Source organism: Panthera pardus, unplaced genomic scaffold, assembly GCF_024362965.1.
Source record: "Panthera pardus isolate Hobbes unplaced genomic scaffold, ASM2436296v1 HiC_scaffold_8, whole genome shotgun sequence".
In the NCBI taxonomy this organism is placed as follows: Eukaryota; Metazoa; Chordata; class Mammalia; order Carnivora; family Felidae; genus Panthera; species Panthera pardus.
This window is the reverse complement of record NW_026527013.1, coordinates 51,837,117-51,959,968: the sequence shown is the minus strand read 5'-3', so window position 1 is coordinate 51,959,968 and position 122,852 is coordinate 51,837,117. Positions and strand designations below refer to the sequence as shown.

General features: G+C 40.6%; 5 protein-coding genes across 13 annotated transcripts; 2 read left to right on the top strand and 3 right to left on the bottom strand.

Moving 5' to 3' along the window:
• Nucleotides 1–5,833: 5,833 nt before the first annotated feature.
• VHL (von Hippel-Lindau tumor suppressor) lies at nt 5,834–14,043 on the bottom strand. 2 transcript variants are annotated; one of them, XM_019428186.2, is made up of 3 exons: nt 13,616–14,041; nt 11,476–11,598; nt 5,834–8,156 (listed from the first exon to the last, which is right to left on the bottom strand). In XM_019428186.2, exons 1-3 carry the CDS (start codon nt 13,953–13,955, stop codon nt 7,963–7,965), a joined length of 657 nt encoding a protein of 218 aa, XP_019283731.1. In that variant the 5' UTR covers nt 13,956–14,041; the 3' UTR covers nt 5,834–7,962. The 2 variants fall into 2 exon arrangements, with proteins under 2 accessions (XP_019283731.1, XP_019283732.1); XM_019428187.2 differs by lacking the exon at nt 11,476–11,598 and having other exon boundaries at nt 13,616–14,043.
• A 9,002-nt stretch (nt 14,044–23,045) lies between these two features.
• On the bottom strand, nt 23,046–31,744 carry BRK1 (BRICK1 subunit of SCAR/WAVE actin nucleating complex). Its single transcript, XM_019428200.2, has 3 exons — nt 31,569–31,744; nt 24,021–24,103; nt 23,046–23,760 (listed from the first exon to the last, which is right to left on the bottom strand). Exons 1-3 carry the CDS (start codon nt 31,684–31,686, stop codon nt 23,734–23,736), a joined length of 228 nt encoding a protein of 75 aa, XP_019283745.1. The 5' UTR covers nt 31,687–31,744; the 3' UTR covers nt 23,046–23,733.
• A 4,215-nt stretch (nt 31,745–35,959) lies between these two features.
• On the top strand, nt 35,960–41,628 carry FANCD2OS (FANCD2 opposite strand). 5 transcript variants are annotated; one of them, XM_019428197.2, is made up of 2 exons: nt 35,960–36,059; nt 40,325–41,628. In XM_019428197.2, the coding sequence occupies exon 2, from the start codon at nt 40,333–40,335 to the stop codon at nt 40,867–40,869; it is 537 nt and encodes a 178-aa protein (XP_019283742.2). In that variant the 5' UTR covers nt 35,960–36,059; nt 40,325–40,332; the 3' UTR covers nt 40,870–41,628. The 5 variants fall into 5 exon arrangements, with proteins under 5 accessions (XP_019283742.2, XP_019283739.2, XP_019283740.2 ...); XM_019428194.2 differs by lacking the exon at nt 35,960–36,059 and adding an exon at nt 36,066–36,297; XM_019428195.2 differs by lacking the exon at nt 35,960–36,059 and adding an exon at nt 36,304–36,547.
• Nucleotides 41,629–41,938: 310 nt separating this feature from the next.
• Nucleotides 41,939–104,515, bottom strand: FANCD2 (FA complementation group D2). Of its 3 annotated transcripts, none has more exons than XM_019428189.2 (44): nt 104,306–104,515; nt 102,410–102,502; nt 100,123–100,263; nt 99,479–99,546; nt 98,979–99,082; nt 98,307–98,367; nt 97,327–97,379; nt 94,528–94,606; nt 93,377–93,501; nt 91,990–92,077; nt 90,705–90,809; nt 90,101–90,201; nt 89,588–89,696; nt 89,320–89,355; nt 84,486–84,629; nt 82,193–82,327; nt 80,011–80,142; nt 78,534–78,644; nt 74,888–74,997; nt 73,876–73,936; nt 73,098–73,217; nt 72,370–72,443; nt 71,926–72,072; nt 71,354–71,454; nt 70,823–70,938; nt 68,631–68,739; nt 67,012–67,122; nt 66,632–66,744; nt 65,519–65,662; nt 63,235–63,351; nt 62,354–62,482; nt 62,097–62,215; nt 55,889–55,999; nt 54,646–54,773; nt 53,451–53,544; nt 52,318–52,440; nt 51,423–51,516; nt 50,672–50,743; nt 49,919–49,957; nt 48,853–48,927; nt 48,029–48,103; nt 46,932–47,078; nt 45,320–45,415; nt 41,939–42,348 (listed from the first exon to the last, which is right to left on the bottom strand). In XM_019428189.2, the coding sequence occupies exons 2-44, from the start codon at nt 102,471–102,473 to the stop codon at nt 42,277–42,279; spliced, it is 4,353 nt and encodes a 1,450-aa protein (XP_019283734.2). In that variant the 5' UTR covers nt 102,474–102,502; nt 104,306–104,515; the 3' UTR covers nt 41,939–42,276. The 3 variants fall into 3 exon arrangements, with proteins under 3 accessions (XP_019283734.2, XP_019283733.2, XP_019283735.2); XM_019428188.2 differs by having other exon boundaries at nt 102,410–102,488; XM_019428190.2 differs by lacking the exon at nt 49,919–49,957 and having other exon boundaries at nt 102,410–102,488.
• A 65-nt stretch (nt 104,516–104,580) lies between these two features.
• On the top strand, nt 104,581–122,476 carry EMC3 (ER membrane protein complex subunit 3). 2 transcript variants are annotated; one of them, XM_019428191.2, is made up of 8 exons: nt 104,581–104,894; nt 112,723–112,780; nt 113,106–113,199; nt 114,724–114,828; nt 115,522–115,603; nt 115,886–115,965; nt 116,872–116,954; nt 121,270–122,476. In XM_019428191.2, the coding sequence occupies exons 1-8, from the start codon at nt 104,740–104,742 to the stop codon at nt 121,396–121,398; spliced, it is 786 nt and encodes a 261-aa protein (XP_019283736.1). In that variant the 5' UTR covers nt 104,581–104,739; the 3' UTR covers nt 121,399–122,476. The 2 variants fall into 2 exon arrangements, with proteins under 2 accessions (XP_019283736.1, XP_019283737.1); XM_019428192.2 differs by lacking the exons at nt 104,581–104,894; nt 112,723–112,780; nt 113,106–113,199 and adding an exon at nt 113,469–113,790.
• Nucleotides 122,477–122,852: the final 376 nt, after the last annotated feature.

Genomic DNA, 122,852 nt, shown 5'->3' with positions numbered 1-122,852 from the left:
CACATGTTTTTTCTGTCTAATAAAAATATCTTCATTGTTTTTTTCTGATAGTGTAGCAGGATTCTCGCACAAAGAGTCGTGACACCGAGGCTTTTCTTTCCAGGAAGCAACTTTATTCCTGCTGGCACCGCTCAGTTGGGTTCATAGTTGGGTTCATATGCAAAGAACTGAGCCCCGAATGCCACCTGGTGTAGGTTTTTATTTATTTTTTACTTCTTTGTCTCCCATATATGGTAACACACAAGCATGCAGTCTGATTAAATGGTCTCATGTTACAAGGTCGTGAGGGATGTTGTCACGTATGCATATAGCCAGGTTGCCTTGAGGGTTTTTGTTTTTTTGTTTTTTTGTTTTTTCCTTTAGGGAGGGGACCCTACCACAATAGTACATGATCATTCTCCAGAAGAGTAGGTAACCTTAAACATAAAACTGTCAGTTATTTTACCAGCAAAATTGGGTTCATTCAGAAATAGCAGAGAATTGGAATTCAGGACACACAAGCTACTGCAAAACCCATAGGCAAGTCGCAGAACAAAAGAGAAGTCTCTTTTATAGATGAAAGAGGGGAGTTGGGAGTGCTGTCATAAAGTCCATTAGAGCAAACTGGGAGTTTAAAGTATAGTGACTTTTCACTGGCTGAGTTGTCTCATTGGCTGCGCTGTTGCTGGGAGAAGAGGTAAACCTTTTTTTCTCCTACTGAGATGGTAAAGTAGTGTAGACCCACAAGGTCCATCTCTTCCTATGGATATGCAACTGATCAGGAGTGGTAGGATGTGAGAGCTCCCCCTACTGGCCTCCTGATTCCATTTTAGCGAGTTTTCCTTTTATTAATTTTCCCAGAGGGCTTTGAGAAAAAACCCAGTCCTACTCTCTCCTCCTCTTGGGTAGGAAAAAAAACAAAAAACAGTTCTACCTTCTCCTCTATGTTTCTCCTTTATTTACACAGAACACTTAGCTTTTGACACTTCTGGTCACCAAATGTGGAGGCAGGGGAGTAATTCCCCACAAGCAATTCTGTGCAACACGGGCTGGGTGTGCTACAACCTAACTTACTTCTAACACCGTCTACCCGAAGATAGTGTCAGATCCCACAGATTAAGGGCTCATTCCCACAAAACTGTTCCCTCCCTACTTCAGATGTGGATGGCAAGTAGCAGTGCCCCAGGTCACCCACCACTTCTGTACTACTTGGCTACAGATAGGAGGTTCCCATGACCCCCTCCTTGGGTTCAATTAATTTACTAGAGTAGCTCACAGAACTCAAAGAAACACTTATAGTATTTACTTTTTTAAAAAAAGGATACAGAGGCACATGGGTGGCTCAGTCTGTTAAGCCTCTGCTCTTGATTTTGGCTCAGGTCATGATCTCTCAAACCCCACATCGGGCTCTACAACACAGAATCTGCTTGGGATTCTCTCTCTCCCTCTCTCTGCCCCTCACCCGCTCCCCCTTCAGCACACGCTCTCTCTCTCTCTCTCAAAATAAATACACTTTATAAATAAATAAATAGATAGACAGATACAGATGAACAACCAGATGAAGAGATACATAGGGTGCAGGAGCTTCTGTGCCCATGGGGTTGGGTTGCGTCACCCTCCCAGTCTAGAGGAGTGTACTGACCCAGAAGCTGTCAAACCCCCTACTGCTAGGATTTTGTGGAGGCTTCCACAGAGGCAGGATCAATTATTAACTCTATTTCCATCCCCTCTGCCCTCTCTGCAGAAGTAGGAGATGGGGCATAGCTGAAAATCCCAAGCTTCTAATCATGACTTGGTATCTTTCTGGTGACCAGCCCCCAGCCAGGAGCCATTCAAAAGCCTACCTAGAGTTGCTTCATTAGAACAAAAGATGCTTCTAGTGCTTTATCATTTAGGAATTTACCAGGGTTTTAGGAACTATGTGCTGGGAACCAGGGGTGGAGATCAATATATTTTCTATTAACACACACACACACACACACACACACACACACACACGGAGGGAGGAGGGATAGGAGAAAGAGAATGAACACCTTCCCTCCTTCCCTTTATTTGGGATGTACATTTATTTTCAGTATTGGGGTCTGTTCCAGAGGAGTCTGCTTTCTTATCTACAAGAGACGTAGGACAGTCCTAGAGTCTATCAAGGAAAACTATAAACCAATATTTGGAAAACTGCTGCTCCAGGGGCACACCAGGCCACACTCACAATTCCTCCCTTCTCCCTGTAGTTGTTCCAGGACAGGGTATTCCAGACCTGATAGAATCATCCTCACATTCCCAGCATTCTTGTGTGGGACCTCCTAAAGGTGAAGAATGTCATCTCATGCCACTCCCTCTCAAGCACAATGCTGCTAAGCTATCCCTTGACCAAGGAACTCTCCTTTAATTTATCTGAAGATAAAATGGTTCGCTATGATTTCCTTTGGTCCTTACAGTAGTCTTAGTTCTGTTAACATTTGTGGGGCCAATGCAGGACTCTAAGACTCAACTTCTCCCAAGTGGTGCAAGGCAATCTTTTGTGTTTTCTGCCTGAAGAACAGGGAGAGCATATTGCTATTTGTATGTATGTTATGCTGACATACTTTCCTGAGGTTTCATGTTCCGATATTTTTTTTTAACATTTTTAAGTAGGGGTGCCTGGGTGGCTCAGTGAGTTAAGCGTCCGACTCTTGATTTCAGCTCAGGTCATGATCTCACGGTTCGTGGGAGTCGAGCTCCATGTCAGGCTCTGCACTAACAGCATGGAACCTGCTTGGGATTGTCTCTCTCCTTCTCTCTCTGCTCTTCCCCAACTCATGCTTGCTCACTCTCTCTTTCAAAATAAATAAATATTTTTTGAAATAATATTTTTAAGTAATCTCCACACCCAACGTGGAGCTTGAGCTCAAACCCCCAAGATCAAGCCACATGCTCCACTGACTGAGCCAGCCAGGCGCCCCTCATGTTCCAACTTTGAAACAAGTTTTGTGGGTTTTTCTTTTATATATCCAGGGCTATTGCCCAAATCCTTTTGATTAACATCGTAAGGTTATCCATTTTTTCTATGATCTGCCAATGGGTTACAGGGTATGTGTGGTGAGGGGAAGCCCCAGAGAAGTGTTCTGTGGGGCAGGCAGTTTAAGTGTGCTGACAGAAAAGGGAACTACTGAAGGGGTATCAGGCAGCCCAGTGACTGGCATAGAGTAGGACTGAGCTGGTAAGAACAGGTTACAGGAAATTTGTGTGAAAGTATCTGAAAAGTTCACATTGGTGCTCATGTGTCAAGAGTGCAAAACACTGCTATCTATTTCATATCCTTAGTGTGTTGATTTCTAGGACAGTGCCTGTCTTTTCATAACCTTCTCAGTATAAGTACTGATAAAATGGTAACCACTCACTTTTTTTTTTTTTTTTTTTTTTTTTTTTTAAATAGACTTTAAAATCACAGTGTAATTGGGACACCTGGGTGGCTCAGTCAGTTAAGCGTCCGACTTCAGCTCAGGTCATGATCTAAAAGCTTGTGAGTTTGAGCCCCACATCAGGCTCTGTGCTGACAGCTCAGAGCCTGGAGCCTGCTTTGGATTCTGTGTCTCCCTCTCTCTGCCCCTTCCCTAGCTCACACACTGTCTCTCTCTCTCTCTCTCAAAAATAAATAAACATTAAAAAAATTTTTTTTAATTTAAAAGCCACAGCATAATTAAGAGGAAGGTATAGGAATTTCCCATACATCTCCTGCCGCCACACATGCAAAGCTTCCCTCACGATCAACATCCCCACCAATGCGGTATCTTTTTTACAACTGATGAACCCTCATTGACTCATAATTATCACCCCAAGTCCATAGTTTACTTTAGGGTTTATTCTTGGTGTTGTATATTCCATGTTGCAAAAACTCACGTATCTACTATTAGAGTATCATACAGAGGAGTTTCATTGCCCTAAACAAACCCTGTTCTCTGCCTATTTATCCCACCCTCCCTCCATAACCTGGCAACCATTATCTTTTTACTCCATAGTTTGGTCTTTTCCACATCACACAGCTGAAATCATACACTGGGTGACCTTTTTAGATTGGCTTCTTTCACTTAGTAGTGTGCATTAAAGTTTCCTTCATGTCTTTTCACGGTTGACAACTCATTTCTTTTTAGTGCTGATTAATATTCTGTTGTCTGGAACCAGTTTATTTAGCCATGCACCTACTAAAAGACACTTCTAAGTTTTCGTAGTTAGGAATGAAGCTGCTATAAATACCCAAGCATTTAACTCCTTTGGATAAATACCAAGGAGCAGGATTGCTGGAATATATAATAATAAAATGTTTAGTTTTGTAAGAAACCACCAAACTGTCTTCCAAAGTGGCTGTACCATTTTGCATTCCACCAGCAGTCAGAATTCCTCTTGCTCTGCCTCACCAACATTTGTTGGCAATCCTCCAGATTTTGGCCACTCTAATAGGTATGTATTGGTATCTCATTTTAATTGGCATTTCCCTGGTGACATGATGTGAAGCATTTTTCATATGCTTACTTGCCAACTGTGTTTCTTCTTCAGTGACGTGTCTGTTAAGGTTGGTTCTGTTTATGTGGAAGAAAAAAAACCAAACACCTTTGTTCCCAATGTGAGTACTTTTCTTCTTAATGCTTTTCTGTAAGGCTTAATTTTTTTCACAGTGATACTTCATTTTTACATGAAAAATAAAGCTAAAAGAAAGTGTTTTGAAAAAAATAAAATAAAACACGGTGGGGGAGAGGGGGTGCCTGGGTGGCTCAGTCAGTTAAGCGCCCAAATTTGGCTCAGGTCATGATCTCCTGGTTTGTGGGTTCGAGCCCCGTGTCGGGCTCTGTGCTTACAGCTCAGAGCCTGGAGCCTGCTTCAGATTCTCTGTCTCCCTCTCTCTCTCTGTCTCTCTCCTGCTCACACTCTCTCTCAAAAATAAACATTTTTTTTGAAAATTAGAAAAAATAAAAAACATGGTGGGGCACCTGGGTGGTTCAGTCGGCTGAGTGTCTGACTCTTGGCTTTGGCTCAGGTCATGATCTCGCAGTGGGTTGGAACCCTGCATTGGGCTCTGCGCTGACAGCACAGAGCCTGCTTGGGATTCTCCGTCTCCTTCTCTCTCTGACCCTTCCCCACTCACGCTCTCACAAAAATAAATATTAAAAAAATGGCAAGGGGCACCTGGGTGGCTCAGTCAGTTAAGGGTTAAGCATCAACTCTTGATCTCAAATCAGGTCTTCTTTTTTAATGTTTATTTATTTTGAGAAAGAAAGCACAAGTCGGGGAGGGGCAGAGAGAGAGAAGGAGACAGAGAATCCCAAGTAGGATCCATGCTCAGTGTGGAGCCCAACTTGGGGCTCGATCTCACAACTGTGAGATCAAGACCTGAGCCAAAATCAAGAGTTGGATGCTTAACCGACTGTGCCACCCAGGCACCTCTCAGCTCAGGTCTTGATCTCAGGGTCATGAGTTCAAGCCCCATGTTGGGATCCCCACTGGGAACGAAGCCTACTTAAGAAAAAATAAGCAAATAAAAATTAAAAATAAATAAATAAAACACGGTGAAAAAGAAAAGAAAGAAAAATTAAAAATCAAACACATACATACATAAAACCAGGGTGGGTGGCCTGGCTGGCTCAGTAGAGCATGTGACTCTTGGTCTTGGGGTTGATCTTGATCTTCGAGCCCCATATTGGGTGTAGAGATTACTTAAGGAAATTTAAAAAATAAAAATAAATAATAAAAACAAAAGAAAAGGGACTGAGCATGAAGACAGGTGCTTGTATTTGCAATGCCCCTCCCCACTTCAAGTCTTTAAAGAAACACAGTTCTCACAACAGAGCCTGTTTGAAGTAACACTGAGACACACCCCACCTATTTTCTTTACTCAGCACCATTTAATGTATTAAAGAACAGTTTTTTTTAACTCAAAATAGGAAAACATCACAGTCTCTTAAGAGCAATACATTTGATACAGTCATAAGATTTCAAATGAAAAACATATTATTCATGCTACAGGTTTTTAATCCTCCTGGACAACACACAAAACAACACAGTACTCAATCTACATGGTTTCACAAGAGAAACACGAATTTCATTTGGACAAAGACAGGTTTAAAAAAAAAAACAACCAACATTGAACTAATCCTTATGTCCTTACATCCCCCATCCTATCCCACCCTCAAATATGTACTACTACCAGCTCCCCAGGATTTCTTTCTTCCCACCCAACAGCTCGTAACACGGTAGACACTGAGAGGTGTGTCACTGAATGAGTGCTACAGTGCGTTTAAGAAACAAAAGCTAATCCATTTGTTCAATGTTGAAAGAGGGGCTTAAGATTAGGTGAAACAAAGTCTAGGGGAAACTGTGGAGCATTGTCTTGTTCATGCTGATTTCAGAGCACAGAAATTGTGCTCAAAGGTTAGTACAGGAACTAGAGATACCAAGAAATATCCCACTGTTTACAAAAGGAAGACCGCACTAATGTCTGAAAAGAGCTTATAATACCATGGGAAAATATTTAAGTTATAAAGTTATAACTGAGAAGGTAGAATACAAAACTATATTCAGTATGATTTTAACTACGTAAAACCAAACCAACCACAAGATGCCCTAAAGAGGCTAAAAGTTCAAAATGTTTAGTGGTTGTATTCAAGTAATTTATCTACAGTGATCTTTTTTTTTTTTCCTTTTACTTTACTGTCTTTACCAAAATGTTCTCTACCGGGGGATTTTTTTTTTTTTTTAAACTATTAGTTACCAAAAAAAAAAATCAGACTGATAGAACTATTGCATTTGAATTAATCAATTTAAGTCCAGCCTATAAGAAAGGATTTGTACATTTATAAAACTATAAAACATTCTTAGCTACTCCAGGAATCCATTCTGTGTTGTGAGTAATCCCAGAGATGGAGGGCTTCCTTACTCCACCTCTCTTCCAGCCAGGTGCAAAGTCTCACCAGTTCCTGCCTGATGAAAAATGCTAAACCAGGCAGCCTCGTGAGTCCACATGAACCCAAGAGTGGCTCTCCTCAGTGGTCCCCAGCGCCCAAAACCACTGGCCCCTGGTTAAAATGCTGGCAGCATTAAAAAAAAAAAAAAAAAATGCTAAGCCAAACAGAAATGTAATGGATTTACAAAAAGTAACAGAAATATCCACACTTGGCAAAAACCTATTTGCAGTACAGCAGTAGCTCCTTAATACTAGAATTAAGAGGACAGCTATTTTCTCCTATCTTCAGTTCAGCTGTCAAGTTTAAAAAAAGTGATCACCACAAAGCTAATCCTGGTTTAGAAACAAATAAAAGAGCACTGCAACAACAGCGGACAGAGAAAAGCACAAAATTTAGAAAGTTATAAAAAGTGCTTTCTATAAAAGTAATTCCCTTTAAAACATTTGTTTATGGTATACACTGTAAGGTCCCACCTCCCCACCCCCCAAAAAAGGGCAAAACTTCCAAACACTTTCTACCAAAGTATCCACTGGTTTGTTCATTCAACAAACACTGACTGAAGGCTCATAATGTGTGAGGCACTGGGGTCTCAAAGAGAAGACAGACTTGTCCCTGCCTCAAGGACATGTCTGTCTTCTCCAAGTGGGAGGCTGACACGTCACCAACCACAGCACAGCAATTAAAAGCAGATGCCACTGCTTTCTTACAATTTTAGAGTATGCTGCAATTCTCATTGAAGCACTTACACAAAAGTCCTTACATACAAACTTGCCTGACTTACTAGGAGGCAAAAATGCAACTACTTGATGAATACTTGAATACTTCTAGAAAGGGCAGGCATTAAATTACATTTTGTGACATTTGCCCCTAAACATCACAATGCCTAGTGAAGTCAGTTAACTTTCCTTTAAGCAATGGAGGATTTTTCCATCCGGGAATGAGACACCTTGAATCTGAGAATAAGTGACCAGTCCTAAATGTAGATCAAGACTAGTCAGTACCATCTAAGGCCGAGACTCAGGAGTGCAAATTTCATTTCAGTTTCGTTTCATTTCATTTCAGTCTCCCCTTCCATCCGCTGGTTTTCAATATGCTCCTGTGTCAGCCGCTCCAGGTCTTTCCTTACATTCGGATGGTCTTCCAGATCTTCATAGAGTGATCTCACGATGTCCAGTCTCCTGTAATTCTCAGGCTTGACTAGGCTTCGGACAACCTGGAGGCACCGCTCTTTCAGAGTATACACTGTAAATGCAGAAAACCAAAACCTCAGCAGCAGACTCGGGCCTTGGGACAAGAAATGAGCAAGACGCTTTGCCAACCATAGCAATTCCATTTACTATAGAAGCACCTCACTTTGGAGGAAAAAAAATTGAGTACATGTGTTGTGGCAGAGGGGAATGTGATGGCCCTAATGGACATCTCATGGTATGCATGACCTTGTATAATAACTTCCCCTTATAAGAGGCCTGGGCTTGTGATGTGCTTTAATTAATTGAACGTGGGTGACGTGACATTGTGCCAATTCTGAACCTAAGCTTTAAGTAGCCCTGGCAACTTAAGGGCACCTGGGAGGCTCAGTCAGTTGAGCGTCACAATCCCAGGGCTGTGGGACTGTGCCCTGCATCAGACTCTGCACTGAGTGTGGATCCACTTAAGGTCCTCTCTCTCTCTCTCTCTCTACCTCTTCCCCTCTCCCCTGCTCACACTCCAAAATAAAAAATTAAGAGGTGCCTGGGTGGCTCAGTCAGTTGAGTGTCCGGCTCTTGATTTCCGCTCAAGTCATGCTCTCACAGTAAATGAGATCAAGCCCCATGTTGGGCTGTACACTGACAGCATGGAGTCTGCTTGGGATTCTCTCTCTCTCCTCTCTCTGTCCCTCCCCCGCTGCTCTCAAGATAAGTAAACAAACTTTTAAAAATATATTAATTAGATTAAATTAAAAACTGTTTAGTTTTTAAAAATTAAAAAAAAAAAGAAGCCCTGGCAACTCCTGCTTTTATGCTCTCAGGAGTCCCAAGCCACCCGGCAGGAGACACCACACAAAGAGGGTCATGCCCTGAGAAAGCATGGAAGAGAGGCTCAACCTCTTGCCAACCTGCCAGCAGAAGTCAGCCACACCAACCACCACCAGTGAGCAGAAACCCCCCTCGCTGATCTCAGCCCAGACTGTAGAATTATGAACAAATAAAAAGGTGGTTGTTATTCTGGGGTAGCTCTCACACAGCAACAGATAACCAAACAGTCTGTAACTGGATTTGAGGAACTCCAAGTATATTTTATTTCTACTTTTGGGGGGCTCCTGGGTGGCTCAGTCAGTTAAGCAACTGACTTCGGCTCAGGTCATGACTTCCTGGTTTGTGGGTTTGAGCCCACATCAGGCTCTGTGCTGACAGCTCGGAGCCTGCAGCCTGCTTCGGATTCTGTGTCTCCCTCCCTCTGCCCCTCCTGAGCTCGCACTGTCTCTCTCTCAAAAATTAATAAACATTAAAAAATTCTTAAGATTTCATTTGTATTTTTTATTATTTTTAGTCTATTTTTTTTATTTTGACAAAGGGAGAGAGAGAGAGAGAGAGCAAGCACACAAGCAGGAGAGGGGCAGAGAGAGAAAATTCTAAGCAGGCTCCGCACTGTCAGCATAGAGCCCAATGCGGGGCTCAATCTCACAAACCCAGACCTTAAATCAAGAGTCAGATGCTTAACTGACTGATCCACCCAGGTACCCCTCCAATTCTATTTTAAGCTCACTGGGAAACTGACACTGTAAGGGTATCCTATAAGGCAAAATTTACTACATTTATCAATTTAACTTACCAATTTTTATACACCTACTTCCTTAAGATAGGATCTATACATACATATCAGTTTGAACCTTATGAAGCTACATGTATTTGGGTGTTTAATATTTTATTTTAAAATCATCTTTACACCTAACATGGCGCTTGAACTCACAACCCCGAGATCAAGAGTCGCATGCTCCACCAAATGAGGTAGCCAGGTGCCCCAGTATTTGGAGTTTTTTAACCCACTAGAATAGTTTGTTTGGGTTCAACCTAATAAAATCAATCGAGTTTTGTTTTTGTTTTTTTAATTTGCATCCAAGTTAGTTAGCATATAGTGCAACAATGATTTCAGGAGTAGATTCCTTAATACCCCTTACCCATTTAGCCCATCCCCCCTCCCACAACCCCTCCAGTAACCCTCTGTTTGTTCTCCATATTTAAGAGTCTCTTCTGTTTCGTCCCCCTCCCTGTTTTTATATTATTTTTGCTTCCCTTCCCTTGTGTTCATCTGTTCTGTGTCTTAAAGTCCTCATATGAGTGAAGTCATATGATATTTGTCTTTCTCTGACTGATTTCGCTTAGCATAATACCCTCTAGTTCCATCCACATAGTTGCAAATGGCAAGAGTTCATTCTTTTTGATTGCCGAGGAACACTCCATTATATACATATACCGCATCTTCTTTATCCATTCATCCATCGATGGACATTTGGGCTCTTTCCATACTTTGGCTATTGTCGACAGTGCTGCTATAAACATGGGGGTGCATGTGCCCCCTTTGAAACAGCACACCTGTATCCCTTGGATAAATACCTAGCAGTGCAATTGCTGGGTCATAGGTCATTTTCTATTTAAAATCAAATGAGTTTTAAACAAATCGTAAACCATGATATTAACATTCAATTTGGTGTGTTTTTTTTTACCCCTGATTGGCACTGTGAGCTTGAGTGGGTTAAATAACATTAAAAGGTACAACACTAGGGATGCCCAGGCAGCTCAGTTAAGTGTCCAACTCTTGATTTCCACTCAGGTCATGATCTCATGGCGTACAGCCTGCTCAAGATCCTCTCTCTCCCTCTCCCTCTGACCCTCCTCTACTCACAGGCACACTCTCTCACACTCTCAGAAAAAAAAGAAAAAAAAAAAAGATACAACACTAGAAGCCATGATATCTCATTCTCTATACTTTATTCTTCTCTAAGACTCTAGGGCATAATTCTGCTCTAAGGCCAGGGAAACGAAAATGTATTTATAATTACATGAGATATTTTACTTACTTATTAAATTTTGTAAGTAATCTCTACTCCCAATGTGAGGCGTGAACTCACAACCCTGAGATCAAGAGTCACATGCTCTACCGACTGAACCAGCCAGGTACCCTGACAATCAGGTATTTTAATTCAGCTCATTTCTGACAAGCCCAAAGAGCTTCTGAGCAACCACATCTTTGTTCAATATAGAAGATACAAATAAATTAGTTCCATTTTATTTATAGTGGAGAAAAGGACACAGAAAGGTTGGATAACTTGACTAGCATCCAGCAAAAACCAATAAAGGTTTGGATCCTTCAAGTTGCTTATTCTCTACTTATTCCAACAGCCTTATCTTTTGATTTATCATTTTTAATTAAATAATTATTTATTCATTTTTAAGTAGGATCTATGGTCAATGTGGGGCTTGAATTCATGATGCTGACATCAAGAATCACATGTTTTACCCACTGAGCCCAGCCAGGCACCCCCAGCCTTATCTTTTTATAAAGTAAGATAGAACATCAGTACCTGGCAGTGTGATGTTGGCAAAAATAGGCTGTCCATCAACATTGAGAGATGGCACAAATAGTTCAGTTTGGTTAACCAGAAGCCCATCATATGTTCCTGCATCTCGGAAAAGCCAAAGGTGACCTGTTAAAACAAGAAGAGGCTGTTATGTAGCCACACACCCATTTCCTTCATCTTCCTGGATTGACCCTGAAGTCCTTGCCTCCCACGCTGCTTAAATATCTTACTAAGCCCTCCCAGTAATATTACCTTACTCAGTCCTCACAACAGATCTATTTACAGATGAGCAAATAGATCTGAAAAAGCCAAGGGACTTGCTCAAGGCAACGAGGACAGTAAGGGAAAAAGAGCAGATACTTGAGGCTTCAAATACAGCACCCTTTCTGCTACCGTGGTCAAAAAGCAAACACATGCATTGCGAATCACACCCAACACTGCAAACTAAAAGAACTTCAACAACTCTTTACATCTGTGCTTCTCAAGAACAAGAAGATGCAAAAAGATCATGTTCAGAAAAGGAAGCCACACAGAAAAAGGTACATTCTGTACGAATAGACCAAACTAATTTATGGTGTGAAAAATCAAAAGAATGGTTGCCTCTGAAAGGGAGGGGACTGAGTGGAAAGGGGCAGGAAGGAACTTCCTGGAGTGATGGAAATGTTTTAACCTATAGTTTGATCTAGGTGTCGTATTTGTCAAAAATGCATCAATCTCTAAGATCTGTGCGTTTTACTGTATGTAAGGTATACGTGAATTTAGAAACAAATACATCATATGCAAAAAGAGAGAGAGACAGAGACAGAGAGAGAGAGAGAGAGAGAGAGAGAGAGAGAGAGAAGGCAACCCCCCCCCCCCCTCCCTAGGACTAACATTCTGTTTAAGGCAGGTGGAAAGCATGTCTGAATGTGTTCCTGGGACACAAATGTACTTGAAGATTTGGTGGGAAATTTTAAGAAATGTAAACTGGTAAAAAAAAAATTTTATTATAGTAAAACTTACATAAAATTGACCATTTTAACCATTTTAAGTGTACTGTTCAGTGCCATTAAGTACATTCACACAGTAAGTCATTTTTTTTTATTGTTTATTTATTTTTGAAAGGCAGAGAGATGGAGCGTGAGTGGGGGAGGGGCAGAGAGAGAGACACAGAACTTGAGGCAGGCTCCAGGCTCTGAGCTGTCAGCACAGAGCCCGATGGGGGGCTTGAACCCACGGACCTGTGAGATCATGACCTGAGCTGGGAGTGGGATGCTTAATCTACTGAGCCAACCGGGCGCCCCTCATGGTAAGTAATTTTTAAAAAGTTTATATTAAGGGGCGCCTGGGTGGTCCAGTCAGTTGAGGGGCAGACTCTAGGTTTTGTTGGCTCAGGTCATGGTCTGCCCCCCTCTCTCTCCACTCCCTCTCTCAAAATAAATAAAACTTAAAATAAAAAAAAGATTCTCTAAAAAAAAATTATGTTAACTCAAGCACAGACAAATTTTAGATGAAAAAAACAAAATTTCACACAATTTTCTAGATAAAATAGAAGACTACAGAAATGTTGATCCCTGGAAGAACTGTGTTCTCCCTTCTTTAATATCAGGGGAAATTTGGAGTAAAGGTCTGAGAAACATTACCGCGTACTCTCAAGGCAAAACGATCCACTGGAAAGCTGTCCTTAACTGAAACTTACACACCCCTTCCCTTCACTGAGCTAGGTGCCTGCTCCAAGCTCCCACGGGCCGCTGTGCTCCGTTCCTCCTGCAGCAACTGTGACACTGGCTTGTTCTCATCTGTTTATGCATGCATCTGTCTCCCCGACTGGACTGTGTTCTCCATGAAGGGCAGGGACCTAACGCGGACCTGGCCCACTGGGGACACTCGGGAATGTGAGATTCTCTCAGAGACGTAATGAACAAACGGGCATTAGGTACGGAGCACTTTTAGGGGTAAATATACGTGTAAGGGGGGAAAGCCACCTCCGATGCAAATTACTCAGTCCTATAAGAAAGAATTAGCTGCCACCTAGTAGCAGCGTCAACCTGGATCTGTCACAACCTCTCTGGGGCACCAGCAGGCGTTCGCTGCGCCCCGGGACAAAGCGGGAGGCGCGACCGGGCTGGGCCGGCCCGGGCCAGGGCGACCCCGGCTCACCTACCTCGGTAGCTATGGATGCGGCGGCCCGTGCCGGGCGGCAGTGTCGGGTACGGCTGCGGCTCGCCGTCGAAGTTGAGCCACACCGGCAGCACGACGCGCGGACTGCGGTTGCAGAAGATGACCTGAGACGGCTCGCAAGAGTTCACTGAGCGTAGCACCGGTCGCGGCTGCCCAGCCTCCATCTCCTCCTCGGCGCCCGGCTCCTCGGGGTCAGACTCTTCCGGGCCAGACTCCTCGGCGCCCGACTCCTCCCCGCCGTACTCTTCAGGGCCCACCTCCTCCGCGTCCACCTCCTCCACACCGGCCTCGGCCTCTTCCAAGTTCCCTGCCTTCCGGGGCATTACCTCCCGGAGCCTAGACAACCCGGGCCTCGCCGCCTCGGGATTTGTGGGGCCGTACGGGGTGGGGCGTGGCGCGCGTGCGTGCGCGTCCCCGCAAGCGTGCGTGCTGTTTCTGCGCGCTCTCGGTCGGTTGTGGAAGATGCTCGCAGAAATGGCCGGCTTGAGACTGTGCGCAAGCGCAGGTGGAACCTCCAGCCACAGAAACCGAGCATTCAGGAGGCAGAGGCTGACGCTGGGCCACCTAGTCCACGGTTTCCTCTGTAAAGTGGATTCTTTTTTCGCACCGCTAAGTTTTTGACACAGCATTTCCTTAGCTTCATTTATTCTAAGACCTTCATGGTTTTTGCCATATTCTCCCTACCAAATGCGCTATTATTTATTTAATAATTTTCTCGTTTGTTTTGTCTCCATCTTCGGTCACAAAATTCGAATTTTGTGTAGAAGAATATAATAAAGTCAAAATGTCCGTCTCCTCCTAGTTTCCCCCAGCCACCCATAAAGACTCCGCGGAGACAAGAAGTATTACCAGTTTTTGTGCTTCCTTTAACAACAAAAAAAAAAAAAAAATTTTTTTTAAACATTTATTTATTTTTGAGAGAGAGGGAGACACAGGATCCGAAGCAGGCTCCAAGCTGTCAGCACAGAGCCTGATGCGGGGCTCAAACCCACGAACCTTGAGGTGAGATCATGACCTGAGTCTGGCGCTCAATCAACTGAGCCACCCAGGTGCCCCTTTGTGCTTCCTTTTAAAGGTATTCTGTACATATGCAAAGCAGTTGAACAAGTTTAAGAAATTTCCACTACCATCAGTGGAAATTCGCTCTCATTTGCCACGTAAGAGTACAGTGGGACTAAGTTAAATGAAAACAAAACAGTTAAATTTTATCTATAGTCTGTTAAAAGCGCTCAGCCTGCTCTTTCTTGGTTCGACCGGTTAGCCAAGTGTTAGATGTTAAGCACCAAGTATTAGCTGTGAAACCAACTTTGTCCTGGACGTAATCAAAAGGATTAACGGAAATTGAAAATGGGATAATATTTGATACTGCAGTCTATGTGCGATTTGAAATTCACATCCACCTGGGTTCTCATTCCAGGTGTAGCTTCAGATCTGCGATGTTGGGCAGAATTCTTTAAATTCTCTGAGACCTTGCTCATTTTTAAAAAGTATGTCCCAGGGGCGCCCGGGTGGCACAGTCAGATCTCAGCTCAGGTCATGATCTCAAGGGTTCCTGAGTTTGAGGCCCACATTGGGCTATGCACTGATTAATGGTGCAGAGCCTGCTTGGGATTCTCTCTTCTCTGTGCCCCTCCCCGACTTGTGCTCACTCACTCTCTCTCTAAATAAATAAATTTTATTATATATATATATATATATATATATATATATATATATATATATATAGTCCCCTGACCAAGTGTTGAGGGGGAAGTGGTAAGTGCCTAGTACATAGTAAGCACTCAGAGCAATTCTCAGCAGTTAATATTATAAATTAAACACATTGTCTCAGTCCTGAAAATGTTCACAGGCTACTGGGCAAGCATACAAGACATGCTGTTAGAATATGATATTGATTGTAGAAGAGCAAGGTGTAAAGTCATTTGCTGGACCTGAAAAATTCAGGCAAGTCTTCCCAGGAGTTTTATCTGGGATGAACTTTGAAGAATAGAGCTAAAAGTTTTCCCTTCCCATTTATCATCAGACAAATACCCACCTAGGATGTCAGATAAGGGCTCATTGGCAGACTTCCCAATCCAGTTTTCTTCTCATTGGTTTTATATCCTGCCTCTAAGTCCAGGACTCCGACAGTCCTACCACTTACTGAAAATCCATTTGGAGGCCCAAACCAAAGAGAGACATATATTTATGCTCATAGACCAACACTATGGCCCTAACATTTAAAAGAAATGGCAGAGGGAGAACGGACAAATAAAAATTTTTTGTTTGGCTATACTCCTGGGCAGCTGTTCTCAACCAAATCTGCAAAAGCAGAAGAGGTTTTGATTTGTGATTTTAGATGTATAATGACCCATTGGAGCAACTTCATTCCAGTTTCTTCAATTGCCTGACAAGAAAGACTGATGCAAAATTCTCCAAACCATACTGGAAAATGGCAACCCTATCAAAATGAGAGAAGGCTTATTTAGAATTTGGAAATGAATAAAAATGCACGGGGCGGGGGGGCACCTGGGTGGCTCAGTCAGTTGAGTGTTTAACTTCTGCTCAGGTTATGATCTCACAGTTTGTGGGTTTGAGCCCCGTTTCGGGTTGTGTGCTGACAGCTCAGAGCCTGGAGCCTGCTTCAGATTCTGTGTCTCCCTCTCTCTCTCTGCCCCTCCCTCACTCATTTCTCTCTCTCAAAATAATAAACATTGAAAATTTTAAAAATACAGGGGGAAAAGCTATCAAACTGTATGTATAGTGTGGTGACCTTTATGCAGTTATTCCCCCACCCCCATTTTTTTAGAATATAGTTTTATTACCTTTGTAATGAAAACTAAATCAGTTCCTTTCTCCCCCAGTCTTGAGATATAATTGACCCAAATCAATTCTTTTTTTTTTAATACTTTTTATTTTTAAGTAATCTCTACATCCAACATGGGACTTGAACTCATGACCCCGAGATCGAGTTACATGGTTTTCTGCCACCCCTGGGTGGCTCAGTTAAGCCTCTGACTTCAGCTCAGGCCATGATCTCGCAGTTTGTGAGTTCAAGTCCTGCAATGGGCTCTGTGCTGACAGCTCAGAGCCTGGAGCCTGCTTTGGATTCTGTCTCCCTCTCTCTCTGCCCCTCCCACGCTTGCACTCCATGTCTCTCTCCCTCTCAAAAAATAAAACATTTACATATAAATGTTTTATTTTAAAAAATTGGAAGCATGTATAAGGGTGTGCAGACGGTGGTCAGAGGAGTGTGCTGGATTAGAGGTTCATCATTTCCTGCCTTGTTGAAAATGATGGCAAGAGTCCCATCCAAGGAGTCAGGCAAATCTACAAAGGAACACCAGAACCTTGGGTGATTTTGCCATGGAGTTTCCTTGAAAGTACATTATACAAAGTATCCTGATGGCTTCCAGCAGGAAGAGTGGCCAGCAGGGATGACCTCCAGCTATACTGAACATCAACATGGAAACATTTGTGGAGGAAAACCCCAAGGAAAGATAGGACTTCCTGTTAAATTACAATGGTTCAGAGACATCAAAATTTACAAGATTCATTCCAACATACCCTCATTTGTACTTCCAGGTTAGTAAAGTGAAACATACCAGTTTAATAATATTACAGAAATGCCTACATCTGTAAAATGAGAGCAGTTATTTAAATGCAAGGCTTAAGATTGATATTACATCATTGCAAATAATTACAAAGACTATTTAAGAGGAAGGAAAACATGTTTTAGGATATACCAAGCAAAACTAGAGGCTATATTGTTCTTACATTACACTTTCCACTATGCAAAAGCAAACATGAAGAGAGGAATAGAAGAAAATACACCTAAATATTTTAATATAACTGGTTATTTCTCTCCCCTTCTATTTTAATGTCTTTTATAAATTTTCCTTTAGAAGGATACATTCTGCCTTGTTTATATTTTGACCAATTAGAAAATACAAAGAAGTACAAATAATAAAGCAAACACTGATAATCTCACCGTATAAATTCAACAGTATGTTATCATATTTACTTTTTTATTTTTTCAACAAAACATATGATGAGGCTAAAATCCCCTTTAACATCCACCCTGGTCCCATTTCCCTCCTTCCTCCCCAGGAGCAATAACTATCTCAAGTTGGACGTGTATCTATTCAGGCTCTTTTCCCCCCTAAATTTATTTTAAATTTACATATAGAATTCACATTTTGGTGTATAGATCCAAGTTTTGACAAAACAGTCACGTAACCATCACCACAGCTAAGATACAGAGTATCTCATCACCCCCAAAAGATGCTGTGACCAACCTCTACCTGTAGGCCTCAGCCTTGACAACCACTGATCTGTCTTCTGTCCCTCGTGTTGCTTTTCCCACAATGTCATGTAATGGAATCATGCAGTACATAGCCTTTTGAGCCTGGCTTTTTACTTGGCATAATCAATTTGAGATTCATCCATGTTGTATCAACAGCTTATTCCTTCTCATTGCCAAATGGTATTCCGCCATCCACTCACTAACTGAAGGACACTGAGTTGTTCCCAGTTTTCAGCAATCATGAACAAAGCTGCTATAAACATTTGCATACAGGTTGTTTTGTGTGTGTGTGAACATAAGTTTTCACTTGTCCTAAATGAGAATCATCTAGGAGTGAAATCGTTGGGTCACACAGGAAGTGTGTTTTCCCACAGTGGCTCTATCACTGCATTCTCACCAGCAATGCAGGCAGGCGTGTTCCAGTTGCTCCACATCCTTGCCTGCAGTTGGTATTAGTTTTTTTGTTATTTTAAAGTTTTAGCTCTTCTAATAGATCGTATAGTGGGAATTCACTGAGGTTTTAATTTGTGTTTCCCAGTGACTGGCAATGTTGAGTATCTTTTCATGAGCTTATTTGCCATCGTTTTGTCTCTGAAGCCCTTTGAACATTTATTAGATTTTTTATCGATGAATTTTGATAGTTCTTTTATCCAGGCCAATTTTTAGTGCTTCTCATATACTTATGCGTACCTGTAATCTATACGCAGTATCATATGACTATCACAGGTGTTTAAAAAAAACAAACAAACAAACAACTAAAACTAAAGTAACCAAATAACAGAACAAAACACTTGATTCTGACAAATAAAACTTTGGCCAGTGATATCTTTCCTATTTAATAAAGTTGATACTGCATTGTTCCTCTATGTTCTTTTTTTCCTGAGTTTTTAAATGAAATGTCATTTTGGTATCCTCTGGGTTGTCTGGGAAAATACCAGTGAACCATGACTACATTATACTCTCTAAGAGCAGGATCTATATGTCTGTTTCTCACCATTTTATCTCCAGTGCCTTACGCACAGGAGACATACAATGTATTTGATGCTAATAAACAACTTCTTAGGCATAGTGTTTGTCAAAGCCAAACTGAATTACTTATTGAATTAAACATTTTCCTTTTAAAAAAAGTATATTAATAAAGTGTTTCTCCTTATAATGCACTTATTGTCCATGTGAACTCTTAAAGTCACACTGGGATTATCACATTAAATGAGTTCAAATTTGGGGATAAAATAAATACTCTCAATTCAAAAATATGTTATATGAATATATATAAATTCTTTGTACTATTCTTATAACTTTTCTACAAGCCTGAAAATTGTTTCACAATAAAATTATTTGTTTAAAAACATGTTATTGTTGGGGGATGCAGATTAAGGCACAATAACAACCTCATACTTGGGTCATCTCAACAAACCCAAAGGTGCCCAAAGAGCCACAGGAAACCCTGCCCCAGAGTTTTTTGATGCAAACACTGATGCCAAAGGGTAACACTTAGCTAAACGTGACAGTTGCTCTTTGTTCTGTCAGGTTATCAATGCGATCCAAGGAGAGGCTGATAAAGGACCAGCACTGCACAGAAAACAGAAACCTGATGTGTGAGTCCTTGAATAGCTCTGCACAGAGCGGGGATAAGGAGACCTGGGTTTTAGTTTTGGCCTGGCCTGACCAGGTAAGTGGATGGGCATGTCACACAACCTGTCTGGATTTGTTTATTCATTTCTAAAATGGCAAGAGTAGACTTGATTATCCCTAAAATTCTTTCTTGTCTTAGTTCTGTGAGTTTTATTGCTAGCTAATCCTAATCTTTAGACAACTTAGAATTAAGGTTAGCTTTTCTTCAGAAAATAAACCTGAGAGCCCTAAATCACCTGATTTTCTGTTATATAATCTACTTGACAACCACACCTGCCTTCAGACAGCAGCTGTATTTTTGTACAGTTCCTAAGGGCACCGACTGTCTGCAAACTGCCAGAGTAACTCACATTCTCCAAAGTCAAGTTTGGACAAAGATTTTCTCACATGCAACAGTCTGAAACTGAGTACAATAGCTGGGAAGGAGCCTGGAGGTGAACAATGGGCTTTCTGTCCCACTCACCATGGCCTACAATAACAAATACTGTTTATAAACATGCCTTCAGCTTTATGAAATAAAGGTGGAAAATTCAAAGTACTAAGTAACAAGAGCAACATAACAGAACTCCGTACGTCTCTAATGCCAAAAACATCAGTTCCCTATTTCTTCCTGCTTCTGAAATCTAGGTCAAGCTTAGTTTTTCAAGAGATTGAAAACTGTTTTATTATCAAGAGATGTGTAATCCTCATAGCTCACTGGCTCAAACCCCCTACTTTTTAGTTTTTCGATAAATATGCAAATTAAACCAAACTGCAGGGCAGAAATTATTTCCAAGTATGAGAGAATCAAGAGGTTCTCTTGAAGGTTCCTATGGATGGTGGAGAGATTTGTCATATATAGCTCATTTCCCACTCACATTAGAAAACAGGAAAGTCCTTCAGAATTATCTTTCTTCAGAAATCATTAAGATGTCATAAGGAAAGGAAGAGAGGCACCATGCGGGTAACTTCCCTATGTCAAACCTCAGGAGAAAATGAACTCAATCTAGTTTTTCATTATGATGAGGTGACTGAGAACAACTGGAATTTAGCAAATCTGAGCATATTTTATCCTTCTGAAACTCTGTCTTCTTACAGTTCAAATCAAAAGAACTACCCTGTCAACCTCTTAGTTTTGTTATAAGCACTGAACATTAGTGTTTAAAAGAAAGACCAGAATGATTTAATAAATGCAGATTAAAATGTAAAATAGAACTTTATCATCCTCAGTAAGGATAAAATATTAGTATTTTGGAACTGTTACTGCTTAAGTTGAAGAAGTTGACACCCTGGAGACAAAAATAAATGGTTGTTTAACCTAACAATATGGACTGCAATGACCTGTGAGCAAAGACTCCTATGACATGAGAGTAAATTCCAGTTTCTGGAGTCTAACCAGATAAGGTCTTTCAGAAGGGGGATACAGCTGCTTCTTTTGGCTCAACCCAAAATAGCTGGAGGAAGCACTAGAGTGGATTAAATTCCTTAGGCAAGGCTTCCAGAACATACAGCATAAAATCAAACCTTCAGAGAAAGGAAGCGGTTAGGAGCAAAACTACGCAACACAGACATAAATGCAAACAGTGTTTGCCAGACACAGCAAGGACAGCCTGTGAAGCCTTCTTAACAAAAGAAAAGATGGAAGCATGTAAGGCTAACACAGGTGTGTAGTGTCTCATGTGAGGACAGTGAAAGGGCACTGGCCTGGGAATGAGAAAATAAATTTTAGATCTCATATACCACAGAATCAAAGAATAGTTAGAACAGTCTGAGTCAGGTAGGTCCAGGTTCAAATCCCAGTTCCTTCCCTTACTTCGTATGGCTTTGGACAAGTTTTAGCCTCTCGAAACTAGTTCGTCACCTATTACACGGAGATAAGAATGCCTACTTCTTAAAGTCTGAGGATTAAATGAAATAAAGTACAAAAAGCATGAGCACATCTAGCACATGTAATAATAAATTATAGACAACACAAGCTACATATCCTTGAGCAAACCAGGGCCTCATTTTATAAAGGGAGTGGTAACACAGAAAAGCACTCTCACACCTTGAAGTGCCAGAGGTGATGAAGGGGTTACTACCAGTGGGAGGCTGTGTTCTGTGTTCCCTTGTTTCCCACATCAAATATTACTAGTTGTTTTCCTTAACAACCAGCAAGTTACCATTAGCAACATAGCATTACTTAGGACACTAACTTTTTTTAGAAATGTTACTTCAGTATCAATAAATTAACAGATTAGTATCCATACAACCATAAGGAATTTATTGAACATTTTATAAAGGAAGGGTTTTTCCTGTTTCTGTTGATTACCATCACTTTTTCCCCTATCACTAACTCATGGTATAGTCCTTGCATATAGCAGGAACTCAATAAAGGTCTGCTACTCTGACTGCGGAGCACCAGATGACCTACATCTTGAACTTAAGAAGTACTTACTTCATCCTGGACAGGACAGAGCTATTATGAATAACGAACTCAAGTGACTCAAGTGACTGTTAAAGACCACTGTACTGATGAGCTCAACAGTGTTCAAAAATAACACTTACTATAGGAAAGGATGTCAGGTTTGTCTCCATTGAAAAATCCCATTTTTAAATGAAGGTACTACTTAAAATGACCTTCCAAAGGTCTAAGCAGAGGTTCCAAAAGATGTGACAAAGCAAAGCAAAGCAGCTTGGGCTCTACAAGTCAATTTAATTGGTGTTTATTGACCACCCGCCTTCCTCAAGGCACCTAGCTGGGCAATACAGGAAAAGGTACTCATGTATATTACACCAGGTAGACACTACACCAGAGAATGACTCATAACAAGATCAAATCCAGAGCTGAAGTGTAGTGTTAGCATGGCAAGATGGGATGGGAGGGACTGAGAAAAGGAAAAGGGCAGTACTAAATGAAAAGTAAAGTCTAGGAGAACTTTCTAGAAGAGGTTTGACTCAAGCTACCCTTGAATAGCAAATACGATTTGAATGGAGGGAAATGTGTGTGCTTGGAGCATAAGGACTTCTATGTGACTAAAACAGAGATTCTACATAAGAAATAAACCTTTAGAAGTAGGGTGGCCTAAGTTCATAGCAAGTTTTGGATTCCAGAATGAAAAGTTTTAGACCCTTCTGTTTAAACTCTTTGCTTTTCAAAAGAAATAGACATTTAGCTCTTACCTGACAAAACTAATAGTCTGCCCTGGGCTGCGGTTAAACTGTGTGGATGCTGGCATTTCAGTAGACTAGAAGCATCATGCCTGATTCAGTGCTGTAGCTTTTATTGGAGCATAACATGCCTACATAAAGTACCTGGGAAATGTCTGCTGAATGACCAAATGATTCCCAGGATGTATCAGTCAACTAAAAGTCCAAACATGGAGGGGCTCCAGCTGGTAGGCAACCTAGACTTTGATCAAAGAGCAACATCTGAGAGTTTTATGTCAGAGTAATCATCCCGCACGTCAGATTTCTGTGGAATGGGTGAGCCCCATCTCTAGCTCCTCTCCCCACCACAATCACAGCAGTCAAATAAAGTTGAGGAGTTTATTAGGGAAATATGAGAGGCAAAGACACCCCAAGTGACAGAAAGAAAATTCTGAAAATGTCCCTTCAAGCCAAGTGGGGGCCTGGCCTTGACCTCCCCAAAAGGACAAGAAACTGGTGGGTTACCAACAACATTCTCTTGTGGCCACCTTGCCGGGGCATAAGTGTCTCAGACAGGACTGCCTCCCACCCCCCCACCAAAGGTGGAAAGGAGACAAAGACTGTTTATAGAACCAATGCAGAGGCAATGAGAGCTGTAAGGAAAGTGTGTGTGTGTGTGTGTTGTGTGTGTGTGTGTGTGAGAGAGAGAGAGAGAGAGAGAGAGAGAGAGACAGAGAGAGGGAGAAAAGGAGGTGGGGAGGACCTTAACAAAGAGTCCCAGGCGTCTGGCTCTGCACGCCTCAAATATGTTGACAAACAGTTCTACAAAATGTTACTTAAAAGGTAAAATGCCTAATGTTGTTTCCGAGAGTTCCCCTGGACTTCTTCCCACATGCCACATCACACACCGATGTACATGGCAGAGCCCAAAGGCCACGCTTTTGAAAAAAGAAAAACAAGAATAAGCCCTGTTGCTCTTTAAGGAGAGAGGAAGGAGCTGAGGCTGCTGGGGCCTTTCCCACGTAGGCCTGTGTTCTGTAAAGCAACTTCCCAGCAGCAGCAATGGCACAGTTCTAGGTGAGGGTCTCACCTTTTGTCACCTGTCAAAGGAAATTGACAATTAGATAAATTCACAAAGAGTAAAAAAATCTTTTTATAGATCCTAGGTAGTTGGGAGTGGTAAGAAAGATAACAGCTTTGGAGTCCAGAAACCTGGGTCAAATCCAGGGAACTAAGTCCATTAACTTCTCTAAGACTGTTATTGCTTCCATGTTTGTTTCAGTAACAAGTAGAAATGTGCATTCTCTCTGCGCAACCCTTGCCTAGCGTCATGAGGAAGTACGTTCCCTGACATACTCACCCGTGCTTCAATGTACTCTATTCTCCGTTCGAGGGCTGTCAATTTCTCGTTTAGTGTTGCAAGTCTTGAACGACAAGACATATCTGGTAAAAGGAGACTGATGTTCAGGATTAATGTCATTCCAAATACACACACACACACACACACACACACACACACACACACACGTACACACAGCCCCCAGCTGAAGAGGAGGAATGATATATCATGCAGAGCCCAAATGAGAGCAGATGGGCAAAGCAGGGGAATGCAGAAGAGGTGAGAATTATATTAGGAACACAGCTGCTTAGAATGGACCTGCTGAACTTCCTACCAAGGGTGGTAGGCAGAGAAAATAACCCCTAAAGATGTCCATGACCTAATCCCCCAAACCTGTGAATATGTATCCTACACGACAAAAAGGACTTTGTGGATTTGATTAAGTTTAAGGACCCTGAGATCCAGGATTATCCAGATGGACACAATCTAATCACAAATCCTAAATGTAAGAGACAGGGAAAAGGTGGAGGAAGAAGAAGAGATTCAAAGTGTGAGGGGAACTCAACCTGCTATTGCTGCCTTTGAAGATGGAGGAAGAAGACCATGAGCCAAAGGATGCCAGTGACCTTGAGAAGCTGGGAACAGCCCTCAGCTGACAGCCAGCAAGGAAATAGAGATCTCAGGCCTACAGCCACAAGAAACTGAATTCTGCCAGCAACTCAATGAGCAAGGAAATGGATCTTCTCCTAGAGTCTCCAGAAAGAAAGGCAGCCCTGCTGACACCCTGATTTTAGCCCAGGGAACTGATGTTGGACTTCCAATCTACTCAGCTGTAAAACAATAAACTTATGTCATAAAAGCGGCTAAAGTTATGGTAACTTGTTATGGCAGCCAGTAAAAACTAACACACCAACACTGTACAGGTGGCTATTTGCTAAAAGGCAAACCAAGAGTTTCAAGAAAGGGGAAGCAACAAGAGGAAGAAAATAATCTCAACAGGGAGGAGAAACAGAGGCCAAGAAAGCAGCAGAGACTGTGGAGAGGAGGAAAGGCATCACTGCTTTTGCTCTAGGAAGGTACTTAATGTGTCATCACTATGTGTGCAGGCATTTCAGAATGAGAAAAAACTTGGGAGAACATCAAATACCCTGTGAAGCCCACATTCCATCTGTGGAAAACAGCAAAACTCCTTTTCTTCCTTTACCCTTCTAATCTTCTTTCTCTACCTCATCCAAAATGAAACCTCAGATTTCCCCTAAAATACCTTTTCCTCTGCAAACTCCTCTAACAGAAACCACTTTACTACTCTTTCCCCAACCATTCTCAACACATAGGAGAAAAGGTTTCTAGACATGCTAATTATTTCCTACCTCTTCCAACTTCATTGTTTGCTCATCCTCAATAATCTTCACTTTTTAAGCCTAAAATATCCTCTCTCCAAGACAATCTCCCACTCAATGATTTAACACTTAGCTCACAACTTCCTCTTCATCTCTTCCTTGTTATGCAAAAGCACTTGGGCATCTATTTCGACAAATTTTCCTTCACCCAGATTTTGCCTCAACCCCACGTCCAAATCTTCTCCATGTCCAAATCTTACTCATCTTGCCTGTCTAAACATTCTCCTTCAAGGTTCACTTCAAATTGGGCCTCTGAGAGGTCTCTGACAGATGGATATAATTCTCCCTCTGCTGTACGTTTATGGTTGAATTTATAGTTTATGTACTTGGTCTTAGTTATCATTTCCCCCTTTGAATACAGATTTAACAAATAAGAATGTTCACTACTTGGGGCGCCTGGGTGGCTCAGTCGGTTAAGCGTCCGACTTCGGCTCAGGTCATGATCTCACAGTTTGTAAGTTCAAGCCCCACATCGGGCTCTGTGCTGACAGCTTAGAGCCTGGAGCCTTCTTAGAATTCTGTATCTCCTTCCCTCTCTCTGCTCCTCCCCTGCTAATGCTCTGTCTCTCTCTCTCTCCTTCAAAAAAATAAAAAATAAAAAAAAAGAATGTTCACCACTATTACGAACGATTTCATGAAGTAGGGCATATTTATGAAAGACTATTAAAACCAACCATTAAAAATTACAAGTTTGCATCTTTTTAACAAGTCACTAAAAAAACAAACAAAAAAGGCATCATTTCAACAACTCATTAAAAAACAAAACAAGGGGTGCCTGGGTGGCTCAGTTGGTTAAGTGTCCGAATAAGAGTTCAAGCCCTAGGTCAGGCTCTGTGCTGACAGCTCAGAGCCAGGAGCCTGCTTCAGATTCTTCCTCTCCCTCCCTCTCTGCCCCTCCCCTGCACGCAAACAAAATTACAAGGTTGAATACTTAATGACACGAGAAAATGCTCATGCTACATAGCCCAATGATATTTATGTATTTATAATTTATCATTTATTTCCATGTCTGCTCCCCACTAGAATGAGTTCATCAAAGGCAGATACTCTTATTAATCTTTGAAATATTAGTATCTTGCCTGGCACAGAGATGTTTTTGAAAAAAAAAAAAAAAGATGGATTCTGGCATATTAGTATCAGTAGAACAAAAAATTGGCTCTAGTGTGACTCTACTAATTCTACAAGTGGGGAAACCAAAGCCCATCTTGGATAACTGATGGAACAAAATAGTAAGTATCACAGCTGAGTTCAGAACCCAGTTTGCTTACTGCCCTGGATGGTACCTTCCCACCACACACAACATTACCATCTTTAGGAACCTCTGAGGCCGTAATTGATTCCCCACACCTCTCTGTCTCTCTCTCTCTCTCTCTCTCTCTCTCAAGTTTGTTTATTTTGAGAGAGAGAGAGAGAGAGAGAGAGAGCGAGCATGTGCAGGGGAGGGGCAAAGACAAAGGGAGAATCCTAAGCAAGCTCTGTGCTATCAGCACAGAGCCCAACGCAGGGCTCAAACTCACGAAACTGAAATCATGACCTGAGCCAAAATCAAGAGTCAGACACTTAACTGACTGAGGCACCCAGGTGTCCCTATTCCCCACATCTCTTTTTTTAATGTTTATTTATTTTTGATAGAGAAACACACAGAATGTGAGGTGGGGGGAGGGGCAGAGAGTGAGACACAGGATCTGAAGCAGGTTCCAGGCTCCGAGCTGTCAGCAGAGCCCGATGTGGGGCTCGAACTTACGAACTGTGAGATCATGACCTGAGCAGAAGTTGGACACTCGACTGACTGAGCCTGGAGTCCCCTCCCCACATCTCTTAAAATATGCTTATAGCCTGACTCTTCCATTTACTGGTTCCTTTTTTTCTTTTTGTTTCCATACTAGGTATTTTCCCACTCACCCATCTTCATTATTCTTTTTTAAAAATAGCTTAATTGATATATAATTTATATACCATGAACTTCACTTGCTTAAAGTATACAATTCAATAGTTTTTAGAACAGAGTTGTGCAACCATCACCATAATCTAATTTTAGAACATCCTCATAATCCCTACATGAAACCTTGTACCAATGAGCAGTCATTCCCCATTCAGCCTTACCCCAACTGCTGGCAACCATTCATCTTTCTGTCTCTATGGATTTGCCTATTCTGGACATTCTCCATTCCTCTTTTAAATCGTTTTGTTTATCTGCTAGTGCTGCTTCTTCTAATTCCTAGATCTAGCTTGAGTACAAAGACCTCAGCACGCTCCTTTTCCTGGATCCACCTTCACTGCCAGGACAGCCCAACAGGACCAAATCTCTTTCAATCTGGTTTTTAGCAGCTCAAAGGCACACCATGTATGCTATTCAGTAAGAGCATGAATGTTACCACTAACAACCTGTCATTTCCCATAAAAAGAAACATGCCAAAATTATCTGCAGGGGGGTGGGGTGGTGAGAGGGAGGGTTCCTTCCTGGACAGCTGTTTCTGTTCTAAGCTCTGTAAATCTGGTAATGAATTGGAATCCAAGAACAACACTATGTTACTGACCTAAATGGGTAAGCACTGTTGAGAAATATATAACCTTGAACTCCAGAAACTGGTCATTATTTCAGATCCCAAGAAATACATATTGATTCAAGCAAAACACTGTGAAAGCACTCAGCAGCTGAACAAATCTGAAACCAGAGTGCATTTATGAGTGTGTTATCACCAGACTTTAACTGAGGACACCACCAGTCCTAGCCAGGGTGCTTGATACTGTGTATCTATTACCACTACTGACAAATGCCAGTTACCAGCTCCTCTGAACTCTTAATGCACATAACCTTAGCCTGCAAAAATCAACACTGTCATTCTCTTGAACTGCTGTTGTAGTTATGTCTTACTTCTCTGACAGAATTCTAAATTTCTCAGGAGTGGCTACCATTTATTCTTATTTATTCCTTTTTCAGAGGATGTGTCACATAGCTGGGATCATAACAGGCATGCTACATTTGTTGGCTAAGCATAAAAACTGACATTTAGAAAAATATCACTTATTATTTTTGTTACACTTCTCTACACAGATTAGCTTTAGAATCAGATAAAATGGTATAAAAATAAAAAGCTATCTTCCGTGACAATCTGTTTTTAGAAGTGTCCCCAGTTCAAGGTACAGAACAGGCCAAGTGTTTGGGTGTTATCACTGCCTTATGATCTATGGGTTCTCTGGTTCAGGTGGGTGGTCCACCTATATTACTCTCACCTGCTGGAATCACAGGGTAAAAGCTATTTAGTCATTAGCTGTCTTGAAAAAAACAGTTTCCTCTGCAAAGTACGCAGCCTACAGAGACTCTCTGTGGCCGGGATGGGGACTGGAGGATTGCTGCCATTTCCAAAGAGCTCCAGATGCCCCCTCAAAGTAAACTCCTGGTAAATCTCTGTACCACCAAATCATATTATTATAAATTCAATATAAGCCCTACATCTACACATCAGAACTGAGGAGTCACACTAAGGACTTAAGAGTGGGAAAATATATCCCTCACAAGTTCATCCTGAGTCACTCAATGCCAAGACAATATATTCAAGTGTTACATGATTTATCCAGTTTCTTGGCCTGTTGGTCCTTGTCGAAACTCTTCTATCAACGATATGCTCAGTCTTCAAGAACTTGCCTCAGGTACACCTAAGTACTAAGTCAAATGGCTTTAGCTTTTTACCTTGCTTCATAATTCCATTCTTAATTGCAATTAATTGTCATTTTTCTTCAAAAGGACTAAATTCATTCCCCACAATCTTCAAAAACTATTTAGTAATTACTCCAAACATTAGGCCACTAGCATCGCATTAAGGGAGAATAATGGCTTAAGCTAAGGAAATCCTTAAGATCCAATCCTCAACACTGGAATTCTGTGTGACTTTTCCTCAGTCTAGGACTTGTTGGAAATCTCAAATAAAAAGAAAAGTCTTTATCCTCTATTTGATCACAAAATGTGATCCACACATTTGATAAAATTTCAGTGCAGGTATTCCCTTGTTTATAAAGCAAGAAAAGAGGCATTTCTCCCCCGCAAATCCTGAGCTCAAACTCTTCAATTTCTGGTCAGTTCCAAGCCTCATCTGCTATAAATCTAGTGACCAAAAGATGCCAAGAAGATTTATGTCAAAGACAAATGTACATGAATTAAAAGTTTATTAATACAATTCAGTGCTCAGAAATGAAATTATTACGTTACCCAGATCCAAATCCGGGGAAGTGACATGCTAGATCACTTAAATTTTGAGTAACAGCCCCAGCGTTACTTGTAATTTTAGATGCTTTACTGATTTCACTGACATTCTTAAACTTTGATTGGATTTTCTGATCCTACCAGATAGGTGAAGTCTTTTAATTCTGCTTTTTAAAGTTAAAACTCTCCATCTCAGTGATTTTTCCAACTACTTTCCACTGCCTTTCCCAACTAAGCCAAAGTCTCAAAGCTGTGATCTTATCTTTCCATCTTTCCCCTAGCATGCAATATTTTGGTTTCTCTTCTCCAGCCCTCTCTCTGAAGGAAGATTATGAGTAAAGAATGCTGTGATCAACCTCCAGTAATAGTTCAACTCTCCAGGAAAGCAGGAGAAACCAATTATGAGAACTAACATTGAAAGCGTTTGCACAGAACTTAGGAAGAAAGAAACTGAGGAAACCCAGACTATCTGAGTAGCAGGGTAAATAGGTTCAGTATTTCTTAGATGTTTTCAGTTCACTGCAATCCATTAGTGTAGCCTCCGACTTGAGTCTCCTAGCTCCAAATCCATGTATCTTTTTTACTAAACCATACTCCTTCACTCATGGTCCTTAAACAATTTCAGGATACATGAGATCTATGATTTGTTGACTATCATTCCCTCCTACAACCTCTATCTATACCGAGTTACGGGTGCGAATATGTATCAATTGCATATATATTTATACTGTTCTCTCATTACTACTGCCCTCACCCTCATTCCCTGGTGAGAAAATCCATCATGCCAAGGCACATCAAGATTATAATCTTATACACTTTGTAAGTAAATACATTAATACAAAACCGATGTTCCAAAGCTGTCATTATTTCATCTTCAAGACAGAAATTCCTTGAAAGCAGGAAATGATTCTTATTCTCTGTCCTCCAGAGTGGAGCTTTGAGAGAGAGCTCTGTACTGAGATCTAGTTTCTCTTGCTGATGCTTTCTAAGAAAATTCATGTTCTGTTACCTTACTCCTCAGAATGCATCAGTCCTCTGACTGGAAAATTAATTACTTTAAATCATTTTTATAACATCAGTTTCCACTACTTAGTCTTAGTTGCTTGCGGCTGAAGTGCTGGAACAGGAGCACACTAGTTGGAAAAAGATCACTAGATGTCATCCTTACACCTTGCAATTACTTAAGTCTACCCAGGGCCTAGTTCGGCTAAAGAAACAGTTGGGAGAAGATGGGATGGGAGTCTCTGTTACATGTTTGCTGTCCAGAAGGACACGGAACAATGCATCAAGAATTTAAGACTATCACAAGCAAGCCACGCCTAGGAAAGATTTTGCCAAAAGCAGTAGAATACCAACTATCGGCTAGATAGTAGCAATACAGAAAGCTCCATATCCTTAAAAATCTGGACTTTACTTCTGATCTCGTCTCCTACCACTCTCAGGACAAGAAACACGAGAGACGGGAAGGGGCGACTTCCCTTCCTCCTATGCCTTCCTAAAAGGCATGGCGCTAAAATGATCCTGAAAACGATGAGGAAACTTCAAGAAACTTACACAAGCAGCGACACGGCTGCGGCTGCATTCTGAAAGGCGCACATTGAGCGCAAAGTGGGAACTGGAATGGAAGCGGGTCACAAAGGAAGCAGGGAGGCTACTGCTGAGAGAAGAAAAGAAGAAAAGAGAAGAAAACGGTGGATGGAGCGATCTGAAGAGTCTGGAAAAAGGAAGGGCTTGTTAATGGATCTGGGGTGATAGCATTGAAGCCGATGAGCTCAGCCTGGCGCAGGATAACCCCACAGGAACTGCCCAGTGGAGCCTGAGGATCAGAGCGACAGGGGGAAGGTGGACTCCGAAAGGAGGACGCGAAAACCAGCCCGGAGAAAGCCCCTTCAAAGCTTCTGAGCGCCATCGCCAAACTGCCTGAGTGGCCCTCGACCCACCCTCGCCTCCCCCTGCTCCCCCGCTGACCGAACGAGTTGAGAAAGTCCGCGATTTTCTTGATGCTGCTGGTGATGACCTCAATGTACTCCCGGTTCGCCCAGTCCTGGTGAATCTCCCGCTGCACCGGATCCTCTTGACCCGCCATGGCTGCCGCCTAAGGAGGAGCGACTGCGCAGGCGCCCCGACCCTCCAGGCCGGCAGTGCGTCTGCGCTGCCAGTCCACACCCATGCCTTGACACCCACAAATCCACGAACATTGTGATGCGCCTGCGCGATGTCAAGTCCTCGCCGGCGTTTTAGTTCTGCTCCCACGCCCCTGAAAAAAGTCGCATCAAAAACCAGCGGGGAGACTGGAATGCGCAAGCGCCGAGACACTCCCTACCCATCACGTACCCCACCCTGGGCGGTTTTGGTCTTTGCGGGGCAAGTGACCACGTGACACCCACTGCCCTAGCTGCTCCAAACTAAGGTTTGTGTCAGCAATAAGTTGGGTACAGTCAATTAAGCCACATTAAATACAACTCATTTTAAAAATGACTTTCAAAAAAAAAAAAAAAAAGGCTTTCAACAACGCAGTATGATGACCCACCTTGCAACCATCAAATGAACAAAATATTATTTTTTTCTAAACAATAATATCTAGTGGTGGAGAGACGGAGGGGAAATTGATAGACTCCTAAGTAGCTGGTCACACTGTAAACTGGCACAACTCCTTAAGGAAATTTATAAATTGATAGCAAGAGCTGTCAAAAAATTCAAACTTTTTTGACCTAAACATTAAGAAAATCGTTTAAAAAAGGGGTGGGGGGAGACAGTTTAAGCACAAAGGTGCTCTTTGTGACAGTCTATTTAAAAAAACAAAACAACTATATCTCCACAGTTGGGGAATAACTAAGCGATGGTATAGCCACCTACGACGATATCATGCAGCTACTTAATATCATTAATACCATTGCTATTTAAATAAAATGGCAATTATGAACTCTATGACACATCACATACGTGATAAATGAAGGGGAAAACAAAATACAACATTTTCTTTGATTGCAATTATATGAAAATTATATCTGCTTGAGGACAAGAAGTATATACAAAAAATGTCACTGTCTTGTTTACTAAAGTAGTGGAATTATGAACAATTTTAGATTTGTTTAAGAGGATATTTACAGTCTGCTTTGTGCAATACATGCCACTGGGAAGAAACCTTTACTAACAGTCCTTTACTCAGAAACGAGATTTTACAAGCTATAAAGCTACTTTTGTAGCTTTTACCTCAATGGACCCTCACAAACCCTGTGGAAGGAAATCAGGAAGAGGATTCTCTTGATGACAAAGTTAAAGGTCACACAGTCAAATAAGTGGTGGACCTTCACCAGTTGGTTCCTGACTCCAATATCTTTTCACTGAACCAATCTGAAAACAGGTTAGGGTCTATCTTGAGCTCTCCTACATATTCATAGAAATGATGCTAGAATAATAAATATCAACTGTAAATATCGAACCCCAGGCATCCAGAGGGCTATTGCCATTCAAGACCCTGCTTCCTAAGTGATGCTGTTGAAGTTAGTATCTTGCTCACATGTCACAAATATATCAGATAGATCTGCTTTTCCTTTTTTTTTTTTTAATTTTTATTTTAGAGAGAGTGAGCAAGCAGGGGAGAAGGGTAGAGGGAGACAGAGAATTTCAAGCAGACTCCATGCTCAGCAAGAAGATTGACATAGGGCTCGATCCCATAGTCCTGGGATCATGATCTGAGCCAGGAGTCAGTCACTCAACTGACTGAGCCACCCAGGTGCCTGAGATGTACTTTTCCTTCAAAGGTGGGACATCTCAGTTTCAAATCACAAATCTACCAAAGAGGAGTCACTTCACCCCTTTGAGCTTTTGTTTCTTCATGTGTAATACAGGAATAACAACACGGATGGATTAGGATTGTTGGGAGAATTCTGTGAGAAAGGATAAATAAAACACGAAGCACAGTGCTTGACTCTTCACAAAACAGACACTCATGAGTTTACATTTCCTTTTTATGTAGAAAGCAGAAAATTAAGTACACATATCTATCCAACTTTTTTTCCCCAGATTAATGGCCTTCCATGGACAAGTCAGGCTCAGCTCTTCTCTTTTTCCAGGACTTCCTATACACCTATTCTAGGGTCTCCCCTGCAATTCCAAACAACACAAGGATGTGGTGCTATGCTACAGTGAAGAATATTCCTCTGGACTTCTGCAGCTTTTTCCTGTATGCTCATCGAGCTTGCTGTCAGGCAGTCCTTCAGTATGGGTTTGCCAGCGTGGGAGTTGTTCACAGCAGAAGTTGTTACTGATGAGTGATGCAGGGCTACAGAGGCAAGCCCTTTGGGAGTGCTGCTGGTGCAACAAGTAGTGCTTCCAGGTGGCAGATTGCCTCAGCATAAGAGAACAAGGTTCCGGTCTTTAGATCTGTCATATGTTACACAGAACTCAGGGAATCTTGTCAATGACTTCATGGATAATAATCAGAGTGGAATCAAATTCTTGAAGAAATGTGTCAATTGCATTACACGTGGTCATGTGAGTCTTTTTTGCAATCATATGCACTTAGACCATCATTTGTGCAGCTATGAATATAGCATGTGCACCATGGCAATGTTGTTAGCCTCTTTGAAAGAAATGCATCCTCTTTTGGCAGAGCAAATGTGGCTATTGTCATGACAATCCGTGAAAACAGTGCACACAGAATGGTGAGCACTGGATCATACAGTGCTACAACAAAGTTGATGTTGTAGGTCATCAGTAACTTGTAACATGGGAGATTATGGTTTTCCATATATGTGTGATAGACGTGGAGCTGAAGTATCAGAGCCAGAGGTGATAGCAAATTGTACCTCCGAAAATGTATCCCTTAGAGCTGGGCAGACTGTATAGAGGGCTGTGGTACAGAATGTCTTAACAGCACGAAGCCCTCTCTAGCCAACAACTTTTAATTATATAATTTTACTTTGGGGGTTTTAATATTTAAAAAACACAACTGTGCAATAAAAACTGTTCTCTTTGCTTTTTAAATAGCAGTGTCTCTTTTTTTTTATCAACAAGAAAATAAAAATAAACTTACTGGAAAATGATTTGCAATTCAAATCATTTCAGTCTCTTCCAAGACTAGACTCATCACTCTCTGTCCCTCTCTCCATTTTCTGACTTCCCTTCCAAACTCTCTTCTCCATTTTCCTTTCCTTCCACAGGGTGCCACACACACACACACAACACATATGACAGTTCTTGATCTCTGCCCCTTAAGACCTCTTGACCCTCAAGACCAAGACCATCTGGTCTTCCAAACCAGGATCTTAGCCTGACTCCACACCCATGCCCCCCATCTCTCCTGTTCAGCTTCACCCAAAGAGCCAGATAAAAGGTGACAGTTCTTATTTATGCTGTGCTCTATAGTTGGAAAAGTGCAAGGGCAATTTCTGGGTAAGGTAAGTGCAAGAAGGACCATTAGTTTAATTCTCACCACGAATATTTCAACACTGCCACGCACTGGGATAGCCAGGCACAGGGGATATAGGAGTTAGTTGTATAGACCTGTCTTCCCTCAGCCTTCCAGGGACATTGTTTGCAGTGACGCTTACAAAGTTGTTAAATCACTCACTGTGGTGAAACGGTTCTTCAGCTTTGTGAGAAGACGACAGCATTGCCTTTTGGGGGGTTTAATAGAAGGGAGAAAAACGATTTTGGGTCAGGAAGTCAAGGGAAGACATGTACCTTTCCTCTTGTTCGTGAGGTGAGCATTTATAAATACTGTCTCCTTGTGCTGGGACCACACCAATGCAGCAATAAAAGCTTTCAGCCGGAATACGTCTTGAGCGTGGTTTAAAGCGTGAAGACTGGGGCTCTTGGGAGACTCAGTCAGTTGAGCATCCCACTCTTGATCTGGGCTCAGGTCATGATCTCAGGGTTCCTGAGATGGAGCCCCGAGTTGGGCTCTGTCTGCGCTTACAAGCCAGAACCTGCTTGGGACACTCTCTCATTCTCTCTCTCCACCCCTCCCTTTGCCCCTTGCCCACTCGCATGCGTGTGCGCGTTCTCTCTCTCTCCCTCTGCCCCATTCAAAATAAATAAACTTAAAAAAAAAAAAAAAAAAAAGACTAAAGACTAACTCAACACTAACTACAAGTCCCGGGACTTCCATGCAGGTTCCTGACCACACCTTTTGAAGTGGGCGTGTCGCCCTCCGTGACTATCTCAAAAGCACAAAGGTGTAGCGGTGAAGAGAGGAGGAGGGAGAATGGAGAGGACAGGATTCGAATCGAGTCCTGGACAAAGGGTTCCAAGGCGGTGGGGGTGGAGAATCTAGTGCTGACACCTCCCAAGCTGGGCGCCTGGAGCCCTCATCCCCGCGGCGGCTCCGGCTTCCCCCCCGCCCCGCCCCATCCTGGGTCACAAAGGCGGTTGCCAGGCGCCTGGTGGAGAAGAGAAGTGGCCCGGGAACAGCGGCCGCCACTCTGGAGCGTGCGGCCCCGCGGAGTTCAGCAGGTGAGCCCCCGGCCCGGATGGTGGGACCGGGCCCGGGCTCCCACCGCCACCTCCGCCTCGGCCAAAGCCGTCTGGCCCCCACCCCCGTTTAGGGACCCACAGGGGACAAGCCCCTTCTGCCTGCTGGGAAGGGGAACCTCCCCCACTCCCGGCAGCTTCAGCCTCTCCGGATCAGGATCGCAGTTCACAGTTCAAGAGGATCTCAGCTGCACCTGGACGTTCACTTCCCCTTTCCCAGGTGGGGAAATCGAGGGACCTATTTCCTTGGAACGGGAAGAGCGTGTAAAGGGGAAGACTTTTGGCCAGGAGTACAAGGTGTTCCCTATCTGGGAGCTATTAAAGCAGCTTAAACAGACTTCCAAGGTTGAACCCCTACTGGAGTGGATGACGGTGACTTCAGGTGGTGGGAGTGGAGGAGTGAATCGTCTTCATTTTAACCTTGTGTGGAAGTGGTGTGATCTGGGTTCAGAAGCCCCCTCTCAACCCAGGTTGGTTCTGCCCAGCACTTAAGCCGGGCATTTGATAAAGCCTTTTACCTCCAGCCCTATCTGCTCTTAGGAGTGAAGGATTCAGGAAAAGGATCCTGGGATTAAGTAATCTTTTTTGGTCATATGCTGAGGAGTTGTTAACACCCTGCACATTCCACCTTGCCATGGTGTTGTACCAGTGCAGCCCTGATCTTCTATGTAGTGGGTGATGACATCAAGCATCAGAAGACTTTCACAGGATGTTTGTAATAGACAACTATCCCTTCAGTGTCAATTGCTCATCCTAAGGCAGTCCAGATATTTGAACACAGTACATGAAGGAATGTACAAAGACAGGAAAAACAACAGTTGAAAGAAATCAACAAACCTCCTTTATGCTAAGCACTGTCAGGGAGAGGTCTTCTGATTTGAAATGTCACTAATAACTCTTTTGCTTTTATTTTATTCTTTTCTCCAAAAAGAGGTCCTAATATATGCATGTATGTATGTATGTATTTTTATTTCTTCTCGTTAACACACAGTGTAGTCTTGGTTTCAGGAGTAGAATCTAGCGATTCATCATTTACATATAACACCCAGTGCTCATCCCAACAAGCGCCCATCACTCATTTTCCCCACCCCCAACAACCCTGTTTGTTCTCTATATTTAAGAGTCTCCTATGGTTTGCCTCCCTCTGTTTTTAGCTTATTTTTCCTTCCCTTCCCTTACGATGTTCTGTTGTTTCTCAAATTCCACATGAGTGAAATCATGTGTTATCTTTCTCTTCTTTTGCTTAGCATAATACCTTCCCTCCAGTTCCATCCACATTGTTACAAATGGCAAGATTTCATTCTTTTTCATTGCCAAATAGTATTCCATTGTATGTATGTGTGTATACATATGCAAATCATACACGCACATGTATGTGTGTATATATATGCACATATATATGCATGTATCCATTCGTCAGTTGATGGACGTTTGGGCTCCTTCCATACTTTGGCTATTGTCAATAGTGCTGCTATAAACATTGGGGTGCATGTGCCCCATTGAATCAGCATTTTGGTTTCCTTTCGATAAATTCCTAGTAGTGCAATTGCTGGGTCATAGGATAATTCTATTTTTTTTTTTCAACGTTTTTTATTTATTTTTGGGACAGAGAGAGACAGAGCTTGAACGGGGGAGGGGCAGAGAGAGAGGGAGACACAGAATCAGAAACAGGCTCCAGGCTCCGAGCCATCAGCCCAGAGCCTGACGCGGGGCCCGAACTCACGGACCGCGAGATCGTGACCTGGCTGAAGTCGGACGCTTAACCGACTGCGCCACCCAGGCGCCCAGGATAATTCTATTTTTAATTAAAAAAAAATAGTGAGATACCTCCATACTGTTTTCCAGAGTGGCTGCACCAGTTTGCATCCCCACCAACAGTGCAAGAGGGTTCCCCTTTCTCCACATCCTCGCCAACACCTGTTGTTTCCTAATTTTAGCCACTCTGACCAGTGTGAGGTGATTTGTCATTGTGGTTTTGATTTGTATTTCCCTGATGATGAGTGATGTTGAGCACCTTTTCCTGTGTCTGTTGGCCATCTGGGTTTCTTCTTTGGAAATGTGTCTATTCATGTCTTGTGCCAATTTTTTCACTGGATTGTTCTTCAGGTGTTGAGTTTGGCAAGTTCTTTGTAGATTTTTGATACTAACCTTTTATGTCATTTGCAAGTTTCTTCTATTCCGTCAGTTCCCTTTGAGTTTTGTTGTTTCCTTTGCTGTGCAGCAGCTTTTTATCTTGATGAGGTCCCAATAGTTCATTTTTGCTTTTATTTCCCTTGCTTTCAGAGACCTGTCAAGTAAGAAGTTGCTGCAGCTGAGGTCAAAGAGGTTACTGCCTGTTTTCTCCTATAGAATTTTGATGGCTTCCTGTCACATTTAGGTCTTTCATCCACTTTGATTTTATTTTTGTGTATGGTATAAGAAAGTGGTCCAGTTTCATTGTTCTGCATGTTGCTATCCAGTTTTCCCAGCACCATTTGCTAGATTTTTTTCCATTGGATACTTTTTCCTGCTTTGTTGAAGATTAGTTAGCCATATATTTGTGGGTCCATTTCTGGGTTCTCTCTTCTATTCCATTGATCTATGTCTGTTTTTGTGCCAATATCATACTGTCTTGATGATTACAGCTTTGTAATGCAGGTTAAAGTCTGGGGTTGTGATGCCTCCAAGCTTTGGTTTTCTTTTTCAACATTACTTTGGCTATTTGGGATCTTTTGTGGTTCCATACAAATTTTAGCATTGTTTGTTCTAGCTCTTTGAGAATGCTGGTGCTGTTTTGATTGGGATTGCATTGAATAATATATAGATTGCTTTGGGTAGTATTCACATTTTAACATTTGTTCTTCCAATCCATTATTTCCATTTCTTTGTGTCTTCAATTTCTTTCTTAAGCCTTCTATAGTTTTCAGTGTACAAACCTTTTTACCTCATTGGTTAGGTTTATTCCTAGGTATTTTGTGGTTTTTGATGCAACCGACAACCCTTTTTTAAAATTAACTTTACTGTCTTACAAACTATGGTGGAGGAGTCAACTTTTCACATTTCTTGGGCAATTACTAGATAGGATGAAATCAGATCTGCTGCTGTTACCTTTCGTGGGAGAAGAGAGAAGGGGCAGAGAAAAATACTTGACTGGAAAGAAAAGGGAACTGCTATGCCCCTTAACACAATACATAGGTGCTCAAAAATGTTAGCTTCTTAATTCAGTAAAACCTTTTATATATTGGCAATTTTAAAGCAGAATGATGGAAAATCCATTTTCTACTTGAATAAATTTTGAGTTAGCAACATCCTCCCAGCCCTTTCTTTTTCCTTTAAGGGGGGGAAATCACGATCTTAACCACTGGGTCTCCCATAACAAACCAAAGTCAAAAATAAAACACACCTAGAAGAATCAGAAAAATGTTTAAAAATTTATTTAAAGACTGTCCTTTGGAAACCTTTTTTCCTTCTAGCCTGGTGTAATTCCTCTGAGGTGATACATAAGTACCTCAGGGCTCTGAGAGAGCTGTTCCCTTATGTTAAAAAACAGGTTTTTAGGGTCAAGAGGAGACAGTCTCCATAATGAAGAATAATGAAAACCTAAGTTCCTTAAAAGGGACAGCATCAGAAGTTCTCAAATAATAAGTGCATCCGAATACCCTGAAGGGTTTAAATGTAGATTGCAAGGCCCTACCCCCAGTTTCTAATGCTATGGGTCTAAGGTAGGGCCCAAGAATGTACATTTCTACATTCCTAGATGGTGCTGAAGCTGCTAGTGCCAGGATCATACTTTGAGAACCCCTGGTATAAATAAAGTACATGGGATTTAGAGTCATAAATATCTAGTAAGACATGGCCCTTCTGAGCTTCTGACCACAAATAATGTCTCATCATGAAGTGCCAGCATCCTCTGCCACCTCAGAGGTGTAGATTCTGTCTTTAGCAGTTATAATGGTGAACTGGGGTATTACATTTTGGACAAACCCATTTCCTCACCTGTAAAATAGGTTAAAACCTACCTTCAGAGGCCTGTGATAAGACTTAATAAAGTTTTAGTATACATAGTAGTTGCCAGATTCAATACTTGTGACCATCCACTACTGCACTTTATAGAATTACTAGTATCCTTAGCATCTATTGGAGTCTGTTAATGAGAACTACAGAATAAGTTAAAGTCAATAATGAAACAAATAAATGTGAATTTAAATGGCCATGCCCTCGCCAAAACCATGCTAGGGAAATTCCATGTTCTGATTCCTCTTCTTTAGGACTGTCAATGGCAGGATACCAGCTCTGGTCACCATGGACCCCACTGGACGAGAGCTTCCAATGGCTGCGGCACACAACACCTACATCTTCTTCAAAGCACCCTTTTAGGGCTTCCCCCTGCTTCCCACATACCCCTTCTGACCTTGAAGTGCAGCTGTGCTTTCAAGAGGTCACTCTAGTTCTAGACAGCCCATTCCTGGAGCCTGGGGTGAGTCCCAAGTTACCCTGCCACACATCAGAGCTCCAAACCATGAACAACAAGAAAGGGCTGGTCAGGAAGCCCCAGCCTGTCCGCCTCAGTGGAGTGGATTCCGTGTTTGGCAGGGTCATCACAGCTCAGCCACCAAAATGGACCGGAACCTTCAGAGTTTCAGACAAATCAGCCTTTTGCAAAATCATCAGCCGGGAGCACCAGTGGCCCACTGGACTTAAGGAACCTCAAATTCAGATGACGGTGACCATGTGCAAACAGATGCTGCGCTCTATCCTCTTACTGTATGCAACATACAAGAAGTGCACTTTTGCCTTACAACACTCCAAGTAAAGGGTTCCCATCTGATTCCTGTTCCTTATACCATGCCCTTTTACTATGTGTCTGAAGTTCACAGAAACCTGTCTGTGTAAAGGAAATTGACATCACCCCAGCAATCTTGCTTTTCTGTCACACAGTGACAATTCAGGAACCCCTTTATTTCCTTTCCCCTCCAAAGAAGGCCAGTGACCGGAGCAAGGGAGAACATTTCCACTGTAAAGCTGAACAACATTTAAAAGAGAGTCAAACTAGCGTTAACATGTACATGTGATGAACCATTAAACCATATAAACCAATGAGCCTAGTGTGAACTCACTTCAACATCTAAGACCACATCATGTTCCCCAAACATGAGTTGGGGAAACAAAGGGGTGTCAAGGAAGGAGATTATGGATTTCCATATACATGAGGATGAAGGGATCAAAAATTTATAGATGGTTCAAGGATTAAAAAAAATAATAAAAAATAATCCCCCCCCCAAAATCAACAACAAAAAACCCTAACCAACCACATCCTAATGCCACTGGAGAGTACTAAAGTGGGTAGAAATATTAACAAATATTAAATAAATATTTATAGCCTGGCAAGAAAGAACTTGGAGGCAGCAATGAAACTGGGCTTTCTGGTGGAACACAAGAGAGCTCCCCATTTTAGCTGGTGTACTACTATTTTACTTCTAATAAACAAGTAATTTCGTAGCATTCTTGTAACTAGATTACAGGTATAACTCAGAATAATGTGGAAATAAAATAAACATATATACAAAGTCAACATGAGTTTGATGGTGCCTTTTCCCTCTCTGTCTTATATCTATAGGATGACCAGAAAATTTTTAAAAAGCAGCCAGAATTTTCCTTTTGACTTTCTTTGGGAATTGTCCAGGAATTTGTCACTCCTCCAAAAATATCACAAAGATTTTCTCATCTCAAGTAAAGATGGTCCTTAGAATAGGAAATATGTGATTTTAATTGGTAGAAGTGATGTGTTCACACCAATTTCCATTATTTCTCTGCATAAACCCCAACTGAATTCCATGTAATCCTTGACTTATGAAGGAAATTCAGAAAGAGGAATGAGGTAGTTCAGGCAGAACTTAAAACAATTTATTTGTAAAACTGGTACAATCCTAAATTCTAAAAGTTCCAAAACTAGCTCCCAAAGCCCAGTATCCATTCCACAGCATAGCACTGCCACGTTTGCCCAAGACCGATAAGTAATGCTACAGTGGAATCATGAGCCAAGGTCTATGATGATGACAGACAACCTATGAAATTCAAATTTGGCGGATTCAGCAAAGCCCACCACCCCAGTGACAAAACAGGATGCTTCCAGTAAGGAAGGCAGACAGATTTCAAACCCTAAACACAAAACAGGAAGAGGCTAGCAGACATGGGGATGGGGCAGCAGTCTCTCTGTGGTCTAATCAGAGTCATCATCACTCTCATCACTATCTTGCTCCTTTTCTCCATCACTTACTTCATCTTCACCATCCTAAGGGGTAAAGGATAGTTAGATATTTTAGGTCATCTGAATAACCCCATGAATTACAAGACTGCTCCCATAGGATTTACTGTACTGTATCATCATTAAAACCAATGACGGGTGTTAAAACATTCATCTGAAAAAGGAATTGAGGCTCCCCTGTTATTTTTCTATTGTGACCTCTTAAGCCAAGACTATGGAGGAAGGCCACTGGGATAGCAACCTATGACATTTTGCAACTGAACCAAATTCACAGGATTTTTACATAAGCCATGGTCCTCCACCTCTACTGCATGTGTGTGATATAGAACAAAGTAGGTACTCAATATAGAATGAAATGTTTGCTAACTTAAAAATTCTGGTGTAGGGGCTCTTGGATGGCTCAGTCGGTTGAGCGTCCGACTTTGGCTCAGGTCATCATCTCACTGTTCATGAATTCGGGCCCCACATCGGGCTCTGTGCTGACAGCTCAGAGCCTGGAGCCTGCTTCAGTTTCTGTGTCTCCCTCTCTGTCTCTGCCCTTCCCCTGCTCGCACTGTCTCTGTATTTCCAAAAAAAATGAATAAACATAAAAAAATAAAACAAAATAAAATAAAAATTCTGGTGTATCTTGGGCACCTGGGTGGCTCAGTCGGTTAAGCGTCCAACTTCAGCTCAAGTCACGATCCCGTGGTCTGCGAGTTCGAGCCCTGCATCGGGCTCTGTGCTGACAACTCAGAGCCTGAAGCCTGCTTTGGATTCTGTGTCTCCCTCTCTTTGCCCCTCCCTCCCTCACGCTCTGTCTCTGTCTGTCTCAAAAATAAACAAACATTAAAGAAAAATTGGGGGTGGGGAGGACCTGGTTGGCTTAGTCGGTTAAGCCCCCGACTTCAACTCAGGTCATGATCTCATAGTTTGTGAGTTTGAGCCCTACATCCAGCTCTCTCCTCTCAACACAGAGCCTGCTTCAAATCTTGTCTTCCTCTCTCTCTCTCAAAAACAAAGATTAAGAAAAAAAAAATTTTTTTTAATTAAAATAATTCTGGTGTATCTCACCAGAGGAATTCAGCATAAAATTCTTTGGTCAGTAGGGGCACCTGAATGGCTCAGTCAGTTAAGCATCCGACTACTGCTCAGGTCATGATCTCACGGTTAGTGAGTTCAAGCCCCCAAGTTAGGCTCTGTGCTGACAGCTCAGAGCCTGAAGCCTGCTTTGGATTCTGTGTCTCCCTCTTTCTTTGCTCGTCCCCTGCTCTCTCTCTCTCTCTCAAAAATAAATAAACTTTAAAAAAATTAAAATCTTTAGTTTCCAGTTCTAATCTGGGAGGCTTGCTTAGGAGAAAGTACCAAACTAATAAGATACTGTTTCCAAAAATTTTTTATGAGAACAAGGTAGAGGTATACTATACAAATACAACAGAGGACCATGTAATAAGAGTATTTTTCATATTAAATGATCTTTCTGCATCAGCCTCAAATTGCATTATAGAGAGGCTTTACAGGAGGGGTTCTTAAATTTGAGCTTCTTGGTGTCTATAACCCACCTGAATTGTAACAAAATTTAATAAAAATATCCATTTTTCTTCAGCTTTCTGTAAAGTCCTGAAAATATCTGTAATAGCCCAGAAAAGAATAAGGACCCCTTCTCTTACTGTAGTCCTTAGTGATTGCAGCTTTTGATTCTGTGCTTTAGTTTCCACCAAATGCGTTCATGTTTCTATCTTATATATTCACAAAACATATTTAAATGGTTTAACTCATTCTTCTCAACACTCAGAGAACACCTGACTGCTTCTTTTTTCCTCTCTAAAATGGTTTTTTCAACTCGACAACACATGCCACAACTTGAGAGAGTCTTTTGGCCCCCACAGAATTTCATATAAAAACAGAAGCTTTTCTGGAGGCAATGGTGAAGAGCATAGAAGTCTTTGATTACAAATGTAAGCAGGGTGGGGTACCCGGCTGGCTTAGTCAGTGAGTTGCAACTCTTGATCTTGGGGTCATGAGTTCGAGCCCCATGTTGGGTGTAGAGATTACTAAAATAAATAAACTTAAAAAAAACACAAAACATAAGGGCGCTTGGGTGGCTCAGTCAGTTAAGCATCTGACTCTTGATTTCAGCTCAGGTCATTCTCACAATTGTGACATCAAGCCCCACACTGAGCTCTACACTAAGTGTGGAGCCTGCTTGCACTCTTTCTCTCTCTCTCTCTTTTTCAAAAATGTATAAACATTGGGGTGACTGGGTGGTTCAGTCAGTTAAGCATCTGACTTTGGCTAATGTCATGATCTTGCAGTTCCTGAGTTCAAGCCCCGCATTGGGCTCTACGCTGCTTCAGATCCTCTGTCTCCCCCTCTCTCTGCCCCTCCCCTGCTCCCACATGCACATTTGCTTTCAAAAATAAACATTAAAAAATATATAGGGGCACCTGGGTGGCTCACTCAGTTAACCATCCAACTCTTCTTTGGCTCAGGTCATGATTGCAGGTTCGTGAGTTTGAGACTCACACCGGGCTCTGCGCTGACAGCAGAGAGTCTGCTTGGGATTCTTTCTCTTTCCCTCTCTCTCTCCCTTGCTCATGTTCTCTCTCAAAATAAATAAATAAACTTAAAAAAAATAAAATGACAGGGGCGCCTGGGTGGCTCAGTCGGTTGAGCGGCCGACTTCGGCTCAGGTCACAATCTCACACTCCGTGAGTTCGAGCCCCGCGTCGGGCTCTGAGCTGACAGCTCAGAGCCTGAAGCCCATTTCAGATTCTGTGTCTCCCTCTCTCTGTGACCCTCCCCTGTTCATGCTCTGTCTCTCTCTGTCTCAAAAATAAATAAACGTTAAAAAAATATATATATATATAAAAAAATAAATAAAATGACAGACAAAAATAAAAGTAGTGCCGACTCACAAGGATTTAAGATAAAAAAAAAAAAGCAAGTTCTATACTTTCTACTGACTTAACAAAATGCAACTGTCAACTGCACAGTCTGGGGCCTTACGCAGAGATACCTCTGTTGCTTTGCTCTTGGAGACCTGGGATGTTGTATTATCCTCACTCTCCTCGGCTGTGCTCTCCTGGGAATTCTGGGATAGTATCTCTTCACCCTAAATGCAGATGGGCCAAGAAAAATGGTGGGTTACAATAAACATATTTGGGGGCTCAAGGTGAGAAAGGCTTGGTTTGTAGATAACACAAGATATTCTAGCCATTCAAACATGGTCAAACACAGACACCAAACTGTGATCTAGTACCTAGAGAAGTGATAATCACACTTTCTGAGGTAAGTGTGGCTCCCATATAATATGTAGTTTTATAAGAAGTCTATTGTTGCATTCTAGTATCACACTAGATTTTACAAGGCCAGGACGTACTGGTGACTCATTTAATGTTGAGTATCATTCTAAAATTTCCCAAATACCTTAAGGTATATGACCACCAACACACCAACTACAAATGACCATGCAGAAGCTGAACACCGCATACAAAGTGGTTTAAAGACATCAGCTTTTCATCATTTCTGTTTGGACTCAAATCCTGGCACCTCTCACTTACTGCTAAATGACTTTAGGTAAGTTACTTAACCTCTCTGAGCTTTACTCTTCTCAGGGAAACTACAGTATTATTATAGTATTTTGTTTAATAGTATTGTGCAAGAGGCACCTGGGTGGCTCAGTTGGTTAAGTATCTGACTCTTGGTTATGGCTCCAGTCATGACCTCAAGGTTTCTGAGTTTGAGCCCCATACTGGGCTCTGCACTACCAGGGCGGAGCTTGTTAGGGGTTCTGTTTCCCTCTCGCTCTGCCCCTCCCCTGCTCGTTCTTTATCTCTCTCTCAAAATAAATAAAAAAAAAACAACAGTACAGCGGAAATAACAGTACCTCATAAAACACATGTGAAAAAAGGAAACTTATTCTCTGGGGTGCTATTCTTTTCATATATGAGATTATAAAACCCTGAACTATTGTGTATGTGAATGAGAAGGACTTGTACCCTATATGACAATTTCTGGGGCGCTGGGGTGGCTCAGTCCGTTAAGTGTCCAACTTTGGCTCAGGTCATGATCTTGCCATTCATGAGTTTGAGACCTGAGCTGTCAGCACAGAGCCTGGAGCCTGCTTCAGATTCTGTATCTCCCTCTGTCTCTGCCTCTTCCCCACTCACACACTCTGTCAGACAGGTGAAAGACCTTAGAAATATTTACTTGTTAAAAATAGGCAGAGAATAATTTCAGAAATAAGACAGACTGGTTAGGGAAAAAAAAACCAAAATAACTTTTTAAAAAGTCTGTCCATATAAAAAAATGTTGTGAATCTACCCTCAGTAGATTCTCAACAGGAGCCCACTCTGGTTGAGGAGAGAGGTTTTACTGATCTGGCTCTTCTATCTCTGAGCCCTTGTTATTATCAGTGGCATGTTTTGGTGCCTTTGCTGGCTATGATGAGGGGTGGAGCCCATGACTAAGACCATAAGCAATCTGCCCTAACTTTAAGAGCAAAATGGCCATAGCCTTAAGAGAAAACAGTCTTGAGAGAACAGGGCTCAGTTGACCTCCTTGACATACCTTCTGATGCTCTCACAAAGAACAGGAGTAGATTATCACTGGCATGCCCCTAGGCTTACCTGCAAGTCCCGGTTTTTGAGGTTGCCCAGCCAGAAAGCCTCCCTGCAATTGTTGAAGATGAGCATGGCTTTCACTCTGCAAACTAACAGCTCCAGCGTCTTTTTGAGCAAAGGCACGTGTTTGGTGAGTTTCATGTCCTGGTGAATCTGAACAGAAACCAATGCACCCAACTCACTTGGACTATCATTCTTTCACATTCCTACACAGAAACTTGTGAATTCCTGATATCGTGAACACTAAAATATAGCACAGGTTCTCCCAGTACAGGCCAGAGACACATTTCTGTTAAACAGCCATCTCTAAAGAGAATGGCAGCTCTCCTTCAAGCTAAAAGAGCCTAGAAGACCTAACACCGACACCTTAGGTTCTTCTTCATAACCTCTTATTGACTAATTATCAAGGAATTCACCTAAAATATTCTTGAATGTGTATTATACTGATAGTAAACAACAGAGTATCCCTTATAACTCCACTGTTCAGCACCTTCTAAAGTTAGAACGAAGTGAAGAAGTGAGCCATAGGAACTGGATTGAAGAATTATTTGGTTTGCCTGTGACTACAGAGCTCTGTGGTTCTGTATTCCTTCAGACAAAAAGTGACAATGGTTCAACTGTAGGCTTCAAGTGGAAAAATCCTCTAATGGTAAAATGTTCTCACAAGAGACAGATGTGTTCTTTGACAAGTTAGTAGAGCCTGAAAAGCTCTACAGATGGTTGCTTTTAGAACCACCTCTTGTCTCTAGCACAAAATCATCACTTATATAACATTCCTCCCACCCAGAGTACTTTATAGCAGCAACACATCCACCAACATTCTCTATCTCTCACCAAAGAGAAGCTTCTACAGGAAATAGTGCTATGGAGTTTGAGTCAAACTTCAGAGCCAGAAACTCCTCTCTATGTGATTGCCCAATTTCAACTAGCAACTAAGGATCTGACCACTCTGAATTAAACTGTCTCTGGACACACACAGTCTCAAAAATAAAGACTCAGGAAGGGTAAAAAAGGATGAAGGAAGTGGAGCCCATGGATCTCTTGATCACACGGAGATTAAGCCAACAGGCAGGATGATGCAATGACTTGCTCTCCCCTCTTACCTTGGAATGCCCACACAGATGATGAAGCAGCCTCGTATCCAATTGGAAGGTTTCCAGTAAGCTCAGAACATCTTCCTACAACCAACAAAATTCATAAATACCATATTAAATGCTCTCATTTCATTCTAGATGCAACCAAGGGCTCCAAAGAGGATAAACCTTGCAGGTCCCAGCCTTGTATTGGTAATGATCTCAATTTGGCCCTCAAAGTGAGGACTAACTAGCTATCCTTCCCTTTCTCTTTCTAGGTTATAAGGAGGAACCAACCAAATACTGTGAGAGTGTCTTGCAAACTTGCTAAATATGTGTAAGGAATCATCCTTTGTTTTTATCCTTATTTCACTACTCTAACCCTGAATCTCACTTGGCCAAAAAAACTCTCCAGACTATCCATTACAATAGCAAAAAGTTTATGACACAATGAGCTGTTTACTACTATTACTATTATTATTATTGTTATTTCTGAGGGTAGACCTAGAGAAATGCAAAGGAATAAGCAAATGACACACTGATCCATGAGGTGCTGGGAATGCAGCAACACAATAAAATCAAGCTAAAAGGAACAACTACCCCCAGATCTGGAGTAAAAGTAGAAAGGTGGGTTTAAATCAGAGTGGGTCTGAGGAGTTTAGCCTACTTTGAAATATTTGGTCCAATATGGGCATCTTTGGTGACAGCTGAAGTGGACCAAAGGAGCCCCAGTAGAATGGTGGCCCAGATCCTAGGAATGGGACCACCCCCATTCCGGGCTCAGGAGTCACCATGGATGTATCTTCTGAGTAACTGTACAGAGCACACCTTTCTTCTGTGTTCTCAGTTCTTACCCGGTGTTTTCTAAAACTGAAGTCTAGGAGTGGCATACACTGCTTCAGAAATGCTTCCACAAAGAGACGTCCATACTGAAGAAGAGAAGAGACACACTGGTGATGACCTCTGTTGAGGTCTTTCACCAGAACGGCCCCTGCCTGAGGTAGCATAGCATCACCCAGCCCAGGGGCTTTATCTTATTTTTGTATATAAAAAATAAGCAGGGAGGAATCCAAAAGGTTAATTTGGAGAATGTAAGTTTAATTCAAAAACTAAATGGGCCTGCTAACTAAGCCTCAGAGTTAGGCAAACTTACCTACCCTAGACACAGACAATGAACAGAAGCCTTGATCCATGTAAGAATGAGAACACAGAAAACAGAGGAGGACCGCATCTCCCTAAGGACCACTTACACCCAAAAGGAAAAAGGTATAGAGATGAGGAAGCACATAATCAACTGCCAAATTTAATAATCAGATAAACCACTCTCCCTACTCACCCATCTCCCACACTGGGCCAGGGCAGAGAGAGTAAAGAGGAAGAGAGGGACTAGAAGATAACAAGAATAAGGTGCTATTCACTTGGAAGGAACCATCAGGAGTCGGAAAGACACATTCTCCCAATAACATTCCCTAGCTCCTGACCCGTCATCAAATCTAAGGCTAATATGGGCTCTCCCCTTGGGAGAGGAGTTCAGTGGTTATCAGGATACCAGCTTCCACATTCATGAGGCCAGTGATGGGCTTTAAAAAGAGCAATCACCCACCCCTCCTTCCTCCCTGTTGCCTGGGAAGGAATGGCAGGAGTGACTTTTGTTCTTAAAGTCAGCCACCCTGAATCTACTCCTGCTAGTTCTAAGACTCAAACCAAAAATTTTCAAACTCATAGCAAAATTAGCTTCTCTAGTCATCCAGCTAGTATGGGAAAACATACCCATTGTCTTTTCTAAACTACCACCTGTTAGCACAGATTCTGAAAATTCTGGCTTGTGGACAAAGTATTAAGCAACTCCTTTCTGCTAAGGCCATCTCTAGAGATCCACAGGAACAATAAATACTAACGAAGGCCAGGTCATTTTCTCACCTTCAAACATACATGCAGAACAGGACGACTATCAAACACCTGGAGACACAAAAGACAAGAAACCAAAGCTGAGGTCTGCTCCTTTGAGCACCCCCAGCCTCTTCCCCATTGTGCAAATCACAGCTCTGGGCGGTGTAGAGAATTCTAAAATGAAAAAGGCATGTCAATGGTTAATTACAAAACAGAAATTAAAGTAATCACCATCACTGAAATTCAAAAAAAAGGAAGAGGGAAGCAAAGAAGAGTAAGAAATTTACTCTAACTCAGGGATATTAACTCAGGGATATTAAGATGGCATTGTAGAGGTCCAAACCTTGAAGTGAAGCCTTAAGACAGATGGGCTGAGAGGCAGAAAGGCGAGAGAATGACATTCTGAGCTGGGAGAATACCCTAGCAAAATCATGGAGTTGGTGAGAGTACACATTGTGTTTGAGGGATAAAGAAGGCATTCAGGATTGGAAAAGGGAGCTAGTGGGAATGTACTCAGATCACAGAGGACCCAAGACAAGGTGAGATCTGTTTAATAGTACTGTGGCACAGACAGAGAAAGAGGAAGGAAGAGAAGGAAAAAGACATTGCCTTTTCAGAGAAGAAGGGGTTATCCAGGATGGGTAGAGGGATAAGGGAAGACAGGGAAGAACAAACCCCAAGGAAGGGTGGGGAAAGGAGCAGGAAGGTCCATTTTGGAAGCCAGGACCCTTGTTGGTTTCTATAGTTAGCTAGTGAGGTGGGTCAAGGAGCCTCCACATTCACCTTTATTAGGCTGATGAGGATACTGAAGTCTCGAACAGCCATGTTCCAGTAGAGGAGCTTCTCTTCATGAATCTGGGGGTAATCAAATATACAGGCACTTCTGAATCAGCCAAGTACTTCTATTATTGTATTCCCAATAATATATGGGTCTTGGATTACAAAGCTATTCAGAGATTAATTTAAGCCAATTATTCTTTCAGAGATCTTACCAGTGCACCCACAAGATGGCTGTGAGGCCCGCATACATATAACACTAAGGTACCTCAGAGAGAGTTTCTAAAAAGAAAACTCCTCTTCAGTAACGTCTAAATAGGAAAAAGCCTCTGTAACACACCTGCTGGTGTTCAGATCCCTGTGGCTTCTCTGATACCTATGCTGTCAGCAGTCTAGCTCAGCTCTGGTTAGCGGACTGCCAAGGCCCAGCGTGACAGCATCTTAAACAGGCCTGCTCACCTCATACCAGCTCACAAGCAGCAAGCTGCCAGGCATGGGACCAAAGACATTTTTTCCAGGGCTATGGCTTATGGAGAAGCCTGAGCATTCCCTTGGGAAGTAGCCAGGGAATACAGAACCCAATCCTCTCTCAAACTGACAGGAAAGAAATTAAGCCAAGAGTTCTTTGAAAAAGAATCCTGGATCTCTGTAACTCAAAGGAAGTAGCTTAGAAGAAAACCTGGACCCAAGAAATAGAAGACACAGAAGCTTCCTAGTTAGTCAGGTCTACCTCTTGTGCTGGGAGTATCTGACCCACCTGTTGCGAGTCTGCTGCTGTGCCAGCCTGAAGACCTTTCACTGTCTTCTCTAGTTCAGCCATCATCACTCGGAAGAAAATGACAAAGGTGTGCCTAAAAGGGGAAAATATGCACACCCACACAAGGATGACTAGTTAGATAGAACTTCCTAGGAAGAAGCCAAGGAACCAAAAATCATTTCCTTCTCCACCTCTCTGAATTTCCTTTCACTAGGGTCCACTGTAAAAGAATGGGGGTGGGGGTTGAAAGGATTAAAAAAGGAGTCCAAGAAGATGGCCTGTGAAACAATGGAATTAACTTTATGAAGGGAAACGGTGTAGTGGCATGGAAAGAGCCATGAAGTGGTGGTAAAAAGATCTGAATTCAAGTTCCTAGTTCCATAATTACTGCATGTGTAAGTCTGAGTAAGTTCCCTCTCTAACGCTCATTTTCCTCATCAGTACAACAGGGATAATGATACCTACTCACAGAATCGATGAAAGGATTAAATGACATAAAGAATGTGAAAGTAATTTATAAACTTTGTATGAGACAAAAAACCCACTGAGATGTACACATGATTGGATACTATAATCATTTTATCCTAAAGGTGGTTAAAATATTAGTCTCACTTTTAAAGAATGAAAGTACTAACAAGACACATTTGGTGACTAAATATTTATTGTCTTTGAAGACTCTACTGAAAATTCATTCGTCACTAAGGTCCTTTCACATGGGTTGATTGAGAACCCCTTGGAAAGAATGCACAGTATACGTTCTATGTGTTGAATGAATTACTGTACCTACCATCTGTAATAGAATTAGATGAAGGGTAAGGTAGTTATTTGGAAACCACATACATTGGACAATGTGATTCTAACTTAGGGAAAGAACTGGAAGAGAGAACTCCTTTACCTGGTTAGGGTGGGGAATGTGGAGGAAGATCCATCTTTAGGAGAACTGATCAGTTCTGGGACACCAACCCCAGCAATCTCCTCTATGGCCTTCAGAACACTGTCTGTATGCTCCAGGTAGATGCTGCATTGAGAGCAATAGGAGTATGAACACATGTTACAGAATTCCTAAATCAAGATTTCCTTCTTGAGATATCACCAGCTATTGAGCTTTACAATAACTACTAGCATTTATTCTTTAAAAAAAATTTTTTTTAATATTTATTTTTGAGAGAGACAGAATATGATTGTGGGAGGGGCAGAGAGAAAGACAGAGAATCTGAAGCAGGCTCCAGGCTCAGAGCTCTCAGCAGTGCCTGACATGAGGCTTGAACCCACAAACTGTTGAGATCATGACCTAAGCCAAAGTGGGACACTTGACCGAGCCACCCAGGCACCCCTAGCATTTATTCTTAATAAGATGAAAATTCCAGACAATTGTCAGGAGGTAAAGGAAATGATGTTTTAATTGGAAATACAGTTAGAGACTTTGGAAGTGATGGGTGAGTCTTGGATATGGTAGGCAATACATAACGACATAACTCTGGGGACGCCTGGGTGGCTCGATCGGTTAAGTGTCCAACTCTTGACTGTGTCTCAGGTCATGATTTCACAGTTTGTGAGATTGAGCTCCGCATCCAGCTCCCTGTTGACAGTGTAGAGTCTGCTTGGGATTCTCTCTGCCTCTCCCCTACTCATGCACTCTTTCTCTCTCTCAAAATAAATAAATAAACTTAAAAAAAAATTACAAAACTCTGGTTAACAAGGCACAATACAACTACAGACTCCTCCCTTTTCTCCTCTATAATTTAATAATAAGGAACTAGCTGACAATATAAAACAGAACTAGAGGATCTTACAATCTACATATTCCAAATTGTTAATTATTTTATTTTTCAAGTATAATCAACATATCATGTCACATTAGTTTCAGCTGTATGATACAATTATCCAACTTTTTGTTAATTTCAAACCTACTTCATGGTTTCCAAGTTCCCCCTAACCACAGTAATTCCTCAGTCTTTGACCAGGCAAGAGATCCCAACAGTGACAAAATGGACTATTTGGCTCATGTAAAGAAACCGAGGCTCTCACCTGAGCAAAGTATGGAGCTGCTCAGTAGAGATGCTGCTCTTCTCTTTCTCCCCACTTGGCCATACCCGACAGAGGAACTGTTTGGCTAATGAAGCTGTTGGAGAAACAAGACAAACGCATTTCACGCATGGAAAATTGACCAAACTCTTGTTTTCCAGTCTTTTGGGGGGTGATTAATGATCAAAAGGATTATTATTATTTACTTTACTTTTGAGAGAGAGAGAGAGAGAGAGAGAGAGAGAGAGAGAGAAAGAGAGAGAGAGAAAGATCGTGAGCAGCGGGAGCAGCAGAGAGGGAGGGGGATAGAGGATCAGAACGGGACTCTATGCTGACAGCAGAGAGACCCATGTGGGGCTCGAATTCATGAACTGTGAGATCACGACCTGAGCCAAAGTCATACACTTAACCAACTGAGACACACAGGCACCCCAAAAGGATTATTATTTTTTTTTTTATATTTACTATGAAGTTCCTAGTCTAACAGACAATTTGAAAAAAGCTGCCATGGGTTCCTGCTCCAGTGGTCCTTCTACCAGAAATAAACCTAAGACTCAACACGTTCCGCCCTCTTACCCTGTCCTGACACACACAAACATAAACTGAATAGACACACACTGCTGAGCAGTAGGAAAACCAATCTTATTCCTCCTGGGCAGACCAATAAGCCATGGCAACCTCAGATTCACACCAAACGCTCCCCTTGAAATTAACAGGAAGTAATAAAAGGTTTGTTTTGCATTTTCTTCTGGTGTTCTGTCTGTACTGCCAATTAGGATGTATAAATCAATGAGCTGCATTCTAAGAGCTATGACCAAAGATAAAGATTAGGAATGGGGCTCAGCTTTTCTTTAAACTTAATCTTGATTTGTTCTCCTTCTCCCACCCATTTTATTTACCTTGTAGTTTGTATCTCTTTTTGTCAAATATCTCAGATGATTTACCAAAAAAAAAAAGACATGAATAAACAGAAGGCAAACAGAAAATTACCTAGCCAACTGAACTAACCCAATCAGACTAAGCAATGTCAGCAGAGATCAATCATAGTTCCTTGATATAGCAAGAGGGCACACCCACAGTTATGGGGGGGATTTACATGTAAAACGTACAAGTTCCTAAGAAGCACTAAGTTTACAAACTTGAATTATTAATCCTATTTGTGGAAAAAAAAAAAAAAAAGATGAGCTGAGTCCATCACCAATTTTTTCTTTGTTCTTAGTAGCTGTAGATTTCTCCAAAATGACCATCAAAAGTCTGATGAGATAAAGAGCACACTGGAAATTGGGAATGCTGTGAGAGAAATTCTGCAAGTAATTGAAGCTCTGGCTGTAAAGGAGACAACAAAACAAAAAAGATACCACAAATATTACAGATATGTCTAAATTCATGAGTTGTTCAAGTCCACTTATGTATTTAATGGTCTAATCATTTTCAGGTGCTTTTGTGGCCATCACCTTTCAGGACCCTGATAGGGAACTGTAACCTTGTATGAAGAAAGCCAGGGCAGAACAGAGCCCAGTGGATGGAATGCTGGCCTTGAAGAGTCACATACACCAGAGACCCAAATAGGAGTCTATGCCATGCTTGTATGAGCAACCCTGGACAAATTATTTGCTCTTTAAGGCCTAGGGCAACACAATGAGAATAAGGCTTAAATTCTACATTTATAGGGACAAGAGAAAGGAAATTATAAGGCAGAGAAAGCAGAGCTTTTAAATAAGCGTGCCATATATGGTCAGTTTTCATTGTACTGAAATAATGGGAGATAGGGAGTCACAATTAATTCAAATTAATTCAAAATTGTAGTTGAAATAAAACTACAGTCAACTCTCTGATTGACTATGGAAAGGAAGTCAAACAAATTTAAAAGCACTATATTTAAAACAAAGTAAGGTCTTGCCTGATAGGGATGATAAATAATGACTGCAGACCCAAAGACAGCATAGAGTAGGTTAGAGAAACACCAAATTACTCGGGGAGAAGCTGGGATAGGATGCTGGGAGCCATGCTTCTTAGATCTCCTCACCTCCTTCCTCCACTGCCTGCCCTCAGCCTAGGCTTCTCTTCTTCCAAGATGGAGAGAAGATCAGTGGTAACTACTGCTACCTAACTACCCTACCGTACTAAAAGACAGAGTAGGTTCCTGGATAATCAAGAGTTCACTACAGATTACTAGTGTTTTCAAGATCATTACCTGAAAAGGCAAACTTTGGGGATGAAGGATGCACAAAGATTTAGTAGGACTGTTCAACAGTTTCTAATGTTTCAGGGTTTATCTGAATACGTACGTGACGAAGTTCATATAACTGAGGAAAAGCAGCTGAAAACACCGATTTCTCTCACGACTACTGGGAGACACCCAAGTGGTTTCCAAAAAATATTGCTAATCTTGTTCTAGGAGTTTCTTGGGACAACACTCCGTAATATGTAGTCTGACCCACCTGAGCAATTCCTCCAAGGCCTGGTCAGGTTCTCCTTGCTTCAGTCGGTTAGTAAGGACCTCAAGGGCTGAGTACAGTAAATGAACACAATGAGGCTGAAAAAATCCATTCCTAAGGGAAAGTCAAGGTAAGACGGTTGAGCTTAGTTTTAGGAAGATTGCTTGGACAGCATTTGAGAATCCTGGCTTCCAGGCTATACCATCAACAAGTTAATGGAGAAAATGGAGAACTAGAGCACTGAAAGTACCCAGGTGACCAATTCAGTCACAGCTCTGAACCTCATATTACAAATTAAAGTGCACCTAAAACAGTCTTGCCTTAAGGACCCAACAGTCCTCCTAGGTTTTTTTCTTTTTAAAAACTTTTTTTAGTAATTATTTTTGAAAGAGAGACACAGCATGAGCAGGGGAGGGGAAGAGAGAAAGGGAAACACAGAATCTGAAGTAGGCTCCCGGCTCTCACCTGTCAGCACAGAGCTCGACGCTGGGCTCAAACCCACAAAATGCAACATCATGACCTGAACAGAAGTTGGAGACTGAGCCACCCAGGTGCCCCCTTCATTTTCAAGAAAAAAAAAAAAAAAAAAAAAAAAAAAAGCTCTCCTTCATACCTTACACTTTAGAGGAAGTCTCACCCTTCCTCCCCAGAAAAACCAGGAATAACTTGGTCAACTGTTAAATCAGTATCAAATCCACAGAAGTGCTCAATAAAAAACTTACTCCTTGGGGAGCCTGGATGGCTCAGTCATTAAGTATCTGACTTTGGCTCAGGTCATAATATCACGGTTTGAGTGAGCTCAAGCTCTGCTTTGGGTGAACATGAGCCACACACTTCAGGTAAAATCACGAATGCCACTTTGGGTGAGCCCTGCTTTTCTCTCTTTCTTTTCTTTCTTCCTTCCTTCCTTCCTTCTTTCCTCTCTCTCTCTCTCTCCCACTTTTCTTTCTTTCTTTCTTTCTTTCTTTCTTTCTTTCTTTCTTTCTTTCTTTCTTTTCTTTTCTTTTCTTTCTCTCCCTCTCTCCCTCTCTCCCTCCCTCCCTCCCTCCCCCGCCTCTCCTGGGATTCTCTCTCTCCCTGCCCCTCACTCACCTGTGCCCTCTTTATCAAAAAACAAAAACAAAAACAATTACTCCTTCTTCTAGAAGTCTTGACAATTCTATCTTCAGATTATCTCCTACTGTCCCTTCCTTCCCAAGCCTAGGCCACCCTCTAAAGCAGGCCCTTATCATCACATATGTAGATCAGACACCTTTTGATTGATCTTTCTGCATCCCTTTCCAATCTGTCTTGCACACTGCTGCCAAAAGGATTTTTCTAAAACAGTGATTTCATTATATCCTTGCTCTGATCATAAAACCAAAATTGCTTCTCTGTACAACATTCAAATTCTTCTGACCTTTAAGACCCAGCACGATCTGAACCCCTAGATTTTCTACTCCTCTAGGAACATCTCCACATCACCAGTGGTAGTCCTTCTGTCTTGCAACAAATGTATTCTGAGGGCCTATCATAGGTCAAGTTTTGGGGGGGTAACAGCTTATTGAGATAGACCTGACATCCGATAAACTGCATGTATGTAAAATGTTGATCAGTTTGCTCAGGTGACATATATAAACCCATGAAACCAACACTACAATGAAAATAATGAACAGGGCACCTGGGTGGCTCAGTCGGTTGAGCGTCCGACTCTTGAATTTGGCTCAGGTCGTGATCCCAGGATTATGGGATCGAGGCCTGTATTAGGCTCCATGCTGAGCGTAGAACCTGCTTGAGATTCTCTCTCTGCCCCTTCCCCAACTCACGTCGTCTCTTAAAAAAAAGGAGGGGGGGAAACATATCCATTACCCCCAGGAGTTTACTTATATTCCTTTGAAATCCATCCTTCACTCCATCCCCCCACCCGGCAATAGGCAACCATTGATCTGTTTCTGTCACTACAAGATTATATGCTTTTCCTTAGAGTTCTATATAAATGGAATCAAATGTTATATAGTCTTATGTCTTGCTTTCTATTCAGTAGAATTCTTTTTTTTTCATCTATGTTGTTGTGTGTAGTATTCCATCATATGAAAATTTGTTTATCCATTTACCAGTTGGTGCACATTTGTGTCTAGTTTGGGGCTATCACAAATAAAGTTGCTATAAACATTTGTACACAAGATTTCGTGTAGATTAGACATATGCTTTCATTTCTCTTGAGTAAATACCTAGCAGTAGAATGGCTGGGTTTTGTGGTAGGTGTATATCTTTTTTTTTTATATATATATATATAACTTGTTTTATTTTTTTAAATTTACATCCAAATTAGCATATAGTGCAATAATGATTTCAGGAGTAGATTCCTAAGTGCCCCTTACCCACTTAGCCCATTCCCCCCCCCCCACCCTAACCCCTCCCGTAACCCTGTTTGTTTTCCATATTTATGAGTCTCTTGTTTTGTCCCCCTCCCTGTTTTTATATTTTTGTTTCCCTTCCCTTATGTTCATCTGTTTTGTCTCTTAAAGTCCTCATATGAGTGAAGTCATATGATTGTCTTTCTCTAATTTCACTTAGCATAATACCCTCCAGTTTCATCCACATAGTTGCAAATGGCAAGATTTCATTCTTTTTGATTGCCAAGCAATACTCCATTGTGTATGTATGTATGTATGTATGTGTGTGTGTATACATATATATATATATATATATATACATATATACACACACACACACCACATCTTCTTTATCCATTCATCCATCGATGGACATTTGGGCTCTTTCCATACTTTGGCTATTGTTGACAGTGCTGCTATAAACATGGGGGTGCATGTGCCCCTTCGAAACAGCACACCTGTATCCCTTGGATAAATGCCTAATAACACAACTGCTGGGTTGTAGGGTAGTTCTATTTTCAGTTTTTTGAGGAACCTCCATACTGTTTTCCAGAGTGGCTGCACCAGCTTGCATTCCCATACATCTAACTTTTTAAGGAACTACAAAACTGTTTCAAAATTGGGTGCACCATTTTACTTTTCCACCAGCAACATGTCAGAGTTCTAGTTACCCCATGTCCTCACTAATACTGTAAGTCTTTTTAATTCAGCTGTGCTGTAATTTTAACTTGGAATTCCTTTTTTTTTTTTTTTTTAATGTTTATTTATTTTTGACAGAGAGAGACAGAACATGAGCAGGGTAGGGGCAGAGAGAGAGGGAGACACAGAATCGGAAGCAGGCTCCAGGCTCTGAGCTGTCAGCATGGAGCCTGATGAGGGGCTCAAACTCACAGACTGCGAGACCATGACCTGAACCAAAGTGAGATGCTCAACCGACTGAGCCACCCAGGAGCCCCAACTTGGAATTCCTTAATAACTAATACTATTGAATATTTTTGCATTACTTATTTGCCACCCATACATATCCTTGATGAAGCATCTGTTCAAATCTTTTGTCAGGCACTGTTCTTAAGTACTGAGGATATAATAATGATTGGTTTCAGCTCCCAAGGAGCTCATGGTCTAGCAAGGAAGACAGATTAACAAGCAATTACAATAAAATGTGCTAAATTTTACCATAAGAGGATACCAGAGTATTTTTTTTAAGTTTATTTATTTATAACCTCTACACCCAATATGGGGCTTGAACTCATGACCCTGAGATCAAGCGCCACATGCTCCACAGCCTGAGCCAGCCAGGGCCCTGAGAATACCAGAGAATTAGGAAAAAATTAGGGGTTAGAGAGGGAGGAAGGAGGCTTACTTGTCCTAGGGGTTGAGACGACGGTTCTGAGGAAATGAAGTTTAAATCTAGATCTCAGGGGCGCCTGGGTGGCTCAGTCGGTTAAGCGTCCGACTTTGGCTCAGGTCATGATCTCACGGTCCATGAGTTCGAGCCCCGCGTCGGGCTCTGTGCTGACAGCTCAGAGCCTGGAGCCTGTTTCAGATTCTGTGTCTCCCTCTCTCTCTGACCCTCCCCCATTCATGCTCTCTCTCTGTCTCAAAAATAAATAAATATTTTTAAAAAACTAAAAAAAAATAAAAAATAAAAAATAAAAAATAAATCCAGATCTCAGAGATGAATTAGAAAAGACTGGTGATCAAGGAAGATAGGGATCCTTGTAGAAGGATGAGTATGCGTGAAGTCTTCCAGGTGAAAGTAATATAAGGTGCTGAAATTAGTTCCATATAGCTGGAGGGCAGAGTGTAAAACAATGAGTGGAAGAGCAGGAATCAGATAATAAGATGCCTTAGAAATAAGGTAAAAGTGTTTGCACTCAAGAAAAATCTAAGGACAACCAGAACCAAAGTTGGGATAGAATAAGGTTGGGTTTACACTGGAAAGACCACTCTGATGTGTGAACAAAAGGACTGAGCGAGGGCAAATGGAAGCAGAGACCAACTGTGAAACTAGTCCAGGTGAGAGATGATGTGAGTCTCAAAGCAGTGCAGAAGGAGAGGAACAGATAGCTAGATGGCTATTTAGATGTTATTTAAAAGATAAAATTAACAGGATTTGGTGACCCAATGTGGAAGAGACAGGAACAAAGAGTAACTTCTGGTTTCTGGTTCAGACAACTGGCGGTGCCATCTACATAGCTGGGCAAGGCCGAAGGAGCAGTGGTGAAGATGATAAATTTCATTTTGGATGTGATGTGTCTGAGGTGTCATTGACACATCTAAGGAAGCATTGAGTAGGCAGTTGGATATAAATGCTTATAGCTCAGAAGATAAATTCCAGCACAAATTTAAGCTTGGGTGAGGCTGCCCAGAAAGCCTCTATACGAGAAGAGAGGAGCCAGGGCCCAGCCCCGAGGAGCAAAAGCAATTAAGAGATGTGTCTTCTTCATTTCTACTTTCATCCATGCCATGCCTTGCAGCCCATTCCTTTACCTCCCAAAGGCCATCTATTCTTCAGGGTCCCATGAAGTCCCATTCCTTCCACAAAGTATCTCTAAATACCCTAGCTCAAAATGTATTCAGCTCTTTAACATATAACCTGGAATTTATCTACAAGTTGTTTAGTAACAACTTTATTTTTAAAGTTTTATTTATTATTTATTTTGATAGAGAGAGAGAGAGAGAGAGAGAGTGTGTGTGTGTGTGTGTGTGTGTGTGTGTGTGTGTGTGTATGTGTGGGCCTGCACAAACAGAGGAGGGGCAGAGAAAAGGGGAAAGAGAATCCCAAGCAGGCTCCAAGCCATCAGTGCAGATTCTTATGTGGGGCTTGAACTCCCAAACAATGAGATCATGACCTGAGCTGAGATCAGGAGTCAGACGCTTAACCGACTACACCACCCAGGTGCCCCAACAATTTTTTTCTTTTTAAGATTTTATTTTTAAGTAATCTCTACACCCAACGTGGGGTTCTGAGATCAACTCATGGCCCTGAGATCAAGAGTTGCAAGCTCCACCAACTGACCCAGCTAGGTGCCCCAGTAACAACTTTTTTTTTTAATGTCATTATTCATTTTGGGAGAGAGAGAATGAACACACAAGAGGGAGGGTCAGAGAGAGAGAGAGACAGAGACAGAGAATCCCAAGTGGGCTTTGTGCCAACACAGGGCTCAATCTCACAAACTGAGATCATGACCTGAGCCGAAATCAAAAGTTAGACACTTAACCAACTTAGCCACCCAGGTGCACCCCTCCACCCACCCCAGTAACAACTTCTTAAGTTAACAATCTCTCCAGCATTATTACAGAAAACCTGCCATAGCAAACCTAGCTAAGAATCAGATGCCCAGATTTGTTACAATATCAAGTCACCTAATTTTTTCTTTTTTTTTTTTTTAATTTTTTAACATTTATTTATTTTTGAGAGACAGAAAGAGAACACAAGCAGGGGAGAAGCAGAGAGAGAGACAGAGGGAGACACAGTATCCAAAGCAGGCTCCAGGCTCTGAGCTGTTAGCACAGAGCCTGATATGGGGCTCAAACTCACGGACCGCGACATCATGACCTGAGCTGAAGTCAGTCGCTTAACTAACTGTGCCACCCAGACACCCCCACCTAATTTTCAAATGAGTTATAACACTGGTCGCATAAGATACAGAGGGTACAAGATCAAATGAAATGATACAGACAAAAACACTCCAAAGAGAACAAGTACCATATTTATATAAGACTTACAGACGCTTTCCCTTATTTTCTCTACCTCAGTGCCTTGTTGACTGTCAAGTAAAAGCAAGTATATACTTAATTATTTTTACCTACTGTATCTGCCACTTACTCACCAAGCAAAAAGAGCATGAAAAATCTGCAGTAGCCTCTGATAGCATGAAGACATTATGTGGTACTCCTGAACTTTCATTCCTGGTCCATCAACTACACTTTGATTCTCAGCAGATAAGCACTAAAAGGGAAAAATGTTTTTAGGACAGTTGTTTCAGCAATTGCCCTCATTTTCCTTCAGTATTTTTCAACCAAAAATGAAATCTCTTGTTCACTTTGTAATTTCTAAATTTCTATAATAATAAGATAGGCTGCTGACCTGAAAATAGTTGTGAATGTTCTCCAGATGGTTACACATTGGAGTCAGCAGTTGAACAACACTATGAACAATTTGTTGGGCAGATCTCTGATGGAGATGTGAGAATCCAATATTTCGGTGTCCTTTACTCTATAATAAATTCAGAGTTACTGGGGAAGAAACTGCTGGATAGCTTCTCTGAAACTAAGAATTTGTTAAGGAGTTTACTCAGACTTACGTCACGAGGTAGAAGTGGACAGAAGAAAGTGGTTATGTGCCCAAAACTCTTTTTGGACAAAGAGATCTTGTCCCATCTTCAAATTACATTGGCTTTTGTAGAATACAAATTGTTTGCAAAGAATAGACCCATAATTACTGAGATAAAGCTCACATAAAAATAGAAATCACTTAGGCTGAAAAGACCATTAAATAGTAAATGGTACAAAAATGAATCAAATAACTGGATATATTAAGTTTAAATGTTTACACCTAAACCTTTCATGTTTTGTTGTTTGCATCACCCAACTGCTTTATCAGATGCTTTGTGCACATCTGTACATTATATACACATGTGAGGTTCTGGGTTTCTCTAGATAGCCAACTACTACATTGAAGGCTTGGGCACGGGCTTAGTTTGGGAGGTTTTTAAAACAAAACCTAAGTAAAGAAAAGGATTCAGGAATGCTCCAGGCATTTAGAAATATGTATCTTGTTTGAGGTGACTTTTTTGATTTGTTTCAGAGTTCCTTTCTAAATCAAGGTGAATGGTCTGGAAATGAGGCTGCCAGTCATGGTACCCAATGACCCAAACACAATGCCAGAGAAAGTGACAACTTATTCACTAAGATCTCCTTGTTGCCAAATTCATTAAGGCCAGGGCCTGTGCTTCTGCCTATACGGACCTTGAGGAAGGGGATTCTCCTGGCAACAGAAGGTATCAGCATATTCTCCAGCTTCTGGGAGAGATCTTCCAGCAAGAAAAGTAGCTCAGGGGGCTGAAGCTGCACAACTTCTGTAGCCTGTCATAAGGAGAAAAGAGAGGATAATTCCGAGCATGTCCTAGCCATCTTTTCTGGGGAGCACATTTCATGTTTACTCTTCCCAATGGGTGAAGAATCTGACCATTCCCAAAAAAGGGGTAAATTTCCCTACCTCATATAAATGGCTGTTGTGCTCTGTCAACAAATCATAAAGTCAAGAATTCCCAAAGTAAAACAAATTTCAAATTATTAAAATAAGAATCCAAGCGAGCACAGTTTTAGAAGACACACTTTTTCTCTAGAAGTAAATGTCTCTGTGTATCCTTCCAGTTGTGGCCTCGAGGTACATTTCCTAAGTACCTGGGGCAAAAAATGACTAATTCAAGGGAATTTCATTTTTCTCTGTTTACTTCCTTCCATATTTTCTTTCTGCTAATGTTCTGCTACTACTAACTCTGGACAGGATCCCTATAAGTGTATTACACTACCAGAAGCAGAATGAGCCAAATACAGTCTCACTTCAAACTATTCGTTCAATATACTTTTATGGAGAATCTCCAAGCTGATGTACAAAGACTGGGGTTGGGAAGGGGTGATCCTATCTCTACTTTAAAGGAGTATACATTTTTCTAAAAACCTATGGTAAAAAATTTCATGATATTCCTCTTTTTACTTGTTTTATTTTTTTAAGTTTTTATTATTTATTTTGAGAGACAGCAAGAGAGCACATAAGTGTGAGCAGGGGAGGGGCAGAAAGAGAGGAAGAAAGAGAATCCCAAGCAAGCTCTGTGCTGTCAGTGCAGAGCCTAACTCCTGACCTGAGCCAAAACCAAGAGTCAGACACTTAACCAATTAAACCCCTCTTTTTCTGAACCTGGAGAAACTACTCTGGTGAAATCCCTTATCAAAAGTTACCTTTTCCGTGAAAATGTCCTCTACTTCCCACTTCACTATAAATAGCATTCTCTCCTCAGAGTTTCACTGGTACTTGGTTCAGACCATCAATATAGCAGACACTGCTAACTATGTGTGCTTCCCTTATTAGATTGTGAGCTATTTGAAGGCTAGCATTATGCTGTATGCTCTACTGAATTGCCAACATCTAGATTAGTGGCAAACACAAAAAAAACCTTGATAAGCATTCTGATGGAGGCTGAACAAATGTCATGAAAGAGTGAAAACAGCATTAACCTCTATAAACCAGAACAGTGCTGCTCTCCAAGAATAATCTAAAAAGCTTATTATTTGTAACCTAGGATAAGGATCATCTCTTTGGCATGATTTTTCATAATTACCTAACACATTGTAAAAAACTTAGATTTATAAACATCTAGATGATGAAGGGGGTGCCTGGCTGGCTCAGTTGGTACAGCATGTGACTCTTGATCTCTGATCATGAGTTCAAGCCCCACATTGGGCCTAGAGTTTATTTTTTTTATTTTTTATTTAAAAAAAAATTTTTTTTTAATCTTTATTTATTTTGAGAGAGAGACAGAGTGTGAGCAGGGGAGGGAGGCACAGAATCAGAAGCAGGCTCCAAGTCCTGAGTTGTCAGCACAGAGCCTGACGCGGGGCTCAAACTCATGAACCGTGAGATCATGACCTGAGCTGAAGTTGGACGCTTAACAAACTGAGCCACCCAGGCGCCCCGAGTTTACTTTAAAAATAAATAAACAGGTGCCTGAGTGGCTCAGTCGGTTGAGCATCCAACTCTTGATTTCAGCTTAGGTCATGATCCCAGGGTGGTGGAACTGAACCCCGTGTTAAGCTCTGGACTGAGTACAGAGTCTGCTTAAGAGTCTCATTCTCTCAGGGCGCCTGGGTGGCTCAGTCAGTTAAGCATCCGACCAGCTCAGGTCATGATCTCACGGTTCATGAGTTTGAGCTCCACGTCGGGCTTTGAGCAGACAGCTCAGGGCCTGGAGTCTGCTTCAGATTCTGTGTCTCCCGCCCTCTCTCTGCTCCTTCCCCACTCATGCTCTCTCTCTTTCAAAAATACATAAACATTTTAAAAAATTAAATAAAATTGTTTACGTTAAAAAAAATTATGAGGATGATTATTCGAAATTACTTTCACTACATATAAAACCTCTGGAAGCCAGAGTCTAACTTCTCTCAGTGCATAGTACTCTTATTAAAATAAGAGTAGAGATGAGAAATTTTCTGAAAGAAGATTAAATTCTAGGATTTCAGCTCTGTCACTTACTTCAGTGTGCATTTCAGTATCAAAGATGAACTTGGTCACAAGCCCACAATGCAGGATAGAGAAGACCTCAATGTCCAGTTCTCGGAAAAAAAAACGGTAATTCTGTAGTGACACTGATGGCTTTTCTTCCTTCCCTTTGAACTCCTGGGGAAAAAGTAGCAGCAAACCAACAGAATAAATAAAGCTTCTATATTAACCTGATTTTTCATGAGGACTTCAAAATGCAATTATGCATTCATTTTGTGCAAAAATTACTTTTTCAGCATATCACCATTCTCCTTTCACCAAAGTCCCTAAATATTCCTAAGACAAAAGCACCTAATTTAAGACTGGGATAGGGGTCACCTATTAAGACCCTTTGTTGGTTTCTACTTGGGTATGAACTACTAGACAAACCAAGGTGTCATGGCATGGTACAGAAAATGATGAGCTTCGGCACCAGACAGGTCTGCGTTCAAATCCTTGCTCAATCACTTATTAACTGTGTGAATTTGGACAAGTCACTTACTCTCTCTGGGTCTTAGTTTCCTTACCTATTAAATGTAGATACTACTACTAATCTTGGGTTTTTAGATTATAGGAGCTATCCATAATAAATACTCAATAAACAGAAAAAACAGAAATAATTGGAATCGATGTGGTTTAGGCAATTTCATAAACATATAACCTACTCTGTGATTGGTAAAGTTATAGGAAAAAAGAACTACTATTTATTAACTATCAGAAACTGTCCTAAGCATTTCATGTTATCTCAATTCATTGAGAAGCTGATAATCTCAGATCAGAGTGGGGAAGAGGCTAAAAGCAGTATATCTAAAACCATATCCTAAAACAGAATTTGATAAATGCCACGAAAGGGAGTTAAAAGTACTGCTGGGGTATAAAAAACGGAGTGACACATTCAAGAAAATAACTAGAAAACACTGTGTGGTAGTGATAAAGACTTAGAGTCTAACCCTAACTCTGCTACTGGATCACCCCAAAGCCTAGGAGAGTTCGTTTGCCTCTCCTTTCCCTAATATTTCTCTCTGTAAAATGCAGAGAATAATGCTGGTCTTTTGTTAATCTTACTGGGTTGTCACACACCTTCATGGATACCCATCATTCCAGTACCTTTTCCAGCTGGCTTCTATCAGATGGTGTAGGGACACACTCTGAACTATCCTCCTTTGAAAGTGTGTCAGAGGAAGATGTTTTGCTGCCATCTGCTTTCCGTTTCCTTCCTCCTTTTGTTTCAAGAAGAGAAAAGTAACTCAAGTAATCAATAATCATGTTTGCTAAATATCATGCCTTTAGAAAACAACTTGCTGAAGACTATCTAGGGGTAGAGGAGGTAATCTCATAACCCTGTATTATAGTTCATTTTATAACCATGCCAATTAAAGATTCAATGACATCATCTCTCCAGTTAATGATGCCTCGGTGCATATGACCTCTTAGGTTAATTCATTATGGCTCTTATGGATATACAGGATAAGATGGAGAGAACATACCTATCTTTCCTTGTTTTCTGATTTTTGCTGAAATAGCAGCAGCAGTAATAGGTGTTACATCTAAAGTTTCCAAGTCAAAGTGTGCAAGAGGAGGAACATAGTATGGGGTGACTGGAAAAGAGAAGAGACAACGCTCAACGCATACCCATCACATAACCCTGTTAGAATGCATCGTCTGACTGGCTGAATGCTTGTAAGATACATACAAGTTACCCAACATTAATTGTTTTGGCATAGCAAAATGATCAGAGATGTCTTATAGGAGTATCATATTAAATGATTATAATCAATTAACATAAAACCATTCTATAAAATGATATAAAATATCCAAGCAGATAAGGACTAAAAATAAACTAACCTTTATTTAAAATCTAAATATATTTAAATTAGGTCACACAGAGGTTTGTTTTACACATAATTATTTAGATGAGGACCTGAGGGAGACTCCATGATTTCCCCAGAGAATCTACCTAGCATTTTATTTTTTTAAGTTTACTTATTTATTTAAGTAATTCCTATATCCAACATGGGGTTGAACTCATGACCCCAAGATCAAGATCAAGATCATGACTCACGCTCTTCTGACTGAGCCAGCCAGGCACCCATCTACCTAGCATTTTAAAACAAGTGTACATATTGGTCAGAGGTATCATTTTTTAAGTTTTTTAAAATTTTATTTATTTTTGAGAGACAGAGAGAGAGTGCAAGGGAGGGGCAGAGAGAGAGAGAGAGAGAGACAGAGAATCCCAAGCAGGTAGCACACTGTCAGCATAGAGCCCATGAACTGTGAGATCATGACCTGAGCTGAAACCAAGAGCTGGATGCTTATCTGACTGAGCCACCCAGGTGCCCCAGTCTTTCAGCTTTACTCCTGGTTTATCACTATGTTTAGGAAAGTAAAGGGCACTGAAAGTTTGCCTTCTTTTTTATTATTTTTTTAAATTTTATTCTAGAAAGAGTGTGCGTGTGAGCAGTGGAGGTCAGAGGGAGAGAATCTCAAGCAGGCTCCACACACAGTGTAGAGCCTAACGCAGGGCTCAATCCCATGACCTTGGGATCATGATCTGAGCTGAAATCAAGAGTTGGGATGCTTGAACCTAGATGCCTCTGAAATTTTGACTTCTAAAGAAGAAAAGTTACTTTACAAAAGCCCAACGAATGCTATTTTTCATTTTCTCAAGGAAACAGATTTCTCAGAGGTAACTGGAGGTAACAAAGGGAGGAAAATGGATATATATACATATACGCATATATATAGATATATGTGTGTGTGTGTGTGTGTGTGTTTGTTTTTAATTTTGAGTATACATTTCTTGTCCCAGACAAATAGAGGATGGCTATCATTGAGCCTGGCTTAAAAGTAAAGTTCTTTAGGGGCGCCTGGGTGGCTCAGTCGGTTAAGCGGCCGACTTCGGCTCAGGTCATGATTTCACGGTCCGTGAGTTCGAGCTCCGCGTCGGGCTCTGTGCTGACAGCTCGGAGCCTGGAGCCTGTTTCAGATTCCGTGTCTCCCTCTCTCTGTCTCAAAAATAAGTAAACGTTAAAAAAAAAAAAAAAAGTAAAGTTCTTTATCTCGTCATTGCTATCCTAGCCAGGTTACAGTAAGACACTTTCCTTACCTGCTAAGTACTTTTCCAGGATTCTCTGGAGCTCCACAATATGCTTTAACCGGGTAAGCACTTTCCCCTTCATCTCAGGTGACGTTTGCCGGCAGAAGGCATTTACAACCTGGCAAAGGACAAATTATATTCTCATTCTTTGAATGGTTCCAGTTTTTTTTTTCTTTTTATATTTATTTATTTTTGAGAGACAGAGAGAACACAAGTGGGGCAGGGGGAGGGGGAGCACAGAGAGAGAAGGAGACAGAATCCAAAGCAGGCTCCAGGCTTTGAGCTGTCAGCACACAGCCCGATGCAGGGCTAGAACTCACAAACCACGAGACCATGACCTGAGCCGAAGTCGGACGCTTAACCGACTAAGCCACCCAGGTGTCCCTGAATGGTTGCAGTTTTAACCCTGTTTGCATTATTCATCCAGAGCTTAAAAATGCCGGGGTGCCTGGATGGCTTGGTCAATTAAGCATTCGACACGTGACTTCAGCTCAGGTCATTATTTCAGAATTTGTAAATTTGAGCCCCACTGGCTCTGTGCTGGCAGCCCAGAGCCTGCTTGGGATTCTCTCTCCCTCTCTCCGCCCCTCCCCTGCTCGCATACACTCTCTCTGAAAATAAACATTAAATTTTTTTTTAAAAAAATGCCATTCAGTGGCAGTATCTGTGAGTTTAATCTGTAATGTAAAAGTGTTCTCAGTAAGGTGCTATAGAGGAGAAGGAAAAAAAAAAAAGCCCTGGGCCAATACAGGAGATCTGACTTCTAATCCTAGTTCTACTGATTTCTAGTTAAGTAGCAAGGTGGAACAGCAGTGAGTAGACAGCACACACTTTGGTGAAACAAGTCCTATTTTGCTACTTGCTAGCTGTGTGAACCTGGCCAACTCATTAGCCTTTCTGAGTTTTTATTTATTCAACTATAAAATGAGAATGCAGTTATTATATGGATTTAATACTGTAAATATAGAAATAAGCCCAGCATTTGGCATAATGTAAGTACTTGAGTACTTACTGACTTTGAACTCTCTTGTATCTGCAACTCCACGGGTACGAAACAAGGATAACAACACCTATCCTGCTTACATCATAATAGAAATGTAATCATAAGAGGAGATAATTTAAGTGCACATTCTCAGAATAATATACATAAGAAAGGAAGTGAGATATAAATATATGTTACTGTCATTTTCATATTTCATTATTATGAATTTCACTCAACATATTTTTTTATATTTTTTTTACTGTTTATTTTTGACAGAGAGAGACAGAGCATGAGTGGGGGAGGGGCAGAGAGAGAGAGAGAGAGAGAGAGACACACACACACACACACACACACACACACACACACACACACAGAATTAAAAGCAGGCTCCAGGCTCTGAGCTGTCAGCACAGAGACCGACGTGGGGCTCGAACTCACAGACTGCGAGATCATGACCTGAGCCGAAGTTGGACGTTCAACTGACAGAGCCACCCAGGCACCCCCAAAACATATTCTAAAGGAAGGGGAAAACCATCACTCACTTGATCTCACTGAATTAAAACATTAAGTACATACCTATGCAAGGGTGAACAGTATTTTCACAGTGAAGAAGGTGAGGTTATTCCAGTCAAAAGCAAGAATACAACAAAAAGGCTTGTAGTAGTAAAGCATGAACAACTTATTAAGTGAATTCTAAGTATTTTGAACTGGCTACATCAAAAGGTACATGTAATTGGGGAAAAGTGGGACATAACAGCTGGAGAAGCACACAGGGGTTAGTGCTAGTAATTTTTTTTTTCTTTTTTTTTTTTTTTAACATTTATTTATTTTTGAGACAGAGACAGAGCATGAATGGGGGAGGGGCAGAGAGAGAGGGAGACACAGAATCGGAAGCAGGCTCCAGGCTCTGAGCCATCAGCCCAGAGCCCGACGCGGGGCTCGAACTCACGGACCGCGAGATCGTGACCTGAGCTGAAGTCGGACGCTTAACCGACTGCGCCACCCAGGCGCCCCAATTTTTTTTCTTTTTAAGTAGGCTCCATGCCCAATGTGGGGCTTGAACTCATGACCCCTCTGAGATCAAGAGTTATAGCCTCTACCCACTGAACCAGCTGAACCAGCCAGCCACTTCTGTAGAGAGTCCCATGAGAACCAGGAAATAGTTTCCTTTCAAGAAGAATTATAGACAATAGGTGAAATTCCCAGTAACTATGTTTACCTCTCGGAACCAGTTGAGAGTAAGAAATATGAGTGAACACATGAATGAGTGCTCTTTAACAGACATGGATGTCAACCTCTCTCCAGGCTCCAAGTCAGTGAGGAATATAGGACAATCTGAAAGAGAACAAACATTATTAACTCCCTTTATTTCGAGTCAACAGAACCTGGATGCTACCCCTAGAGTTACATCTCCTATACTTATTTTCCCCTTTAACTTATATTTGAAGGTGAAGCTTTGGGCAGTCTCAAAATTACTGCCTTAGTATGTAGCCATCTTTAATATCATGAAGAAGTTTTTACAAAATTAGATGCAAGGACCAGAAAGCAACAAGGAACTATGATGATGATTCATCTGTCAATATGATGGGAATCTTTATATATCATCTTTGCAGTTTCATTATTAGTGCTATTTTACTCTGTGAAGTTCAAAAATTCCTTCCCCTACACACCATGTACTGGTTTGCTCCCTCCCTAAGATTACCAGAGAAAGGTTACAAAGAAGAAAGGATCTGATAACTTCATCCTATACCTAATAAACCATCAATCTCCTCCAAGCTTCCATTATGTTGTTTCTCCACACAAAGCCTCAGTAACCGGAAATAGGGAGCCAGGCACAATGGAGACACCAATCTGGGAAGGAAAAATCCATTTCTAAACAATATTTTATAGGCATATTAATCCATGTTTATAAAGAACCCCGCCTTATAATTAAAGCGTTTTGCCCAAAATAAATGTCTACTTTTTAGAACATATGACAAGGAGCTTAATGGGTGCTCAGTAAATAAACAATGAACTAAACTGGAGGGAGACAGAGGCTGAATAGAGTGAATGTCCATGAGTCAGGAGAAGCAGAGATAAAATGGAAGGAGGGAGGAAAACAAGTATGTTCATGGGAGGGAGAAAGAAACAAATGAAAATAGCCTCACAGAGTACCTGTTGGCTGTCATTAGGCAATGCAGACCCCAACCACAGGGACTAAGAAAAAACAACCTGTTTTAGGAGAAACCCTTTTCCATCAAGTTCCCAAAAGATTGCAACAAGTGTGGAATATCCCGTGAACATTCAATACAGTAACAGAAGTTAAAGAAAAAGTACACTGACTTTTGGTCCGATTCCTGTGAAGTCATTCTACCCCCATCTTTTGCAAAGTCCTGAGAGTACAACAGTGGCAGGAGGTTGATGGCGATCCCATCACGACTACTGCATTCTTCTAGTCCATAGAGAGCTTTCACAGGAAATGGATAGTCACTGTAAAGAGAACCCAGAATTTGATGCCCCAAGGGTATACAAATCTACGGGGGAAACTACTAAAACAAACCAATCTTCTCTCTTAGGAAGAGAACTTCTCTGAGGAGAAGTGAGAAACAAAAAGAACAAGTGGGGAAGCTTTGAGCAACTCTGGAGCTGGAGTGTTGGGGCTGGGAGGAAAGAAACTATGGGATGGAGCCAGACTTGGCTGAGGTCAAGAGCATTCTCAAGTCTGTACCATCCATCGACATAATTTCTTCACCAGTACAATCAAGTTAGTGGGTAAACAGTACTTACCCTTCTGGAAAAGCACAGAAGTCCACCACAAAGGCATCTTGGAAATCATTAAAGATGGTCTGCCCAACCCATTCCTTCAGGAAGCAAACAAACAAAAAAGGCATACAGCCCAGGGGGTACTTGCTGTAGATCCCTAGAAAAACTATTACTCTTTCTAAGCTTTAGTTTCGTCATTTCTAAGGAGGAAATAGCAATAATATGTACCCCATTATTAGAAATGGAAAACATATAATACATGAAAAATGCTTAACATGGTGCCTGGCACAGAAAACATGGAGGCTATCAACATTATCAACAATATTATCACCAACCTCATCATTGCTATTATTATTGTTACTATGTAAAGGAGGCCTTAGAGGTGAGGTCTAGGGAAGGGCTTTCCCAACTAGAATATGGGAAAGCTCTCAGGATGACCAATTTTTTTTTTTAAGTTTATTTATTTTTGAGAGAGCATGCGTGTATGCGTGAGTAGGGTAAGAGGCAGAGAGAGAGAGGGACAGAGGATCTGAAGCAGGCTCCATGCTGACAGCAGAAAGCCTGATGTGGAGCTTGAACCCACAAACTGCGAGATCATGACCTGACCTGAAGTCAGACGCTTAACCGACTGAGCCACGCAGGCACCCCAGGATGATCTATTTTTGCACTGCAACAGACAGAAGGGCTTGAAGAAAGAATACGGAGTAAAGCAGCCCTCATGCTTCACTACTTTAAAAGATACTTGGCCTTACCAAGGCTTTTGGAGCCAGATTTCCTCTTTGGATCAGAGTAGCAAATTCATCATAATACAGTGCGGACGCCTGGGGAGACTGCTTACTGCAGGAATGAACCAACTGCAGCAACGAGGTCACCTGGAGCAGCCAAAGAGAAAGAATGGTTCAGCAACTGGGCTGCCAACACTTCCTAAATACTGTTCACCCCAAACAGTAGTTTTTCCTTCCAGTATCACTGGCAAAGCTCTTACTTCCTCTCGCCTGAGGTTTTCCTGACCTTCCTGACCAGCCCATCTGTTTCTAAACTCATCTCTTTTCCAATCCATCAGACACCCACAGCCAGATTAATTTTTCTAAAGCAAAGCTTTGATTATGCCATGTCCGTGCTAAGAAACCTTTAAAGAATACCTCTGTGTAAAAAATTACATCAAAATGCCTTGATTCACATTCCAGGCCCTCTGTTTTCTATCTCTGGACTAGCTTTATCTCCAACTCTCCAATTTTACACTTACTTGTCCCTATGCTCCAGTCAATCTCCTATTCTGCAAACACGGCTCACTGTTCTCGCACTCTAGGAATTTACAATTTAATTAAGGAGATTAGATACAGAAATAAATGTAATCCACACCAGTAGATTCTAGGTGCCACAGTAGTGGTACAAATCACAAAAGCTATGAATTCAAGAAAACAGATTTGGGGAGGGAAAAAAAAAGAAGTCTTTTTGGTAAACTGCCAGTGACCAGAAGCAACTCCTCAGTTACCCATATACATATCCAAATACATTACAAGAACTCACCTGCGTGTACTGTTCATTGCTCACGTCTGTTCTCCCTTGGGTCAAACTTGAAGATCTAGTTCTAAAAACAAGGAATTTTAGGTTCACTTCTGTAATATTTTGTAAGAACTGGCAATAAGTTTTTTTGTTTTTGCTTTTTTTGTTTTTTTAAGTACTGGCAATAAGTTTCTGAGTCCTGCCATCCCTGGAATGTGAGTGGAGATAAAAGTACATGAAGACACAGAACTATTTATATACAAAATGTGGATTAGAGCAGATAATGGCTATCTTAATTTTTTTTTAATGGCACATTAAATTAGTAATAATCATAAGAGTGAGCACTGGGCATTATTCTAAGCATTTGGTGCTCTCAAGCAGTATGGCTCCAATGAATGAACTCTTAATCAGTACACTATGTAGCCTCCATGAATTACTAATGCTGATTCTAAGGATGTCTCCTGAGGTCCCAGGAATTCCTTAACAAATTATCTCTAAGAAGCATAAACGGAATTCCAAAGTCATTTTGCAATGGCAACATCTTATCAAGACCCAATACAGATGCTCCTTTAGGTGCTACAATTGTGGCATCAAAGTACAAGAGAGGAAAAAAAAAATCTATAGAAAGACCTTATATGCATCAAACACGATGTCCCAGACAGAAAAACACAGCAATGGAGAAACCTATAATGTCTAGTGCCTAGGAGGCGTAAATGCAGAAAAATGCATCCCAGGAGGCTCAGGGTTCCCCTTTTGTAGAAATATTTCTAGAACTTTATTTCTTGGTAATCCCTAGTTTTTAACCATCAGATTGTAATAACTATAATCACATTCTGTAAAAAATTATATTAGTATATAGAGCCAAGATTAGAAGGGAAAAAAGAAAAGTTGCAATAAATACTTGCTTACTTCTCTTATTACGGTTTTAATATTTACTTTTGTAAACACTTTTGCCTACACAACGTACACTTTATTTGTAAGGTGGCAACTTAATTAACTGACCTTGAGCCACAGAAGTCAGAATTTCCATGCATACCTGTCTGCTGCCATGATGCCAGCCATAGTGACAGCACCAATAATACCAATGAGTTTGTATCTGACTATGGTGCTAGAGAGCTGCTTTCGTATCACCAGGTGCATATCATCCTGCAAAGAGATATGATAAAGAAAGATGAAAATGCTAGAATAGTACAGCAAAAGAGCCTGCGGATATTGGAGCCAAAATAGCTAAAATAGCAAGGGTTCTATCATTTACTGTGTGGCTCTTGGCAAGTCACTGTATCTGAGTCTCAATTTTTTTCCATCTATAAAATGGGGAAGATTTTATGAGAGACAAATTACAAAACTGTCCTAGAACAATGTCAAAAACAAGGCAGATGTTCAAACATTATAGCTATTATTAATGTTGTGATAGTTGCTTGATAAGGATATGTATATTATTGTAATGTTGTTGTCTGCTCAGCTAAAATAATGAAATAGAAAAAAAATACTTAGGAGTAATTTAACCAAGGAGGCAAAAGACTTGTACATTAAAAACTACAAAACAACAATGAAAGATATTAAAGAAGACCTAAATAAATGGAAAGATATCCCATGTGCATGAATTGAAGACTTAATATTGCTAAGATAATGACAGTACTCACAGTGACATGCACATTCATTGTAATCCTTATTAAAATCCCAATAGAATTTTTTGCAGATATAGAAAAACCCATGCTAAGATTCATATAGAACTTTAAGGGACCCCAAATAACCAAAACAATCTTGAAAAAGAACAAATTTGTTCTGTCAAATTTCAGTTTTGAAAACAAAAAAAATTTTTCTTTTTTTAATATTTTTGAGTGTGAGAGAGGGAGATAGAGAGAGAGCAAGCACAAGCAAGGGAGGGGCAAAGAGAGGGAGACACAGAATCTAAAGCAGGCTCTAGGCTCTGAGTTGTCAGCGCAGAGCCTGACATGAAGTTCAAACTCATGAACTGTGAGATCATGACCTAAGCCACCTAGGCACCCCAAAGAAAATAAATTTTCAATTTTGAAATTACACATACAATCTTTCAATTTCAAAATTACTACAATGCTACAGTAATCAAAATAGTGTGCTACTTGCACAGGAAGCCCATACACACTAATGGATAGAACAGGGTCCAGAAATAAACCTTATTTGGTCATATATGGTCAACTGATTTTCTGCAAAGGTGCTAAGACTATTCAAAGGGAAAGGACAGTCTTTTCAATAAAAGGTGTTAAAACACACACATACACACACACACAGAACAGGCGCTGAAAAAACTGGATACCCACAAACACAAAAAACAAAACTGAACCTTTCCTTACACGACATACAAAAATTAACTAAAAGCGAATCAACAATATAAATTTAAGAGCTAAAACTATAAGACTCTCAGCAAAAAAACACAGAGGGGGAAAAAAAAAGAAAAGAAAAAGAAAACACAGGGGAAAATCTTTATGACCTTGAATTTGGGAACAGTTTTTCCTAAGTATGACACCAAAAGCACAGGCAAAAAGAAAAAAACACATAAATTGGGACTTCATCAAAACTCCATCAAAGGACACTATCAAGAGTAAAAAAATAATCCACAGAATGGGAAAAAATATTTGAAAATCATGTATCTGATAAGGGACAATACCCAGGAAACATACAGAATTCCTATGCGTCAACAACAAAAGACAGACCATTTAGGGGTGCCAAGGCAGTCCAGTTAGTTCAGTGTCTGACTCTTGATTTCAGCTCAGGTCATGATCCCAGAGTTATGGGATTGAGTCCTGCATCAGGCTCCATGTTAAGCATGGAGCCTGCTTGGGATTCTCTCTTGCTCTCTGCCCCTCCCCCACTTGCACTCTTTCTCAAAATAAACATTTAAAAAAAAAAAGATGTTCAAAATTATCAGTCATTAAGGAAATGCAAATCAAGACAAACATTTGTCATACCATATCAACCATCTGAGATACCATTTCACACCCAGTAGGATGGTTATTATTACAAAATGGAAAATAAGTGGGGTGCCTGGGTGGCTCAGCAGGCTGAGTGTCTGACTTTGGCTCAGGTCATGATCTTGTAGTTCCTGGGTTTGAGTCTCACATCAGGCTTTGCGCTAATAGCGCAGAGCCTGCTTTGGATTCTGTCTCCTTCTCTCTCTGCCCCTCACCAACCCCTTGCATGTGTGGTCTCTCTCAAAAATAAAAATTTTTAAAAAATGGAAAATAAGTGTTGGTGAGGATATAAAACCATGGAATCCCCAATTGTTCACGGGAATGAAAAATGGTACAGCTTTTGTAGAAAATGGTTTGGTAGTTCCTCCAAATGCTGAACACAGAATGAATATATGACTCATCAACTCCACTCCTAGGTATATACCCCAAAGAATTTAAAATAGGGACTCAAAAAGATATTTTTATACCAATATTCATTGCTGAATTATTCACAATAGCCAAAAGGTGAAAAAAGGCTAGTGTCCATCAAGAAATAAATGCACAAACTAAATGTTCTACATATATACAATGGAATACTATTTAGCCATGAAAAGGAATGAAGTTTGATATATTACACCATGGACGAACCTTGAACAGATTATGCTAAGTGAAATAAAAGGAGAAATATGATATGACTATTTCAATTAGGTACCCAGAACAGGCAAATTCAGAGACAGGAAGTAGATTAGAGGTAATGAGGGGCTGGAGGAAAGAAAATGAGGAGTTACTGCTTAATGGGTAGGGTTTCTGTTTGGGATGACAAAAAGTTCTGGATAGAGACAGTGGTGACAGTTGCACAACATTCTTAATGAACTTAATGCCACTGAATTGTACGCTTAAAAATGGTTAAAATAGTAAAATTTGCTATGCATGTTTTAACCACCATTAAAAAATAAAATAATGATGTAGCTCTACATTACTCATGTGAAGCCATCTCCAAAATATACAGCTAAATGAAAACAGTAAGATGCAGAACAAAAGGGTAAAAAGTGGAATATAGGTAAATACACATTTGTAAATGCTCGGACATCTCAGAAAGCTATAAACTAATAACAGCAATTGCCTTTAGAGAACCAAATGCTTAGAGGACTGAGAGGAAAGGAGACTTATTTTTCACCACTTTCTATACCTTTTGAATTTATGTATGTATATTACCTAGCCTTTTTTTTTTTTTAATTAACAAAAAGTGTTGGTTGTTCAAAGTCACAGTCCAGTATGGATATTGCCACGGGGTGGCACTAACGGTACAAAAGAGCTATGAGCTATGACTGCAACCTAACCTCTAGTTTTAGTCCCTTTGCCTGACTTTCTCAGTAAATGGTGTCCACAAATGAAAGCAAGCCTAGGTGACGTTCACGTTAGAAGCAGATGCTCCCTAGGAAACAAGGTAATTCTGTGTCCCCACAGCACTCAGTACAGAACCTGAATGGCTTTTGTTAGTTCCACGGTCAGCTGATTACAGACCCTAATAGACCGAGCTACTTAAGGGTAGAAATTCTAATATACTTACCATTTCAGTGCTTAGTACACAGTAGGCACATAATGTTTGTGGTAAGAAAAGAATGAGTAAGTACTCAAACTATGGCTGTGTACTTGATTTCTATTAGTACACAGGCTGGAGTGATTTTGGTCAGTGAATTTCAATTCAATAAGTTTAAAGGCTTAAAGGTTTCTCAATACACTGCATGTTACCTGGATGTGACTGCTGGCTTCATGCTGTTGGCTAAATGCCAGTGTGCTCAGAATATAGAAGAGTTTTCGTATCTGCCGAGGGGACATATTATCCAGATAATCTAAAATGCCCTGTGAGAAAAAAAAAATGCCAACAATAAGGCCAGCAACTAATATTTTCTTCCTTTAAATAAAAAAATTAAAATCCTTATAAGAAGTATACACAAATAGCCAGGCATCCATTCCACAAAAGCTCAAGTTCTATCAAGCTGCTCAGAGCCCAAAGGGTTAGTCATCCTAACATACCTCCTAGTTCTCCCTACTTTCTCCACCCTTCCCTTCTTCTCAGTGAAAACAATACTCTGCCACAAGTTATATCTCTGACCCTATTCCTTATCAGCTTTCACTCCATGAATTACTTATTCATTCTCTACAGATGTAGAAGGAGTCACAAGGAAACTAATTACTTTTCGACCTTGGGCAAAACTTCAGTTTTATCATCCCTAATATGGGGATAACAAGGCCTACATAGTTACCTTTCAAAGCCCAGACGCAATTATGTCAACTCCTTGTTAAAAGCCTGTAATAGCTCTCTATGGTCTATAAAATAAGGTTGAAACTCTTTAGGGGCACCTGGGTGGCTCAGTCAGTCAGGCATCCAACTCTTGATCTCAGCTCAGGTCATGATCTCACAGTTCTTGAGCTCAAGCCCCATGTCAGGCCCTGCACTGATAGCGGAGAGCTTGCTTGGAATTCTCTCTCCTTCTCTCTCTGCCCCTACCCGACTCATGCTCTCTTTTGCTCTCAAAAATAAACTTTAAAAAAAAAAAAAAAAGCTGAAACACTTCAGTGTGGTATTTGAGACTCTTCATAATCTGGCCCTATCCTGTGTCTTCCCAGCCTCACCTCCCAACACCCCTCACCATTTATCCCATTTGCCAACCATGTTAGTCTACTTGTCATCCTTCATGTATACCAAAGACCTGGGTGCCAGTTTGCTTCTGTTTGAACTGTCCTCTGCCTACATGCACTTCCTTTACTTTCTCCTATCAAATCATTCCCAACCTTCAAGAATCACTGAAATCTATTTGTTGAAGAAATACCCAGTTTCCCAGGCCAAGTTAATTTTCTTGCCAAGTATATCTGTAGCACTTCATCTTTCTAGAGATCTCTCATGTTGTATTTACAGTGACTTGCTTATGGACATAGTTCTACTATCACCAAAGTCAAGAACTAAGTTTTATATACAGAGCACCCAGAATAAAGCCTGCACACAGGCATAAAGAAGTATTTGCTGAATGCATTAATACATACATAAATGAGTCATTTCTTTCTATTATTTGCCCATCACCTCATCTCTTTCCCATCCCCTCCTACCAATCACAGCACTTAATAGCTAGAATACAAATTAAATTGTTACTAATGGATTCCAGATAACTCTCAGATACATGCAAGAAAGAAAAACGACTCAATATATGTCACCAGAGGGACTAGATACCTTCACAAAGATGGCATTCAGCCTCATAGCAGATAGGTTTAGAACTACCAACTCTAGGAGGACATCCAAAGCAGTATCCACTTCAGCTTCATTCCCACTGCAGATATGGGTCACTAGGGCACCAACCACTTCCTACAGAGTAGAGTCAAGAAACAGTGTGGATAAAAATATGACTGAAACCATTATGACTCAGGTTGATGCCTGATATCATTCCAATCTCCACTTGGTGAAAATCCCAACCTACCCTATCCTGTTGTCTAATTCTATAATGTAATTTTCATTCATGTTGGATTCAGAGGTTTAGGATTATGCCAATCTAACTATAGTACCATCTACTCTTGACTTATTTCTCAAAATTTATCAGTGAGCATCATCTAAGCCCTCCTGATTTTGTTCCCTGGAAGTCTTTCCCTTTCTTTTCTCATACTGGTTAAATACTACACTTTAAGCTATGGTTGTATCTATTAAAATGTATTAAAAAGATGGAACTTAGGGCACCTGACTGGCTCAGTTGGAGGAGCGTGTGACTTTTGATCTTGTAGTTGTGGGTTCAAAATCCATGTCAAGTATAGAGATTACTTAAAAATAAAATATTATGGGCGCCTGGGGGGCTCAGTCATTAAGTGTCCAACTTCGGCTCAGGTCATGATCTCACAGCTCATGAGTTCAAGCCCCGTATCAGACTCTGTGCTAACAACTCAGAGCCTGGAGCCTGCTTCGGATTCTGTGTCTCCGTCTCTCTCTGCCCCTCCCCTGCTCACTCTCTGTCTTGCCCTCTCTTTCTTAAGAATAAACCTTAAAAAATTTTTAAAACTAAAAAAAAAATCTTAAAAAAAAGATGGAATTCAAAGAGCTAAAGGATTTTAAGATTATTCTAGGTTAGACTTGTATGTTTCAAGCACCCATGGATCATGACAGTATCTCTAAGACATTAAGATGGTTCCAAAGAAAATACCTTACATGCCATTCTCCCTTTCCTTTATACTACTGCTCCACAGAGGCATACAGTTTTCTCAACTGCAGTAGCTAGCTCATGCCAGCTGAATCTACTGCTCTGCTTTAAGATTCTCAAAATTCTTTGTTTTTACAAGTTCAATTCAAATGTTATAACATTGTTAACAGTTAAGTATATAGCAAGTACAAAAAATGCACATTAAGACACTCTGTTCTTTGTTTTCATAATCACTTTCCAACTTTCCACAAGTACAGTCTTCCCTCTCTAGACATGTGCTATTAAATTTTGTGTCTCATGTTCGTAGGAATAGGATTATGTCCTCAGTTATTTCTCCTTCATTTGTTTTTCATCACAGTTTTTTCTAGAGAACAACTTCAGGATCAACTGGCAGCTGATTATTTGCAGCTAGGTTTTAAAACTGGTCTTTCTGTACTATAAAAACTGCCTGAGGGGCGCCTGGGTGGCTCAGTCGGTTAAGCGTCTGACTTCAGCTCAGGTCATGATCTCACAGTCCATGAGTTCGAGCCCCGCGTCGGGCTCTGGGCCGATGGCTCAGAGCCTGGAGCCTGCTTCCGATTCTGTGTCTCCCTCTCTCTCTACCCCTCCCCCGTTCATGCTCTGTCTCTCTCTGTCTCAAAAATAAATAAACGTTAAAAAAAAAAAAAAATTTAAAAAAAAAAAAAACAAAAAAACTGCCTGATAACCCCAGCCCTTTCAGCCAAGGTTTACTCAGAAATAGACTAGATGGGATGTTCATTTTAACTCAGAGAATTTTAGAGCTCAAAACGCAGAGTTAGATCTTCTAGTCCAGTCTCTTCATTTTATTGAAAGTAGACTACAACTTAGTTTTCCCAACTCCCAGTTCAGAATTCTTTCTACATCAGTGCCTTCCAACCAGCAAGAAATAAACACAAGGGGCGGCTGGGTGGCTCAGTCAGTTGAGCGTCTGACTTCGGCTCAGATCATGATCTCGCAGTTCCCGAGTTCGAGCTTCATGTTGGGCTCTGTGCTGACAGCTCAGAGCCTGAAGCCTGCTTTGGATTCTGTGTCTCCCACTCGCTCTGCCCCTCCCCTGCTCATGCTCTCTCTCTCTCTCTCTCTCTCTCTCAAAAATAAACATTAAAAAAAACAAAAAAGAAAGAAAGAAACATATCACATGCAAGTCACTTGGAACTGCATTTCTTCCTGTTCCGTTCCCTCCTTTCCAAGATAAATATTTCAACATACCTGCTGGCAGTAAGTGTCAAAAAAATTAAATGCATATTTGTAGAGGAGACTGCCAAACAAAATGATACTCTGGTCTAGGGAGTGCACGAAACTCTGAGCCAGCGACAGAATGGATGGACAAATATCCTTAAGGACCTTAAGGGGAAAAGAGGAGAGAGAAAAAAAGAAGCTGTGGGAGGAATTTAGTTAACACAGAACCAAGAGGTGCCAACCCTTATAGGATGTCAGAGTTCTCCTGACCAACTCTCACTTTAACTTAAGGAAACTTAACCTTTGTTTTACTCAAAATTATCCTTCATCATTGAGTCTTCTCTCAGGATTGGTGGGATTTGCCATATGGATAAGAATTAACCTGGAAGCTCAAAGAAGTTAAATTATAAGCCTAACAGCATTGTTCCTATCTGCCCAATTTGGGACTAGAATCCAGATATTCTAAATCCCAATTTCCTCACTCAATCATACTGCCTCCCTAGGCCTGTTCTGCCACAGTTATGATTTGAAATCAAAATATAAGGTTCAACACTAATTAACTAAACCAATTTCTTTTAAAGAAGATCAAAAAGAGAACTGATCATGTCTCACCAATAAGGCAGAAAATGAACATTAATGGACCCAAAGTAAATATAACCAGTTTAGGTCTAGCTTCTTTACTGATACCATCACAATACCAAAAAAAAAAAAAAAAAAAAATCTTAAATTAAGCACTGAATTGGGTGTAATACTTTGCTGAAGAAAATGCAATAAAAAATTACTTATGGTTTCTGCCTTTTAGAAAACCATAGCCCAAAACACGTATCGTTGCCAGAAATAAGCACAGAAAGGACTGTAAGATAACACAAACACTAAATCCAGTCTTAAATATACAATCTTTTTTTTTTTTTTAATGTTTATTTATTTTTGAGACAGAGAGAGACATAGCATGAATGGGGGAGGGTCAGAGAGAAGGAGACACAGAATCTCAAACAGGCTCCAGGCTCTGAGCTGTCAGCACAGAGCCCGACACGGGGCTCAAACTCACAGACAGCGAGATCATGACCTGAGCCGAAGTCAGCCACTTAACTGACTGAGCCACCCAAGTGCCCCCTAAATACACAATTTTAAAACTCAACTGCATATTCTCATTAGTTCCTAAGCCATAAACCACTGGGTACCCAGTTTCCTAAAAAGGTATACACTGTTTATATCCTGAAAATTCACCTAGAAACACCATTCCTAGTTTGAATTTCCAATTCAAAAGGTTTTTATTTCAACAGGAATAATCACCCAAGGGTCACTTTACTGAATGGCCAAATAGTGATGGTTTAAGAGATGCATAATTATGTCTCTATTAGCATTCCTTTGGTCCTGTTATACTCAGGGTTTTTAAAAACTGCTTATGGGGTGCCTGGGTGGCTCAGTTGGTTAAGCCTCTGACTCTTGACTTCGGCTCAGGTCATGATCTCACAGTTCGTGAGTTCAAGCCCCAGACTAGGCTCTTTGCTGACAGAGTAGAGCCTGCTTAGGATTCTCTCTCTACCTTGCTCTCTCCCCAAAAATATATAAACATTTAAAAACTGCTTAGAACAGGATACAGAAGGCAAGTTTGTCAAAGCTACAGATCACAAAGAGCTAGATAATTAAAATGTTTAATGCAAAGTTAAGATTCAAAAGTCTCAATCCACTTGAACAATGGGCTGAAACAAGATGAAATTTTTATATAGGAGCTGTAAAGCCTTCCATTGCAGGTTAAAAATCAAGTTATAGAAGTATGTAATTAGAAGACTTGAACTAAGGAGAGCCTGGGTGGCTCAGTCAGTTAAGCTTCCAACTTCAGCTCAGGTCATGATCACATTGTTTGAGAGTTGAGCCCCACGTCAGGCTCTGTGCTAACAGCTCAGAGCCTGGCGCCTCCTTCGGATTCTATGTCTTCCTCTCTCTCTACCCTTCTCCACTCATACTCTGTTTCTCTCTCTCTCTCAAAAATAAATAAGCATTAAAAAAAAAAAAAGAAGACTTGAACTAAAACATTTCCTATAAAACAGAATTTGGAGCTTGAGTTTAAGAAGTTCAACATGAACCAGTTTTGTGACATTTTTCCTAAAAAGATGGGACACCAGTCTTAGGTTGGTTTTATTAACATCATATTGTCTCAATCAAGGTAAGTAACAACTCTACTATGTTTTGCAATATATTGAGCTATCCAAGATGAAGATCCAGGAAAGGTGGTATTGTCAGGATTCCCACACTGGAAAGGAAAGGTTAAATATGATTGCTCTGTAACTTTCAGACTAATGTCTGATTCTCTGATACTTACCACGTAATGAATACAGAATGTACTCTGTAGCAGCTGTTCTTCAAAGCAGCCTGATCGAATCTTATTTCTTAGCACCCTCTCGACATACTTCTTTACCTGAGTATTGGTGCTATAGATGATGAAAAGTATTGCTATGTCGAAAATCTATTGTCAATGACAAAAGAGAAATAGTTTAATGTATCAGTACATCTATTTCCATAAAATAGTAGCTCTCAACTTTTCCCCATGAAAACAGAAAATGGGTGATACTCATTTGTTCAACATACTCCATAGGAGTATCTACATTTCTTTTCCTCACAAAACCCACAAATATTTTTCAGAGAAATAACTGCCACAATTATTAACCACTGGTATCTTTTATGAAATCATTGGAATGTAAGTTGAAGTGATATTATTACAGAAATAACCTTGAATATCCTCACATTAAGGAACAATCACTAGCCAACCTCGGTATATATTTATTAGAAAAATACTTTCTCAAAATTTGGAGAGACTGTAAATGCCTGTAAATATGAAAAAAATTAAATTCTTTTCTTAAATTTAAATTCTTGGGGCACATGGGTGGTTCAGCTGGTTAAGCATCCAACTTCGGCGCAGGTCATAATCTCATGGTATGTGGGTTTGAGCCCTGCATCGGGCTCTGTGCTGACAGCTCAGAGCCTGGAGCTTGCTTGCTTCAAATTCTGTGTATCCCTCTCTCTCTCGGCCCCTCCCCAACTCATGCTCTGTCTCTCTCTCTCTCTCTCTCTCAAAAATAAACATTAAAAAAAATTTATTTTAATTCTTAAGTTTAAAAAATTAAAGTCAGAATATTATGCAGCCATTAAGAAGAACAAGGTATACTATATTTTTTGACAGATATTCATGACATTGTAAAGTTTAAAAAAAAGCAACCTGCAAGACAATAACCATAAAAGGATTTTTCTTTTTTTTTTAACTTTTTAAATATTTATTTATTTTTGAGAGAGACAGAATGTGAGTTGGGGAGGGGCAGAGAGAGACAGAGACACAGAATCTGAAGATGGCTCCAGGATCCGAGCTGTCAGCACAGAGCCCAACGTGAGGTTCAAAGTCACACCTGCACTCACACACAAATACACCTTGTATATAAATAGGAAATAATCTGTAAGAGTAATTATACAAGAAGAATGAACAGACAGTAAAGAGAAACTTTATTTACTTATTTTTTTCAGAAAGAGAATGAGCATGCAAACAAGCAGGGGTAAGGGGTAGGGAGAGAGTGAATACTAAGTAGGATCCACGCTGTTAGCACATAGCCTGACCAGGGGCTTGAACTCACAAACCATGAGATCGTGACCATACCTGAAATTGAGTCGGACACTTAACCAACTGAGCCAGCCAGGTGTCCCATGGAAACTTTATTTTTAACATTTTTAGATTCTCCCCAGTTTTTTTCCCCCAATTAGCTTGAATTAACTTTGTTAAAAAAAAAAAAAAAAAAAAAAAGGGTTAAAGAGGCACCTGGCCCCTCTAATATCCTGAAAATTCACCTAGAAACACCATTCCTAGCTTATAAAATTCCAATTCGAAAGGTTTTTATTTCAACAGGAATAATCACCCAAGGGTCACAACACTGAATGGCCAAATAGTGATGGTTCACAAGATGCCTAATTATGTCTTTATTAGCATTCTTCTGGTCCTCTTATGCTCAGGGTTTTAAAAAACTGCTTATGGGACGCCAAACTGCTCTTTCTGTACTACAAAAACTGCCTGATAACCCCAGCCCTGATTTCAGCCAAAATTTAGAAAAGTAAGTAACTCAAGGTCTTGGGGTTGTGAGTTCAAGCCTCACATTGGATGTAGAGATTACTTAAAAAAAAAAAAAAAAAAAAAATGGTTACAAAAGTCAAGCAGGTCAAAAAAAATCTCCTACAACTCAAGAGCAAAAGATCAATCAAAAGATGTACTGAGGATGTGGACAGACATTTTTTCAAGACATACTAATGGCCAACAGACACAAGAAAAGATGCTCAACATCACTAGTCATCAGGCAAATGCAAATCAAAACCACAATGAAGTATCATCTCACACCTGTCAGAATGGCTATCACTAAAAAGACAAGAGATAACAAATGTTGGCAAGGATGCAGAGAAAGAGAACCTTTGTGTACTGCTGGTGGAATGTGAGTTTTTCCACAACAGCCGTTGTGGAAAAAGTATGGAGGTTCCTTAAAAAATTAAAAATAGAAGTATACAATCCAGAAATTCTACTTCTGGGTATTTATTAAAAAAACCAAAAGTACTAGGGGCGCCTGGGTGGCTCAGTCAGTTAAGCATCTGACTTTGGTTTGGGTCATGATGTCATGGTTCGTGAGTCGGGCTCATGATCTCATTTTTCAATCTCATGTTGGACTCAGAGCCTGGAGCCTGCTTTGGATTCTGTGTCTCCCTCTCTCTCTCTGCCCCTCCCCTGCTCACACTCTGCCTCTCTCTCTCCAAAATAAACATAAAAAAAAAAAAAAGCAAAAAACCGAAAGTACTAATTCGACAAGATATCTGCACTCCATGATCCCTGCACAAGACATGGAAGCAACCTAAGTGTCCACTGATGGATGAGTGGAAAAACAAAATGTGGTATGTACACATATGTACACACATAAACACACACTGGAATACTATTCAGCCATAAAATGAATGAAATCTTGCCATTTACAACAACATGGACAGAATTTTTTTTAAGTTGATTTATTTATTTTGAGCGGGGGAGGGACAGTGAGAGAGGGAGAGAAAGAATCCCAAGCAGGCTCTGCACTGACAGTGTGTAGCCTGACACGGGGCTCAGACTCACCAACAGTGAGATCATGACCAGAGCCAAGATCAAGAGGTGGACGCTTAAATGACTGAGCCACCCAGATGCCCCAATATGAACAGATCTTGAGGGCATTCTGCCAAGTGAAATAAGTCAGACAGCAAGACAAATACCTTATGATCTCATAAATAACAAAACACACAAAAAACCAAGTTCATTGACAGAACAGATTGGTGGTTGCCAGAAGTAGAAGGTGAGGCAAAATGGGTTAAGGGAAAGGGCAACAGAATGGCTCAGTCTGTAGAGTGCAACTCTTGATCTCTGGGCTATAAGTTTGAGCCCCACATCAGGTATAGAGATTACTTAAAAATAAAATCTTTTTTTTTAAGTTTATTCATTTAATTTGAGAGAACATGTGAGCTTGTGTGCCAAAGTGTGTGCATGCTCTAGTGAGCATGGAAGGGACAGAGAGGAAGAGAAAGAATCCCAAACAGGCTCCACACTCAGCAGACAGCCCAATGCAGGGCTGCATCTCACGACTCCAGGATCACGACCTGAGCCAAAATCAAGAGTCGAATGCTTAACTGACTGAGCCCCCCAGGTGCCCCTAAAAATAAAATTTTAAACAAAAATGGGTAAGGGGGATCAAAAGGTACAAATTTCCAGTTATAAAATAAATAAGTCATGGGGATGTAATGTATAGCATGATGACGATAGTTAATAATACCATATTGCATAGATATTGCTAAGAGAACTGATCTTAAGTACTCTCATCATAAGAAAAAAGTTTGTAACCATGTGGTGACAGATGTTAACGAGACTGTGGAGAGCATTTTGCAATAAATACAAATGCTGAATCATTATATTGTATACCTAATACTAATGTAATATGTCAATTATATCTCAAAAAATAACATTTTAATAAAGGTTAAGTGTTTTAATTAAAAAAAATTACTTGGAACATCCCTTCACTGAAAGCCCAATTCACTTAGACACCGAAATTGAGAATCATTATACTATAATACAGCTATTAAAAATGACATAAAAACAATGCACAAGCATATAAAATGTTTATGACATAATGTCAAGAGAAAATCAGAATACAAAATTATATTTATATAATAATTATATATCTGTAAAAACAGGTATGCAGGTGGCCAAGGGTTATGCAAAAATAAAAACAGTTGGGGCATCTTGGTGGCTCAGTTGGTTAAGTGTCTGACTTCAGCTCAGGTCATGATCTCATAGTTTGTGGGTTTGAGCTCCATGTTGGGCTCTGTGCTGACAGTGTGGAGACTGCTAGGCATCCTCTCTCTCTGCCCCTCCCACCCTCAAACTAAATAAACTTAAAAAGAAGATAACCTTAAAGAAATAAAATAAAAACAGTTGTGTTGGGGTATTTTGATCCCACCTCCACAAAAAAAATATTGTTTCATTGTTTCATTTGGTATCATAAAGGTTTTTAAAAGTCAACAATTAGATAATCTAACAAAACCAGATTCCAACTAAAAGAAAAATCCTTAATGGGAACCAATTAGTGCATAAGAAACTTAATCACCTGGCTTCTTGACAGAAGAAAAAAAATCCATAATTAAGACAGAGTCAGTACCCCTGTCTTGACAGGGAATGGATGGATTCACTCTGGTCAGGGTGACATGAGCAAAGGAAAGTAAAACACGAATGCCATTATCTTGACAATGCCATTTGGTAGAAGGAAGAGTAATCTGATAGATACAGGGACCTGACTCATGCCCCAGGTGAGTCCTGTCTTCACTTCATCTATGGGGACTTGGCTTCTTAGGACTGTAAATTGCCATGTATGTGTGAAATGTTAACATTTTCCGTTATGGATAGTTTAGGTTTATTTTATTGCCCAAATGAGCAGCAAAGACCATGTGGCAAATCATCCCCCCAGATTATCTTCCCCAGACAGCTAATGTTGATTAGAGCGGCTACAGAAGGCACAGAAGGGATGACTGGAGAGAGGGAGAGGAAAGAAGAAAACTAGCTAGGATAATTAATTTCAAGCCTGCAGTACTTGAAAGTCATAGTATGTGAATGTTACCTTGTGTTCAGACTCTGAGGCAGTGCTTTCAATTGCCTAGAAAAATAAGGGTCACAGAAATATTTAACACATAAGTAGAACACGTTTCACCTTCTTCAGCATGCCCTGTTCTCTTATTGGAGAACCAATCTGCCCATGTGGCAACCATCTTCTATCATGTGTACTTGACTGACTTTTAACACTTTTATTTCCACCTTTACTTACATATCTGTCACTGATTGCCACCTACTTTCTCCTTAATGTTCAAAGTCACCAAGATCTCACTTACCTTAATCCAGGCTTCCGAAATGATTTTCTCATATCTAACAGCCGACTTTATTACATCAAAGAAGAGAGTAACACAGTCCTGACCACTGTTTTCTTGATTTCCTGAAGAACTACAAGTAGCAAAAGGGGGAAAAAAAATCATTCTTCCACTTACCAGAGAGAGACATATAAGATCTGGGTTCCTGTTACTAGCCATTTGCCTGTTTCAAGCCACACCTTCATGTTGTGGCTAATAACTTGTACTGCAGTCTAATAAATTTGTACTGCAGTCTACCTAGGATTGATTTGAAAAGCTAGAATAATACACCCAACCCACACATGTATACATGTACACACACATTACATGTACCATGTACACAGGATTTGAACCACTGTATGGTAGTACATGTCAACAATATTACTACCAGTATTTGTAGTTCCAAGTATTCAGATCTACTGTCCTGGCTTCAGGATAAATGTCAGAAAACCTTCCTTGACTGTGTGATGAAAAGGGTGGGAGGTGATGATGACATACCTTTGTCGTCCTTTATTTTTCAACTTGCTTTGTGAGGCATGAAACCATGATGGCAAAATAAAATGCTGCAGATCCAACTTCTCCCGCAGCTCAGAAATTACCTGTAGAAAATAATTATTAAGCTATGTGTTCTGCCCTTTCATAGTGGATAGGCACGGTCCATTCCTTCAATAGAACCCTAACAATCTCCTGAAAGACTAAGAAAAATTACTAAATCTTAGACAAGACATCTTGAAAAGGAGAGCTGATGACAATAGCTAATGCAAGGATAGTATGTCATGCCCTTCAAAACTATGCCATTCAGAATTCCTTTAGGTATTATACTGAAATAGCAAATACAACCTGTAGCAACTTATATGCAACAATAAATCTGACTATTTCCATTCTATCCCCTGAATATTATCTGGATTAATCAGCATTATCAATTAGTTTGGGGACAGAGAAGAGCAATTAAAAACTATTAGTTTAAATAATGTATCTTGATGCATCTTAATCTAGATAAGTCTCTTTCCTATTACTGAGTTTCACAAGGGCATTACTGCTATACTCTGTACTCTAAAGGATCTAGCACCCTGTTGGTGTTTGTTGAGAAATAAAAGCGTACCTCAAGTGCATCTGTGGCTGTTACAGAATGAAGAATGAACTTGATTATCACAGGTAAATCATCCAATGAGACAGATGACAGCTTACCCATCACCAACTGGCGGACCTACACATAAAAAGCAAGAAAACCTTAAATATTTTTTGTTAATACCTCAATAAAGAACGGACCTTTATGTAAAATTAGAAAACTTACTTCTCTCAGTTTTCTCACTTGTAATTTAGGAAGAAAAACACCTCATGTTATTTTTATTTTTTGCAAATTGCAAGCTTTCCATTGTTAATGCCACAGCTTCCTCAAAACCTGCTGATAAGGGGCACCTGGGTAGGTCAGTGGTTAAGCAGCCGACTCAATTTCAGCTCAGGTCATGATCTCATGGTTCATGAGATCCAGTCCTGCACGGTCTCTGTGTTGACAGCATGAAGCCTCCTTGGGATTCTCTCCTGTCCCTCCCCCACACCTCCCCTGCTCTCTCTCTTTCAAAGTAAACAAACATTAAAAAAAAATAACATTAAAAAAAAAAAAAGATTCTTTCTCCCCCACCCCCTCCCCTGCTCATATACAAAAGAAGAAAAAGAAGGAAGGAAGGAAGGAAGGATGGAAGGAAGGAAGGAAGGAAGGAAGGATGGAAGGAAGGAAGAAGGAAAGAAAGAAAGAAAGAAAGAAAGAAAGAAAGAAAGAAAGAAAGAAAGAAAGAAAGAAAGAAAGGTGTCTGGGTGGATCAGTCGGTTAAGCATCCAACTTTGGCTCAGGTCATGATCACACAGCTAGTGGGTTCAAGCCCTGTGTCAGGTTCTATGCTGACAGCTTGGAGCCTGAAGCTGCTTCGGATTCCTTGTCTCCAACTCTCTCAGCCCCTCCCCACTCTCATTCTGTCTCTGTCTCTCTCTCAAAAAGAAATATTTAAAAATTAAGAATAAATAAAATAAAGTATAACTATTAAAAAAAAACAGGTGATAAATGTAAAAGTGTTATCTTACAATTTAGAGCCTAAATTTTCCACTAGCTGGAGGAAGACATGTAAAAATGTTATTCCTATGGAGAGCAGTGCATAAATATTATGCAAAATAGAAGATATCCATTAAAACTTACTGCTTTAAAACAGAAAAGTGAATCCATCCTACTACGGCAAATGAAATTCATCAAAAAGAGAAAAAAAAGATGAAATATCATTCAATATTGTTTCAAAATCAAATTTTCATGTATGACTGCTTCAAGGCAATGACTGACACTGGTTCTGGGAGGCAAGAAAGTGGGCTATGTTTCTGTACAGCACAGTCCTTCCTACCTGAGACAGGAGCTTTGGGTCAAGTCGGAGGCTGGTAAGGACATCCAAGATAGGAACAGTGAGTGAAGTATTCTCCATCAAAAGGTCACTGTGAATGGTGGAAAAAGAGAAAATCTATGCAACTTTTAACAGAGCTGAGCAGATAATTACTTAGAAAAATCACTCAGAGTATGGGAAGAGAAGATACACTTTGTTTCCACTGAATTTGTTTACAGTTTATTTCATTAAAAATTGTTTTGATTTTTAAAAAATACATGCTCATTACAGAAAATTCAAACAACAGAGTACAAACAAGAAGCTCTTCCTCACCATCTCTAGTACCCTGAGGTAACTACTACTGAGTTTGGCACATATCCTTCCTGAGAAAAGGAAAAAAGGAAAAAGAAAACCTACAACAGGAGTGTCTGGCTGGCTAGGTTGCTAGAGCACATGACTCTCAATCTCAGTAAGTTCAAACTCCACAATGGGCATGGAGCCTACTTAAAAAAATAATAATAAAGCAAGAAGAAGGCGGCGGCGGCAGAGGCGGAGGCGGAGGCGGCGGCGGAGGCGGCGGAGAAGGAGAAGGAGAAGGAGAAGGAGAAGGAGAAGGAGAAGGAGAAGGAGAAGGAGAAGAAGAAGAAAACCTACACCAATTACAATGAAGTATGGCAAGTAGGATAGATATACATGCAGGGTGCTACAGGAGCAGAGAACAGTGATGGATTCTAAGAAAAGGCTATGCAGAACGACAAGCTGGAATTAAGCAGGCCAAGTGGATGGTATAGTACTATACCCAGAGGGAGCATACTGCCCAAAAACACAAAGGCAAGCAATCACTGGACATTTCTAGAGGTAGCTTTGCAGACATCTAAAGAAAAGGAAGTATTACAAATTGAATTTTTAAAAACTATTTCAAGGATAAGCAAGAAATTGCATTAAAACAGAAACACTATTACATAGGGATAGTGTTCTCCCTTCCTTAATCACTGCCCTACCAATTACTATTTTTCACATAAATGATAGTAAGCAATGCTCTCAACACTGGGTCTGATGTGATGTACATCAGAATGAATCATTTAGGGACTAAAGAATATATAGATGTTTGATAAGCTCCACAAATGATTGGGACATGCAGTCACAACTGAGGACTCCTTGGGTGGAAGATATGCTAACAAAACAAAGGGATTATGTTTATACGCCTAATCATAACCCAGACTTCATATTCACAACAGGTATACCACTTTAAAAAAAGTAGATGGGTCTACTTTATGCATCAAATATATACTCATTATTACAAAAACAAGTCAAATCCCATACCTGTTCATGGAAGGTAGATGCCATCAATATGTTACCACTACTGTTTCATACTGCAGCAATAAGGCTGCCAGAGTGGGAACTTACTCACCTCAGTTCTTTCCCCACATCACCATGCTGGGAATCCCCTAGGATCTCAGGTAGGCTGGTAACAAAGTCATGCTGCAGGTACAGTGGAGCAATACTGATCAGCTGCATGACCTTGGTGGTGAGATCCTGCAGTGGAAGAGGCCATTAGAACTGTTGCACATTACCAAGAACAGAGAAAGACTTCCTCCTCGTTAAATGTATAGCTGGAATTATCTTGTGTATCATATGACACCTATACATAAACTCAAAGCCTAAATGGAGAGGTAAATGACCCAGGAATTTTCACACATGGGATGGTACATTAAAAAAAAAGTACAGTGGATACTATATTATCTAATGGGTCTGTTATATACTTTACTTCATTTAATCTTCACAACTCTGGAGTCTGTGTGACAATTCCACCGCCCCCTTTTTTTACATTTTTTTTTTTTTTTTAAGTAGGCTCCATGACCAACGTGGGGTTTGAACTCATGATCCAGAGATCAAGAGTTGCACCCTTTACTGACTGAGCTAGCCAGGTACACCGATAGTTCCCATTTTTAAAATGTGAGGATATGTGCTGCTCAAAGATACACAAAAAGTGACAGACCCAAAATTCTAGCCCACAGGAGATTCTAAAACTCATGTTCTTCCAAATAAAGATTTAGCCTTAGAATGTCTGACAAAAATTAATAGAATGAATTAATGAATTCTGAAAAGAAATAGGCCTTAACCCTAGGCTCAAAAAAGATCCAATTTTTTGAGGTGCTTAATAACAATTCACATTAATTGCAAAAACTTTCTAAAACTTTCCTCATATGCAATCAAATTAAATATTTGCAGTGCGGTAGGCTGGTGTGGGATCTCATACCTTTTGAGAAATAAAACAGTAATCTCTCAACTTTGGACAGCTACTTAACTTCTTTTCAATTCTTTTAATTTATTTAATAGATGATATCTACTCATCATAATTAGAAAAAAAATTTTTGGAGAAATTTAAAAGGTGAAATATCCATGATTCTCAAATTATGACAGGAGAAAAAAGCTAACAAATAAACAGAAAAATGTGAATTTTCAGTTAAGAAAAAAAAACCCTGCAAATTCCAAAAGTTTGGTTAAATTTGGAAAACAGACTCTCTAAATCTAAGAGACAGAACAAGTCCCAAAGCCTACCTTGCCATCCACAATTCTGTCAAGCCATTTCAGCTGACTGATGATGAGTCTGGGCATGTTAAGTCCATCACTGTTCACACTGAAATGTTAGGACAAGAAGACAGAAACTTAGCCTTTCTGACTTACACAACAGCAAGCCTTAATACTGCACAAAACATTTCAGACACTGAATGAACACTTACTGAACATTTACACATTACAAGCTGTGTTAGACAGACATATGATACAAGAAAATCATGAGACGTATATGTTGAGAAAGATCCAAGAAGATGCACTAAACTGTTAACAGTGGCGGCATCTGGGGAGCATTTAAAGAAAGGTTAAGAAGGGTCTGTAGAGTGGGGCACCTAGGTGGCTCAGTTGGTTGGACGACCGACTTCAGCTCAGGTCATGATCTCACAGTCTGTGAGTTCAAGCCCCACAACAAGCTCTTGCTGACAGCTCGGAGCCTAGAGCCGGCTTCAGATTCTGTGTGTCCCTCTCTCTCTGCCCCTCCCCCACTCACACTCTGTCTCTCTCTCTCAAAAATAAAAAGAAAAAAAGAAAAAAATTTTTAAAAAGTTAAAAAAAACTTTTAAAAAAAGGTCTGTAGAGTATTTCTTAATAATAACATAAAAAAAATCAAGGCGATAAATTTGAATAAACTGAGTAAGAAGAATATTTTTATTTATTTATTTACTTATTTATATTTATTTTTTAATGCTTCCTCATTCTTGAGAGAGAAACACAGGGGACGGGTAGAGAGAGAAAGAGACAGAGGATCCAAAGTGGACTCCAAGCTCAGAGCAGAGAGCCAGATTTGAGGCTCGAACTCACAAACCATGAGATAATGACTTGAGCTGAAGTCGGGTGCTTAACCGACAGAGACAGCCATACGCCCCTATTTATTTATTTTGAGGCGGGGGGGTTGTAGCAGAGAGAGAGGAAGACAGAGAACCTCAAGCAGGTTCTGTGCTGTCAGCACTGTCAGCGCAGAGTCAGATGCGGTGCCAATTCCACAAACTGTGAGATCATGACCTTAGCTGAAATCAACAGTTGGACACCTAATCCAATGAGCCACACAGCCCCAAGAATATTTTTAAAAGGTAGAATATTAAATACATCACTATGATAAGTACCAATAAAAGCAAGCACTGTGCTTTGGAAACACAGAAGGTCAAATTAGATTATGTAAAAGTACTGAAAATCATTTACAGATGAAGAAATTCTGGCTCACTTATTATTTCCCCCAAAATGACAGTCTCTGCCTTCCTCAATCTCCTATGTCTACAGTTTTGGACAACCTTCCATTCCTTTCCTTGACCGTGTTCTCAATGTTTGTTTAGTGCAGTCAAATGTAACTGCTGAAAAAGACATAAAGCAACTAGTGTGAGCCATTCAGGCAAAGCACAAATTTGTAAAGAACTATCTGTAAGTTTACTATTATTATTATTATTATTATTATTATTATTATATACAAGGCCTAGAAAAAACACATATTAGGGGTGCCTGGGTAGCTCAGTTGGTTAAGTGTCCAACTCTTGAATTTGGTTCAGGTCAGGATCTCATAGTGTGTGGGTTCAGGCCCCATGTCAGCCTCCACGCTATCAGCTTGGGATTCTATCTCCCTCTCTCTCTACCCGTACCCTGCTTGCTCCCTCTGTCTCACTCTCTCTCTGAAAATAAACTTCAAGAAAAAAAAAGAAAAAACACATTAAAAACGAGAAAGTAGGGGCGCCTGGGTGACTAAGTCGATTAAGCATCCGACTTTGGCTCAGGTCATGATCTCATGGTTGGTGGGTTCAAGCCCCGCATTGGGCTCTGCGCTGACAGCTCACAGCCTGGAGCCTGCTTTGTCTCCCTCTCTCTCGGCCCCTCCCCTGCTCATGTTCTGTCTCTCAAAAATAAATAAACATTAAAAAAAAATTTTTTTTAAATTAAAGAAAAAAAGAGTATGCAAAATCTAAGGAAGGTTTTGATACACACAACCTAATACCCTTCAGAATGACTTCAACCAGTTTATTATGTTCATTAGTAATGTAAAAGCATGACTGTTCATTACACTGAATAACAAAGATTCTTTGAGAGTGGAAAAAAATGTATTTATTGTTTTAAATTTGTATTTTTAATTATTAATGAAACTGAGCATTAATTCGTTTTCAGTGTTTATTTTTGACAGAGAGAGAGACAGAACATGAAAGGGGGAGAGTGAGGGAGGGGCAGAGAGCAAGGAAGACAGAATCTGAAGCTGGCTCCAGGATTTGAGCTGTCAGCACAGAGCCCCATGCGGGGCTCAAACTTGCAAACCACAAGATCATGACCTGAGCTCAAGTCGGACACTTAACTGACTGAGCCACCCAGGCACATCCCCTACTTTTTATTTTTTTTAAATGTGAAACTGAGTATTTAAAAAAATGTTTGACACTCTTGTATTTCTTTGTGAATTATCTATTTGTGACCTTTTTCTACTTTTCTATTAGGTTGTTAATTAAAAAAAAAAAAAAAAAAAGTCACACACATACATCATAAAATTGAAAAGGTAAAGAATGGTATTCATAGAACATCTGACACCAAGCAATTGGCTCCCCTCCTTGGAGACAACTATTACCAGTTTATGGTATATCCTTCTAGGAACATGCAGTCATATAAACAGATTAAATTTTTTTCAAAATACACCTAGTAAAATCTTAGTAGTCACTTAAGAATCTGGTGTCACGATCAATATGACTTTTAGAGAAACCAATGTTTCACAGTAATCTTTTCAGAGAGAAACTTAAGTACACAAAAGTAATTTAAGCATTTCAGAGTAATTCCACTTACTTTTCAAAAAGAAATTCTGGCAACTTTTCAAATAAGGTTTTGATAATGGCAGGCTGAAAAAGAAGACATAAGGAGTTAGGAGATGGTCTTGAAATACACAACAGAAATATATAATTAGCCATAATGTGCTCCAACAAGAGCTCTGGGAGGAACAACTCTGGTATAATCAAAATCTCATTTTAAGAATGGCCACTTGAATGCTGGCTATATCTCGAATATAAGTTGTTGAAATACAAAGACTTGTCATTAATGTATCTTTAAAAAAATTGCAAAATGATTTATGCAGTATTAAAATAATCAGATAATAATATTAAATATGATGACAACTGTTAGTTCATGAAATGCAGACTTAAAAAATTATCCAACAGTTTGCAAAAAGAGAAGATTTCACTCCAGAGGAACAAGAGGGCTCTTAAATTTAATCTAACTAAATTATACTGAAGATTTCCAAAGAGAAGGAAGGGATAGGAGTGTGGGAAGATTAGCAGTGGGAAAGAAAAAAAGAGAAAAAAATGGAGGACAGGGTAAAACAAGAATTTCCACTGTATATGTTTTTATAATGTGAAACATTTAAAACATGTCAAAGCATTATCCACTCAACATATTAAAAGAGAGGAGGAGGAAAAGGGTAAATCAAGTTAATAAGCAAATAAAAACCTATATAGGAGACGATACAAATGTGAATATGGCAGAGATATATAAGGTACACAGACACACAAGAGGAAGCTTTACAAATCAAGAATCAGAGGCTGAGGGAATATAGAATATTTTAAAGAAATGTACTGAGCTAATTAAATTAGCTCAGTCCAAAGCTGCAGATATTGGCTTACCAGATATATTTCTGCAACAGGGCTATGGTAAACTACTGCAAACCCAAACTCTCCGATTAACCCTACCTGACCCTTTATGCCATTTATACTTGGGCATACACCACAAATCACATCCATCTATTGTTCACAGAAAATGTGGCACAGTCTCACCTGTAATATGTCAATTCCCAGAAGCAATTTAATGAGGCTCTTAGAGTAAGATGCGCCCATGCTGTTAAAAAAAAAGACATTCGTTTTCTGTTCTGTTTTCCCTGTTTTAATATTTTTACCATCTTTTCTTCATAAAATTGGTTAAATATACAGTATTTAAAAAGAAACTATCCTCTTATACCAGAAATACAGAACATGAGAAGATGGCTCTTAAACCAGGCTGTTAAGAGAGTTAAAATTCTATCAACACAGATGAGACACACTCCAGAAAACACCCTGGGCTCTTAGTCTCATAAACATAAATTAATAATTTAAAGGTTAGGTTAAAACTGAAGAAAAAAGAGTTGCTTTTTCTTCTTCTTCTTCTTCTTTTTTTTTTTTTTTTTGAGAGAAACAGGAAGAGGGGCAGACTGAAAGAAAGAATCTCAAGCAAGCTTTATGTTTAGCATGGAGCCCAACGCAGGGCTTGATTCCACGACCCTGGAACCATGACCTAAGCCAAAACCACGTGGGACACTCAACCAATGAGCCACCCAGGTGCCCCAAGAAAAAAGGGTTATAAAAATAAAGTGAAATTACAAAAAAAATGCATTCTCCCCTCATCCCCAACCCGCAATTTGGTTAGTGTTAACAGCTTAAACTTCAGCAAGATTCTATGCCTCCACTCCATACCTGGCTTCCTCATCCTGCAGACGTTCACAAGACAAAAGGCAGTTCCTGAAACTGTCTTGGTCCTCAATGTAGGATTCCAGGCCACTCACAAATTCTTCTATTATCTTAATGACATTGAAAAAAAAAAGGTTAAGAGTTAAGATTTTTAGTTTAACATTTGCTGTAGATTAACTAAAAATCATTCTAGCCCATTCAACTTTATGCCTGCATCTTTTTTTTAAATTTTTTAATGTTTATTCTTGACACAGAGAGAGAGAGAGTGTGAGCAGGGGAGGGTCAGAGACAGAGGGAGACAGAATCTGAAGCAGGCTTCAGGCTCTGAGCTCTCAGCACAGAGCCTGATGTGGGGCTCAAACTCACTAACCGTTGAGATCAAGACCCAAGCCCAAGTCGGACACTTAACTGACTGAGCCACCCAGGCACCCCTATGCCTGCATCTTTAAATCCCCAATTCCAGAGTAGTGCTGGAAAAAGCAAAAGTACCAGGAAGAAACACATACTTGGGGATAAGAAGGATGTTTCCTCAGAGTCTGAAAGAGCTTCTTTTGGAAAACAATTTGATCCACAGCTATGAGGAAAAAAACAGATGGTCACCAGAATCTTTAATATCTCCCACTATACTTTTACTTTCCTAAAGACCTATGTTTCCTGCCTGATGAAGCCAATAAAGATATTTTCAACCTAATTTCAGAGCTAAATTTTCTAAACCCATCGTAAAACAGATTTAGCTCTGATAGAGGATAGCTATTAAGTGTACCAAAAAAGATATGCCATAATCTTAGCAGAATAAAGTAATCTATGCCCTAAAAGCAGAGCTTTACATGGCTTTATAAATTTTCGTCTGAAATTATTCTGACACAGATCTAATTACTCTCGAGTATTAATTTATTTTTCCACAATAAAACACAAAGTAATACAAGTATATAATTTTTTCTAAAAAAAATTAGAATTACTTTACTTAACATGCATTAATCAGAACCAAAAACTATAACAATATTCTCTAAAAAGCAATTTCAACGTTAATTTTGTCTCAAGAAAGACAATACTTCTATTTTTAATCTTCATTGCCTCTATTTCGAAAATCCATGATTCAGTGCTGAGCCCTGCACCAAACCCAGAGAAAAGATTTAAATTAAAATATTACTTAGTTGATTCTGACTCTCTCCTGTTTTAAGAATAACTCCTGATGTTTTAAGAAGCTTTATAAAAACATTGTCGTTTTCTTCCACTTCATTGTGAATATGAGACTTCTTTGTCTTCTTGGAAAGTGGTTGCTTGCTGGCTTCTGAAAACAAACAAAATTTTCAAGAATGTGACAAACAGTAAAGATTAAAAAATGTAAACTTTAGAATAACCCTAAGAGGAAAGTTGATGGGTTCTTGAAGAATTATATTGAAATTGATGCTATAGTAAAATTTTATCTCTAACAATGGTCAGACATAGTGGCGTACAAATAAAACAATCAATAAATAGAATTATTTTTATCTATTGCATTTTGATTTGGAGAATTCAAAACATGCCACTTCTAATAAAAATAACCATGGAACTGTTTAATCACCCAAATTCTAAAGCAGTCAGGGTGCCTCAAACTGTTGTTTGCAAACCACTGCACTGGAATCACTGAGAAGCTTATTAAAAGCACATTCTTGGGGCACCTGGATGGCTCAGTCAGTTAAGCATCTGACTCTTGGTTTCAGCTCAGGTCATGGTCTCACGATTAGCGGGATCGAGCCCCATTGGGTTCTGTGCTGTCAGTGCAGAGCCTAGCTTGGATTCTTTCTCTTTCTCTCTCTCTACCCTCCCCTGCATGTGCATGCTCTCTCTCTCTCAAAATAAATAAACTTAGGGGCACCTGGGTGGCTCAGTCGGTTAAGCGTCCGACTCCGGCTCAGGTCATGATCTCACGGTCCATGAGTTCGAGCCCCACGTCGGGCTATGTGCTGACAGCTCAGAGCCTGGAGCCTGCTTCGGATTCTGTGTCCCCCTCTCTCTCTGCCCCTCCCCTGCTCATGCCCTGTCTCTCTGTCTCAAAAATAAATAAAACATTTAAAAAATTAAATAAATAAATAAATAAATAAACTTAAAGGGGCGCCTGGATGGCTCAGTCGGTTGAGCGTCTGACTTCAGCTTAGGTCATGATCTTGCAGTTTGTGAGTTCCAGCCCTGCATTGGGTTCTGCACTGACAGCTCAAAGCCTGGAGCCTATTTCAGATTCGATATCTCCCGCTCTGTCTGTCCCTCCCCTTCTTGTGCTCTGTCTCTCAAAAGTAAATAAACATTAAAAAAAAAAAAAGTGCATTCTTAGGTCACATCCCATAGTTACTCAATTAAAATCTCAGGTATGGGTCCTGGGCGTGTGAATTTTAAAAAGTTCTCCAGGAGGTAATAATCTTGATGCACGCAACTTGATGCAGGGGTAGAAAGAATCAGGCAGATTCTCCTGCATCAAGCCTTTGACTACAAAGCCCAGAGTGGTTTTATCCCAAGGTTTTCAACCCAAGAGAAGTAATAAAACATAATAAATGGGGCGCCTGGGTGGCTCAGTCAGTTAAGTGTCCGACTCTTGATTTTAGCTCAGGCCATCTCATGGTTTGAAAGTTCAACCCCGCATCAGGCTCTGTGCTGATACTGCGGAGCTTGCTTGGAATTCTCTTCCTCTCTCTCTTTGCCCCTCTCCTGCTCGAGTTCTCTCCCTTTCTCTCTCTCAAAACAAACAAATAAATTTAAATAATGATAAACAAAACAGATACTTGAAATTAAGTATGATTATTTATTCTTCTCCTTTAATGATGTAACAAGTTAGAACTACCTTAACAGAGTAGATGAGTATAATAAATGAAAAGACAATCAACCTCTTTTCATGAGAACTCTTAGGGCCTCTGTCCACCACATTCTCATATGGACAGAATTTACACTGTTTCTTCACCCTTAATGTGTTTTCCTTTCCTTCATACATCAGTCTATCTGTATTGTAATTTTTTTAACATTTTACTTTTAAGCAGTCTCTACTACACCCAATATGGGGGGGGGGGGTCAAACTCATAACCCCGAGACCAAGAGTTACACACTCTATTGACTGAGCAAGGCAGATGCCCCCATAATTTCTTTTAAGGGAGGAAAGGGGACCACAAGTTTAAAGGATACAGACTATGTTGTACCTTTTTCTCACCATCTAGATGATGTAAGTAGATGAGCTCTATAATACTCATTCCTCTTAGGGATGTGGAGACTGAAGCTCAGAGACAGTGGGCATGCCCAAAGTCATACATGGAATCAGAGGCAGAAACTCAATCCCAAATCTCCTGATACCAGATTCTGTGTGTTCTAACCATTAAGTCGTGATGATTCCCAGCTTGAAAGGAGGAACTTTCTCTGTAAGTGCCTCACACATTTGTTATAGGAAATAAAACAACAAATAACTAGATACTTACTGGAAGCCTCTTCTGTCAGGCTTTCTTTATCCTCCAATTTTGACGGCCTTCTCTTGGGAACCATTCTGACCAAAGTCTTCTGTAATTAAATTACTTTTGAGAGCAAAGTCAGAGGGTAGAAGTTACCCTCTAGAAGCTAGATAAATCCTGAAAAGTCAAAGCTATAGCTCAAAGAAAACTACTCTATCAAAAGCCAAAGAACTTCTACACTTCTATACCAAAGAAGTCTTTACATTAATACTGTCTAAATCCAGGTGCTGAGAGAATTTCAACTCCTGTATCTGGTCAATACTCCCCTGCTTTCAAGACTTTACCTACTTGCCTCTATAGCCAGACCACTTTCTTCCTGCTGAAGGATAAAACCCAGTTCTCTTTCTGACATTCGAGATCCTTCATCATCTAGCCCCAATCTACCATCTCCTTTAACTCGTTAATACAGGATTATATGTTGGAGACTGTCCCAGGTGCTGGGGTTAGAATTGTGAACAAGACATGATCCCTGCCCTCAGGGAATTTAAATTATAGTAATGAATGATCTTGATGTAGTTACTTAACTACATTGTGTAAGTGCTACAAAAGTACAGGATGCTATGAGGGCTTACATGGACATTTAGTCTAGATATGGGTAGGGGAGATGAAGAAAAGCTGGGACAATTTTTCAGGGATCATCTGAGAAAATGGTATTAAAGCAGGGACCTGAAGGCTGAAACAGGAGATTACCAATAGAAGATGTATGAGAAGAGTAGTCCAGGCAGAGAAAAACTCAACAGTGAACAAGTAAGGAGCTTGTAGTCAGAAATGAAACTGCAGAGGGGTGCCTGGGTGGCTCAGTGGGTTAAGCATCTGACTTCGGCTCAGGTCATGATCTCATGGTTGATGGGTTCGAGGCCCACATCGGGCTCTGTGCTGCCAGCTCAGAGCCTGGAGCCTGCTTAGATTCTGTGTCCCCCCTGTGCTCCTCCCCCACTCACGCTTCTCCCACTCTCGCTCTCAAAAATAAATAAGCATAAAAAAAAAATCAAAGAAGAAATGAAACTGCAGAGGTAGGGGAGGGCCTGAACCACATTAAGGGCCTCCTAGTGTCTCTCATAAACCAGAACATTCCTGGTCTCAGCACTTTTGCATAAGGTTTTTTTTTTCACCTGAAACGCTCCTCTCTGCTTGGAAACTACTAATCCTGAAAGACATGGCCAAATGTCATCTTCCTTGAAAAATGTTCCTCCCATCCCCAAGGCGGTTTGCAACTCCAGCTTCCCTGTTCCACAGAGTGTATATAGGATCCCCTACCACATCACATTAGACTGCAGGGCTCCTTCACAACAGGAACCCGGAATGACTTATCTCAGCATCCCCAGTGCCTAGCACAGTACCTGGAATAAAATTTCGGGAAATATTCGCTAAATGAGAATGGATGGCAGGCAAGTAAATATTAATAACTAACAAGAACGATTTTAAGTGCTTTATAATGAATACCTCATTACTCACTAACCTTTTGGAGAGAGGTACCATTATTATTCTCCTTCAGTTGCATAAATGGGATCCTAAGGCAGTCTGACTCCAGAATCCGCACTACCGACCACCGATACTCACTCTTAATTAGAACGATGTCTTCCAAAAATAGTTAACATTTACTAACTACCACGCACCCTGCTAAGCGTTTTCTTCATCCGCTGCCTCGTGAAGTATCTATGACCATTATCGGCCATTTTATAGACAGAAAAATTAAGGTAAATCATGGCCGTCTGACATCAGGGGGCAAGCCCGTAACATGCCTCCTTTCCAGAGAAGCCTGGACAGACTGGTGGGCTGGGCCAGCTGTCCGGACTAAGTCTTTCGGAAACGAGTTGGGGGTAAAAGCCTTTCTCATTTTGTTATTTTAACGACGCAGGGAGGTACCTGGGGGGCTAAATTCCACGACAGGGCAGATGAGGAGGCCGACGTTTGGGGCGCGGAGCCCCAGAAGGAAAGACCGGACTCGGCCGGGACCTAGCGACCAGACCACAGACGCTCGGAGCCTCGAGAGACGACGACCGCGACTCCTCTCACCCGCGAGAAGCCGTCTCCGCCCCTCGTTTTCGACTTGCGCGCCCGGCGCTACACCACGCTGACGCCACCAAGTCTCGCCTCACCGTGACGCAAAACATCCGCGCCGGAAGTGCGCTGCCGGGCGGCCCGGCTGGGGCAGTGCGCAAGGGCCGAGGCCGGAGTAGGGTTTGGGGCCAGCCAAGCTGAGAGGCGGGAGAAGGCCGGGAGGCGAAATCAAAGAGGGACCTCCGTGCCTCGGGGAAAAGAAACTCGGCTACACCTGGTGGGAGCAGGCTCTCTGTGAGATGGCGGGGCCAGAGCTGCTGCTCGACTCCAACATCCGCCTTTGGGTGGTCCTGCCCATCGTTATTATCACCTTCTTTGTGGGCATGATCCGCCACTACGTGTCCATCCTGCTGCAGAGTGACAAGAAGCTCACCCAGGAACAAGTCTCCGACAGGTCAGCGCCTTCCCTCTCCGGCGGCCTCACTCCCCCGTGACCTTGGGCAAGAAAGTACAGGGGTTTTATCAGTTTGTCCGGGTTCACATCGCGCTCCCCCTGGCTGGGTGACCTTGGCTGTGTTGCTTCTGTGTTTCACTTTCGTCATCTGTAAAATGAGGATAACGGGACATGCCTCATAGAGCAGGCGTGGGGATTAACTTTTATATGAAGGCTACAAAGCCTTTAGTACGGGGCTTGGGGCGTATTAAGTGCTCAAAAAAATTGTTGCTGTTAATGTTGTTAGGCCAGTCGCTAACCCTCTTATCAATGAACTATATAGGAGGTGGGTGTGTTTATACTACCCGTTTTACCAAACTACTGTGGTGGTCAGCTAAGATTAAGTAACCAAGTGCTGTGCAAATGTAAAACTGCCATAGAGATGTGAGGGATTGTAATTATCATTTCCCTTCCAAGAATAGAGGCAACTTGTTACTCATGTGCTTCATTACAGTATTTATCTGTGGGGAGAGGTAATTTGAGATGATTTTAGGAATCTAGACGTGTGCCCCCTCCATATTAAAATAAAAAACATTTTCCAGCCAATCGTTGTGATTATTTTCAGAGACCTTCCCAGGTAAATGTTGCTGTTTCTTTAACACTTCCGTAACACTTATTAATCTCCCATTTTAAGAAAGAGCAAGCCTCAGAACTTTCCACAGGCAGTGGTATCTTGCTAAAATTTATTAAATTTTGTTTTCATTGTATTTATGTTAAAAGTTCTATTTGTGGCAACTAATACTGTTTTTCCATTGGTTGGCAATTTCGATATTTATTTTAAAACATGTAAGTAGAAAAAGTTGACACGTAAAAAACACTAACTTTTTAAGAGTAGAAGTGCTAAATAAGACAAAAATCATAACCATGGAATGAGAGTGACTGAAGTTTGGGAAGCACTGCTTTATCATTTTCAGTTGTACTTCCCAATATGCTGAGAATAATAACAAACCAACATTTCTACCCATGCTAAGCACTTGCATTTATTAACTTATTTAAAATTCAGAGCAACTCTATGAGATAGATGCTGCTGTCCCGTTTTACAGAGACAGAGGCTTAAGAGGTTTCATGTTCACAAAGGGTGACATTCATGACTTGAGGCCACATTTTCTGGTTCCCAAATCTGGAGTTCTTTCCACTACACCACAGCAGCCACTTCAATTATTTTCCTGTGGCATCAGTTTCAGAACTGATGAGAACCGATCTCCTAGAGATAACCTGAAGTTAGTTCACCAAAGAAAGGATGGCTATAGAAAGATGCAATATGACGTTTATTATTGACACCAGTTATGGAAAGAATAAGTTACAAGGATGAAAGATACAGCATAGTCAATGGTATTGTAATAGCGGTGTATGGTGGCCTATGGTAGCTGCACATTTGAGCGTAGCACAATGTACAGAGTTGTCAAATCACTGTTTTGTACACCTGAAACTAATGTGACACTGTGTCGACTATGCTTCACTAACAAAAATGACATAATGCTCTAGTTGTAACACTAAGGAACAATAAAAACTAATTTAATTTTTATTTCATAAGTGCTTGTTCACAATGATCCTAAAAAGCGTAATGCAAAAGTCACAGCATGCGCCTCACTGTAAAATCACCTTAAGTGGAACAGGTTCAACTGTAGGCTGATACAGTGTGTTAGCTACTTAGATACTACACAAGGGAGTGTTTTGGATGTGATTTTACTAAATGTTGAACTACTCTTGATAAAGTTCTGAACAAAACAAAGTGCAATTTTCCCTATATATACTTGGTAGTTGCATACCTGGAAATTGAATATATATAAAAATCACTTGCTCCTTCCCCTGTCCAAAAAAAAGAAAAAAAAATGGAATTAGGTTTGAGGCTCAGATAATTAAAAGCAATTCGATGAGATATTCAAAATAGTATAAGATACGAGACAGTTCTTTGAATCGCACAACTGTCTCCAGCGTTGAGGAATACTTAGCATCCCTTTCCTCTAACAAATAAATGACAGTTACATGTTCTTTCTTCTCTGCCCCATCATTTTGACAATCAAAGAAGTTCAACAGGGGCGCCTGGGTGGCTCAGTCGGTTAAGCGTCCAACTTCGGCTCAGGTCATGATCTCACAGTTCGTGAGTTTGAGCCCCACATCGGGCTCTGTGCTGACAGCTTAGAGCCTGGATTCTGCTTCAAATTCTATGTCTCCCTCTCTCTCTGCTCCTCCCCCGCTCATGCTCTGTCTCTCTCTCCTTCAAAAATAAATAAAAACATTAGGGGTGCCTGGGTGGCTCAGTTGGTTGAGCGTCCCACTTCAGCTCAGGTCATGATCTCGCGGTCTGTGAGTTTGAGCCCTGTGTTGGCCTCTGTGCTGACAGCTCAGAGCCTGGAGCCTGCTTCGGATTCTGTGTCTCACTCTCTCTCTCTGCCCACCCTCCCCACCCCCCCCCCCCCCCCGCTCATGCTCTGTCTCTCTCTCTTCTCTCTCTCTGTCAAAAATAAATAAACATTAAAAAAATTTTTTTTAAACATTAAAAAAAGAAAAGTTTGACAGATTTCCAGAAGGCCACCTACAGGACAGTACCATCCCCATGCAGGACCACTGTCTTGGAGAAAACTCAAACATCTCTGGTCATAATTATTCCTTCCTTTATGTGAGGTATCTAGACCATGCTAGTTCTGACATGGTGTGACAGTACCCCACCAAGTTATCCTTTGAACTCGGATAGAATGCTGAGCACTTGGTTCTAAACCTGCCAAAAACCAAGGCAAAGTGTTTTCTGGTTGTAAAACACTCCTCTAACTCAGTATAAGTTGGGGCGCCTCTGTGGCTCAGTCACTTAAGCATCCTACTTCAGCTCAGGTCATGATCTCTCAGTTCAACCTCTGCATTAGGCTCTGTCTGACAGGCCAAAGCCTGGAGACTGCTTCAGATTCAGTGTCTCCCTCTCTCTGTGCCCCTCCCCCTCTTGTGCTGTGTCTGTCTCTCTCAAAAATAAATAAGCATTAAAATATAATAGATAAATACAGTATAAGTGTCTGTTAGACTGAATGGTCACAAAATGGGACATTTGGTTTCATAAATTATTAAGCTTCTAGTGCCTCAAAACTTACTAAAATTTTTCTAAAATATATTAAACCAAAATGGAAAGATATATAGATAAAATATATTAGAACATAGTTAGGAATAGAATGTATGTAAAAAATGGTGCTCAAGCTCAAAGAATATACTGACTCTTAGGAAAGGAAAAAAAAAACTCAGGTCTTTAATATATGATTAAACCCCAGTTTGAGAAATACCAACTTTAAAAACTAAAGCTTCCTTTTAAGAAAAGTGTTTCAATTGCAAATTAGCAATGCAAGAGAGCCACTTTGTCTTTATAACCAGTATGAGAACTTATTTTTCAATAGTAGTAAAAATGGGGGCGCCTGGGTGGCTCAGAGGTTAAGCGTCGGACCTTGGCTCAGGTCATGATCTCACAGGTTCATGAGTTCAAGCCCCGTGTCCAGCTCTGTGCTGACAGAGCCTGGAGCCTGCTTTAGATTCTGTCTCCCTCTCTCTCTGCCCCTCCCCCCTGTCCATCTCTGTCTCAAAAGTAAATACTTAAAAAAAACCAGCAAAAATGTAAAATTAAAAATGTCTTGTAGCATTTGCAGACCTCAGAGAAAGTGAGTGTTTAGAATATACAAGATAATTTAAGTTTACCTTGATTTAGGGTTGAAATGCTTCAGGGTCATGGTTTTAACCCCAATTCTACGAAATTGCTCAGCAGTGTAAGTATAGGAGATGTACCTGAGTTTCTTTGATCACAGTATCTGCAGAAGTTCTGAATTATCTATGCTGAACAAGTTTTTATTGAGGACCTGTTATGTGCCCTGTGCTGTACCATATGCTGTGGGGTATAAGATAAGACAAGGTCAAGACCCTACTGTCAGGGAGTTTCAGTCCAAGAGATAAAACATGCAAAAGAAAAATAACAAATACCATTAACCTGGTGCTTAGGATATGCCAAATACAGTGGTAATCACTTTAAACAAAATAACATGTATGAAGAACTCAGTTTAAAATCCTCAGTATTTCTCCTTTTTTTTTTTTTTTAAAGTACTCCACACGCAACATGGGGCTCGAACTCACAACCCTGAGATAAGGAATTACATGCTCCACATGGGGCGCCTGCGTGGCTCAATCGGTTAGGCGACATACTTTGGCTCAGGTCATGATCTCACAGTTTGTGAATTTGAGCCCCACGTCGTCAGGCTCTGCATTGACAGCTCGGACCCTGGAACCCATTTCAGATTCTGTGTCTCCCTCTCTCTGCCCCTCCTCCTGCTCACACTCTGTCTCTCTTTCCTTCAAAAATAAACAAACATTCAAAAAAAATTAAAAAAAAAAAAAAAGAATTACATGCTCCACAAACTGAGCCAGACATGTACCCACTCTTTTTTTTAAATTGTGGTAAAATATACATAACATAAAGTTTACCATTTTAACTATGTTTAAGTATACAATTTAGTGGCATTAAGTACATTTTCACTGTTGTGCCATCATCCGTCATCTGCTTCCACAGTATTTTCATCATCCCAAACAAACTCTGAACATACTAAGTAATAACTTTCCATCCCGTCTCCACCCACTTTCTGCAACCAGCATTCTTTTTGTCTTTATGAGTTTGACTACTCTAGATACCTTATGTAAGTGGAATCATACAATATTTGTCCCCCTGTGCCCATCTTATTTTACTTAGCACAGCATTTTCAAGGTTCATCTGTATTGTAGCATGTCATAATTTCAGGGTTTTTTTACAGCTATGTGAAATGTAGAATATGACAATTTGACATACATATACTTTCTGAATTGATTACCATAATCCAGTTAATTAACATATATATGACCTCACATACTTTTTTTTTAATTGATGTTGAGAATGCTTAAGGTCTACTCTTTTAGTAAATTTCAAGTACATTACACAGTTTTATGAACTCTAGTCACCATACTGTATGTTAAATCCCCAGAGCTTACTCATCTTCTAACTGTACCTTTTGGCCAGCATCTGTCCATCTCCCTCAGCCCCCAGTAACCACCATTCTATTTTCTTTTTGACTTTTTTTTTTTTTTATTCCATATAAAAGTGAGGTCATACAGTGTTTGTCTTTCTCTGTCTGGCTAATTTCACTTAGCATAATGCCCTCAAGTTTCAACCATGTTGTTGCAGATGGCGGGATCTCCTTTCTTGTGGCTGATAATATTCCATTGTGTTTATATATGTATATGTACTACTGAACTTTGTGTTTAAATATGATTACATTGGTAAATTTTATATTATGTATTTTTTGCCACAATTAAAAAAATACAGTGGGACCCATGTGGCCTTATGTATAGTGTGGCTCTTGTGTATCTCTCAAGTCTCATTTTCACCATGTTTTCTGTAGTTCTCTTTCTTCTAGCCATGTGGCCTTTTCTCAGGTCCTCAAAGACATAGTGCTTATGCCTGCCTCAGGGCTTTTGTCCATGCCGTTCCCTCCAGCACTTTGCCAAGGTAATCTCTAGTCATCCTTAAGATTCCAACTTAGTCATACATCCTCATCAAAGCTTTTTTCCAGACCCTGACTTCCTAGACTTGATCAAATCCCTGTATTATACACTCCCATCATATCCATCTCTCCTTCCTAGGACATAACAGGAGAATTTCACATTTATTCTTATGGTTATTTGATCAATGTCTTTCTCTCCCACTAGACTTTAACCTTTATGAGGTATTTGCTTTTTGATCACTGTTGTTCATGCACTTAATATGGTACATGGCATTCAGAAGCTCAAAAAGTATTTGTCTAAGAATAAATCTGTTGTTGTACAGAATATGAAAGGAGACATGGGGAATTTAAATGACTCACCCAAGGTCACATAGCTAATAAGTGGCAGAGCCAGGATGTGAACCCATCTGTCCAACTCCAGAGCTTAAATTTTTTTTAATGTTTATTTATTTTTGAGAGAGAGTGCACACGCACGGGCGCACACATGAGCAGGGGAGGGACAGAGAGAGAGGGAGACACAGAATCCAAAGCAGGCTCCAGGCTCCCAGCTGTCAGCACAGAACCCGACGCATAGCTCGAAACACCGCACTGCGAGATCATGACCTGAGTTGAAGTCAGATGCTCAACCAACTGAGCCATCCAGGCGCCCCCAGAGCTTAAATTTTTACTGTTACTCTAGACTCAGTGCTGCCTAAACATCAGTGAAGGTCCAGTTTTTTGATTTTTTGATTTCCAATCGATCATAGACTGGTGCTTTTGTAAGATATTTTAGTATATATTTGGATGTTGTGGAATAACAAATTAATGTAAAGGTTTTTTTTAATATGTTGTTTTGGTTTTGGGTTTTTTCTTTTTTTATTTTAGAGAGCACACAGGTGCACAAGCGGGGGAGAAGGACAGAGGGAGACAGAGAGAGAATCCCATGCAGGTTCCACACTCAGCACAGAGCCCAACATGGGATTCAATCCCACAACCCTGGGATCATGACCCAAGCCGGAATCAAGAGTCAAATGCTCAACCAACTGAGCCACCCAGGCGCCCCTATAAAAGTTTCTAAACACTTACTCTCAATGTCTGCACTTAACCTCGTCACAGACCAGCATTGGTACGTAGGCCACACTTGGAGTAACTTTAGATTAGCTCCCAGGGACAGAACATATTACATGTCACCTCTGTAGGCCTGGGTATAGAGCCAATGAAGTCAAGAGGAGGAAGACCAGAGAGAATTCCATGAGGGCACCAGGCAGTTTCATGGAGAAGGTGGGGCTTGAAGAAGGTGTTAACATATGATGGGGTAGAACTCCTGAATGAGAGTGGCACTAGAGCATTCCCAGCAGATGGAGAGGCTAGAATATGCATATGGTGACAAGGGGACCCTAAGGGGACTGACTGACTGATTAGAGCAGGTGGTTTATACTAAGGAGGAGAGAGAGCAGGTCTTTTCTGCCCACTGGTCCTATCCTGTGCTTTAACAAAATCACCTTTTTTGCACAAAACAAAACAAAACAAACAAACAAAACACCTAAGGAGGAGAGAGAAAACTAGGCACACAGTTTTCATTTTGTTCATTTCTGTCTGCTTTTTTTTCACTTTTCAAGAAGGATTTCCATTAACTTGAGGTTTTTTCCCCCCAATAAAACAACTTTTGAAAACCTAGCCAACATTAGTATTTTGATCTCTGTTCTGTATGGTATGTTTATCTTAGCACCACCCACTTGTATCACTATTATTCTATTATCTTTAATGATTTTATATTCAGAAATCACCAAATGATGTACTAATTCAGGAAACGTTTATTGAGAGTTTACTAGCAGTCTGAATCGTGATGGAATTTCTTCTATTTGTTGTCTGTCAGATAGCAACCCTGTCAAATCCTGTAGTCATGTCTCTGTAGGGTTTAAAAAGTTTGTTCTTTTATCTTCACCCTTCCTCCCTCCTCCTGCCCTCACATCTTCTGAGGAGCATCCAACTGTTACTCTTTTTCACTCAGAGAAAGTTCCTTCTTAGCTTATTATAAAGGAAGAAAGAGCAGAGTGTGATGTTCCAAATGTGTCTTCCTAAGAAATCTTTAGTCATGAACACTGACTTCTGAAAAATGCTTCTTTGTAAACCTAATTGTTGGGTTAAATATGTTATATTGGTTTTAAGGACACTCGTATTTTGACAAGTGTCCCCACAGGACTGTTGCCAAATAGGCCCTCTCTTGTGTTTAAATAGGTCTACTTTTATTCTCTCGTTTTCTTCTAGTGTTTCGGTTTTAAAAATCTCATTGTCTTGGTTGTATTTTTCAGTCAAGTCCTAATTCGAAGCAGAGTCCTCAGGGAAAATGGAAAATACATTCCCAAACAGGTACTCATTTATCTTTTATTAAAAGCTCCCCAATTCACTGTTGAAGGCAGTAGATATCTGAATGTTTTATAAGGGGACTCTTTGGGGAAAGCTGAAGTCTGGCAAATCTGTAATTAAGCTGTGGTCTGGTGGTGTCTACTGTCATTGTGACCTCACCCTTCTTAGGAAATTGTTTTTAAATGTGACTCAGCTAAAGTGTCAGGTTGGCTGCCAGCTCTGAGTGCAACAGCCTATTCCAAAGGCCTTCTGACTCAACCTCTGGGGAATAATTTGACAGTTTGCTATGTCACAGTTTTAAAACTTAAAAAGCTCTCTTTTCTACTAGTCTTTCTTGACACGAAAATATTACTTCAACAACCCAGAGGATGGATTTTTCAAAAAAACTAAAAGGAAGGTAGTGCCTCCTTCTCCTATGACTGGTATGTTGATTCCTTCTGTCATCTTTAAGGAAGATACTTAACATGAGTTGGGGGGAGGGGAGGGAGGATGCTGATTTATTGAAATGTTAAATTGTGTAAGATAGTAATCTAAGGGACCTTAGAGATATCTAGTATGGGGAACCTATGCAAGTGGAGTTCTCTTTTTCAAATAAATCTTCTGGGAACCCCAGTGTATAAAGTGGATTTTTTAAAAAGAGCTCTCGTCTGGGGGTGAGGAGGCTAGAGCCACCGTCCCTGTGTCTTCTTCCCTTTGCTGTTCCCCAGGACCCAGGGCTCTGCGGAGCAGAGTCGGAAAAGCATCCCAGTCCCAGCTCCCACCCAGTGCCTGGATCCTGTTGCTGACAGATGGCCACCCGGCTTCTGCCTGAATGAGGAGGAGCTCTTACCACTCCCCCAGCCCAGCCATTTCTTTGTCAGACATGATTGCTTGGCCCACCCTACAGTTTTTGCTCTCACAGATTTCTTCCACTCATCCCAGTCATGGGAAAAAATGTAGCACTTTTAAAGTAAAACAGAATAATTTATTATTCTGTATTGGCTGTTCTCGCATTTTAATACCCATTTCTCTAGGTAAGAAACCCAGACAGAAGGTACTGGAATTGATTTTAATAAATCTTTTAGAAAACCCATAAGAAACAAGACCTTTACGTGTGTGAAAAGATACTTGACTTCGCTAAAATCCACAGGATGAAAATTAGAACAAGACGTCCTTTTTAGACTGTTAAACTGGCAAAGATCGAAAGCTTGACAAAGCTGATACTGTCAAGGTCATGGGAAGTCAGGCCCTCTCACTATTGTTGAAAGACAGTCTGACAGTATCTGTCAATTTTAAATGTTCAAACCCCTTGACCTAGAAATTCTTCTAAGAGTTTCTCTTACAGAAACACTTACATAAACATGCAGATTTATGTACTAGGTAGTTGTTGGCAACAGTGTTTATTGTAAAAAAGAAAAAAAATTAGAAATAACCTATAGATCCACCCAAAAGTAGTGTGACCACACACAGTAGACTCCTATGAAGACACTGAAAACAGTAAGAGAGGGACATTATACCAGTCACAATATATTTATCTTTTCAAAATTAAGGAGTAGAATTTAAGCATAGTATCCTTTAACTGTGTATATATAAAGAGAAACTATTGTGTATATACATATATGTGCATATTTTATATATGTATGTATAAAGATGGAAAGATATGCAACAGACAGTTAAAAGTGTTTAGAGAGTGGGCTCAGAGAAACTGTCTAAATCTTATGTTTCCATGTCATTTGAATTTTTTACATTGAACTTGTGTATTACTTTAATTATCAAATAAGGGGCACCTGCTGGCTCAGTCAGAGGAGCCTGTGACTCTTGATCTCAGGGTCATGAGTTTGTGCCCCACGGTGGGTGTAGAGATTACTTAAATAAATAAACATTTAAAAAAATAAGATTTACACAAAATCAGGAAGAAGTCTTTGTCGACAGTCATAAAATGTAGTGGTCTCTTGTTTTTGTTATAGATCCCACTATGCTCACAGACATGATGAAAGGCAATGTAACAAATGTTCTCCCTATGATTCTTATTGGTGGATGGATCAACATGACATTCTCAGGCTTTGTCACAAGTAAGTTATAGACCCAGAATACTTCAGGTTTACTTCATCTATGATCCTTTCCCATGTCCTTGTTCAGAGAAATCCCAGTGCTGTTGAGACACTAATATAATGGGTCCCATATTCTCTATTGGAAACTAATCACATTCTTTGAATAAAAAAATTTAATATCCTGTGATTTTTTGTCTCTTATTCCAAACTCATGGTAAGTTCATGATATGGATGCTTTTTCAAATAGGAATTTAAACAAATGGCTTGCTCATTTGTATCCAAAATTAATTCTAGTTAAGTAGGATGAAGGGAAGCATGTTTTGACTTTATTTTCTAGGTGTTGGGGTGAGTTGTTTGTCTTTGTTTATAATTTTTTTGAATCAATTTTGTTTCTTAGTAACATAGTTCTCTATGTGTACATGTTCCAATTTGGGTTTAACAGATTAGTGCAAGTTTCTTTTCTGATTGTAGGTCATAGCTCAGAGTCCCTGCTTCGCAAGCATTGGAGAAGCTGGTGTTCAAGGAACTATAACAGAGTGACATCTGACAGTTATTTTTTCAGAAATTGACACAAATTTCCTGGTAGAAATCATTTTCCAAACTGTGTATGGTACAGAGTTCCCACCTCATCAGGGAAAGATTACATGTATCCACACTTAAACTATTCTTAAAAAAGCAAGGAGGGATTGTGAACTTTTTCTCTCTTTTCTGCAGCCAAAGTCCCATTTCCACTGACCCTCCGTTTTAAACCTATGCTACAGCAAGGAATTGAACTACTCACATTAGATGCATCCTGGTAAGAACTTTCTTTCCTTTATAAAAACACAAACCAAAATCTAAAAGTGGTGTTGCCTAAAGAACAAGATTTGTAATTTGCACACTTCACTGGAATAGGTTTTTGGTTTTTCTCATTGAAACTCCACTCAAAATGCCAGGGGTGGATTATGCCAACTGTTACCTACCCCGAATGATTTCTTTACATTCTCTGATTTCTTTGTATACTCTTTGGGTGATAGAAAAGTGTGAACTATGTTAATGCTAAAATAACTCCCTACGTTGTTTCACTTTTGCTCTCTAGGGTGAGTTCTGCATCTTGGTACTTCCTCAATGTCTTTGGGCTTCGGAGCATTTACTCTCTGATTCTGGGCCAAGATAATGGTAAGAAATACGTTGTGTTTAATAAGCAAATATTTTGATAGACGAATCATTCACGCCAGGGCCAGAAGACTCACATAGTTTGTGCTATTTGTTGACATAGTTCAGTACAATGCTTCACTCCTTAAACTTATTCTTAAGTTTCTAAGGTATCCTACAAGAGTCTTAAAAATTCCAGGGTCAGGGTGCCTGGGGAGCTCAGGCGGTGGAGCATGTGACTCTTGATCTCAGGGTTGTTAAGTTCAAGACCCACGTTGGGTATAAAGATGACTCAAAAATAAAATCTTAAAAAAAAAAAAAAAAAATCCAGGGTCACCTGAAGATCTGAACTCTGTGGCAATCACAGGGACAATATTTAGTTCCCTGAAGTCTGATACCCTCATGTGAGGAATCCAGGACCAGTGATGCAAGCCTGTAAGCTGAAGCTGAAAGAAGGCCTGGTTTGGCCAGTTGGTTCATTGACCTGCGTTCTTGCCAACACCAATCCTGGCTCTCCTGTTTAATGGCTGGGACCTCGGGCAAGTTACTTAACCACTCTAATCCTCTGCCTGTTTGTACCTTAGAGACCTTAATAAGTAATTTCAGGGTAGGTTGTTAGGAGATGAGGTAGACTATGTAAAGCACTCCTGACATGAAGTAGTTGCTCAATAACTGATAGATGTTGTTATTGTTTAAATTTGAAAGAAAGTTTAGCACTTCCTTTGGTTATCTTCTGTTATTCCCCTGCCCATTTTTCAGGAGAGGTAAGTGACTTTCCCTAGGACACATAGCCAGTGTGTGGCAGGGCCAGTTGTGGTTCTGTAACACACCACTGAGCAACTGCAAGTATTGTGTAAGGGCCGTTCTTCCCTGAGGGTGCTGGGTGCTTGCTGAACCCTGGCACTCATGTAGGTGTATCTTACCCTGCAGCCGCTGACCAGTCACGGATGATGCAGGAGCAGATGACTGGAGCAGCCATGGCCATGCCTGCAGACACCAACAAAGCTTTCAAGGTACACTTACATCTCCTTCTAGCTTCACTGAAGCTCTGAAAGGCATTACCAGACAGTTACTTTAAAGATAAGTTCCCTGAAGTGAGTGTAGTATGTGTGGTTCCATCATTTAAATTTAAATTTAAATTTAGCAAAAAAATGTATTTTAAAAGTTTACATGTTTCTTGTTCCTGAGACAGCTGTTAAGCGAATTGGAGATTCTTGGTACTTTTACTAGTTTTTAAATGTTCACACAAATTTAACCCACACTGTAAATGAAGCTGTAAAAACAGTCCTTTCAGAGGCAGCAGGTAAACTTTTAGAATATTTTGAACTGTTTGGACCCTGTGGACATCAGATACAAATTTCATTTAAAAAAAATCGATACTTAGAGCCTTTTCATGAAATGACTGTGGAATATATCCAGTGTATATATCCAGTATAATTTTTGTACAGAAAAACATCACTAATTTTTCATGATAAATACTAGAAATGGGGGGCTCAGTTAGTTAAGCGTCCAACTCTTGATTTCAGCTCAGGTCATGATCTCAACAGTTCGTGGAATTGAGCCCTACAGCAGGCAGTGTGGAGCCTGCTTGGGATTCTGTCTTTCTTTCCCTCTCTCTCTGCCCCTCCCCTGCTTGGGCTCTCTCTCTCAACATAAATAAATTTAAAAAACAAACAAACAAACAAACTAGAAATAGAAGAGAACTTGCTCATCTCTATGAAAGGCATCTAATGAAAAACCCACAGCTAACTCTGGTGAAACACTAACAGCTTTTCCTCAACAATTAGGGACAAGATAGGTACATCCACTCCTGCCACTTCTCTTCAACATTGTGCTGGATGATCTAGCCAGGGCAGTTAGGCAAGAAAAAGAAATAAAAGACATCCACGGTACAAAGGAAGAAGAGGGGCACCTGGGTGGCTCAATCGGTTGAGCATCCAATTTCGGCTCAGGTCATGACCTCACGGTTCATGAGTTCAGGCCCCATATTGGGCTCTGTGCTAACAGCTCAGAGCCTGGACCCTGCTTCAGATTCTGTGTCTTCCTGTCTCTCTGACCCTCCCCTGCTCACATCTGTCTCTCTCAAAAATGAATAAACATTAAAAAAAATTTTTTTTTAAAGAAAGAAGAAAACTACCTCCATTTGCAGATAACATTGTCTTTTATACAGACTATTGTAAGGAGCCCCCAAGGTAAACTATTAGAGGTAACAAACAAGTCCAACAAGGTTTTAGAAGATGCAAAATAAATATGCAAAAATTCAGTTGTATTAAGGGGCCCCTGGGTGGCTCAGTCAGTTAAGTGTCTGACTTTAGCTCAGGTTATGACCTGATGGTTTGTGAGTTCAGGCCCCACATCAGGCTCTCTGCTGTCAGCACAGAGCCTGCTTTAGATCCTCTGTCCCCGTTTCTCTCTGACCTTTCCCTACTTGTGCTCTCTCTGTCTCTCTCAAAATAAATAAATAAACTTAAAAAAAATTTTTTTAACTTCTAATTAAAAAGTTAAAAAAAACAGTTGTATTTATACACACTGGTAATAAAGAATCTGAAAATGAAATTAAGAAAACAGTTCCAGGGGCGCCTGGGTGGCGCAGTCGGTTAAGCGTCCGACTTCAGCCAGGTCACGATCTCGCAGTCCGTGAGTTCGAGCCCCGCGTCGGGCTCTGGGCTGATGGCTCAGAGTCTGGAGCCTGTTTCCGATTCTGTGTCTCCCTCTCTCTGCCCCTCCCCCGTTCATGCTCTGTCTCTCTCTGTCCCAAAAATAAATAAAAAACGTTGAAAAAAAAAAAATTAAAAAAAAAGAAAACAGTTCCATTTACAATAGTTTCAAAAAGGATAAAATACTTAGGAACAAACTTAACAGAAGAAAGACAGATTTGTATAGTGACATTACAAAGCATTGCTGAAAGAAATTAAAGACCTGAATGAACGGAAAGACACCCACATTCATGGATTAGAAGACTTAATATTATCAAGATGGCAGTACTCCCAAAATTGATCTACAAATTCAACACAATCCCTATCCAAATTCCACCTGCCTTTCTTGCAGAAATTGACAGGCTGATCCTGAAATACACATGGAAATGCAAGAGATCCAGAATAGCCCAACTAGCATTTAATATGAACAAAGTTGGAAGACTCATACTTCTTCATTTTAAAACCTACTTCAGAGCTACAATAATCAAGACTTTGTGGGACAGGCATAAGGATAGACATACAGATCAATGGAATAGAATTGAAAGGTCAGAAATAAACCCCTACATTTAATATCAATTGACTTTTGACAGAGGTGCCAAGACAGTTTCGTGGGGGAGAGAACAGTCTTAACTGCTTAATGGGTACAGAGTTTCTGTTTCAGGGGATGGAAAATTTGGAAATACATAGTGGTGATGGTTGCACAACATTATGGATGTAATTAATGCCATTGAATTGTATACTTACAAAGGTTAGAAGTGGCAAATTTTATGTTACATATCTTTCTTGCCACAATAAAAAAAGGAAAAACTTTGAATGGTCAAAGACCTAAATGTAAGAGCTAAAACCATAAAACCCTTAGAAGAAAATGTAGTTGTAAAATGTTTGTGATGCTGGATTAGGCAGTGACTTCTTAGATGTAACATTAAAAGCACAAGCAACAAAAGGAAAAGCAGGTAAATGGAACTGGGTCAAAATGAAAACTTTTGTACTTCAAAGGACACCATTAAGAGAAAGAAAAGAGTATCAGAGAAAATGTTTACGAATCATATCTCTAATAAGGGTCTAGTATTCAGAATAAAGAACTCTTAGAACTCAACAATAAAGAGACAACCCAGTTTAAAAGGGGGCAAAAGTTTTGAATAAGAATTTCTCCAAAGAAATTATATAAATACCCAATAATCTCATGAAAGCATGGTCAACATTGTTAGCCACTGGAGAAATGCAAATCAAAACCACAAGGAGATATTACTTCACACTCACTCCATGGTTATAATAAAAACAGATGGACACTAACAGGTATTGACAAGGATGTGGAGAAATTGGAACTGTCCTACTTGCTGGGAATGGTGCAGCCACTTTGGAAAGCAGTTTTAACCTTTCCTAAAAAAGTTATACGTAGCTACCATATGACCCAGCAATTTCACACTTAGGTAAATAACGAAGGCAATTGAAAACCTATGTCCACACAAACTCCTAAGGGCACCTGGAGTTAGTGGAGCATGCAACTCTTGATCTCAAGGTTGTGGGTCCAAGCCCCATGTTGGGTATAGAGATTACTTAAAAATAAAGTCTTAGGGGCACCTGGGTGACTCAATCAGTTGAGCAGCCAGCTCTTGATTTTGGCTCAGGTCATGGTCCTAGGGTTGTGGGATTGAGCCCCACATCAGGCTCTGCATTGGCCACAGAGAGCCTGCTTGGGCTTCTTTCTCTCCCTCTCTATCCCTCTCCTGCTTGTATCATGTGCTTATTCACTCTCTAAATAAATAAACTTAAAAAAATAAAATGAATAAATTAAAACAAAAAAATCTTTTTTTTTTAATGTTTTTTTTTGAGAGAGAAAGAGTCCGTGCAGTCGGGGGAGAAGCAGAGAGAGGGAGACACAGAATCCAAAGCAGACTCCAGGCTCTGAGCTGCCAGCACAGAGCCCGATGTAGGGCTCGAACCCACAAACGGTGAAATCATGACCTGAGCCAAAGTCAGACGCTTAACTGACTGAGCCACCCAGGTGCCCCTAAAATAAAATCTTTAAAAAAAAAAAAAAAGAAAGAAAGAAAAGTTCAGAGCACTAAGAATATTCTAAGAGTAGAAACAATGCACATGTACCGTCATCTTATGAACACGTGAACAAAATGAAACATTTGGGAATAATAGTACAGTGTGTGTACAATGGAAGTATTCAGTGAAATATATAGTCTTAAAAAGGAATGAAGTACTGATACTTGCTACAACAGGAAGGAACCTTGAAAACATCCCAAGTGAAAGAAACCAGTAAGAAAAGGCCACATATTCTATCCTGAATACATGAATCCAAAGATACAGAAAGTAAAGCAGTAGTTGCGCTCTTGCTCTCTCTCAAAATAAATAAATAAAGTAAATTTTAAAAATGGAAAAAAAATGTAATTGGTTACTCACTTAGACAAATTTGTTTTCCTATTTTAGCCTTATTCTCTTCACCTATAAATTGAGCATGGAGGCAGACCGGGCAATTAGCAGTATCTACCTCATAGGATTAAATGAGTTTATACGTGCAAATAGCTTAGTCCAGCTGCTAGGCGGAATAGATGCTCCCAGGTCAGCACTGCTCTTAGTAACAGCCCTCCTCTCCCTGCCCTGGTGTCCTCTTCCTTTGCAGACAGAGTGGGAAGCTTTGGAGCTGACGGATCACCAGTGGGCACTAGATGATGTCGAAGAGGAGCTCATGGCCAAAGACCTCCACTTCGAAGGCATGTTCAAAAAGGAATTACAGACCTCTATTTTTTGAAGACCAAGCAGGGATTTGCTGTATCAGGAACTCAGAGTAGTGCTTGACTTTGTAACTTTGGTTTGAGCTGGAGCCTCTCGGAATAAAAAGGAAGATGCATGAGCTGGCAGGTGTGCAGCAAGAATTGTTCTTGTCTGAGCCGGGTTCCCCTGTATGTCTGAAACTAGAGATTTGAGGAGTCTGTGCTGGATGACTTGCCCAGAAACAGCTGTTTTTAAAATGTTTTACATTTTCCTTCTGATGACTCTAGTAATGAAAGTCAAAGGGGGAATACTCAAGCTAGTAATAATATATAAAACTTAGCGAAACTTCAGTCTTTGGAAAAAGCATTGTCAATTATACCTAGTTATTAAGTGCAATCAGCCTGACTTCTGACCACAGTGAGCGCTTGTTTTCTTGGGATCCAAACACCCTGTGTTTTACCTTTAATTTTTTGTTAGTATTTGTACAACTTTCTTTACACAAATAATACATTTTCATTACTGAAAATTTAGGAGCTATGGATGAGCAAAGTGAAAGCTCCCTGTGTTGTTCCATTTTGAGTCTACAGAGTGACATAGACAGCAAACATGTCAAAACCTGATTCAAATAAGCTCTTTGCAGATTGAATACCCAGGGCTAGGACAGACTTAGCCAGCCTTCTATCTCTTTAACACTGTCCGGTGAAAATCGGCGACACTGAGACACTGCCGGATTCTCAAGTGCCTTTGGGATCATCAAAGATAGGTTACATAATGTGAGGTCTTGAGCTGGAGTTCAGAACATATCAAATCCGTTGACAGATCCACAGTGCTGTACCGAATATGGCTACTCAGTTGAACAAAAGACCTCATTTCCCAGTTATTCTGGGTAAGAGTTTGCATATCGCTGTAAGAAGGGAGAAAGGGCAATTGCTGGCAGACATGTAGTTAAGGGCGACCTAGGAATCATTCTGTCTGGATTAACTGTCCCAGGGAAGTGGCAGGGTGCCATTTCTGTACCAAGAGGCGAATGTAATTTGCATGTTGAACACTGTAATCAAGAACCAACAACTCTTGACTCTACCAATTAAACCATCCTCTTTTCTCTGCCTGTGAAATGTTGCCTCTGTGGGTCACTAACAGCCTTCTGCCACAGTTATGAGTGTCCATTGTGGATCATTGCTGAAGAGTCAAAGATGAAAAAGATGTGACCCTTGCCCTCAAGGAACTCATCGGAGAGACACATAAGAAATTGGTGGTTCTGACCTTCCCCCCTCCAGAGTAATGCACACAGGCACAGACGCACAGAGTTCCCAGACAACTCCAGGAACCTAGTCCAAAGCCTAGTCATAGTGACCTACAGACCTACGCTAAGAAAATCTGACCTTTAAAGATATTTAAAATAGCTGCTTAAACACAATGTTAAAGGAGCAGGGGTCCACAGGGGGAGCTAACCTTTGACCTCGGTCTCAAAAGAGTTCTGCAATGTAGAAG

Excerpts from the sequence above, each read along its gene's own strand:
- VHL (XM_019428186.2), bottom strand. The coding sequence starts at position 13,955 with ATGCCCCGGAAGGCAGGGAACTTGGAAGAGGCCGAGGCCGGTGTGGAG. Across the intron at positions 11,599-13,615 it reads CCGCATCCATAGCTACCGAG|GTCACCTTTGGCTTTTCCGA; the intron begins GTAGGTGAGCCG and ends TTGTTTTAACAG. Across the intron at positions 8,157-11,475 it reads TGCCAACATCACACTGCCAG|TGTATACTCTGAAAGAGCGG; the intron begins GTACTGATGTTC and ends CTGCATTTACAG.
- BRK1 (XM_019428200.2), bottom strand. The coding sequence starts at position 31,686 with ATGGCGGGTCAAGAGGATCCGGTGCAGCGGGAGATTCACCAGGACTGG. Across the intron at positions 24,104-31,568 it reads GGACTTTCTCAACTCGTTCG|ATATGTCTTGTCGTTCAAGA; the intron begins GTCAGCGGGGGA and ends TCCTTTTACCAG. Across the intron at positions 23,761-24,020 it reads TAGAGTACATTGAAGCACGG|GTGACAAAAGGTGAGACCCT; the intron begins GTGAGTATGTCA and ends TTCCTTTGACAG.
- FANCD2OS (XM_019428197.2), top strand. The coding sequence starts at position 40,333 with ATGGCAGGATACCAGCTCTGGTCACCATGGACCCCACTGGACGAGAGC.
- FANCD2 (XM_019428189.2), bottom strand. The coding sequence starts at position 102,473 with ATGGTTCCCAAGAGAAGGCCGTCAAAATTGGAGGATAAAGAAAGCCTG. Across the intron at positions 97,380-98,306 it reads TGGGAATTGACATATTACAG|CCTGCCATTATCAAAACCTT; the intron begins GTGAGACTGTGC and ends CTTCTTTTTCAG. Across the intron at positions 74,998-78,533 it reads AAGCCAGCAGTCACATCCAG|GATGATATGCACCTGGTGAT; the intron begins GTAACATGCAGT and ends ATCTCTTTGCAG.
- EMC3 (XM_019428191.2), top strand. The coding sequence starts at position 104,740 with ATGGCGGGGCCAGAGCTGCTGCTCGACTCCAACATCCGCCTTTGGGTG. Across the intron at positions 104,895-112,722 it reads CAGGAACAAGTCTCCGACAG|TCAAGTCCTAATTCGAAGCA; the intron begins GTCAGCGCCTTC and ends TGTATTTTTCAG. Across the intron at positions 112,781-113,105 it reads GAAAATACATTCCCAAACAG|TCTTTCTTGACACGAAAATA; the intron begins GTACTCATTTAT and ends CTTTTCTACTAG.